The sequence below is a fragment of the Schistocerca serialis genome, chromosome 1 (assembly GCF_023864345.2).
Source record: "Schistocerca serialis cubense isolate TAMUIC-IGC-003099 chromosome 1, iqSchSeri2.2, whole genome shotgun sequence".
Classification (NCBI taxonomy): domain Eukaryota; kingdom Metazoa; phylum Arthropoda; class Insecta; order Orthoptera; family Acrididae; genus Schistocerca; species Schistocerca serialis.
This window is the reverse complement of record NC_064638.1, coordinates 783,509,866-783,654,044: the sequence shown is the minus strand read 5'-3', so window position 1 is coordinate 783,654,044 and position 144,179 is coordinate 783,509,866. Positions and strand designations below refer to the sequence as shown.

The following is a 144,179-nucleotide window of genomic DNA, read 5'->3' as shown; positions in this document are numbered from 1 at the left end:
AGTTGAGGCTTGTTTGGATTCTCGTCCTCTAACACCACTATCTTGTGATCCTTCTGACCCCAAGTCCTCACCCCAGATCATTTCCTGATTGGAACCGCTACCACAAGTACCCCTCAGCCAGATCAAGGTACAATCAAACTGAGCTTACTCACATGATGGGTACTACTGCATCAAGGATTGCAGATCATTTTTGCAGCACTGGTCATCTGACTACCTACATCATCTGCAGCTGCGGTCTAAATGGACGACCCCCAGTCGGTATGTGTAGCCTGACGCATTGGTCATAGTAGGGGAAGAGAACCTGCCACCCTTATGCTGGAAGCTGGCCGTCATTGCAGGAGTGCACCTTGGGTGCAACGGAATGGCACGAGTAGCCACTGTTTGCACACCACAAGGGGTTTTCAAGGGACCAATCTGCAAGCTATGTCCTTTACTGAGTGAAATGATACAGAAGTGAACAATGTATTTGTGTTTTTTCTTTTCTTGTACACTTTCTTTCTCTTGTTCTGTGCTTGCTTTGCAGCAGATTCAGTGAATTTCGTTATTCTTTATGTTTGAGTGTATTCTTTGTTTATGTGATTGTGTTTCTCAGGTACCAGCTACAAACTGAAGTAAAAGAAAAACTGGCTGAAAGACGCAATGGTCTAAGTTTATCCATATGTTCTCCTTTTACACTTTATCAGGACTTGCAGCATTTTGGAAGGAAATTAAATTCCTTCGGCAGCCGGTATGTTTGGTCGCTACAGCCGACAGAGTCTCTGAAGAGTGTTGCCCGCTCTCTAGTTATCTGCACTGAGGGACAATGGCCAGGACGCCATACCTCCGAGGGCAGCTAACGGGACTCTTGCCACAGTGGGAGGGAGAACAGCTGTGAAGGAGCACTGAGTCGGGCGGCTGTTGCAGGTCAGGGCCCACGCGCCTCATATGCTAAAGGGCGAATATTATCTTTTCTTTTGTGTGTGTTAATGTCAATAATAAGTGCTTCTTCTATATGTGTTGTCGTTCATTGCAATCCGAATGAGTATGAACCGTAACACAGTCATTTAAATTCGTAGTCCCCAGTAAAATTGGTGATTGAAATTTCCTTCTGTGGACACTAGCAACGTTTGTTTGGAACACGGGTTTCATGTAGTGAAGAACGAGTTAGATGTACTGTAGGAAGGACTCTTAGGCAAAGACTTCTGTGAGAGTTTAAGAGTAGATTACACAACAAAGACGCTATGGGTCAAGGGCGGACCGGTACAGTTACGGGCGAACAGGAGCCGAACTGTCGATTCTTATGGACTGGGAAATAACCGCGCAGAGAAAATCGGGTCGCGAGGGCGAATGCGACTCCAGAGGTATCAATAGAAATCCAAGGGAGATCAGACATGGAGCCAAAAGAGAAGAGAGACCTCCAAAGAGAGGAACCAGGAGAAACAAGAATCGATATGGCATGCATCTAAGAGAAACTAGGAGCAAAGCTGAGCAGCAGGCGAAAGGACAATGTACGAATAAGCCCATGATAAGCAAAAAAATTAAGGATTAAATTGCGGAACATAGATCTGACAGGAGTAGTGGAAAAGCAACAGTTGCAAATGGAGCATACTTAAATGCAGCCTTGGTACCGTGCAGAGAGACACATTTGTCGCGAGTATTTTGAATACCATGGAAAAAAAGTCGTTTTGGAATGTACGAAAGTAAAAGCAAAAATAGTACCTCGCATAGAAGAAGGTAAGGAACATCACTTACATAGTATAGTTTCAGTGGACCAAGAGAAAAGGTTGCGAGCAACAACAACAACTTTTTGCCCAATGATAACTTTTGACATATATGGCAACTCCTCCTTTCTCCATATTTTCTCTCATTACATGTGCAGAGAGCTTATATCCACTTACATTTACCTTATCCATATCAGTAACAATGTGATGCTCAGACAGGCATAGTATATCTATTTCATCCACAGCTTCTAAATCTTCTAAACAAACCAGAAGCTCATCTATTTTATTCTTTAATCTCCCAATATTTTGATGAAATATACTTACATTATTTTTAATTATACTTTTATGAGAACCTTTCTTTACTCTAACATTTGCAGTACTCTCGTGTCTGAGTTTCTCATTGTGCTTAGACCTAGTTCCTATACCAGTGGTCACATGGTGTTCAGAGAGGCAGATTATGTTAACTGGGTTGGGTGACTTTAATTCATCAATGCAATTACCTAGGACTGAGATACAACTTGGTGGAGATAAAATTTCTGGTGATTGGTGAAAATTTATAATTGACAGCTGTGATTGGTGATCCAATGTGCTAGAATTGTGCTGTTTAATTTCTTTCCTAAACTGAAGATTTATTTCAATCCTGACCTCTCGTAGAACTTGATATCTTTCTGTCTTACCTATCCTAAAAAAGGTGCTGCTCCAACACCTGTAACCACTGGTATTTTCCCATTCATGGCAGTGCCTCCCCCCCTTAAATTTCCTGCTATTACCCCAGCCAGTTTCCCCTTCCCTTTCCTGTTGAGATGTAGGCCGTGCCTGGTATAGTCCCACCTACTGAGAGAATCAATAGGAACCACACCAATATGAGCCCCCGCACCCGACCCAAGCAGCCGTTCCAACTCCAAATTAACTCTCCCAACAGAAGAGTTCAAATGAGGCCGGTCATGGCGTCTCAGGACAGGTACAAATTCAACATTGGTGTGTCTCAATGCCGACGCGATCTCTACCAGGTCACACTCTATACTGTACCCAGGATCTCTGTCGATGCTGTTCCCTGGCCCTCCCACAATAACCACGGTGTCTTCCCTGGTAAATCCTTTACAGAGTGAACCTAAATCCTCTGTCACCTGATCCAGACAAGCACTTGGTTTGAAAAAATTTGTGACCTGGTATTCTGGTCCTAATTCCTCCTGCAGAAGTTGGCCTACACCTCTGGCATGAGAACTGCCTAACAACAAGACTTTCTTCCTTTTCGATGACTTTCCTACATTCTTTTTCAATTTCCTATTGAAAGTTTGTTGTGTCCTGTCTACACCTACCTCTGCTTGAGGCTCATCAGTTTCCAACTGAAGCAACAGATCAAACTTATTTTTGACATTCACCACAAAACTGTCAGACTTAGTTCTAGGCCTGTTCCTTCTGTTACCTGTTGCCACTTCCCACCTCTCTTTGCCCTTCTCCCTCCTTAACCTGTCCAGATCTTCCCTAGCCTGATCTAGCTCAGCCTGAAGGGCAGCAATTTCCCCCCCCCCCTGTTCCACTATCTTTCTATCTCTGCTGCAAATCCTACATAACCACTGATGAGCCTGATCCACTTCCCCGACACCCACGCCACTGCAGTCCCCCCAGTGAAAGAAACTACTGCATCCATCACACCAAACCCTGGAACTAACAATTCTACGGCAAGTCAGGCACTTCTCAATCATGTCAAAATAATACTTTGGCTAGAATAAATCAATTAAATTACCGAAAATCAAAAAAAGACGTTACAAGAATTAAGCCTATTCACAAATGTATATAAGCAAGTTTCTGATTTAAAATTCCGCTGTTTTTCTGAGATCTGTATTAAAACAATGAAGGTATACGCTATTTATTATATATTTCACTCGATGGAATGAAAAAATGGACAATTAAACGAGATACTTTAAGTTTGATTCTCCAAAAACGTTACGAGAATTAGGCCTATAAACAAATGTATACAAGCAAGATTCTGATATAAAGTTACGCTGTTTTTCTGAAATATGTTTTAAAACAATGAAGTTATACGCTATTTACGGTACTTTACTTATTTGTTACCGATAAACTAGTTAAATTACCGTGAAACAATAAACGAACAGGTTTACAAAATTTAAGCCTAAGCGTGACTTCGCGAAGTTACGATCTTTTCGCGTTTTCCGAAAAAATACGCAAAGAAAAGTCAAACCTTCAACGGCAAGACTAAACGATACACTAATGCACGTATTTAATTTTTTATCGGCGTTAAACTAAATTATACTCCTGTCTAAATCACTTAACTTTCTGGAAATAGTTTCTGGCGTCACTTACTCGGCGGCCAGGAACACAGCGGGCACACATCTTTGAGTACGCCAACTGTAGTTTGTCAGCACTACCAAGAGAGATGTCCAGTTGTGCAGAGAGGGGTCTAATTGCGATCCGTCAAATGAGAGTGTCCGCATGTTCGAAACTGCAAGAGTCACAACTATGTGTGGCCAGCTGGCGTGTGGGAAATCAGACAGGTTTGCGAGATCTTGTTGGGATGATGGCAGAGGCCTCGCTCAACGACTCATCATGCTTTTGTTCACTTCCAGGTCTCCATAGCGTTCTCCAAGCGCTTATGAATATCTGTGAAGCTCTGGTTTTCCGCCAATAGGAACTCAATGACAGCTGTCCGTTTGGATCGTACCTCTGCTACAGACTACGCTTAAAGCCGCCGCCTATCAGAACTTCATGAAACAATAGGGACTAAAGCGGGAATATTCCACGATGTCCCACAACAGATTCCGCTTTCTTCAACCGAAACGGGCTGCGAAAAAAATGTGTTGCATCTCTTATTGACCGCCACTCGTATATACATCCTATCTCTTCAGCCAGGTCTCACGAATTCGTTGTAGCAGATACTATAGCCGATATTGACACAACAGCGCTAGTCTTAGCACAGAGAATAATTTGCAATTACGGAATACTATCAGTGTTATTGAGTGACCAAGGAACAATTTGCTAAGTGACATCTTGAAGAGGGTCTGCCGTGTGTTGAAGATCGAGAAAATTCCATCTTGTGTATACGATCCGCAAACAAACAGAGCACACAAAAGGAAGCATCTACCACTAACATGATATCTACACTATTATATCTGTGCGGATGTGTTTTGCCACATTTGTATATCACACCACACCCCATAACTGTTTCAGTTCATTTGGGTTCTGGCCAAACTACGGGGATTACATAACAGAACTAAAGGAAAGGATGCACCAGATACATCAGATATCTGGTTGTTACTGTAAGGAATGTATGGAGAAGGAAAAGTAGAATTATGATCACATTGAAAGCCCCAAGGAATTCAAGGCAGGAGATGAGGTATTATTAGATATCGAAAGTGTGAGAAGAGAGTTGGATGAGAAATAAATAATTTTATTGTTCCATAACAATGTTTGTTTTCTTTCTTTCTGTAAGACCCACGTCCTTAGCAAGTAAGTTTATTGGTTATATTGTACCTGAGACACATTCCACTGGAACTGTCTGAGGAACATACCTCAGTCTTTGAACATGGTTTCGCCTGATGAGTAAGGCTACCTGCCTCATTAATAGACGAGCTTTCACCTCACCTATGTGGAAGCCACTCAAAGTGACAGCTCAGATGCGATGTGTCATGTACCAGCCGAGTGCCTGTGGCCACCAGACCTGAAAGTGACAGCCAGGGGCGATGCATGTGAAGGATTGTCACTGCTGGACACAGTCCAACGCGTGTTATTCAGAAATTATTGTTTTAAAGCAACCTACCTTATAGGCATGTGCAGTGCAATGTGGATGTACCCACGCCTTGTACACAAATACATTTATCATATTTTTACAAAAAGAATGATGATTGAGTGTTGAAATAATAACTTTCGACATTTTTGTAATAAAATAAGTTAATTTATTATTGAATTCAGAATTTTTTAACTGTGTTTGCGAAATACCAGTTTATACATGCATCACTCAGTTTTCACATTATAACAGTTTACAGGTACATGACTGAGATTTACATTTTTTGATGAAAACTATCGAAGTTCTGATATTTGCAGATATATGTTTCAGATAAATGATTGGCATTTACATTATATATATATATATATATATATATATATATATAAATTTAATTGGGTGGAACTCACATACTTAAAACTAGTTATGACTGGATGGCTAGCGGCAGGTGAAACTTACAACTAAAATGTGATCTATAACCACTCACACAGAAGCACATATGAAGTGCAAAAACTTGGTTTTTTTCTTCATATACAGGTACAAATGAAGTGCGAAAACTTGCTTTTTGTTCATATATTAACTAGTAATATGAATGAAAAATATTTACATTAATAGAGACTTTTGTCTAAATAATTTTTCAGTTTTAATATTTTTTTCGTTTTTATCATTTTCTTCAGCAAAATAATCTATATACAGGGTGAGTTCCGTAAGACGTAACCCCCCCCCCCCTTTATTCTGGTGGCGAATGCACATATTGCATGCGGTTTTCGGCCAATCATAGAGGACTATGGGGCACATACGTTGGTACATGCACAATAATCACAACGTTTATATTGACCGAGATAATGAGGCAAGTACATGTTTTTTAAATTGGACACTATACTTTTTTTACTGTCATTCGAACACTCTGGAAAAGACATGTATAGTGATATAACACATGTTGCTGTAGTGATTTAAACTTTGCTTAAAAGAGGGCGGATGAGCATTTACCTTCATAGCGTAGGCCGTGCATGTTGCATAGAGCACGGCAACATGGCCTGCAGGTCGCGCAAAGCGTGTTTACAGTTTGCAGCCGCTTCCGACCGCCTCGACCTTCAATCGTACGATATTTCCCAGCGTCTTTTAAGCGAAGTTTGAATCACAAGAGCAACATGCGTTACATCATTATACACGTCTTATCCAGAGCGTGCGAATTATGTGCCCCATTTAAAAAACATGTACTAGCCTCATTATCTCGGTCAATATAAACGTTGTGATTTTGTGCATGTACCAAAGTATGTGCCCCATAGTCGGCTATGATTCGCTGTACACCGCTTGTCGATACGTGCAATCGCCCCCGGAATAATGGGGGTGTTATGTCTTACGCGACTCACCCTGTATATTTACACAGACATACACTTAACAGAGGCTCCCACACTCATTCGCACACTCAGGCATACATCGAAGCATGCAGACTGATACGCACCACACAACACGCTCATCCAATATTTACACTATGATAAAAGAGCCGTACTATTTCCATGCATAGCCCCCATTCACCATATTCACATACCCATTCCCTCTGTCTATCAATCAATCAGAGTCCACCACCCTTACTTTCGTTTCAAGTAAATAGTGTGAGTACGGGAGGGTTTCCACCCCATCCTCACAAATTACTCTTTTATCATCATGAGGAGACAATCTGACTTTAGACTGCAGCACAGTGTATATGTCATGACCTCATGATCGAATGCTAGTTTGTTGAACCATGTGCGGACGAGCACCTTGAATGCTGCGACCATACAGGCATTGCAAATAGTTCTCAACCATAAGAGCACAAGATGCCATGCGTCTAACACCCTTTGCCTGCCTCTGAGTGTATGATATGCATACCTTTTGGATGTCAATCCCACAAACTCTACAATCGGTAAACCATTCGACTCATCTTTCATGAGACTGATAACCTTATTCTTCTGAGGAACAATACCGTAAGGATTATCGGCCCATAAGAAGACATGTCGAATTCTTTACCATTGCACCTAATTACTTCATATTAATTGCAGTTCTCGATCCTGTCTGTATCTGTACAAAGTAACTTTGGTTCTACGAAATGAGGTTTCGCAAACTCATAGTGGAATCAGTACATGTAGAATTTGGAGATATCCAGTACGCTCATCCCCAAACAGATAGGCTTCATAAACTCTACTGCAGTCTTCGACATCTCCAAAGCAACTAAGTTTTCATTGAAGATTGTGGCACACTTAAAATTTGGCCTCGCCCTTCCCATTCGGTTCGAATCAAAATATCGCGTTCATTTCGTACATTCTGCATAGTTTTCCCGAAAATGGAATAATTCATTAATTTATAAAACTCTTTTTCAAAATGATTACTCGCGACCGCCCTCTATTCGGTATTTAGTTCAATATACTCCTTCAACCAGGGGGATTGCTTGAAGGAGATTGCCTGGGTGACTCTAACAAGCTTCATCCCTAATCTGAGGCATTGCTGGAGGTTACGATAATGAATAATGTACCTCTGCTTATCTCCAACGGTAGCCAACAGTTTAGGGATGGTACTTCATTGCGGAATTTGTTGCTCTGGACATAATAGCAAGTCGCTTGTCTCTCCATGAAAATTATTACGATAAGCGATGTCTGCCTCAAGCACATATCCTACAACAGAATCAGCTGCAAGATCCATTATTTGTCTACCTAATCCCTTCAGTTCGTTTTCAGGTACCCATTGAAACCCACCAACCGGTAGTGGCTGCATCATGGCATGCTCATATAAGTTGTTCACGTCTAAGTACAAAATGAAACTAGAATCAGGGGATGCGTTGAACTCGACACCCATCCGCAAGTTATTTGCCTTGGCGTGCCTGTGAACACATTGATAAAGTCCCCCAAGGATCCCTCGCTCAAAAAATAGAAGCATTGCAGCATCAGTCAAAAGTTCAATGCTGCGCCCCCTTTTTTTGAGCATAGCGTCCCAGGACAACCCAGGTGCTGTGTAATAAAAGACGGGGTCCAGAGAGTACATGGTCATACATACACTCCAGAACTTTTCGAAAGCATCTGCAAGCAGATGCACGTCTGTGTCCGTGTATAACCTTGCATATTCTCTCGAATTGGGGATGTTGAATTCCCGCCAGACATTCACTGCATCCTCATAATCTGCTGCAGATATGGCATCGCCTGTGGGAGTACTGGTAAATGCAGATATGTCAGGACGCCTGGTTTCATTGAGTTTCGTCATACTATCAACATATAGCGAAGTGCTGAACGAGAAAATGAGCGTCATACTCGCTCAAATTATGAAAAAAGACGGGTATGTGTCTAGGTAACTGATACTTCAAATTGCATGCGTTGTGAGCTGCACCACAGAAATTACCCGTAAGATGACAGTGGTCTCTATGAGGAGTTTCCGCTTTTCTATCTAAGGCCAGCCCGCAGGTATGAAAATTAATTTTCATACGTTTCATCATCTTCTTTTGATTTGGTCATGGAATGTTGGTGCTGTAGAGTGTGTCAACTTTCCATGAGAGTTTTTCAAGCTCAGTGAGAAGCCAAACCGCTGGGTTGTTCCCTACATAAGACTTGTAGTGGTTAAGTTTAGAATCATATGCACATACAACTTGGAACACTGCCGCATAAGGTACGTGTTTTTGTGTGAAATTTGTGTGTGAGGCTAAGGGGTTCCCATGACAGCGAGTAATAGATGCCAGTTGACATTCGAAGTCGGCATACACTACACAAGGACATCGCTGCTGGTGGTGAGCATTTTGAAATTTAATGAAATTATTTTCCTCAGTAGGCATAATCACATGCACCGCATCCTTTGAAGAACAATCTAATAGATGTTTGGCTAATAACTCTTCAGATTAAAAATAATTTAAACACCTTAAACAAATATGCTTTTTATAGTGATTTTTTGATAGTTGGGTGGAAAGGAGTCGGGACATGTCTTTGATCCAGATGTAGTGATAATTATCGCCTACAGTGAAGAGCAGCATGTTTACATGCAACTCTCGCTCACCTGCAAATTTTGAGAAATGGAGGGGACCAACTACTGTGTGCTTCTCTTGCTCATCTGACTTGCTTTTCTTCTTCTTCTTCTCCATGCCATAAAACGTGAACCAATATTCCAGTATTCTGAGCCTCAAAATTATGTATGTCCTGGATCTTTACGTGGAACTCAATACCATCCAAGTTATACTGTCCATGAATATCTTTGAGTTTGTAACTGCTGGGACACTTGGGATGATCTCTGTAATGACACTTTCTCTCGCAAGCCAGAACTGACCATGCAAAACAAGCATTATCATACTGATTTTCCACATTAATGCATGCCTGCTTATTAGCTATATCTTTAGGGAGTTTAATATACCTGGATCCTCCATTTATTGGATCACAAATGTCGAAGCATGGTATACTGCTGAGTGGTTTAGCGGACCCATGTACTGCCATCTCGGAAAATCAGGCTATAATAGTGCTCAAGGTGGATTCTCGATACCACTCAGCAATGGATGTGCTCTGAGAAATAACGCCATTCTCACCCCATACATAGTGCAGAGTCGTTGTCTCTGTGTCACCTTGATGTTTAGGGTGGGTGACTCAATTCGCAGTATAATACTGCACTGCATTTAATGGCATTAAATCTCGGTTCTTCGAGGACTTTTAGGAGCTCGGTCTCCAAGACAGGGAAGCACGCCTCTCAAAACCCGACAGGGTCGCGAAACCTCCCTCCCGGATACTCAATTCTAGTGAACGAGATGCGTCCCTCAAAAGACCTTGTAACTGCTGAGTATTCTAGAGGGGTCGTTACGCCATTATTCTGATCGAAATCACTATTGATAGGATGGGCGAGAGCACTACCATTAGCCACAGGATAATTACTATTACTATTGCTACTACTACTAGAACTAGGGTTCCAGCCGGTCGAAGGTGGGGCCAGCGATGGCACATCATCTATAGGGAGGGGTATGCAGCTAGGCACACGAATGTTGCGTTGGCGGCGGAAGCGAGCTGGTTGAGGAGGATGCGGTGACTGGTGGCTGGAGAAACCGGGCTACAGCAATGGCCCTTGGGGTGCGTTGCTCCCGCTACTGGCCGGTGGGGTGGGAGACCGTTGCATCTGTTGTTCTTCATCCTCTCGTGCCGGTTGCGTTGCCCAGGGGCGCCAGAGGGCTTGAGGTGGTGCAGGGAGCAGAGCTTGTGCAGCTTCTGCTGCTGCCGCATCTCGTGCAGCTCTGATGGGGGCTACACATGGCACCACATGTCTCTGCGGATGTGTGCCCCCGATTCCTGGGCCCAGAACCACAGCTCTAGGTATACGGCCTACACTGTGTGATATACTGTAACATAAATAAGAAAAAAATATAAGTTTAATGATGTAGATTTAAAGGAGCGTATAAATAATAAGACTAAATAATGGTAATTATTTTCTCTAATGATAATGTTCAAAACTATTCACCTTCTCCGATCTGGCTCCATGGTTTGAGCAACTCATTGCCACATTCAACCAGGTCTCCCACCCACTCAGGCACATCGAGCTCCTCCTCCTCCTCTAAAAACTCCATAATTTGATGGTTTTCTGGAGTGGCTGCCATTTGACCCCTGCCTTGCATGCCTTCCTCGGTGCCTGAGTATAATATCAAGTATGGAAGAAAATCTCTGTAGAGAAAGTGCAATGACTTAAATGGTGCAGCAATCACCGGTCCAAAACAGATATGGCACGTAACACAGAACACATAGACACAAAATCTGTTAAATGACCTAACAATCTTTATAGAGAGCGGTCCAAAACAGACAACTGACCCTTAACATAGACAAATGTAATGTATTGCGAATACATAGAAAGAAGGATCCTTTATTGTATGATTATATGATAGCAGAACAAACACTGGTAGCAGTTACGTCTGTAAAATATCTGGGAGTATGCGTGCGGAACGATTTGAAGTGGAATGATCATATAAAATTAATTGTTGGTAAGGCGGGTACCAGGTTGAGATTCATTGGGAGAGTGCTTAGAAAATGTAGTCCATCAACAAAGGAGGTGGCTTACAAAACACTCGTTCGACCTATACTTGAGTATTGCTCATCAGTGTGGGATCCGTACCAGGTCGGGTTGACGGAGGAGATAGAGAAGATCCAAAGAAGAGCGGCGCGTTTCGTCACCGGGTTATTTGGTAACCGTGATAGCGTTACGGAGATGTTTAATAAACTCAAGTGGCAGACTCTGCAAGAGAGGCGCTCTGCATCGCGGTGTAGCTTGCTCGCCAGGTTTCGAGAGGGTGCGTTTCTGGATGAGGTATCGAACATATTGCTTCCCCCTACTTATACCTCCAGAGGAGATCACGAATGTAAAATTAGAGAGATTAGAGCGCGCACGGAGGCTTTCAGACAGTCGTTCTTCCCGCGAACCATACGCGACTGGAACAGGAAAGGGAGGTAATGACAGTGGCACGTAAAGTGCCCTCCGCCACACACCGTTGGGTGGCTTGCGGAGTATCAATGTAGATGTAGATGTAGATATAATGCGTAACACAGAACATATAGACACAAACAATCTGTTAAAAGACCTAGCAAACTGTATAGAGAGCGGTCCAAAACAGATAAAACGCTTAACATAGCACACAGAGTCACAAACAATCTGTTAAAACACTTGGCAAACTGTATAGAAAGCGGTCCAAAAGAGATATCACATGGAGACACACAGAACATACAGACACATACAATCTGTTAAAAGGCCTGACAAACTGTATAGAGAGTGGTTCAAAACAGATGTAACAGAGACACACAGAACACATAGACACATAAAATCTGTTAGAAGACCTGGCAAACTGTATAGAGAGTGGTCCAAAACAGATATAACATAGAGACACAGAACATATAGATACACAATCTGTTAAAAGACTTGGCAATCTTTATAGAGAGTGGTTAGAAACAGATATAACACGCAACACAGAACATATAGACACATACAATCTGTTATAAGGCCTGAAAAACTGTATACAGAGCGGTCCAAAACAGATATAACGCGTAACACAGAACATGTAACACAAGCAATCTGTTAAAAGAGCTAGGAAACTGTATAGAGAGCGGTCCAAAACAGATATAACAAAGAGACACAGAACACACATAGATATGAACACACACACACACACACACACACACACACAAACACACACAAAATCTGTTAAACGACGAAGCATTCTGTATAGAGCGCGATTCAAAAGATATGTAACATACCTACACTGAGTTAAAGGATGCAGATATCAGAACACTGAAAATGTACTTACCAGGTAATGGAACTTCGTGCACACGAGATCGTTTGCTGCTGCTGCTGCCACTGGCACAGTTGCTGGTGCTGCCTGCTCGCTTCACAATGACTGAATGTACAATCACGTCTACATACACACATGTACCGAACGAAGTATAGGAGTAGAGTTGTGTTGTGGTCTGATTTATGTAGGTTCTATGACGTACAGTCCGGTGACTAGCGCAGTAGCCAATAGGAGACCAGCATTCTAGGGGTGGGGTGTCGTACATCATGAAGGAACACTGCACTCCTAGGGGGAACGTATGAAACTTGTCATTTGGTCACTGAATATCAAAGTGGTACTTAAAATTGAAATGGGATGAAGTACTTCGGTAATTCATAGGTTACACGCGCGATGTGAGTGTTACTTTAGTTAGAATATTTACAGAAGACTATGTCCGGCGCGAGTATAAAGGTCTCGGCAGGTGGGCTGATGCGGCGTGTCTCCAGTTATAAAGCATGGGAAAGAGAGAGCAGAAGATCTTGTGTCATCACCCGACATCCCAGCAGTGCACTTTGGTGGCCATGATATGAACTAAGTCAGTTAGGCTCTGGAGCTCACAGTGAACAGACTGGGTGCAGCCATCTTGAATATGGGTACTTGTGTCATCACCTAACTTCAGGAGAGCGCCCCCTGGTCTCATCGATATGAACTAAGCCAGTTGGAGTCTAGACCCAGTGGGGAACACACCTGCTACCTGCTTTAAATTGGTTAAATAATAAAGAAAAGTACTTTGTCCCAACATTTTCTTTGCTTAGTGGGGATAAGAGTGGTGTGGTGCATTATCCTTCTGGAATTTGAATTCCGTGCCGTATTTCAGGGGGAGGGGGATGTGGCACGCCAAACTTCCTACCAAAATCCGCCATCTTGATTGACATTACAGCCGCCATCTTCGATGGCGTCATCGTTGCCATCTTGGATAATGGTACTGTGGGGTGGTATGAAAGTTGTTCCAATAATCACCTCCTCTCCCCCTCTCTGATTCCACCTCTCCCTCCCTCTGTATGTCCACCTCATCTTCCCACCTCTATCTGTCTGTTTCCTCTACCCCATTCCCTCATGCTCTCCATCTCTTCCTTCCACTGTTTGTCCATTTACTCCAGCTCCCTCACTCTGACTGTATCTTCCTCTCCCATCCTCTGACCATATGTTCCTCCCTGTCTCTCTTTCCATCATTGCCTCACCGTCTTCCATTTCCATCTGCTCACTATCACTCTACGCCAGGGAAGGCAAAGAATTTGGGTCTCGAGACGTTCCCAGCGCGAAAACACTCAGCCTTGCTTTATTTTTCCCCCACCGCCACACTTGCGCTTTCTGAGCAAGATGAGGGGGAGAGGAGAAAATAGCAAACATGCTGCATTTAAATGGCAGTATAGTCGTACTGCATATGACATGGTTTTTCATTTTATGTTGCGTAATCTTTACCAACTGCACCAATAATGCTGAAATACATATAAAGTTGAGAATAATTAGAATGAATCCAACCAACTGCAATATTTACATTAATCTCTGTTTCCTTGTGGGGGATATTTAGTTTGCTTTAAGTTTTGTCATTAACAGTGAATGAGTAAAGCAGATAGCTTGAAGTCTTAGTTATTTAATAACGATAAAATTTATTAAATAATTTTTAAAGAAACAGTTGCAGCAGAACCAGTAAAGACAATCAATTATAATTTTCATCAGTTATAGTAATTTCTAAATCCAGAATTCTTATATAATGAACAAACGATATTTTGGTTCTTAAATTATAAGAGTACCAAATTCTAAACTAGGTTTAAAACAAGCAGTAATGTTAGTTTCTCCATGAAAATATTCATCTGTTTTTTCACAAACATTCTATCAGCTAAACTGAAATTTATATTTATTAAATCAAAAGGTATAATTTTCAGTAAATTATTAGCAACGATTTTTCCTTTAGCTGGAATAATTTGATTATTAAATCTTAATACTTTTCCAGTACTATCTTCTATATCAATAAATAAAGTAACATAACTTTCAATAAAAACTCTACTTAAAACTTTATCTTCTTTAGTATATACATCAGGTTTTTAGGCTGACTAATTTTTTCAAAATTTCTGTAACTATTTTGAGAATTTGGAATTTCTATTGTTTCCCAACATAATATCAATTATTAATTTTTTGAGTAATATTTGGAGTTAATAAAGTTGTATTAAATCAGCTATTACAACATTTTTATAAGTGTCTCTTAAAGGAACTTATTATCGTTTTCTGAAAACTGAACACTGCCAATTAAGACAAGTAATTTAATACTAATAAAAATTTATGTGATTAAATGACATATTAGGATCCAAAAATAAAAATTCAACAAATTAAATTAATAGTGAACAATCTATGCTTTTACCAAAATGTATTCGAAATGACTTAGTGGGATACGTGGATGTCTAACATGAACAAAAATTTGAGAAATTTTATAACAAAAAATCCATAGAATATATCTTGATACATCATGCTCATCAGTTAATAGATAAATTAGTAATCATTCATGGAGAATAATTATCTGGAATTAAGTATTTTCACACTGAAATGTTGGAATAGCAAAAATGTTACCAAATCAATTTAATGTTTTCAGTACCAATAATCCTAAAGAAATTCCATATTTAAGTAAAGTTTTGAACTAATTACTCTTTGCTTTTTGTGAATCAGAAAAATATGGGAAAGGATTAGTATATACATCAATTAGCAAATTACAATTCGAAATACATATTCCTAGTAACAGTTAATGGGGTCCAGGAATAAACTTAGAAGAAAGATTATTTAGAGGAAATACAGGAATAAAACTATTAAACAAAGTTTGTAAAAATGACGAAAGTGTGTATAGAGATAATATAGAATCTTTGAAAAAAGACACAAAGCGATATTAATTAAAACCAAAACAAAGACTGTATGCTTGATTAGGAGAAAAATTAACTACTGTTGTGATTAGAGGAATATTGTTTGGAGAAATATAATTTGGAATACGTTTGAATGAAAGTAGCTTGCACAATTAAATTTTTATCTAATTTATTTTAAATAGTTAATTTTTAAAATGTTTATAGAATTTTAATCTGCATCAATGAATAATTTTCCAAGTGATTGTACTTTAATGATAGATGCTAAAACAAAGCCTAAAACGATTCAAATTAAACTAATTAATAAACACATAGTACTGATAATTTTTAGCTGATGATCAAAAGAGAAAGAAAGATTAAAAAATAGGTGGAAATTTGCTTTTAACATCAGTTATTCTAACTGTAAAAAATAATTATTGAGCAGCTTATAAAAAAGAAAAACAAACAGGTTCTGGATTAACAAAACACAAAGGAGACCTTCTTTCATTATTATTGCCTCCATCACGTGCACTTGGTCCATTACTGGTGGTACAGTGGCATTACATCGTCTGTTCACAATAACCAAAAACCAATAAAAAATTAAAAAAATAAAAAAATAATTTAGAAATACAGAGGAAAGGTTGTGCTTTAAACAAAAAATTTCCAACAAATAATAGAAAATTGTAATAATCCTATGTGTAATTTTGAGATAGGAAGTGTTGCTGAAGAATAAAAATCAGATATTTTAGAGAAATTAATTAATTACCAAGTGCACTGGAATATCTTAAATATGGAATATAACAACTTAGATATTTCTAATAATTTTGGTAATTATTGTAATTGTTGTTATAAAACGAAAAATATAAATTTGTTTTTGATTCATTTGGTTCAAGAGTATCAAATAAGTTAGTAAATTATTTGGAAAAAATTATATATATTATAATGCTGAAGGAATAGAAAATTGTAAAGGGTTTATTTGTTGTCTGTCATGTTTATTTGGATAGAAACTAAGATGAGATATCTTCTGGTAAACCTTCCGGGATGTAAGGTCGTGGAAACCAGAAGATATGTGATCCGGTAATGAAAGCTTTCATACTATGATAAGATGATATAATCATACATTTAATCATATTTTGAATCTAATAAAGGGACATTTTCGGCGATGAGATAAATCTGAGAAACACTGAGAAAGTAAACTTAGAAAAACCAAAAAATGATTAGAATAAAAAAATAAAGATTTTTCAATCAAATATTAAATAAAAATTAATTGGTATAAAATATAATATAATCAAACACTTCAACAAAAATCTAATTAATATTTATAATGCATATGTAGAATTATAATAAAAGTTTTCCATCGTTAATAGATCCAAAAAAATAGAAAGGATACTGAAACAGTTACAAAATTAATCAAGTGATATTTTGAAAACAATTAAAAGCTGTAATGATTTTAAAGGTATAAGCCATCCAGATACAAAAGATCCTGTAATAATGTTGTTACCAAACAATATTTTGGACAAGAATTTAATAATCTTGCTACTAAAGCGGAATACACAAATATTTTATCGAACATTAATAACTATGTTACTAAACAATAGACAGAAAAGAATTAAAAACTATTTTTTCAATTTTTTTAAAAAACAAATAAAACTGATAATAGAAGACGTTCATAAAAGGGTAAATAATTTCAATTCAGTACTTCATTATACTTTATATGAATTTAATGAATTTAAAAAAATATGGTCTATGATGATCATATATTCGAATTTTCATGTATAACTGGAAAGCAACAAAAACCACATAGCTCAAATGGCTCTGAGCACTATGGGACTTAACATCTGATGTCATCAGTCCCCTAGAACTTAGAAGTACTTAAACCTAACTAACCTAAGGACATAACACACATCCGTGCCTGAGGCAGGATTCGTACCTGCGACCATAGCGGTCGCGCGGTTCCAGACTGTACCGCCTAGAACCCCTCGGCCACCCCTTGGCTGGCTAAAACCGAATGGTTTTGAGTGTGTATTTAACCCGAAAATTTTGTTGTTATTGGTAAAAGTATAGATACAGATATAGTATTCAATAATTTACATATTTCGTTCAATGTGTTTCATTATCTTTAAGAAATAATTACTGACAACCAATCAATAAAAATGTTATATAAATTATGTTTTCTAACTGTAAAGTTAAAAGAAAAGTTAAATCTGTTCCAGTACATGTGAAAATAATTTTATTTGGTGTCTAAAAAGTAAAAAAGTTACTTATAGCCATTAATTGAATAGAACAACAACAAAAACTGGCAGGTCAACAATTGTGGTAATTTATTCAATACAGAAAATTGAAAAGATTAAGTAATTTTCTGGGTAATGGTTTCCAACATAATTATTAATCAATTGCAAAGGGTAAAGAGGAAAAATTTTAAAAGGAAAATAATGTTTCTTTCGTTATAGGTGATTTATGACAGGCTGATGATGTACAAATGAATTGTGAAAATTTAAAAGGAATTTGAAAAATAAATAAAGGGTAAAAATATTTATTAACTGTTATTGATATTTTCAATATTTGCTTGAGCTGTTCCAGTTAAGGTTCAAACTATTAAAAAACATTTTGAAAAAATATTTAGGCCAAGAATACCATTAAATTTATAAACAAGTACTGGAAAAGAATTTTACAATAAAGCATATCAATAACTTATGAAAAAATATAATAGTCATTATTCTAATTTTTACAAAGTTAATAGCATCTTTTGTTCAAAGTTTTAATAAAACACTAGACAAATGTAAATTATCAATGCGTGACTAAATTTTATAAATTAATTGACAATTACAATCGTACACAGAATATGACAATAAAAATTAGACCTACAGAAGTTAAAGAAAAATTATGAAAAGCTTACCTCACATAATTATAATAATAAAAATGAACCAAATTATAAAATACAGATAAAGGTAGAATAAGTAAATTAAATGGGACTTTTAAACAAAATGGGCAATTGGTCAAAATAAGTTATTTAAATTTTAAGTCACAATTACTATAACACAACTACACACAAATTACGTGAATATGGAAGTTATTAAAGGAAATTTTTGACAACGAGCATTACAAAAAACAAATTTCGCATATTTGGGTACCTTGTAGAAAGAGTTTTAAAAAAGAAAGATTGTAAGTTTTTTGTTAAATTTTTAGCAGTTGATACTTCCCATAACAGTTGGATAAATAAAGATATACTTATTTTATAAAAATCATCCTCCTTAAAATATTTTTATTTTTCTAATTTTTTTGATATAATCAATGTAACAAATAAAAGGAATCCATCTTCAGTTCACTAGTGGCCTACCATAAAAAAGTTTTAATGATTATTGATGAAAACATAGTAGCTGGTGTAAAACTACAGGTATTGTTCAAATTTTAGAATCTGATAATCCCAAAAAAATGTTTTTGACCCTATTAGTGAAAAATATCGCATTAATAATAGTTATTTAGAGATGAACAAATCATTCCCCTTATTAAATGAGCATACACTTGCTATGTTTATTAGTTAGCTGGGTCTATACTCATTAATTATGAAATATAAAATAAAACAAAATGAAGAATTTCGAGGTTGAGTTTCCGAAAAAATTTTACCATTATTTCGTTAATGTGGAAAATTAACTTAGAAAAAGTATTAACAAAACTATGTATGTATTACAGAGATTTATCGAAGTCAAATAACTCATCTGGAGAATTTAAAAAATGAGAGAAGACCACATGCAAAACTTATGTGAATTAATTGATACTACTACAGAAATAATATAAGAAAGAAACACAGATATAAATAGGTCATTAGCCCGTATTGTTCCTCAAAGTAACAATGAAAATTTAAGACTCACATTCGTTCTCTTAAAATTACTTGATGATGAGTGGAATATAATTATTATCTAATTACAACACTAAGAAAAAAATTTCCAAGAGACTTATATAGAATTGTAGATAGAGATACAAATTGTGAAGATTGTTAAGACTCATTTATGATCACAATACATGAAATTTATATCTAATAATAAATGAAACTTTGAGAATTGTTTGTTATCATAGTTATTTCAGAACTTCGATTAATTAGTCATAAGAGCAATTAATTATCAGTATAAATAGACTTCATCAATACAAGTGAATATATAAATTTTTTATAACATTCATAACGACTTTTATAAACATTTAATAACCTGAACACACTAGGTCTATCAATTTCAAGCAATTCTGATTTACAATTCTCAAATAATTTTTATTTACTTTATTTTCACTAACTTCCACTTGTGATATGATAATGCACACTATCTTCTTTAATATAAACTCAGCAAAATTTAATACTATAATCAATAACAACCAGTGTTTTATTTTCTATAAAAAACACTATTTATCAAATAAAAAAGTTGTAAACAAGTAAATATTAATAAAAATATTTTTTCGTCATGTGTTAGAGCTTCCAAATCGTAAAGTATTTAAATTTCAAAAATAATATTATTTCTTTTATTTCTTTTTCATTTATTATATTTTTAAATATCATCAGAATTTTTAAAATCCAATAGTTATTTATTTAATAGTGGAGAGTTCTATTAATGTAATTTGTCCTCTGTGATAACAAGAAGGATAATTAATAACTAGATTGAGATACCAAAAAACATTTACCTTCGAAAACAAGTTCTATTGACTGCACAAAAAAGAAATGACAAGTATATGGAAAAAAGAATTTAGAACACGTAAAAGGAATTATTGAAATACACAAACCAAAGTTTTATGTGGAAGTTTAATTTGTCTGAAGTAAATTTGTTTCTAGTAGGCATTTGAAAACACAACAAATTGATTCATGATGAAAAAATATCGAAACTATTCATAATTAATTTTTATTTTATATGTTTCTAATATTATAAACATCACACATGTATTCATTACAAAGTAATTAAAATTTTAATTTTAAAATATAAGTATACATATGTAAAGTACGATGTTTTAATTTTTACATTTTATCTTTTTCTGTTTTTCAGTGTTCAGATTTAATTCTTTTACTTTGAAATTTTCATTTGATGAAGTATCTATTCTATTTCCTAATATAAATCTTTTAATATCGTTGGTGGTTAAAACAGTTTTATTACATTCAACAGTATATATTCACATTTATGAGATCTAATGACATTGACGTTTCTGAATTGTCTTATATTATCTGTAGAACATTCTTATTATCGTTGGAAGAAATTTCTTTATATACTCAAGATTTCTTAGCCAATTTAGTTTTTTTTATATTCTTAATCCTCTATTCTACAAGAACAAATTTTGGTTTTTAAACCTAAGTTTTATATAACATAATTATATCAGAATTTTCTTGTTCCATTTTCCATAAAACTTTTTTATTAATTCGTGGGAACCCATAAACATCGGTTTCTTTAAATTCGCAAATATCAAATCCTTTGTCATTGACTTCATATCCATATAAAAATCATCTGTTCATAAATAATAGTTAAACAAATTTGTGTCGACATAAAACAAACCGATATTTTCTCGATATTTTGGTTTCATAAGATTTATTGTAAATCATTCATTTTTATTTTTGAAAATCTAAGACATTCGTTCTAATATAAATAGGTTTATTATATTTGATTTGTTTTATTTGTTAATTTTTAAAAATATTTTTCACAATCCTTTGTTGACATTTTTCCCATTTCAGTATTGAATCAAATTCCTTTTTTTAAACCAATCAGATTATTCAAAACACAGATACTATTAGTATTTGTTAATTTTAACCTAAGGTTTAGACATGATATAAGATTTCTATATTGTTAAACATATTTTCTTTATTATTTATTGTAGTTAATAATTCATTGACTCCTTCTGACGCCAAAGACAAATCTTTATGTAAATCATGTAATTTTTTGGATATTCGAGATCGACTTCTGTAATATATCCATTTTTATAATCATCTAGTATATAGAGTATTTTTTTGGAATTATATATTTTAAATCTGACCACTTGAAATATCTAAATAGTAAAGATTTAGACATAGTCCAACTATGTAAATTATTAGGATTTAAATATGCTAGTAGATTAGATATTTTTTGTGGATGAAAATTGTTCATATATTTTATTTGCTTTTACATATCTTTCAATACTTTGAGAAATACCTGCTCAAATTCTTGTTTCTAATATTAAAGTCGTATTGTAAACACTTAATAAACTCTGTTTGATTTTAATCATTTTTAACATTGAAAACATAGGTAACCCCGGGACAGAAAAATTCCAAGAAGGGTCTAGTTTATAAGAACTAAAGCAAGCGATTTTTTGAAATATTTGCTAATGTTAAGATTTCAAATATATTGTATAAATTACTATGTCCTTCAACATTTTTATGTTAAATTCCAGTAAACTAATTTTGTATTTCGATAATTTTACTTTTATACAAGATTTAGTAAGTCTCAAATAAAATTATTCTTTTTTTAGATAATGTTGTTAATTTCAATTTGTCTTTAAAACACATATACATGTGGCTAAACGTATAGTTTAATAATTATATCTAATAATTCAGCTCCAAATATTTTGCTCATCATCATCTTCTTCATTTCCCCTCTATCCAGTATCTGTCAGGTTGAGGTATCAATGGCGTTACACAATTCTGCTTCCACAATTTGGTTCCATAACATGTTTCTCCTCCTTAAACTCATCTTTATTGCATCACCACATCTTGTTTTCGGTCTTCCACTTGGCCTCTTGCGCTCAATCAAGAATTTCCATCATTCTTCTTGCTATTCTTCCATCTCCCATCCTCATCACATGCTGAGACCATTTTAATCTAATCTTTTCAATTTTCTCAGGCAACTCCTCCACTCCAATTTTCTTCCTAACATCTTAATTTTTCACTCTGTCTCTCCTCGTCTTCCTTAGCATACCTCTCAGAATCTCCATTTCACTGGATTGTATCCTACTCTCCTCTCTTCTAGTCATAGTGCACGTCTGAACCGTAAATTAGTATGGGTGTGAAGCTGTTACTATTTGCTGATGATATTGTGGCGTGGGGAACAAGCAGTAAGGTGGTACGAAAACAAATAGACATCCTAAATGATAAGGTCGAGAAAGATTTAATGAAATTTAGAGTGGACAAAAGCTAAACCATGGTGGTAACCAGAGGGGACTGAAAGGGCAAGGACAAATTCATATTAAGGGACAGGATATTGAAATAGTGGAAAACTTTAAATATTTGTGAAGTGTATTAATGATGAATGCTCCTTTGGAGACAGTAATTAGCAAAAGAATACAACAGAGTAGTACATTTTTCCAGTGTGTGAGGGGCTTGTTGTGGGGAAGGGAAGTGCCTTTGAGATGGAAGCTGTTTCTCTAAATTCTTTTCTTTGAAGATTTTCAGATATGTATCGATACCTGACAGTAAAAATCTGAAAGTAATAGTAAATTTCAAAGTTACATAATTTTCAAATATTTTACTAAAAGAAATATACATTTGTTCATTTTTTGATAGAGTGTAAGTGTCTTTATTATCTACCCCTAATTCATTAATAAACAAATGGACATCCAATTTGTTAAATTATGAAGATAAAGTGGACTAAAATTTCGATTTTTTTACTATCAATATTATAATTTTCATCTCTGGCCAAACTACATTACCAAGTTAAATGATGATGTTCTCTTACTTTTTTTCCACCAGTGAATATATTTCACACAAAAAAAGATTTTTCTGAATTTCTAAAATTTATTTTATCTTCTATAGTCATTATTATTGGATCGTTTTGTTTATATAATGTGTTTATTTGCTTACATTTTTGCTTTAACATCTTTTAAATCTTTGTTGGGTGTAGTTACTAACATATTCTGTGGGGGTTTATAATGTAGGTTAGAGTATTTTATATAATAACTAAAGGAAACTGGAAAATGTTTTTGATATTCACTATTATAAGTGTGATGAGGGTTTGATTTACAAGTAATACTATTTCTAATAAATATTCAAAATCAGTATAAATTACAAAAGGTACACTTAATGAATTGTTATAACTCGTAAATTGACAATCGTTTTCGAGTTCTCTATTTTTTATAACATACAAAATTTAAAAACCTAATAAAAGTATATATTTTTTCTATATGATCAGTTTTTTGTTTTAATTAATTTAGATAAATCTTCTATCTGACAATAATGAGAAGTATTTTGCGTTTGAATTGAAAAAATATTAATAAGTTCTTTTTGTTTGACTTTTGTGTGGTAAAGAGGATATATGATAATTTTTTCATTAGCATAAACATTAATTGAAGTATTAGATTTCTTCAAATTTTCCAGTGTCTGTTGACTGTAGAGGAATTTTCTTTTCTTTCTCAAAAATTTTAATGTTCCTAATCCAGTACACCTATAATCTTAAACGCTAGCCACATGATGTTTTTCAGGATTTAAAACAGATTTTATTGAATGTAGAAAAATTTTTAGTATTGGTTAGAACTTTTTATCATAAATTACTTTAAATAAATTGATATACAACGAATCAAAAATGGATTGTATTTAATAATACATAATTCTAAATTATTTATAGTGTATTGAGACAAATCCAATTTCTTCATTTGTATTTCTTCCATTTCTGTCATTTTATTTGTTGACCTTTTGAAATAATCATTTAAAATTCTTGTTCTTAATGTACTTACTTTATTTGTTTTAAAATTATGTTCTTGTATTTCTTTTGTCTCTTAAAACTACAATAATGTCTTATATTAACTTTAACCAATCTTCTTTGTAATAATTTTTTTTCAAATTTTGTAAATACTACTACTTTGATCTCTGTAAAAGAAACCTGGTTCTAAAATATTATTAGTGTTCTTCTTTCCAAATATTCTAGATTCCAGGCTGTTTTGTTAACTTTTCTACTATTATATTCATTATAATCTTATTTTTAAAAAACATAAACTGATAAATTTTCCTCTTAGCTTTTTGTTTAATGTCTTGATAGTTATCCAATACAAGCTTATGAAAGTAATTATCATTTATTTTGTTGTTACTATTATGTTTAATGTTGTCTCTAATAATATAAGGATTATCATTTTAAATAAAATCAATTGATTTTTGTGTATTAAGTTTTTTGACTTAAGTTTTTTAGTTTTATTCTCCAATCCATTATCATTATAATTGATATTATCAGTGCGTTTTTCAAATAAAATTTATAAAATTTGTAAAATTTTTCAAATTTTTAAATTTAGAAATTGCTTGAACTTCTTTTAATGTTTTATTCTCCACTTGTTTATTATTAATATTACCCTTAGAAATCACAATAATATTGATTAAATATTATTTATTAAGCTTTTTATCTGTTTGTTTCTAAATTTTTTGTAGGTTTTTATAGCATTATACAGCAGTTCAATATCAATATAATTCTTCATTAAATGTTTAATTATAATTTTAATTAATTTTCGGTTTTTAACTTATTGATATGAATTTAAATTATCTAATTAACAATAATCGCGATGATCGTAAAAAGTGAGATTTTTTGCAAGATAGTTATTCCAATCTGCCAATTTTTTATTTTACCATTCATTTATTAAGAAAAAATTAGACTTTTTTAAGCTACTTTTATGTTTAGAAATAAAAAATATTAAAAATTGAGGAATTAAAAAGTTAAAAACTGAAAGAATTTAAAATTTATTTTTTCTTTTAACTGTGTTAGAATTGATCATTTGTAAAAATATTAAAACTAAAAATGAGTGTTTTTGGTATTGATGAAAATTTAAATTCAGTTTTATATCGATTTGGCCATTCATCCCAGATCGTAACTATCAATATCTACCTGAGAAAAACTATGCAAGGTAGATATACTGCACAGTTTAAATGTAAGAAGATATGTAATTAAATCTAGAATTACCTTGTAGTTTGGTCAGTTTCATCTTCATGCGCACAAGGGTGCTTTCAACTGAAATGGCAAATTGTCTTGAAAACAGCTCAAAAACAGTTGTAAGATTTATAGTATTCTCACAACCTTTATCAAACCATCATTGCAATTCTAGCAAAGCTACAATGAACTCTTCAAACCTTGCACATCTTTAACGCCCGTGAGCTTAGGAAACTAGTTTGTCTTTCTCAGGATGTGTCCTTTCTACAAAGCGATTTTCATTTAAATGCCTGTCCATCAAATGAGATAGAACTTACCTTGCAATGTGGGCAGTATGTCGTCAAGTCCACTTAAAGTGCGAAATCTGCAATCCATTCTGGGTGTTCTAATTTTCGTTCTGGTACTCCTTTTTCCTTCAAAAATTTAACAATAGCGATATTTTAATCAAAAACTTATAACAGGCTTTTCAGTATAGTACAAAGTCTCTCTACTCTTTTTCATTTCCACTGAAAACTGGTGCACCTGAAAATGGAATAATGTGTGTGACTTCAGAAATTTTACTATTCATGCCACCAATTTCTTCTGCTCCCTACCTTCAGATTAAGACAAAGTGCTTCTTGATGTACAGAACAATGAATCCCATCTTTCGATTCTTGTAATTTTTTGCTCTTTCATTGCTAACTGTTTCTGCATGTTACTGCAATGTCGTTTTGTAGCAAATAAGTGGTATGCATTGCTTAAGCGAATTGAGAATTCTCTCCCTCTCTTCTGTCCTTCCCATTCATTTTAATGTATCATGACAATAGATCGCTAGATTTCCTCTTTTTGTGGTAACAGCCACTGGACCTGTGAATGTCCTTCATACCACAAACAGTGAAGGATAAACAGTGCTGACATCATGATTCTGCCCAAACTCAGAGAGTTGTGCGAACACCAAAATGCCATACCACAATGCTAAATTAAATGTCACACTGTTCCGGGTTCTTATGAGGAGGACAAATCAAAGCCAATTGACAGGCTGGGCCTTGGTGCGCACACAGCCTGCATATGCTGCACACATGAAATTTGGCATGCTGCAGATGGCCCATCTCCACAGCTTACACTTGCCTCATGCATGTCACCTTCCTCCCTCTCTCTGTCGATTTCCTACATCCCCCACCCTCTGTCCATTCCCTCCTCTATCCATCTCAACCTTTTCCCAACCACACTCATCAGCATATATAGCCCCTAGTTCAGTAAAGCAGGCCAATACTACCCCCATCACACACCTCACATCCAGGGCAGGCTACACATCATGGACTTGATCTCCTCCCAAACAGGCCACGAAGGCCCAACGGCACCGACCGCCCGCCATGTCATTCTCAGCCCGTAGGCGTCGTTGGATGTGGATGTGGAGGAGCATGTGGTCAGCACATTGCTCTCCTGACCATATGTCAGTTTCCGACACTGGAGCCGCTGCTTCTCCATGAAGTAGCTCCTCAGTGTGCCTCACAAGGGCTGAGTGTACCCTGCTTGAGAGCAGTGCACGGTAGACCAGATGGTCACCCATCCAAGTGCTAACGACAGGGCTTAACTTCGATGATCAGACAGGAAACGGCGTTACGACTGCGACATAGCCGTTGGCACACATCAGGGACTTAAAACACAGTTACTAGCTGCTGACGTAAAGGCTGCCATGCAAAGCAGGTTGAATAAGCAGGCTGATACTACTTCAAGAGGTGTCATGCATAGGAGCCTACAATCGGGGCCTAGAAAACCATTTGTTACCTCTGACACTGAGACTACCCTGTAAAGCAGGTTGTTTTGGCAGGCATATACTGCTCCTATATGACATACTTGTTGTGCAGGGAAACCTGTATGCCAGGTGGTGGAGAAAGCGTTGGTTCCCATATCTCGACTCCTATTGGAAATGGTAGGTTGTAAGGCCAGCTGTTCTGTGCCTAATTTGGCTGATAGTGATCCAGGAGTTTAAGAAGAGATGCAGAAAAACGTAACTACACTCTGCTTTACATATATAGCGTATAATATTGTGTCAATATATTGCCCAAAACTGAGAAGCCAACAACAACACAACATTATTGTGCAATATTTATGCCCAGGGATGGATCACTTAGAACTCTGGCTTCATAGTGAACATGTCAGCGCTCGACAATCTGAACTCTCATTTATTGTAATTGAATTTCTTGCCTTGCAAAACAACATGCAGAAATTACGTAGAACTGGCAAATCAAGTCAGAGAACCTTTCTGTGAATATTTGAATGGATATTCGTAAACCACAAATCAAACATTAGCAGTTCTGCTGATTGAAAGCTTTCATGATCTCATTTGTGTATTGTGACAACTGTTGCAAGATAAATAAATGGATATGCTCACTGGACAGCTCTGATTTGTCAATTCTGAGTAGTACTGCAAAAAAGGTAAATAAACATTTCTACTTACTTTCATGACACTATGTTCTTCAGTTTCCTCTCCTGTTGTGGACAAAGACATATATGGCGTCTACTCGTCAATTAGGAGCTTCATTTCTTTAAAGTATCTCCCAGGGTTCTAGCCCACTTTCTGATTTTTGGCATTTACTTTTTTCGCCCTTCACAGACATTAATTCAGAGCAAATTAAATTTCTCTCTGTATCAACGCAAACTGACACATATCGCACAATACAATCCTTGCATGGTACAATATAAAACAAAATATATTGAAGTAGTGTCAATGTTTCAAAGTTTTACAGTTTTCTTCAAGATATGCAAAACCTGTCAATACCGATCTCGGGTGGTCAGTATTATTGCACAGTACTCTTTATATGCTATAAATTTTTAGCATTTGAGCAGCCCTTAAGACTGACTGACAACACTACACCTCCAAGAATTAATAATGAAAAGAAGTGAGAGCATTTTCACCTTGTTCACGTTGAGACTGAGTATGAAACAGCCGCTTTGTTGTGGATGACAGATTCCCACCTATCCACAGGTTTGAAATTTGTGTTGAGAGACAGAAACTACATCTAAAAATGATCTTGCTACCTTGTTAGGACAGACTGGCTTTACATTTAAATTAAGGGTTTGTTTTTGTGTATGTGGAATGTAGTTTAGATATGCACAAGACAAGAAGTGGTTGAGCTTTCTCTTGTTTCAAATGTAGTGCCTCTTAATCATCAGAGAATTTATTTACTACTTCGTTGTGCTTGCTTCTGTTGGAAGAGGATCAGCTTGGTTTTAGGAAAGGTAAAGGTACCAGAGAGTCAGTTCTGATGTTGCGGTTGATAACGGAAGCAAGGCTGTAGAAAAATCGGGACATGTTCATAGTATTTGTTGACCTGAAATATGCCTTGACAATGCGAAATGGCGCAAGATGTTCAAAATTCTGAGAAAACTAGGGGTAAGCTGTTGGGAAAGACAGGTAATATAGACAATAAGACAGAAAAAGCGGTGTAACACGAAGGAATTATCTCACTGTGACGAAACCACGTAGATGTGGCGTACATGTACACACAAACAAATGATTGCAGTTTCAGAAAAATCGAATTATTTATCCAATAGACAGAGCTTCATGAACCAATATTACGTTGATCCTCCTCTGGCCCTTTTGCAAGGTGTTATTCGGCCTATAATTGATTGACAAAGTTAATGGATGTCCTATTGAGTGATTTCGTGCCAAATTCTGTCCAATTGGCGAGTTAGATCGTCAAAATCCCAAGCTGATAAGAGGGTCTTGCCAGTAAAGCTCCAAACGTTTTCAGTTTGGGAGAGATCTGGCTACCATAACGGACAATATAGGGTTTGACAAGCACAAAGACATGCAGTAGACGACCTCGCCATTTGCAGGTAGGCGTTATCTTGCTGAAATGTAAGCCCAGATGGCTTGCCATGGAGAGCAACAAAACAGGCGTAGAATATTGTCGACGTACCGCTGTGCCACAAGGGTGCCGTGAATTATAACCAAAGGGTTCCTGCTAAGAAAATACATGGGACTCTAGGCCATCACTCCTGCCTGTCGGGTTATATGGCGGTTCACAGTCAGGTTGGTATCCCAGCACAGTTCGGGGCATCTACAGGCACATCTGACATGGAATCTCATTGACTGGAGCACAATTATCTTCAGTGACGAGTCCCGCTTCGAACTGATCCCTGATGACCACTGAAGACTTGTCTGGAAACGCCCCAAGCAGAGGTGGGATACCATCCTGTCTGTCGTCTGGCATACGATCTCACGACTAAGAATGATGGTCTGGGATGCCGTTTCTTTTAGCAGCACTACCCCTTTGTTTGTCATCTACAGCACCCTTGCAGCACAGCGGTATATCAACGATATTCTATGGCCTCCATGGCAAGCCATTCTGGACTTGCATTTCAGCAAGACAACGTTTGCCTGCAGACGGAGAGATTTTCTATGGTTTATCTTCGTGATTTCCAAACCCTACCTGGGGCAGCAACGTCGCCAGATCTCTCTCCAATCGAGAACGTTTGGAACATTATTGACAGGACCCTCCAACTATGTCAGGATTTTGACGATTTAGTGTGCCAGTTCGTAAGAATTTGGAATGATTTCCATCAGGACATATGGTAAATCTATCAATTAATGCCACGCCAAACAACTGCTTGCATAAGGGTCTGAGGTGGACCAATGCATTATTGATTTGGTCAGTTTGTGAAGCTCTTCCTCTTGAATAAATCATCCTACTTTACTGAAATTATAATCATTTGTTTGTCCATACAAGTACATCACGTCTACAGATTCCGATAATTCTTTCACGGTGCTTCATTTTATCTGTGTTAGAGTTTACATTATGTATATGAACCAAGAGGGAAAAAAACACTGGAAAATACTAAGAATGAAGCATTCAGAGTAAAAAGGCCGTAACACAGGGATGTAATCCTTAGCCAATAGTGTTCAATCTACACAACGAAGAAGCAGTAGTGGAAATAAAATAAATGTTCAAGAGTGGGATTAAAATTCAGTGTGAAAGGATATCAGTGGTAAGATCAGCTGTCGACATTGCAAGTCTCAGTGAAAGTGAATAGAATTACAGGATACGTTCAATGGAACAAACTGTCTGGCTCTGAGCACTATGGGGCTTAACATCTATTGTCATCAGTTGAAACAAACTGTCTAATGAGTACAGCATATGGACTGAGTAAAGCGAAGAAAGATGGAAGAAATGAAAAGCATCAGAAATACCTGTAAGAACAACGATCAACTTATCATCAGAATTGAAGATCATGAGGTATATGAAGTTAAGAAATTCTGCTATGTAGGAAGAAAAATAACCCATGATGGATGGAGCAAGGAAGACATAAAAAGCAGACTAGCACAGGCAAAGAGTGAATTTCTGACCAATAGAAGTCTACTAATATCAAACATACGTCTTAATTTGAGGAAGAAATTTCTGAGACTATACATTTGGAGCATAGCATTGTGCAGTAGTGAAACGTGAACTGTGGGAAACTGGAACAGAAGAAAATCGAAGTGTTTGAGATTTCTTGCTACAGACGAATGTTGAAAATTAGGTGGACTGAAAACGTAAGGAATGAGGGTGTCTCTGCAGAATCGATGAGGAAAGGAATATATGCAAAACACTGACAAGAAAAAGAAACAAGATGGTAGGACATAGCTTAAGACATCAGGGAATAACTTCCATGATTCTACTGGGAGCTGTATACGGCAAAAAATGTAAAGGAAAACAGAGACTGAAATACATCCAGCAAGTAATTGCGAATTTAGGTTGGAGTTGCTACTCTGAGATAAAAACATTGGCACAGGAGAGGAATTCGAGGCGAGCAGCATCAAAATAGTCAGGAGAATGTGGACTCAAAAAAATTGCTTACATCGCTGCTTTGCAGCTAGAGTTTTGAGTGATTTTGTTACATAGTGCTTAAACTACAAAGAATAGAGGGGAATTCTGCTCCTGTACCATGAAGTGAATAAACTAAGAGTTTGACTAAGTATCAATGCAGCCTACTGATTTATAGCCTGCAAGTTTACGCTTTTTCCTTAACTGCAAAATGGTAGTCTCTGAACTGATTAGCCTATCAATTTTTTCGCTGAAATAACGTGCGTAGGAAGCAGAAAAAGTTCAAAAGAAAATTCTGATTTAATTCTGTTCAGGAGAGCTAGCTGAATGGTAGTTCCTACTACATACAAAAAAGACAGGGGAAGAGACTGCCTAATCCTGTGGTTAAAATAACGTTTGAAAAAGAATAAAATTCAATAAATCTTAGTCTGTGGGCAGATAGCATTAAATGTTGCACGAAAGAAACTAATTAAAATAGAATAGGAACAAATACTTGACAGAAAAGGGGCTTGCAGAACTTTTTACTTTGAGTGGGTATCAAAAATAACGTTTAGTTGCGGTACCGATCATTGAACTACGAAGGAATATTTAAAATTAGTGCTGAGGGAAAATTTCTATCTGTTAATGCATTTCAATGACTGCACGAGGACATATCACCATAGAAACTACTTAACTGCGAGAGAGCCATGGAGGTAAAAAAAATGGAGATGGTATTATAGACTTACCATTGAGGTAAAAAGAAGAAGCGACATGACGCTATAGACTTGCGCTGAACATTGTTTTGAATCCATAGTGGGTGTGAGCCTGCCACCATCTTAAATAGCCCAAAACATTAGCAAACAACTGTTTACGACTGCTTCTTGTTCGTTATTTCTGTCGTGTGCAGGCAACAACGATTTTAAATACTTCAGTGCCTAGATGAACAACATAGCCCAAAACATTAGCATGTAACTGTTTACGACTGCTCCTTGTTCGTTATTTCTGTCGTGTGCGGGCGACAACTGTTATAAATACTAAAAAATTTAGTGCTTAGATGAATAACATAGTCTCAGGAAGGCAATTTCAAACGTTTTTGGTCCTTAAATACACATTTGCTCTAGTAATACGACACATTTGGCCTCATTTTTAATTTCATTTTCATTTCGTTAATGTAACTTGTTTTTTGTTAATATATTTCGAATAACCAAGAAGGGAAGAAAGTGGTATAAAAAGCATTCTTTCATAATCCACTTTTGTTGTATTTGTATCGATAGCAAATCAAATTGGAACTCGGAAGCCAATGCTTGTTTGCTCACTCCAGATTTGCGGGGAGTTACAGTCCATAGGCCCACAACTTATCTAGGTGGAGGTGATCTGCGCTCACAGATCAGAACAATATTTTCCTTATACCTCTAACTTTACTTTTGCGGGCATGTAATATCTGTGCAAATTTTCGGTCTACACGCTACAATATATCTGCGCAGTGTGTTCATTACTTGTTGATTGGTATTTAGCAGCCAACGTACTATCTTCTTCTGCTGTTCTTTGATTCACCCTAGCAGAAAGCAATATGTTATTGTTTGCGAAGTTTGAAGTATCGCATCTGATGTCATAAAGATTGTCTTATATGCTACCTGGTGAAAGTGGCGTGGAAAACTATGCTAGTTTTACGTATCCGTACTGGATGCTTGTCATCTTTTGTTATGTGATAGCCCGTTTATGTCCATTACAAGCATGATTTGCGGAAATACAGAGTGCGAGGAAGGAAATGAGGATCCCATCAATGTCAGTCGCACTCTGGCGTCGACACCATCGTCATCAACATCAGGGTGTATATCAGGGGACGATACGTGGGATGGAAAGTCAACGATTCCGCCAAGTTTAATAAGTGTGGCGAATTGCCTTTCGATTTCAGAGGTATATGATGGATCGACTATGTTGCCTAAACATTGTTGCATTTGTGAAATCTGTAAAACATGATATTTACAGGATGGGCCTGGACTTACCTCAGTGGAAGAGTTGACGAAGGCTGTGGAGCAATGCAAGGATATGGTATTGGAAAGTCCAGAACGCTCGGAGGAGAGAAAGTGGTTGGTGAGGCGCTTAATCGAACTGCGTTTGCGACTGCAAGAAGCACGAGATGTGGCTGAAGAATTAACCTGTAGCCCTCGGGAAGATATCAAAGTACGCTTAGGGCATCATTTTGTATTTCAGAACCAGCCCGTTTCTGCATCAAAACAATACTGTGATAGATGTTGTGGTGCTGTCTGGAGTATGATTCAGTCATGGTATCAGTGTAGAGGTACTATATTCTTAATAGAATGTGTCTGTAAATAGAGTTCAGCTACGACCTGTTGTAAGATAAGTAGAAATTGTTTTCTTTTTCAGATTGTTTGTATGTTTGTCACACTAAATGTCTTGCACAAGTATGCAGAATTTGTGCTCATGTTATAGCATCAGAGAATCCACAATACATTAAGGACATATGCCCAGAAGTAGGACTTTCTGCTCAGTCATACAGATGTGCAGAATGTAAAACACACATAACATTCAGTAAGTGCTAGAACTGTTTCCTCTTGGTAGATAATAAGCTAAATATGTAAATTAATTGCAGTTTTTTTTGTTAATGTAGCCTTCCCAAAAGGACTGACATGTTTTGGACGGCCATTCACATCAGGTATAATTCAATGCCGTAAAAAAAAAAAAAGAAAAAGAAAAAACACACACACACACACACACACTACTTTATAGTATATATGTTCATGCACAGTAGGCTCTATGAATGGGGCTGATATCAGTTTAATTTATTTTTGCGAGATATGATTTTCATTTCGCTTCAGAAGTTAATACCTTTTGATCATCTCAGCAGTAATACTGTTACTGATGTTAGCACACATTTTAGCTTTCTGTTCAATATATTCTTCTCTGCACATTTTGAATTAAATAGTCTTATGACTGCATGCCTTAGAGAAAGCTTGTAGAAAGTAATAGGCTACTGCAGAATACTTGCCACTGATTGAGTTCAAGACGAATGGAAGATTTTACTGATAGAGTGATTAGAAAAGGAGAATGAGGAAGGAAATTGACCACATTTTTTTAAATGGAACCTTCCAGAAATTTGTGTTTAACAGTTCAGTGAAATCCCAGAAAACCTAAATCTTTGTGGCCAGACAGGCATTTGGTATGTCATCTTCTGCTGTGGGACTTTTCTTCTTAGAGATTTCAGTGCCTTTCTGACATCAGAGTCTTTTTTTACACTTACACACTTAATTGGGTTTTTCAGGTTTCATGGAATGACTTCTCCAGCAATTTCAGTATAGTGTGACATTTTGTTTGTGTTGTAACTTATTAGTATAGTAAATTTCAGAAATGATGCTTCAGGTTGGGTTGTATACTAAACCTACAAATGTATCTTTTGTGTAGTGAAAGACTGAACTATATAGTAACTCAAAGACTAGAATAGGTTGGCAGTTAATAGCTTTGAGTGAGTTGGCCAAGTCGACGAATGTATCATGACAGTCTTTTTGTTACATACGTTGCAAAATCCATGGTTACATTGAGTCCATGATCAAATCCCCTTACTTTTCCACTGTGATATGATATTTTCAAGTTTTTAATTTGTTAATGATGCCAGTGGTCGATCAGTGTAGTATGACATTTTTAACCAGGCCTAATCGTGATGATAGATCACTTACAGTATTTTATCCTCACATACCTATTTGCATACTGCAACTGTTTTTTTATAGAAATGTAGCAAGTAGATAATTTCACTGCCTTTCTTTCAGGTTCGCACAAAAATGTTTGCATTATTTTTTTATGATAAGTATCTAGACCTTAAGAGTGGTTCTTGATGAATACATATTGATAAAGATGTACTTCTGATAGCCTTTCTTATAATGGAGGTATGGTTGTTAGCAGCGAACTACCACTACAAAGTAAAATGTTGTGCTTAATATGTGGTTCTGAAAGATATGCGGCAAATTTGAACATTAGACAATTTTTAAAAGGGGTGGCTCGTGAGCATACATTCTAGGGGTTCACAAATTATTAGCTTCAGATAAATATAGGGTGTGAACATAATAGAATCTCCTGTACAGCAGTTATGCTTATCAATTTTCTTTTTAAGGAACCTTCCTCACACCTACAAAGAGAGATGGGGCCAGTGTGGGCAGGGATTGCAACCTGAGGCCTGGCCACCATGTCCAGTCAACCCCCCCCCGCCCCCTCCTCCCTACCTGCCAGTCCCCTGCCCCCCCTCCCCCCCGGGAACCAAGGAAAGTTTAGGAACGTGGAGTAGAGGTACATAGAACATCAATGATTTATTTATTTAGTAGTTTTCTTTGTTTATCTTTTTAATTGGTTTCTTTGTGACCATTTGGATGACCAGAGAACAACTAGTTCTAAGAGTGGGAATGGCATGGATCCATTGCTGATAGCAGACATTTTTCTTGCCATCAGCAAACAAGTAGTAAACTGTGTTCACATATCCACTTCACAGAGTTTGTCTTCACTTGTGGAAAGTATTCCAAGTCCAGAAAGAGGAGCAGGTGAGGATTTATCTGATGAGGAGTTGTACAAGTAACTAGAGCCAGCGTCAGTCGCACCAAGAACCACACAACAGGATGTCTGTAAGGTGAATCCCATGAGTGCATGACCAGCATACTTTCTTCCCATTGACTGTAAGGTACCATGCAGACAGGACATCAGTGGCAAGATCAGGAGTGCACGCCAATCACCGGACGGCATGCCATTTGACATGGGGATGCTTTTCCTCAATCACATTCTGTGACCTGTACTGCTGAAGAAAGCTGCAGATCACCTTTATGGATGTCAAGCTCATTGGCAGTATTGCAGTATGGATATAGCTCTGTTTGAGGGCAAATTGGCAGAAGGAAAGAAAGGATGGTGGGATATCCAAAAGCTGGATAGGTGCTAAGAGAGAAATTGGTACAAAGGATGGTCGGATATCCAAAAGCTGGATAGGTGCAAAGAGAGAAAGTGGTACAAAGGCCTGCACCAAGAGGTTGGTAAGGTTTATTGGGCAACGCTGCCACAGCGCCATGTGAGACCTTATGAAAAGGGCTATCACTCTGTTGGGGACACAATACAAGCATAAACCATCCATGCACAGCAGGAAGGTGAGGGTTTGTACTGTTGTCTTGAACAGCAACATGTGGCAAACATATGAACCCAATGCCACTAGCCCAGCTTGTGGTTGGGACAGTAGGCGCTGGCAGTTGAGGTCAATTGTGTGCCGCATATCACTTGCGAAATTGAGTCCTAAGCTTCAGATGGTAGCAGCTACTCGCAGTGGAGCAGCACCGTGTGCAGGAAGTCCTGCTCATATAGCCATGGCACTCAATTTGTGGATGTTACGGCAGTTACCAGAAGCTTTGCCATAGGTGGTATCGCATGTCAGTGACTCCCTATGAAGAACGATTATGAAATCATTCACATAAGTAGTGCAGCTGTATACGTGGCCACCGAGAGATGTCCCAGACAAGCGTTGACAGAGGCCGCAGAGCAGGGTATCCATGATGAAAGCATACAACATTGCCTAGAGGGGGCAGCCTTGATTCACAGAGTGCTGGATCAAGATGAGAGTAGTGAGATGGCCATTGTTGAGAAGAAGACAAACTGCGATGTAGTATGAGAGTATCCCATATTGCGGAGCATCCCTTCCAGGTAGTTGTGATCAACCCGATCAAATGCCTGGCTGAAGGCAAGAGCTGCCAAAAATTCAGGCACATGACAAGAGTGATTGTGTTCTGATATTGACAGAGGCCAGTGTGGATGTTATTGACACCTCCCAGAGAAGTTTGATAAGGGAAACCACGTACTGGGCCATCCTTTTTAGCTGTACAACCTACAGCTGGATAAAGATCTGTGTGCCACTGTAGAGCAATGTCAAGGGCTGGTAATCGCATATCTGTGAGGTACTCCATGGCTTACGGATGGGAATGATGAGACCGTCGAGGAAAATGTCTGGGATCTGCGTGAGAGGTAACATATAATCCCAACAAATTTTTGTCCGCACCAGTGCCGTTAGGGGATGAAATGCCCGATAAAACTCCAGTGGGAGGCTGTCGGGGCCAGGCAACTTGTTTTTAGACCCGGCTTGGTAGCATCACGGACTTCATCCTCCGTGATGTCGGCAGACAGATCTCCATCATTGCATCCCTTGGAACTGACTTTAAAGCAGTGTTCAGGAGACGGCCATAAAGTTGGCTGGGTGGTGACATTGTGCAGAGTATAGCATAACATAATTTTCATTGAGGTCAGACCCTGCATCGCAATGGCTATCTAACCACCACCCATCATCAGTCGTAAGAACATTAATTGAAGTCTTCTGATGGTGGTGCCATTCCCCTATCACATGATACATAGATGAACACTCCTGCACTAACCCATGTGTACAGACGCTGACCATAGCTCCTTTAAAGTGACAGTGAGAGAGGGATGAGAGTTGTATCTTGGCACGATTCACTGTTGTCTGGTGCTCTTAAGAAATGCAGCACCATAGTACTTTCCCAGAGAATGGTGAAATAGAAATCCTGGATTCATTGCTGACGCGCCATGACCTCATTCCATAACCCATCAAGGCCTAGCAGAGGGCAAGCTTTGTATGGAGCACCCAGTATGGCAGGGCAGATTGATATCTATCAAGGTGCCAATGAGAAACTGCCCATGTGGTCTCATTGAGCTGCCAGAAGTCGGGTGAAGTAAGATGTATCATGTTCAGTTTCCATGGTCCATGGCCGTGCCACACCATGTGGCAGCAGAGATTGATGGTGCATATATATGCATCATGGTCAGAGAACCCAATGGGCCAGACTTCAGCAGCCTGTACCTCACAGACAATACCGTGGTGGATATAAACAGTGTCAAGTTGACTGCAGGAATGGTTAGTGAAATGCATAAACACCAGATGATCATCATGAACATGCTCTCAAGAATTTAAAAGGTTGAGGTGGTGGAGAATTGTCACTAGTGCTGTGCACAGTGTGTGAGGTGACAGTTGGTCTTTGGATGGCTGGGTGGAGTTGAAATCACTGTCCTTGATCAGTGCATTCTGCCAACCCAGGAAGAGAGGTTTGACTGCCTCGGAGAAGGAAGTGGAATATTCGCGGCGGCGATGCGAACCAGATGGCGAATGGATGATAATTCTTACACAGCTAAATGTGAGAGCCAGACCTCTGGCATCATGGAAATAGGCAACTGCCAGTGAGGGTACCGTCACGTAGGAGGATCGCCACCCCACTACTATTAGGGGTAGCATAGAAGATGTGCTGTAAAACCATAGAGAGCACAAAAGGTTGCACCGAGCGAGGTGGCACAGTGGTTAGCACACTGGACTCACATTCAGGAGGACAACGGTTCAATCCCACGTCCGGCCATCCTGATTTAGGTTTTCTGTGATTTCCCTAAATTGCTCCAGGCAAATGCGAGGATGGTTCCTTTGAAAGGACACGACCGACTTCCTTCCCCGTCCTTCTCTCATCCGATGAGGCCGATGACCTTGCTGTTTTCTCTCTTCCCCCAAATAACCCAACAAACAAAAGGTTTGTAACATGCACCTCCTGAAGCAGGGCAACGTCATTGTCTGCAGCATACAGCTTTTCGTGGAGTAGAGGCAGTCTGTGGTGTACGCGAATGGTATTGATGTTGACTGTGGCTATGCAATAACTCTGAAAAGCTGTCATCAACGGAGGAAGGATTAGCCAAACATGGGGTAAGTACAGGGAGCTCCCGGTTAGGCCCCCATGGAAGGGTATATCACTGTGAAGGAGATGGAGCCAAAATCTCCAATGGGGCTACATCATTCTGTGTACATCTCCAGAACGCCCATCCTGAGCGTCGACGCCATCCACCCAGGTGACAGATGTCTCATTGGGCTTGTTCTGTAAAACACTATCAGAGATGTGCTCACATGTAGCACCAGACACAGAAAGGGAGACAGCCGCATCAGACGCAGGCAGGGGAAGTTCGGTGTCTGTAGGTGGATGCTGACTGGAGACAGAGGCAGGGAAGGACATCACATTGTCAGGTGCAAGGGCATCAGGGGACAGCACATCATCAATTGGAGGGTCGTCATCCTGTGCACACATCCAATGGAGGCAGTCATTGGAAGGAGTACAGTTGTCTTTTCCATTTCCTTGGTGACCATTGCTTCCTAACATGTTGTTCTGTGTCGGGTGGCAGGCGGCTATTGTCCGACACGTGGCCAGATGACAGAAAAGTGGAGGTTGGTACAGCTCCGTGATCAACAACCATGGGGTAAGGACAGATGGCTTGCATCTGCTGACTGCCATCGGCATTAGTACTGCCGCTGGTGGCATTATAGGAGAGGCAGGCAAAACATCCATCATGTCATTGAGAGGAGTGGACGCCAGTGCTGACTGAATCAGAATAGGTACAGCAGGCAGCCCTGCCGTGGACACGTAAGACAGAAGTAACACTGTGGATGCCACAGAGAGAGTGACCTCTCTGATTGGCATCCAAACCAATCTGTCGGAGACATTCAGAACAGACACGACATACCCTGCCACAACCTGAACAAGTGTGCAGCTGGCCATGGTACATGACGACAGCCATAAAGCCGGCAATTATTACATAGGAAGGCATGTGTTTCGTCAGTTCAATTTTTACCTGATGGGCACCATTGAGGACACAGTATCTTTCAAACATCTTCCATGTTTTAGCAACTTGACTGACAGCATTGCTGTAACGTCTAAAGGAGGCCACCACAACATCCAGCAACAACTCAAATGGGAGTTTGAAAACCCGCAATGTTCAGAGACCAAAAGCAGCTTGGTCAAGCATGACAGCCTCTATATGTCCATCAGGGTGTTGGAACTTGAGGTCATTAGCATGGTGCTGCACAGCTCTTTCCTTGCCACCTTTACGCACACAGTGGTAATAAGGATCAAAAAATGAATGCCGAGAACATCTTGCAGAGGGATACACATTTCATCTCATATAAACTGTTCAGCTTTGTACGCTTGTGGTCGTTCACGATCCAAGGGAAATGTTAGTTTAATCATGGCTTGGTGATAGGAAAACGACATGATTGTTGGTGAATTCGGACATTAACACAACCCGCTATGCGGAAATAAGCAAATGCACACTCTTTCGCAAGCAGCACAACAGGTGAGATGCAAATGAGGTGTGCGTGCCTCACCACTGCCAAAAGCAGGTGGAGATTTTGTCACTTTCTGTCAATGGATCTGCTCTGGGAGTCCCTAATTCCTTTGCATCTAACTTTTTTTGGTAATTTTCTTTCCTGTTGACTCAAGAGAATTCACATTTACACTACACCCAAAACCAGATTCCAGCATGGTAAACAACCGACCCCAAACACAAACTGCCATTTGTGGAAATGATTAAATTCATGTAGTACCGTCTACCAATGTGGCCACATGACTAGAATAGAAATGAGGCGCTGAGAACCTTAAGGCCAAAAGCACACTGTCGTCATCCCACATTTAACTGAATATCAAAGAAACGAGTGAGAGAGCTTTTCGTGATTGTTTATATATACATGGGCCTACAGCACAGATAAACCTGACCTACCATAAGATCAACAGATATCAAAAGCTTGAATAATTACTACAGACTCACAATCGATGATGATGTACTTTACGGTTCTCAGCATTTCAAACAGGCTACTGTATGATAAAATCCAAAACTTAAATATATTTAACTCTCATTCATAATCCCACAAAATAGATTTTTCTGTCAGTATAACTGTAACATGTATTGATGTCCGATCTAATTTTACTGTATAGTGAGTGAACTGGCATATCTGAGGATTGTGAAGCGTATGGAGATAAAACTCTGCTGCAGTGTGCTACCACCTGGTGGCATAGACATAAACTTGTAGTTGAGTGGTAACTGTGCACACCGTGAACTGTGCACATTGAGTATCAAATCCATACATATTTGGTCCTTCAGGCAATTACGTCATGCCCGTTATGCATGCACAAAAGCTCCTTAAAATGTGCACAACTAAAAGTGTGCTCGCGTTCCTGATGCCATGGAGCGTAGAGGAATAGCATTGTAGCATAGTACGGTAGATTTAGTGCCGTGTATTTCAGATTACCGCATCTACATTACGTTTAACACCATTCAAAGAAAAATTACCAATATCTCTGAGAGGTGTCAAAAGTTAGGGTGCTCTTGTGCTCTTGCACAACGGCCGCCACTGCTTGTTAAATGAATCATCTGTGCATGGTCATCATCATCTCAGAGACATTTCTAAATCATCTTCACACATCTGAAGCCCATGTGCATATTTATGGGATATGTTACAGAGGCAAGTGACAATCTACAATCTTTCTTCTACCAATGTTACCAACATTATCTTTCATTGTGGATGTGCTGTGCATATATAAGTTAGAAAACAGTTTTCTCTGCTTTATAGACTGTGACTCCCATTTTTCTGTTGATGAGACAGCTCAAACCCTTTGACTCTTGATATGGTTGCCATTTTAATAAATGTGAGCTGTCTCTTTTGAGTACAGTGTCACAAAGAAAAAGAGTTTGAAATCATTTCATGTTATAATTTCATTGTTATAATTTATTTGAGACCCTGCTCGGCTTATTCTCTGCACATTTGTTTTTCCCAGACTGTGAAGATCACACACCTCAATACAGACAAATTGACACAAGACTGGAAATAATGTGGAACCACTGATGTTAAAAAATTATGAAAATAGTGAATGATGGGGTTCAGGAGACAGTAGCATTTGTTTTTCTCTGTGACACATTAGTACTCCCAGAAGTTACAAGGGCATATCAAATATGAACTGGAATTTAAATCTGGCATCTTTAGTACAAGACAGAAATGTGTGCAACCTGGACAGGATGGTGTGAGGATGTCTGGAATAGCAGCATGATGCTGCAGTTTGTGTGACATGACCACTCGAGTCAGGCCACCATGTGTGAGCAAGAGGTACACATGTCTGCTGCACACTGCATAATTAAGTCTTTTGTTAAAGAAGACACTAAGCACGTAGAAATTTTGAGGAGGTTCTGCACACAGTTTATGGAAGAAACCTTTTTGAAGACCCAAGTCCAGGAATGGCATAAAACATTTGTAGAGGTCAGGTAGCTGTGGAAAATGTACCCAACCAACGATGACCATGGACAAGATCAGACTGGGACAACATTTGTGCTGTACAGGACCTTGCTCCAGAAGATTAGCACATAAGCCTTGCTGAAATTGTTTCAAGTATAGGAATAAGCTGTGGAAATGCTCAAGCCATCGTCACTAACAAACACAACTTCTGGAAATTGTCTGCTAGGTAGGCACCTCATATTCTCACTGAGGAAAACAAACATTTGTACCAGGAAGTTTGTCAGCGGCACCTGCAACAACGTGAGGAGGAAATGTGGTTTCACCCTTATATTCCATGTGGATGTATTTTTGTTTGGTTGATTCAATGAAGTTTACAAAAGCTAATTCCGGGTCATATTTGATCTCCCCTCGTATTACGGTAAGCTTATTCTACCTGATGGTATCCCACACATATCAAACACACTGATACATTTTGGTTGAGAGAAGATTCCAAGAAATTAAAGTGTAACATATCACTTATTCTGAAAGACTTAAGATATTACAATGGTAATACTTTGTTGACTTCTTTTGCTGGAACAGTCAAAAAAACTCGTGCTAAAGTTACTGTCTCTAGACAAATACAGGCAGCAAATAACTAAAAGTAGTAGTTAGGCTCATTATAAAGAACCGCTTAAAAAGCTAGTTATTCTTACTGCATCAACATCTGCCATTCTGTTGTGCATGCAGTGTAGTATAGTGTCATACAGTGTAGTGAGTATCTCACTAGTAGATCTATATGTAACCATGAAACAGTAGCCAAGTTTGGACTTGTATTTACTAAGGTAAAACAAGCCAAATATTCAAAATAGCATATTTACTAGAGGATAATTGTATAATATGTTACTTAAGAAGATAAAAAAATATTATTAAAATATGTCTGTTTAAAAAGGCAGTAAAAACATAATTAATAACTAATAGGTACTACGCAGTTAAAGGTAGGGAGAGAACTTGGAGTAGGGGTTAATAAATATAGGGAACAACAACAACAATACCCTGTCACATAAGAATACATGATCATTGTGTAATCCTTTTTACAAGAAAATAAAGTTCTGAAGATCTACAACATGCGTAATACTAATATCTTGTCATTCTCCTGTACTCAACATCTCACTTGTCATTTGGGACACTGTTTTCCAGATGAACTTAAGGGAGGACAGGGATGGGGTATAGTAGAATCTTTGTGGTCCTAGAATCAGTTTTCCAGATAGACTGCTGTGGTGCAAGGGCATGGCTGTATGTATAAGTTATGAAGTCACCAGCAGCTGTCTGCAGTGTGTGCAGCAGTAGTGTAGAGAGATGTGAACAAACAGTATAAAACTGTTTTTGTTATATTATGTTATCTTGTGCAAATCGCATATGAATAGAAAAAACGTTGTGAGATGAGATCAGCTGAATGAGCTGGTGCAGTTTTTAAGACTCTGACATCATTTTCAGGGAGGAAGGAGTTTGCCCTGTCTGACCATAGCGATTTCTTCTTTGGTTTTCCTAAATCATTTCATGCAAATGGTGGGATGGTATCATCAGGAAATGTACTTTGGTTTGTGCCAACACATTCTGTGTTGGTACACTTGAGCTATTTATTTTTGTTGTATAATGACAATCCTGTGTCATTATCACGTGAGCCATGGATTAATAAATAAATAGTCACTATCTCTTGCAACTGTAAGTGCCATTGCAATCCAGACTACTCCAAAAAACTTCGCTTCCCTCTAATCAATCTCCAGTGACAGAAGGAAACTGAGTTGGGAAATTTACCGCAGAAATGAAGCAGGCATGCAAAGAAAAGCAAAGTAGTGCATCCCTGAGTAGCCCTAACAGATGATAGTCAGTAATCACCAAATAAAACGAAACCATTGTTAAACCTAAGAGAATAGGCATAAAGGTGTCAAACCATGTTACATTACTTGAATTTGACAGGGCAGAGTTGGCTGTGTGAGTGCATCATGAAGACGCTAAACAAAGTTACCACCTGTCCCTATTCCACTCTGGGGCTATCTCCTCACCTTGGCAGAACAGCAGGAGTAAAAATAAAAATCGTATTATGAAGATGGTTTCCTTATGATGCATATGGGGTAGAAGAAGTTCGTCATGCAGGAAAACCCATTGTTTGTATCTGCAAGGGACCCATATGATAGTGAAATGATGTGGATTGTAGTCTTGACAGAAATGAATAATCCACTGAAGTGATGTAGCAATCTTTAAAAGTGGATACCAGACTCACTTGTGCCCTTGAACACCATATAATAACAAACCACTGCTATAGTGCACATGTGAGTAAGGAGAAAGTATGTTTCCCCTTATGTGTCTTTTTATGAGACTGTAAACAAGCATTTTTCAATCGCTGTGACACGACACATTCGTGTGTCATGAATACGTATCAGATGTCACAATATTTTTATGTTCCTGTTGAAGAGTAATAAGTTTTTTTTGTTGCATGCATTATGTTTATGTTCATATGTTCCTATTCAAGAGTCTTATCCAATAAATTTGCATCTCATAGTTATTCCACAATAAAAAATGTGTTACTTGTATTTTGTGTGTGCTATTTTCATGTAGGAAAAAAAAAATCACATGTAATGGTGCTGCAAAAGTTTGAAATGTACTTTGGTTTGTGCCACAGGAATAAAGGTTGAGAAATGTGGCTCTAGACAATGAGGCTACTTTGCAGCATTATCATATAGCTTCTCTGCCTGTACCACCTCTGTGGAAACTTTTACTGACATGGGCCAAAATACACACCAAAGCACTTGTATGGGTCACAGTCAACCACCATTGGGTCCTCATGATCTCCAGTCCTTTCATACATACCAATTCAGTGGGAAATAGTCATAGATCTACATTCGAGCCACCATTGCGCAGTCTGGAGACCCCTTTCATATAAAGTGTTATCTAATTGTGAGACTTTCATATAGGTTCTCAGCAAGATGAATTGGTGTGTTTTGTATGTAGTTTCTGTGGTCAGGAATGGATGAATTAAAACATCAATATCAGTTCTCAGAAAACAGCCTGTACTTCGGTGGAATGGGTATTGCTACTCTTCAATGAGAAACAGATATGTAATTGTATAGAGTGAGAACCTATGGGGTAGCGAATGTAAAATACCATTGTATAATTAAGGCTGATGGAAAGAGATCATGATTACAGTTCCTGAGCTCAGTAAACTGTACCACTGAACTGATGTTTGGGAGGAAGAGTTGCCTTATAATACTTCAATGAGAAAGTTAATGTCCTAACCAAATGATGATGTTGCTTTCACCACAAGCAAGTAGTAATTTTAGTGTTCTCCTCACCAGCTATGTGTTAATGACCTTAGAGCATATGCCTTGGAAGGCAAGGGCAGCTTGATGGTACATAAAAGAAGCAAGAAAAGGTATTGGCATGAATTTCAAAATTCTGTAAATCATTTTGGTCATTCATCGAGTGTTTGGGAGACTGCCAGGTTATTTCAGAGACTGTGCAAGTTACACTCTACTAACAATGTAATGCAAGGTGAGATTCTCTAGACCAGCAGAGTAGACAGTGTACGTAGCCTTGCTGAGCACTTGGCTCCAGTCATCACTAGCCTTAGCCAGCTTTCCACTGTCATGGAGTGGATGCTGAGAAAAGTGATGGGACTTCAGATGTACATGTGATTGCATGTGGCACAGGGCACATCCTCAGGTAATGAGAAAAGCATCTACAGTGCATTCCGAAATCTTACACAAGATTGATTGATTTAATTTCATATATGAAATGGGACAATTTCCTGGTTTGTGGAAAGAAGCTATTTTAATTCATCTCTTCAGAAATGTTGTAATTGTTGGTCAACTGCTACCCGGTCATTATCCTAGAATCTAGGCAGCTACATAATTATTTTCAATCTGAGTTCCAGTAGACATCATTCTGCCATTACTAGCTGGATCCTGCCGAAGGCAGCTAGGCAAAGGTATACCTCAGATACATCACCTAATACGTATTTTTCTCAGCTTGGGGAAAACATACAATATTACCTGTATGCCAAATATCCTCAGGCAGCTCCATGCCTGGTTCTGAGGACATCTTTTATTTTTCTATTACCTCCACTCCCCTAGCTTCTCCCACTGCATTTTAGCTATCTAGTCAGTGCTGTTCTGTCTGCTTGCTTTAAATAAGAGAGTGGACTCCCTCAAAGCAACCTTTTGGATGCAATGATTGTAGTAGCTATATGTATTATTGCGTCAATGATGCAGTGGCTTTTATTTGTGGATCACTTTTAAATCTTCCAGTCTCCAAATAAGCACATGCCAGATGCTGACAGAAATTTAGAGGTTATAGAAGTGGATATCAAAATCTAGCTTTAAGTTTCTGACAGGAAAATCTCTGTGTTTCTTTCTTGACTGTTCTCATAAGTTTTTAGAATGAGGGGGGACCTATATAAAATTATAAAGATTCAGCGTGATTTGTGAGCCAAATTTTTGATCAGAAACTTTGCCATTTATCGCCATTGTCAAGTATATCTAGACTGATGCAATGTCCGTATTATGTTGTTAGTGGACTGTCTTATAACTGTCAGTGTTTTGATAAGATGGTAAGTGGCATAAATATTTTGGAAATAATATGTTAATTGTGGTTTGAAAATTCAACAAAGCTTTGTAAACATATAATGTTGTAAGAGTTGAACTGTCAAACTAATTTCAAACCATAATTAACATATTATTTTCAATATACAGGGTATTTATAAATGAATATCGGGGTTTTAATGCTTTATAATATTTATTATATTAAACTTACAGCTATAAATGATATGTCAAATGAAAGAGCAACTCAAACAATTTTACCAAGAACTTTATAAATGTTCAATGTGAGCGCCATTTGTCACACGGCACACATCAAGTCTATAGCCCAAGTGCTGGAAAGGCCACAAGGGGCCCAATGACAAGGCTTGCGTTGCATGGCCTCCACGTTCACTCAACCTAACGCCGTGCGATGTTTTTCCTGTGGGGCTTCATCAAGGATTGTGTGTACGTGCCGCTGCTACCAGCATACCTCCCTGAATTAAGAAACCGGATTGAAGCAGCTGTTGCTACAATCACTGAAGACACACTTATCAATGTTTGGGAAGAACTCGGGTATAGACTTGTGTGCCGTGTGATAAATGGTGCTCACATTGAACATTTATAAGGTTCTTGGAAAACTGTTTGAATTGCTCTTTCATTTAACATATCATTTATAACTGTAAGTTTAATATAATAAATATTATAAAGCGTTAAAACCCCCATATTCGTTTATAAACACCCTGTATTTATGTCATTTGTTGTCTTATCAAAACAGTGACAATTATAAGACATTTCACTAATGACATTATATGGACATCACATCAGTTTAGATGTACTTGACAATGGCAATAAATGCTGAAAGAGTACGTCATGAGTAAAGATTAGTTATTATAAGCAGATATTCTCGTGCATCTTTCTAATCATCATGCCATTAGTACACACACATATTCTGCTGCTGGCCCTAAAGAAGAGAAATAATATCCTTATCTTACTTAAGGGATCAGGAAACTTAGTCCCTCACAGTGCTATTTTTAATGTGGAATGGGCCAGGCTTCTGTGCTCCAGTTTTACAGAGCCTACCAGAACTGGTGAGTTGCTGTCCATATTGGGCACTGGTGCATCATGCATACAGAATATTCCTGGTGTTTGCATACGATAGCATTGCTAATTCGCAGATGGAGTACCTTTCAATAATTGTCCACAAACATTGAGTCTCTTGTGGATTATGCAATGAATTGTCTTTTAATGTTAGTTTTGGTAATTTATTTGTTAGAGGATCATTTTATAGTGATACAGGAGTTGGGGTTGGGTTGTTTCGGGGAGGAGACCAGACAGTGAGGTCATCGGTCTCATCAGATTAGGGAAGGGCAGAGAAGGAAGCTGGCCATGCTCTTTCAAAGGAACCATCCCGGCATTTGCCTGGAGCGACTTAGGGAAATCACAGAAAACCTAAATCAGGATGGCTGGACGTGGGATTGAGTGATATAGGATACAAGGGAAAACATAAGTTATATATGCATACATTACGCATGTGTTTAATGAGAGGACAGTTGGTGAGCCATGACATTGTCAAAAAAATTGCCCCCAGAATTTGCCTGAAGTGATTTAGGAAAACCTAATTCAAGATGGCAGCACAAAGCATGAACATCCATCCTCCCTAGTCTGAGTACATTTTCTTAACAAATGCATTATCTCTTTTGGTTATACAAGTTATACATACTTGGAATAAGTTAGAAACATAACATGAAAAATACATAAACTCTATTTATACAGTCTCCAAAACATAGCTGTGCACTTTGCACACTTGCTGATGATGATAGGACCATGACTGTATTGCAGTGCCTCTTTTACATCTCCCTTCTGTCTGCATGAAAAAGTGTGTCAACATCCCTTGTGATGAATGAGATGTCGTACTCAGAAAAATGCTGAGACATTAGTACTATGCACTACTAATCATGGATGGTGATTTTCCTGTAAAAAGCTTTACATTGTTACTGTATTTATAATGTGACAGGTGTTTTAGTTCTCATTTTTTTTAGGCAACCTCTACTGAGTTTCACCAATCTTCAGTTGTGTAGCATGCATTATTTAAGAAGATTGCTTTGACTGTCTCTTAAACAAATGTATTTTAGTTATGTCTTTCATATCCTTGGGCAAATTATCAAACAAGTTTTATCCTGGACAGAAAATGATATTTAGAGTTTTAAATTGTTTTGCATTGGTAAATATAATTCCAAGCTGGCTTTTGTTGCATGATAATGTTTTATGCAGTGTGTCCAAAGATGGGAAAGTGAGGATACCAATTTTCTTAAAGATATTTCCTTACAGTGAACCCAACTCTTGCTTTCAGTTATTATTCATATCTTCTTTTTCTGCAGTTTGAAAATTGTTGGTGTTTCATGCATTTGATTCCCAGAGGAAAATCCCATAGCTAAGAATTTAATGTACTTAGGAATAGTAAGCTGTGATGAGACACTGGCTGTCATACAATGATTGGACCCTACGAGTGTAAAACACTGACAACATTCTCTTTGTCTGTGTCTTAATGTGTACATTCTAGATAAGTTGACAGTCAATAATCATTTATAAATACTTTGTATTACCTACACAGTATTTACATTCATCACATATGTTTCATGTGACAGAGCTGTTTTTTCCCTTTAAGCTGTAATTCAAGTTAATTTGAGTTCTTTGTGTACAATGTTGATTTATTACGTATTGATTGATTGTCTCTTTAGGAGTTCTGGTGTTTTATTAGTGTCTGTTTGTATGTTTTGATTCTTACAATTGTTTCCTAAAAATTTACATCAGTTTGAGAGTGAACTTCATTACCCTTTGCACCTTATTTTCCAGGTATGACTGGAACTACTCATTAGCTGTTCCCCTTATACCTAATACTTCTAGTTTCTGTAGTAGTATCTTATGGTCAACATTTTTCAAAAGTCATGAAAAGGTTTGAAAATATACCTTTAACAGTCATCCCTGCTCATAGTTTCAAATACCACTTTTATGTACTGTGTTATGGCTGGAACAGAAGTACTATCTTGGAAGCCAAACTGTGCTTTGTTAATAATGTTGTTTTTTTTTTTTTCCTTCTTCCAGGTAACTCATTAAATCTGCTTTCATGATTGATTGTTTTTTTTTTCCTTCCAGAAATGTGACAGTAGAGATATTGGCCTGTAGTTTTCAATATTTTTTGATTTTCATTTCTTTAGTAGGTGTGCAACTTGTGTGTTATTTGGAGACCATGGTGAAATACATGAAATGAAAGGCTCACTTATTATATTCATTAAAGGAGTTTTTGTATGCTGTCTGTGCATGCCTCAAGGAAATCGACTAGCACTGCATCCAGGCCTACTGACAACTTTCCTTTAGCATTTGTATTGCGTTCCTGACTTCTTGCTCTGTTGTGGGATACATCATTGTGCTGGCTATATAGTTCATTGCAGATGCTGCACCTATTTTAGGAAAATTTTGTTGCAGAGTCTCTCAATACCTAAAAACAGTTATTTACACAATTTGCTAGTTTTTGTCAATTTTCTATTAATTACTCTATCTTTAATTTGTATGTTATTGTATTTGTGTCTACGTCTTCTGGAGTCTTCTTCTATGATGTCCCACAGTGCTCCACTTTTATTATACACCAGCTTTTAGCCTGCAGTTTTGCCTGTGTGTGTGTTCGACACGTATACTGCACAGCTGCCTTCCTCCCCCACTAGGTCCACTTCTTCCTCCCCTCTCTCTTTCCAGCTCATCTTCCCACCTCAGCCTGTCGATATCCTTCTCCCTACACACTGTCTCTCCATCTCCTCCTCCCACTCTGTCCATCTCCCCTGGCCCCTCTCTTTGACCTATCTTCCTCCCCCTCTCTCTTTCCATATCCTCTGCCCCCCTCTCTCTTTCCATCTCCTTCTCCCCATCTTACATTTCCACCAGCACACTACCCCACCCCACTACACTTTCCACCTGCCTTCTGCACCTCCCCCTCCTTCATCACATTATCCCCCTCCTTCCTCTTCCATCACATTGTCCCCCTCCTTCCTCTTCCATCACATCGTCCCCCTCTCCGTCTGTCGGTGTCCTCTTCCCTTCTCTGCCCACATCATCCTCCCCCTATTTATCATCTCCCCCTCCCCTCCCCCCTCCCCCTCTTCGCAGCAGTGCCCATTCACACATGTAACTGCTGCAAAACAGATTGACAAGGTGACAAGGCAAGGTTATATTGTTCCTACAGCGTGCCTGTTGTGTAGGGCAGCCTTCATGTTGGGGGCATGAAAACCGTTTTTTGCCGGTGACAAATAGGCTGTTGTGCGGAGCAGATCTATAAAGCAGGCTGATACTACTCTCTGCGCCTGTGGAAGCTAGAGTTCAAACTGCCCTACAGTACTGATACACGTGAAACTTACTGTTTGTGCGCCAAATTTGGTTGAAATCGGTCCAGGGGATTTGGAGGAGATACTTGGCCGACATAATACAGGGTGAACATGAATAAAAATGGCAGACTGCAGGAACAGATTCCTAACTGGAAATGGAGGGAAAAAGATGATAAACATGTGTCCAGAAATACATCGTTGCCATGGTCAGTGGCGCTGACAAATGAAAGTTCCTATGAACACATACCATCTGTTCCTTGTGTTTTGCAGGCCATAGGATTGATGCAGCATAACATGAGCAGCAGAATGATCCGGTATTCATGTCGGGAACAAGCCAAGGTGGTGTTTGTGTACAGACAAGCAGCACCGCTATACCACAACAGGGGCCTCTACAGACACCAACCACATCATACAACATTTCAAACCCTTTTTCAGCATTTGTGTGATCATGAATCCTTTCAGACAGATGAATGAGCAGGGAGTTGGCAGGCTGTGCGTACACCAGCTTTTCAGACTGATTTCTACAGAATATTGATATGAACTGATGTACAAGCTCCTGGCAAGTGGCCTGTCAACATCGAGTAAGCCAAAATATGATTTTATTTGTATCCTGCATGACAATCGCTGCTATTCCTATCACCTACAATGAGGATTATCAGCAGCTGATTTCCCTCTATGGTAAGGATTTTGTCGATAGTTTTTGCATCAGATCATCACAATTATAGGATTTCTGACATCAGTCCTCTTCACCTACAAAGCAACCTTTACAAGAACTGGCATCATCAATCTGCATAATCGTCGTCTTTAGGCTACAGACAATTCTTGGGAAATGGTTGAGGTATCTTATTGTCAGCATCATTGTGTGGATAGGGAGCCTGGGCTGTTTAAAAATGTGCCTTTGGCAATACGACAGGTTATGTTGTTTCTGCATGACGGGGCACCATCCCACTTCTGCATTATGGTTTGCTGACACATCATCATCATCATCATCATCATCATCATCATCATCATCATCTTCCTCAGGCATTGGATGGGATGCAGAGGCCCTGTAACACAGCGTAATAAATGGGCAGACTTAACCCCCTGGGTTTTTATCTCTGAGGGCATCTGAAAAGTGTTGTGTATGCTGAACCAGTTTCTGATGTGCAGACCCAACAACAACGTGTTCACGTTGCCTCTGACGTTATTTGGAGAGAGGCTGGGACGTGCGAAAGAATGCGACACGACAATATATGATGCGACATGTGAACACGTGCATTGCATCCCATGAAGGCCATTTCGAAAATCTGTTGTGATGTGGATATGATGCAGTTCTGTTCTATGTTCTGGAATGATTTGTTGTCATTGCACAAACGCCATCTATTTCCAGACACACATTCATAGAACCCTTTTACCTCCATTTCCAGTCAGGAATCTCCTGCAAAAGTTCACCTTGTATGCATGTTGCTTTTGATACAGTATGCTTCAAAGCTTCATGGCAAAAGTCAGGAATGGATTCCTCCTATAACAAGGAGAAAGAAAGGTTTGTCACTGTAGGTCCAGAAATACATATTTGAGCATGTTACTGTTATGCAATGCATGCTTACAATTGTTGTTTACCAGAGGAAAATGTATGACACTAGTTACAACGTAACACAAATAATCAAATTGTGAATCAGTACGATAGATGCCTGAATATTCCTCAACATGCACAGATGATGTACAGTAGTCGCAAGTTAAATACGTAGCTGTCGGCATATCTGTGTTGGCATAATTGTGGCATGGAGTCTCCTCTGAAGTGACATGTAAGTACTAGGAGCATTAAATGTATCCTTAGCTATTAGCAGAAGTGTGTGTGTAGTGATTTGTAATTGTCCGTCCCCATGGTTTGCATTCTGGAACAACCAAGAGCTCACAACCACGCATTATATGTATGGTTTGGTGGAAGACAAATGCACTGGATGCACATTGGTTGTACCAGGTACACCACCCATTGCACAGATTACCATATTGAATGGCATTTGAAAGAATTCATCATTGCCTCTGTGAATGCGGGAGGTTCACACGTCCACCAGGCAGCAAAGTTCAGCCAAGATATACAACACGAGAGGAGGAGGAAGGTCTACTTAGTGCTGTGGAGAAAAGTCCTGGAATCAGCACAAGGCAGTTAGTCTTGCAGAGGAATGTGCTGCACATGACAATCTAGAGATGTTTATATGAAAATGTCCTGTACCCGTACCGTTTGCAGCATTTACAAGCCTTCTCTCTTTCAGATTATCCTCCAAGAGTAACATCTGCCAGTGGTTCCTGCATCAGTGTGTTATGATGCCCAACTTGGCAGCTGTTGTTTTATTCACACATGAAATGATATTCACAAGGGGCAGAATCCAAAATTTGCAAAACTAACACATGTGGACAGGCATAAAGTGCCGTGCAACTGTCCAATCATGTCACCAACAGAGGTTCTTCATTAATGTTTCAGCAGCCATTGTTAGCAACTGCTTGTTGGAACCCTACATCCTTCCAGGCTGACTTATTGGAATACCTACACAGATTTCTTGCATACTGCATTACCCAAGTACTTAAGAGACATGCCACTTGCAACCCATCGACAACTGTATTTCGTAACTGTGTTTCATGCACTAGGGTACTCCGACACATTTCAGCCTGTCTGTCCATAGGCACCTGAATACACACTTTCCTGCGTGTTAGGTAGGTAGAGGTGTACATGTTGCATTGCCATCTTACCTGAGTTAGACCATGGAGACTGCCACTTCTGGGGGACACACACAATTTTCATGTATTCACCTGTTGTTCTGGATGAACATACTTCCCATGCATGTATTGTAGCAGTCTTTCAGACAGTATGAAATGCATTAGGTATTTTTGATTGTGAGCAGAATTCAATGAGGTAATAAAGGAAAACATGCATTCAAGCAGGAGGAGGTCACATTAAAACTTTCATCTGTTATGTAGCCAAGATTTTCTAGTTAGCCTCCGCCTGTCTCCCCCTCACCCTCTTCATTTTGACCATCTCCTCCCAGCCCCATCTCTGCACTTCTCCTTCCTGTACCATTCCCCCCTCCCCCGCAAGGGCTCGGGGGTTAGAATAGTGCAGAGGTATTCCTGCATGTCATAAGAGGTGACTAAAAGAAGTCTCACACCTTTTGGCCTTTATGTAATGGTCCCCCGTATGGTTTGACCTCCATTTTACAAAATTTTCCCAAAGAGTGAACCAATTGGGGAATGGTGCCTTACATGGTACATCGTGTCTGTCGTGTATTGAGATCTTTAGCCAGCTTTCTCGTCGTGGCATTGCAGTCCCGCTTATCCTCCAACTCTTGAAGGAGGACACCTTCCTGGGTGCGTTTTCCTCTACCCACTATGCAATGTTGTTTTCTGCGCTGACGAGGGCCACGGAATTCTTTGCACCTCATCTCCAGCACGATAGCCAGTCCATTGTGGTGGGGCCGCCATGTACCCTGTTGGTTGTAGCCCCCTGACTACACAGGGATCGCTCTGTTGATGCCTGGGCCGTTAACTCCCCACATATGCCAAGGAGTAGATGACCGTCACCCTGGGGCATCAAGACTCCCGGGCAATGGCCATCCTACCAGGTGGCTTTTGCTGTGGCTGGGTGGCACCCATGGGAAGGGTCCCTGGTTGGAGTGGGTGGCATCAGGATGGATGACACGCAATGAAGTGTACCTTGTCATCATTTGCTGGTGATGAAACACCAGCAGTCTCTAAGCGTTCCAAGTCTCAGCACAATGCAAGGTAGTATGATCCTAAATCATTCCCCTCCCTGACCACACCATTGGAGGAACGCCTGGCTAAGGATGGCAGCGAACCTTATTCGCCCCGATACGAGAGCTGATGAGGACTCCTTTGTCTCGATGAAACCTCAGTTTTTTGTAGAGTGCTTAAGAGGACAAGTTTGGGGAAGTGGAGGGCTTGTCCAAAATGCGGTCAGGGTCACTCTTGATAAAAACAGCATCCTCTGCCCAGTCATGGGCATTACTCGCTTGTGACAAGCTGGGGAATGTTTCCGTTACCATCACTCCTCATAAGAGCTTAAATACAGTCCAGGGTATTATATTCCACTGGGACCTTCTTTTGCAGTCTGACGATGAACTGCACAACAACTTAGAATGATGAGGAGTTCATTTCATCCGATGCATCCATCAGGGTCCGAGGGATAGTCGGGTTGCCACCGGTGCATTTGTCTTGGCCTTCAAGGGTGACACATTACCTGTGATGGTCAAGGTGATGGTATACCTCTGTGATGTGAAGCCATATATCCCACCCCCGATGCAGTGCTTTAAGTGCTGGAAGTTTGGCCATATGTCTTCCTGCTGTACTTCCAGCATCACATGTCGAGATTGTGGATGTCCATCCCATCCCAATACTCCATGTGCCCCACCTCCCACCTGTGTCAACTGCGGAGAGCATCATTCCTCTTGCTCACCAGACTTCAGGATTATATGGCGAGAAAGGAAAATCATGGAATACAAGACCCTGGACCAACTGACCTACACTGAGGCCAAGAGGAAATTTGAGTGCCTACATCCTGTGGCTATGACCTCCTCTTATGCCACCGCTACGAGAACAGCTGCAGTCCCATCAGTTCCACGAGTTCCAGTTGGCTCTCAGAGCTGGAAGGCAACACATGCCCCCTTGATGATGGGGGGCACTTTCCTCCCTGTTGCTCCCGCACCACCTACCTCGGGAGCACTGTCCCCCAAACCATCGAGGACACCATTCCCCATTTCTCAGCTGGAGAATCGCAAGTCTTCTTTAGCTCCTCTTGCTAGAAAGGGGTCCCTGGGTCACTCCCTTCCCAGGTTTCTGCTAGTGGGAAATATGACACCTGCCAGTATCTGAAGTGCCCAGAAGCAGCTGGTCGTAGGGCTTCATGATCATTCTCAGTCCGGGAGACTGAATCAGTGAAGCCCTCCCAGCCAGAGAAACCCACTTACCGAGCACTTTGCTGAACACTATGCTTGAGCCTCTGCATCAGAGAACTACCCCTCCAGCCTTTCACACCCTCAAATGGCGGATGAAAATGAAAGTCCTCTCGTTCACTACATGCCACAGTGAACCCTATAATGCCCCGTTTACAGAGTGAGAGCTCCTCAGTGCCCTTGCACATTACCCCGACACAGCTCCTGTGCTGGATCGGATCTGCAGTCAGATGATTATACATCTCATCTGGCTACAAGTGATATCTCCTCATCATCTTCAACCGGGTCTGATGCAATGGTATCTTTCCATCAGAATGGCAGGAAAGCACCATCATTCCGGTGCTAAATTCCAGTAAAAGTCCACTTAATGTTGGTAGCTATCGGCCCATCAGCCCCACCAATGTTCTCTCTAATCTGTTGGAACGTATGGTGTGTTGGCAGTTGGGTTGTGTCTTGGAGTCATGTGGCCTATTGGCTCCATGTCAGGGCAGCTTCTGCCAGGGTCACTCTACCACTGATGATCTAGTGTCCCTCAAGTCTGCCATCCAAACAGCCTTTTCCAGATGCCAGCACCTGGTTGCTGTCTTTTTTGACGTAAGTAAACCATATGACATGACCTGGTGACATCATATCCTTGCCACATTGTATGAGTGGGGTCTCCGTTGCCCGCTCCCAATCTTTATCCAAAACTTCTTGTCGCTCCATACTTTCTGTGTCCAAATTGCTGCCTCCCATAGTTCCCCCATATTCAGGAGAATGGTATTCCACAGGGTTCCGTATCGAGTGTATCTCTATTTTTAGTGGCCATCAACAGCGTAGTAACAGCTGTAGGGCCGTCGTTCTCTCCTCCTCTGTATGCGGATGACTTACGCATTTCGTATTGCACCTCCACTACTGGTGTTGCTGAGTGGCGCTTACAGAGAGCCATTCATAAGGCGCAGTCATGGGTTCTAGCCCACAGCTTCCAGTTTCCAGCCGTGAAATTGTGTGTCATGCTCTTCTGTCGGTGTTGTACTGTTCATCCAGAACCTGACCTTTGTCTTAATGATGATCCATTCACTACAGTGGAGACACATCGATTCTTAGGACTGGTTTTCGACACCTAATTGACTTGGCTACCTCACCTTTGTCAGCTTAAGTGGGAGTGTTGGCAGCACCTCAGTGCTCTCCACTGCCTGAGCAACACCAACTGGGGTGCAGATTGCTCTATGCTGCAGCAGCTATACAGAGCTCTTGTTCAATCCTGCGACGGGAGCTTTTAGAATGAGTCTTCTGACCAGCGTCCTGGTGGCAGCCAGAGTCCCTCCATTGTGGATCTAACATGCACAATTGCTCACCAGTTATCTTGCACCCATTCATAGTTCTCCTGAGCATCTGAATTACCACCTCTCTTTCCCACCCGCGACAGTTCATATCCCGCATCGGCGGCAGAGGTCAGTGCTCATGATTGCAGTTTGTGTGCGATCCTTTCTCTCCAAACTGGAATACTTCCCTTTACCACCTCTACTCGAGGTCCATTCACATACACCTCCATGCTGTACACCTCGGCCGAAGCTTTGTCTGGACCTTCTGCATGGCCCTTAAGGACTCCGTTAACCCTGCCGCTCTCTGCTGTTACTTCCTCTCGATTCTTGATGTGTTCTGGGGATCTGAAGTTGTTCACACTGATGGCTTGATGTCTGATGGTAGTGTTGGCTTCGCCTATGTCCACAGAGGTCATATTGAACAGCATTCCTTGCCTGATGGCTGCAGTGTATTCACTGCAGAGCTTGTGGCCATATCCCATGCACTTCAGTACATCCGTTTCTGTTCTGGTGAGTCGTTTCTTCTCTGTTCTGACTACCTGAGCAGCTTACAAGCTATCGACCAGTGCTACCCTCGTCATCCTTTGGTTGCGAAAATGCAGGAGTCCATCTTTGCCCTGGAACAGTCCAGTCATTCAGTAGTGTTTGTGTGGACCCTAGGACATGTCGGAGTCCCAGGCAATGAACTTGCTGATAAGCTGGCTAAACAGGCTATGCTGAAACTGCTCCTGGAAATGGGTATCTCTGAAACTGACCTACGTTCTGTCTTACGCTGCAAGGTTTTTCGGCTTTTGGAGACGAAGTGGCATAACAGTACGCACAACAAACTGTGTCATTAAGGAGACTGCGAATGTGTGGAAGTCTTCCCTGCGTTCTTCCTCCCCTGCCCCTACTTGCCCGCCTCCCCCCGCCCCTTCACTGCCTGTCTCCCACTGCCCCTTCTCTGCATGTAACCCTCCGCCCACGCACCTTGCCCTCCACACCCCCACTACCCCCGCCCCCATTACCCAGCCCCCATTACCCCCGCCCCCATTATCCCCGCACCCCAACACCACCACAGTGCAGCCCGTGTCGACACAGCCCTCGCGTCGCCACACCCCGCCCACTTAACTTGCCACCACGCATTACTGACCGCCATGAGTCACCGCCCTTCCGTGTAACCATCCCAACTCGCATCACCAACCCCAGCGCACATCTGGCTCCCCCGATCACCATCCCCATCTTCCAAGCCCCCCCCCCCTCTTCCAAGCCCCCCCCCCTCTTCCAAGCCCCCCCCCTCTTCCAAGCCCCCCCCTCTCTTCCAAGCCCCCCCTCTCTTCCAAGCCCCCCCCCTCTTCCAAGCCCCCCCCCCCTCTTACAAGCCCCCCCTCTTACAAGCCCCCCCTCTTACAAGCCCCCCCTCTTACAAGCCCCCCCTCTTACAAGCCCCCCCTCTTACAAGCCCCCCCTCTTCCAAGCCCCCCCTCTTCCAAGCCCCCCCCTCTTCCAAGCCCCCCCTCTTCCAAGCCCCCCCTCTTCCAAGCCCCCCCTCTTCCAAGCCCCCCCTCTTCCAAGCCCCCCCTCTTCCAAGCCCCCCCTCTTCCAAGCCCCCCCCCCTCTTCCAAGCCCCCCCCTCTTCCAAGGCTCCCCCCTCTTCCAAGGCTCCCCCCTCTTCCAAGGCTCCCCCCTCTTCCAAGGCTCCCCCCTCTTCCAAGGCTCCCCCCTCTTCCAAGGCTCCCCCCTCTTCCAAGGCTCCCCCCTCTTCCAAGGCTCCCCCCTCTTCCAAGGCTCCCCCCTCTTCCAAGGCTCCCCCCTCTTCCAAGGCTCCCCCCTCTTCCAAGGCTCCCCCCTCTTTCAGGCCACCCCTCTTTCAGGCCCCCCCCTCTTCCCAGCCTCCCACAGCCCCCCCTCTTCCAAGACCCCCCCCTCTTCCAAGCCCCCCCCTCTTCCAAGCCCCCCCCTCTTCCAAGACCCCCCCCTCTTCCAAGACCCCCCCCTCTTCCAAGACCCCCCCTCTTCAAAGCCCACCCCCTCTTGAAAGCCCACCCCCTCTTGAAAGCCCACCCCCTCTTGAAAGCCCACCCCCTCTTCCAAGCCCACCCCCTCTTCCAAGCCCACCCCCTCTTCCAAGCCCACCCCCTCTTCGAAGTGCCCCACCTTTTCGAAGCGCCCCCCCCTCTTCGAAGCGCCCCTCCCTCTTCGAAGCCCCCCGCCTCTTCCCAGATCCCGCCCCCCCTTTGCCGCCGCCGCCCTCCCCCTTTGCCGCCGCCGCCCTCCCCCTTTGCCGCCGCCGCCCTCCCCCTTTGCCGCCGCCGCCCTCCCCCTTTGCCGCCGCCGCGCTCCCCCTTTGCCGCCGCCGCCCTCCCCCTTTGCCGCCCCCCCTTTGCCGCCGCCGCCGCCGCCCCCTCTTTGCCGCCGCCGCCGCCCCCCCTTTGCCGCCGCCGCCGCCCCCCCTTTGCCGCCGCCGCCGCCCCCCCTTTGCCGCCGCCGCCGCCGCCCCCCCTTTGCCGCCGCCGCCGCCGCCCCCCCTTTGCCGCCGCCGCCGCCGCCCCCCCTTTGCCGCCGCCGCCGCCCCCCCTTTGCCGCCGCCGCCGCCCCCCCTCCTTTGCCGCCGCCGCCGCCCCCCCTCCTTTGCCGCCGCCGCCGCCCCCCCTTTGCCGCCGCCGCTGCCACCGCCCCCCTTGCTGCCTTTATAAATGTCTTCTTGTGTCTGTGTATGTGCAGATGGATGTGTGTGTGTGTGTGTGTGTGTGTGTGTGTGTGTGTGTGTGTGTGTGTGTGTGTGTGTGTGCGTGCGAGTGTGTACCTGTCCTTTTTCCCCCCTAAGGTAAGTCTTTCCGCTCCCGGGATTGGAATGACTCCTTACCCTCTCCCTTAAAACCCACATCCTTTAATCTTTCCCTCTCCTTCCCTCTTTCCTGATGAAGCAACCGTTGGTTGTGAAAGCTTGAATTTTGTGTGTATGTTTGTGTGTCTATCAACATGCCAGCGCTTTCGTTTGGTAAGTTACATCATCTTTGTTTTTAGATATAATTTTCCCACGTGGAATGTTTCCCTCTATTATATCAATAGAGTTCGGTAGATTCTGTAGTTCTTGGTAATGATCAGCCATTTTCTTCTAGAATTATTGAGTTGGTGTTGGTAGATATTCAGGCTGCAGATGTTCTCATATTGCGTTTAACGTACATTTCGGCCACAGTTATTCAAAGGGTAGTCTGTCCTCTGAAAAAAATAAAAGGAAAGCAGAATACATATTCAACTCTTTAAATGCTTTAAGGCTTAATTCACATGAGCAGAGTGTTAGCTGAATGTCAGCTGCACAGTAAAGTTTTGAGTAACTCCTACGTTTAAAGTTTTGACAGGTTTTGAGAAACTACATTTTTCGTATTGATGACATATTTCATTGTGCTGCTTCTGTCATGATCTAGCCAAAGCGAAGGGTTGGTTGGGAGAAGAGACCAAACAGCAAAGTCATCGGTCTCATCGGATTAGGGAAGGATGGGGAAGGAAGTCAACTATGCCCTTTCAAAGGAACCATTGCGGCATTTGCCTGGAGCGATTTAGGGCAATCACAGAAAACCTAAATCAGGATGGCCTGACACGGGATTGAACTGTTATCCTCCCGAATGCAGGTCCAGTGTGCTAACCACTGCTCCTTCTCGCTCAGTCCAAAGAGACATAGCCATAATGAAATCTGGTAACTAGTTTTTTTTTAAATCAAGCAACTAAGGACAAGACAGATCAATAGCATTTAAAAATTCAAAGTGATGTGTTCCTACAAGGTGTGGCAAAGGATATTTTTCCCACATTCATTTTGTGAACACATGACTGTTGTAGATTAGTTTGTTTTATTATGTTTCAGAAGAATTTACAGATAAAACTACAATAACTGACAATCAAGATGAAACAATGATATTAACAAAATTGTACCTTTAAAGGGAATGCATATGACAGCTCGTATTCTGCCTTATGTATGACTTCAGCTTTTACTGTCCTGCCAAGGCACTTTATAGGTCTCACTTACAAAATAATTAGCCATTACATGTTTATTTTTATTGCTAACACAGTTCCTCCCCTTTCGTCCCAAGTTTGTGCCAGACTCGAATATTTTTGCAGTAAATGTGTTTTCATGTTGGTGACCATCTCTCTCACATGTATAATAATTTAGAATGCAGTATGCTTTAGTTGAGTCAGTAGTAAAATCCATGTCACCTTCATTGCTCACTGCAACACATTTCATTAGTTCGACAACGGAAAAAAAAAAAAAAAAAAAAAAAAAAAAAAACTGAGTGTTTTGTGAATGAAACTGTTAGTACAGGCAGACAAAAGTGACATTTGCAGTATATAGCTAACTCTGCCACTGGATTTGTGAATGTCTGTATCCAGTTTTAAATTGAAACGACTCTTAATGCAATGTTAAATTTGACTGTGACTGCCACTGACTTTGTAAACCTCATACAAAAGAAAAACTGACCTACAACCCTGCGTAGTGCATGGCCATAGCATCAAATGTGGTGGGTTGTAGCCCATTGCAACCAACTGCCAACATACGTCACCTATTTACTTGATACTGGAAGTGGGTATTCCTGTGTTAAAAGTAATTTTAACATATCAAATAAATTTCATACACAGCAATATATGGCCGAAAATGCAACAAGTGTAAAGTGGCCACCAAGTCTATTTTTCACTATAAACTTTTCTAAATATATGTGGCATGCTACTTAATTACAAAATATCATAATATCTATTAACAGTAATGAAGGTATAGCTAGTCCATTATCAAGGTTCACAGTGAGTTTATGATGCGCAAAAGAATGAATTTATTTTATTGAATAGTTTCCTCAAAATTGAATGAGAAAGACTGCAAAGTGGAGAATATGCATGTATCCCAAACAGTGATTTTTTACTCACAGTGATTTTTTACTCAAATAGTGATTTTTTTACTCAAATAGTGATTTTTTACTCAAACAGTGAAAGTTTTATTGAGAAACTAGCAATGGAGACGGATATAGCTTTGCTTCATTTATGTGAAACATTAAGTTTATTACCCAGAAGACCTTCATTGTCGGAAGCTGACTTAGTACCACGTTATGTCTATTAGCATTGAGCCACATACATGCCACACTCTTGCCATGTCGCAACACTTGCTACGCCATGTTGGTGCGCCCCTGCCATAGATTTATGAGGTCACTCCACTTTAAATAACTTTGGACAGATATTCCTCAAAGCTTGAAGTCAGTGGTTGACTGCAGTGACTGAGTCCATTGACTGATCAAAGATTGTGTGGTTAGATGATGATGATGATGATGATGTTTTTTTTTCTGTTATTGGCAAAACACGTGAAACATGGAATTACTTCTAACCAACACAATAAGAAGTTTCATTTTTGATGTGGTAAAGTGGATCTATCAGTGAATGGTGACAAAAAATAGGCAGTAGATTAGTGAAAGTCTAAATTATTGCCAGCTTGGATCTGTTGCAGTAAAGAAACAGCAGATGAGGGTGATTGACAGGCTGCAGAAACGATTGAACCACTGACGGTTAGCAATAAGAACAACACATGTGTAAGAGATGTTCCCACTGACAGTGAGGCTAAAATGATCATCATGGCAGAAGTGCAGTTTACGGAAGAAAATGCACAAACAAGCAGAATTGTTACACTAGTCTCGATGTTTCACCTATCTTACCTTAGTATTCAGCACAAGTTTCGCTAACACAGCCAAAGTAATGCTAAAAAAGAACAACAACAAAGCTCTAAATAGAAGTGTTCAAGTGTCAAGAAAAACAAAAAGCCTTCTAATTTATGCTGATGGTCACAGAAGAAGCCACTCTGGTTCAGTTTGTGAACTTATGAACTTGAATCATTCTGTGTTTGCTAAGATCAAACCTGCAGCTATATTCAGCTCTGTGGCACAAAACTTAGCCGTAGAGACGAACAAACTGAACAAAGATGATTTTATTATGATTGTAGGTAGCACCAATTATGTATACAAAAATGAAAGCAAGTCAGCACTGCAAAGTTACAGGAAATTATTGCCATAATTACACCACACCAGTGTTCTCATAACAAACGTACCAATACAGTACAATCTTCCAGAGTCGTCTTGTGTCAATAGAGATATAGACACACAATTCAGTGCTACAAAAACTACATGAAAAATTCAGGTTTGTAAACTTAATAGACGTTAGCAATGTGAGCTGGGATGAACAGACCCAGCCTGGACTACATGTTTACAGGAAGGACAAAGTAATTTAAGTGAATAAAATAAATGGTCTGTGTACCCTCTTCAGCATCAGGAATTAACTAGTCACTCTAGATCATAATCATGAGGGTATTTAGAGAGAGAGAGAGAGAAAAGAAGAAGAAGAAGAGAAACATTACAGCAGTGATCAACCAGACACCTTAGATGTGTGTGTGAACGCTGTGCACTTAATGATGTAATCATATTTAACTGAAGAAAAAGTAGAGGTACCATTAATAGGTATAGGTAATATTACTGAGAATAAAGCATTTCAAAGTAAATGAAACAGAAATCATGACAAGCAGGAAATGTCTAAGTTGGGTTCACCAGAACTGCATAATAGATCTGTGACCTGATACCACCTGAATGTACAGCTCTGGTTGGTGATATTCATAACAAAATATTTTTTTAAATATTGTGTCCGAATGAACGCTGGCTTAAGAAAGAAGAATGTAACTTATACACCCTAGCTGACCACACAAGCTTAATTGGTTACTATAGATCTCCGAATATGAAGGGTGACAGTGTAGCAATATTAGCTGAAGAACAGTTGCCCTGAAAGCCAAAGTTATAGGTATTAATCATTCAACTGTAGAAGGAAAATTTGAAGCTGCTGCTATCCAATTCCATGACTGCAAAGTGATTATAATGTCTGTATACTATCCATCCAAAACAGACTGAAGGATTTTATAGAGTTAATGGAAAAACTTTTACTATTATTACCTAAATATGAGACAAATAGAGTATTAATCATTGGTGATATTAAGCCATTCGGCAAAATCAAATGGAAACTCCACACAGGAATATCAGCATTTTAGGAAAAGATAGATTGCTGTTTACTGTAAAGAAGACATGTTAAGTTGCAGTCAGGCACAATTAAAAGACACACAAAGCATTCAGCCACAGTCTTCGTCAGCTAAAGAGAAAGAGTGAGAGAAACACCATTCATACACACAATAACTCTGGCTTGAGCTGCCAGAGTTGGTGCTTGGTGTGTGTGTGTGTGTGTGTGTGTGTGTGTGTGTGTGTGTGTGTGTGTGTGTGTGTGTGTTGTGTTGTGTTGTGTTGTGTTTTTCTCTTTTGCTGATGAAGGCAGTGGCTGAAAGCTTTATGTAAGTGTCTTTCCATTGTGCCTGTCCGCAACTTAACGTGTCTTGTTTTACAGTAAGTAGCAGTCTCTCTTTTCCTACAATATTGGTGATAATAATTTAGAAGTGTTAGTGAAAAATTCTAGGACTAGATGCTTTCTATAGACTTTGTTACCAAATTTTTTACTGCATCATTGATAAAAATATCAGACAAAATGATTCCCTCTAATATCATTTCAGGTATACGTAAACAGGAGACTCACTTGAATATCATTGAGCCATTGTTATCTGACCATGATGGCCATCTCCAGAGACTGTCTGGAGTTGGAAACATTCACAAACATAAGGCTGAATCTGGGACAATGAGACTACTGCTTGATATACACACAACAAATTTCAGATATTATCTACAGACTTTTGACTGGAGCTCCATTGTCAAAGTGTATCAGTCATCTTGTGAAGCATATGAAAATTTCTAATGTACTATAATAGCCACCTTTTTAATAAATGCTGCCCTACTAAAATACCCAGAGGCCATGTTCAAAGAAAAACAGGAAAGGATGCATAACTAAGTGGTATGTTCCTTATCTGTATAAGCTAAAAATATTGCTAAAGTCATACTGTGAAATGTCATTTAGCAATAGTACATACAAGCCAGTGCATCTTAAGCTGAAGTCATATTATAGAAATGATATAAGTATAGCTAAAAAAAAGAACTAATGGTATCATCATAGGTCAGTCAAGTAACAAGTCAAGGCAGCATGCAAGATGGTAAAACTGTAACCTGAGATGTCCGCAAAATGCTGGCTATTCCATTTACCACAGATCAACATAATCTCACCTTTTTCTACTCAGGGATTCTGCAGCTAACTGATGTTAGGAATACTCATCTGAAATTTTGCAGATCCATTCTGTTGCCCTTCTTACACACAGACGTCACGCCTGCTTTTTTCCAGTCGCTTGGGACTTTGAGCTGGGCGTGAGATTCGTGATAAATGCAAACTGACACCAGTTAGTTTTTTCCTTTACTACTGTAATGAACAATTCCAATAGATGTGAGTATATTTATTTTACACTTGTAAAAAAGATGGGTTCAGAAAACATTTTATTTTCTTTGGTAATGTAATATGCAAATTTTAGAATGATTGTCAGGTATCCCGTGTTTTGATTATTGATGTACACTTGCATACTTGGAAATTAATGAAGCTTGAAGATTGCCTACTAGAGCATTTTATCTGTATGTTAAAAACATCTGTGTGTGAAGTAGTTAGCATAGTATGCTGTGTAAGTTAACTTGTGCAAAAGATTCAATAATGTTTCAATTTCTGCATAGAGTTTGCTGCTTTAGTGTTGAGCTTTTTCTTTTTTTTTAAAGAAATAAAAAAGTTCCTGTATTTTAGCTTCATGTATTACTTTATGCCTCTTGAATGCAAACATTAATATAGATGCACAAATTATATCTTTATTAAACAGAATATGTATTGTTAACAGAAAACAGCTGGGTGGAGCCACGTCTGTGTGATTATGATGGCTGTTATTACTGTCCAAGCTGCCACTGGAATTCCATGGCTGTAATACCAGCAAGAGTTATCCATAACTGGGACTTTGAGGAAAGACCTGTGTGTCGCGCTTCAAGACAGTTACTCCAGCTAATGATTAAGCGGCCTTTGTTGAATCTGGAAGAACTGAATCCAAGATTATTTGGTTTTGTTGAAGAACTTGGTTTTGTGAAGGTAATTTCATGATCTGTGTTTCATTAATGAAAAGAAATGCCAGGAAATTTTAAAGAGTTAATTCAGGAAAAATTTATGAAAGGATGTCATATATTCATCCTCATAACATGGAGTTCCCTCTCAAAAAAGGCTGTGAGTGATATAATCATACTTTCTGTCCTTCACCATATTTGGCCAAAAACTGTTGAGTTAGAACAAAATGCTGCTGAGATATAACACATTGAAAAATTGTTTTATCTCCATTTTGCCAGATGTAGTGCCAAAAAGTGTGTGTTAAAAGAAAGAGTAGAATGAAGATTATTCGTCTCACAACATACAGTTACAAATCAAAGATTTTTGTATTGGAGACACATCAGATTACTTTTAAAAAATAAGATTATAATAATTACCATATTTAAGCAGGTATTTCTGAATTTTTAGACATGAACAATTAACAAGACATATATAACACTTATGGTCATTTTGCAGCTTGCAATACAATTTATACAATATATTAACAACTTATTATACAATACATATTTTTTATGTTTCTTTTCTTTTCAAATGGCCAAACTGTCCTGCATGATTTCTTCAGTTGAATAACAACATTTTTCCAGTAGTGTATTAAATAATGATCTTTTTAATGGGACAAACTCCATATTTAACAGATATGTGTTATTTAATTTATAGTAAGTTTTTAATCCCTTGTACAATGGTATTTGAGCTGAAGTTTTAAGTTATGAGAGGGAAGTTTGAAACTGTGTCTGTGACAAGTACTGTAATTGTGGTTGAAACGATAATTGTCAAGTGAGTTTTGATTTTTATATATGAAAATAAACGTTTTGTAAATGTAGTCTTAATTTTTTAAATAATGGCTGATATGATGCTCTTTTTTGGACTAAACATATGTTTCTTACGATTCTCTTTTGAAGAGAGTAATCTCAGGCTGTTTGTTGAGTTTCTCCAGAAAATTATTCTGCATCGAATTATAGTCTCAAAGTGGCTGTGGTAGACTGTCTTCCTGATATCCATAAGGGTGGAACCAGATAAGACATTCATCACGTAAGCTAGGATATTTAGCTTGGTTGCTAAGTAGTCTACGTGTGCCTTCCAACTTAAATTTTTGTCAAGATTTAGACATAGAAATTTTACATAATTTGCTTCAGTCATTTCCTGATCGCCATGCACTATTTTTGTGGGAGATGCTGATGTTTTAGCACTGAACTGCACTAATTGTGTTTTTGTGACATTGAGTTTTAATCCATTATGGTGAAACCATAATTCTAAGTTTCCCATTATAATTTCTGCAGTACCATGAATTTGTTCTAAATTGTCATTTTCAATGAAGACCGAGGTGTCATTTGCAAATAAAATGGAGTGAACATCAATGCTTAAAGGTAAACCATTTATGCACAGCAGAAAAAGATAAGGCCCTAAAATTGAGCCCTGTGGGACCCCTGTACAAATCTTTTTCCAGTCCGAGAATGATTTTTTTTCCATTTGAATTTAGAATAATTCTCACTTTTCTTTCCGACAAATAAGATTTGAACCACTGCAATGCCCTGTCCACAATCCCATCTCACTCTAACTTGTGTAGAAGTACAATGTTACAGTAAAATCTCCCTTTCCAATTTTCTTGAGGTGATGCATTAACTCCTGATTTTTTTAGTTTCACTAATATTTTATTACTTTTTAAAAAATCTTTTGGTATTATGTGAATTTGTCTTGTGTAATCTTAACCGTGAAATAGAGTTTTCAACACTTTCCTTACTCAATATTTTTGACTTCCAGTAAGTAATTATTCTTATTCGAATTAAAACTGTATACTGGACGGTGTTGCAAACCTGGTGCCTTGTTTTTTATGAGTAACACTGTTGCCAGTTGAGTTACCAATCATGGATTGTGAGATGCTTTCACAACTTCAGACCTCTCCTGTTAACAAATGTATGACCCAAATGTGAGATAGTATTTAGTTTTACTAAATTTGCTTCATACTGATTTTTCAGTGTACGCCTTTCCCTTCTGAACTACTAGAACACATTTCTTCATCTACTTTTTTAAAGTAATTACTTAAAATGTTAATATTATTTTATCAGTTGAGCGTCTAATTTCAGACAAAACATGCATACACCAGAGATATTTGTACAAATTTTTGGAATATGTAACAGGACTGTTTGCCATACAAAAGTACTTTTGGATAATTGCTTATTCTGGCTAAATTTTGGGTGCCTATTATTCTTTCTTAGGATGTGCTGATACCTGCCATAATACAAGGTTTCCCTGATGCTTTCCATGTATGACACTTCATTAGTTATTTGAACAACCATTTTTACACTTTCTCCATTTTCCTCTTTCTTTTCATTAACTTTAAACGTAGCATCACTGTTTTGAACATTACATGGGGCGGCATTATGTGAGGTGTCAGACTACAGGCCATCATCTTACAAGCTAAGCACTAAATAGTAGGCAATTGTTTGCCTAACTTCACCTTTTTTAAATAATTAAAAAAAAAAATGCATACAATGATTTTCTCCCAGAAGTTTCCAGTATTAAATTGTAGTTGTACAAAGACATTATCTATCCCAAGTGTTCTGTTTTGAGCAATTATAGTAGGGAAATTTATGAGGGATGTTAAATTTTAAGTAGCTGGCAGCAGTTGTAGTTTATGTGCATTCTTTTTACCTCTACTAAATGGTAGGCATGTGTTGGCTTTTCACCTTAAAAAAATGAGAAAAAGCACACATTGATTGTCACCCAGAAGCTTCCAGTATTAAATTGTAATTGTACAAAAGCATATCAAGCATAGGTGTTCTACTGTATTTTGTGCAACCTTGGTAGGGAAGTTTATGAGTGATGTTAAATTTTAAGTGGCTAGCAGCAGTTGTTGTTCATGTGCATTCTTTTAACCTCTTGGTTCCTGATTGTCATGTTATAATAATATAAAATTTTAGTCAATCTCCCACATTTTGTGTAGAAGTCTCATATGCATCCATCTTAGTGCAGTCTTAGAAGCTTAGCTCCATCAGAAACAGCTGCCTGTAAAATTTATGATACCTTTGTATTCTTTTCTTAATACAGGATAGCAACTGTTATGAAGAACTGCTTTATTGTCAGTGCAAATATTAATATTTCAGACTTTTACATATCCATCCACAACATAAACCACAGATCAAACTGTCAGAATAAGAGGCACTTCAAAGATACGAATCAGTTTTACGCTCCATGTCTTAACTATCCAAGTGTTACTTCTTGGTGAGTCTTCATAGACCCTCTTCTGTATGACATACAGCAGTTGCCAACTGTGGTTACCTAACTGCTGGGGATAACAAGTGTGGCTGCTGTCATTGGGTGCAAATGGCTGCATCATCTTGGAAGAGCCTTAAAAAGTATCCATATGGAAGTGTTTTAATGAACACAGACTTCAAACACAGTCTTCTGTACCTCAGCAGAAAATGATGTGTTTATAAGCAACCCAGGACAATATTTAATTTTACTCTTTATATGTTTTGTAAAGATTTCGTGTAGATCTTTTTTTGTTTGAATTCAGTTCCCCCAAATATGCTACCCCCATAAACATATAAGTCTTGCTTGCATCATTTATGCATGGAAACTACATGGTCCAGTTACTACCTGTGTTTGACATCAGTGAGCAATAAGCACACACAGACAGCAGGTAGCAGCACTGGCAGTTTAGGGTGTATAAAGCATGTTGTGAGGACACACGGAACAATGCAGCTGTCATCATAATGTGGAAACACAGTAATTTATCTGATATCCAGAAGGGCATGATCATTGGCCTTTGGGCCACGTGTGTAAACATTTCTGAAATGGCTAAGTTTGTATATACTGTTTGCATGCCACTGTGGTTAAACTATGATGTGCATGCCAAAATGGGACTATCCAAAACCTGCACTGAGGCAATTTTAGTGCACTATGAGCCATAAATGACAGGTATGAATGATGTCTTTGGAGATACGCAAGGGCTATAGGCGTGCAACTGTTGGCCAACTGATTACCCACACAAGCCAAGAGGCTACCAACAGTGTCTCCTCAGTGACCCTTCAGCAAACATTGCAGCAAATGGGCTGCTGCAGCTGGTGCATGGTTCATGCACCCATGCTGACTGCCGTTCATTAGTGACAAAGGCTGGAATTTACAATGCCAATAAGGCAACTGGACACCCAGTGAGTGGTGACAGGTGGACTTTTCAGATGAATCATGTTTTATGTGCCTTTGGACAGATGGAAAACTCTTGCAACAATTGTCGAAAGGATCCAGGTCAGAAGAGGGAGCAGTGTGGTCTGTGGAATGATTTTTTGGCATTGCCTTGGGTGATATAGTCATTCTGGAAGGCACAGTGGATCAATACAAATACGCTTCTATTCTTTGGGGACCATGTCCACCCCTGCATGCAGTGTGTCTTTTCTCAGCACAATGGCATCTACCCCAGTGCAGTGCACTGCAATGTGTCACACAGCTCGCAGTGTGTGTGCATGGTTTGAAGAGTGCCAGAATGAGTTTACCTTACTCCCTGGATTTAAACGCAATTGAGAATCTGTGGGAATACCTTGATCAGGATGTATATGCCATGGATCTTCATTTGATATGCCTAGCACAGCTGGCCAAAGCATTGGAGTTGCCATGGTTCTACATCCCTGTCGGTACCTCCCAGAACCTCATTGACTCCCTTCCTATATATCTCACAGTGGTCCGCACTGTTAAAGGTGGTTATTCAGGCTTTTAACGGGTGGTCACAGTAATGTGACCGGAAAGTGTAGCATTGCATACCAAATTTAAAGATGCTTACTTCTTGGATGTACCACATTCAGCTCATTATATCAAGTTCTCATTGTAGTCTTGTAATAATTACATTTCAATTATATCATTATCATCTACTTTTGAAAGCAAATATTTTTATTGTTCTTTTAACATCTTTTAAATATAATTATTATAATACTTGCTTATGTTCTCAATCAGGTAAGTATCCTACCACTGTGGTTCTTAAACCAAACAACTTGATTTACCTTTTATTGTTTTCTTTTTAGGCACCAAAGTACATATCTATCTCTTTGATGCAGTATCTGATGCTCTGTTTTAAATGAATATTGTAGAACTCTGAAACTTTTGGTCTTTTGCAGAACATGACGAGAAAAAATAAACCTTCATTTTCTTTATTTTTAAGTGTTATTTCTTAGGTTTTTGATCTTTTTAAAGACATGTTCCATTAATTTGAATAACTCTGATATCTCCTTCAATTATATCCTCTCCAGGAGTTTTGACTATTCCAGAAACATCTGTCCAAGAATGACCCTATTGAAAGACTCTGAACAACATTATCTATCACGATAATTCAGGGATCCTGCGATTAATGCAAACTGAGAAGAATTATTGTTGCACACAAATGAAGATGATAAGAAGGTTGATAGACTGTTTTATTGCCAGGAAAGTTGATAGACTGTTTTACTGCCAGGAAAGAAAGGATGCTACAGGTCATGCAAGTCGAAACAAAAGAGTGAAAGAAGACAGCTACAGAGATAGGTAAATTATCTCACATCCCATTTCAGAACAACAGTGCAGAAGGAACTTGTGCCCACACCCTGAAGGAGTGATGTTTGTTAATCATACAGGAGGGATTATGGGAGTTCTTCCTTCTTTAGCTCCCCCCCCCCCCCCCCCCAAAAAAAAAAAAAAAAACCGATTATAACTCCAATCGTACCTATTTCATTAGTGCTACTAAGGATAAATATTTGTCTCATTTCTTTCCTATGCAAAGATGCATTATGTTCCAACTCTATGAGTCAAGGGGGTGAGCTGCTACTGGCTCCCACCTCCTAAAATTATCAATTAACTGACTACGAGCCATATACACGGAGGTGACTTAAAGTAAAGGATCTTCAGTAGCCCTTTGGAACCCCTCAGAAACCAGTTGGGACACCTTCAACGATCAAGTTCAGATAAATTGTTCCAACATATTACATGCCGGAGGTCCTTGACACCTTATCTGTAGCACTTGTGTGCCTGTGCTAAGGCTGAGTTTATTTACCTGAACCACCCCCTGCCCAACCAGGGCTTAAGAGTTCAATGACTTGATTCTTGGTCTCAGCACTTGCTCCTTTCAGAGTTCACCCTGCTAAAACAATCCTTCCAATACCTGTTCCCAAGTTCCACTGTACCCCCTTAACATTCAAGGGTTCCTGAGTAAATCCTTGTAGCCCAGAGTTAATTGAAACTCTGTTCCATTGTGAACATCTTTAGACAATTTGGCTTTTTCTGTGGTCAAATGTGCCATCAATGCTACCTATAGGTGTGTCAGGTTAACAATTACAAAAGAATTTCTTGGTCAGTTATTTGCTCCAAGCACTTGTAGCTTTTAACTAAAACAAAATCCTTCGCTTTAATATCACAGGATTTCCTCTATTCCATCTTTTTCACTACTCACGTCTCCAAGGAGGTCACACTTTGTAGGGATAAGAAATGGAATGGCCACATAGGCTCAGTCGTGGGTAAAGCAGGTGGTAGACTTCAGTTCGTTGGTAGAATACTGGGGAAATGCAATCAGTCTATGGAGGAGATTGCTTACAAATCACTTTTTCTAGAGATCGCTCAAGTGTGTGGGACTCATGTCAAATAGACTTAATGTGGGCTGGTGAACATATACAGAGAAGGGCAGCACGAATGGTCACAGGTTTGTTTGATCCATGGGTGATTGTCACAGTGATATTGAAGGAACTGAACTGGAAAACTCTGGAAGGTGGATGTAAACTATCCTGAGAAAGTTTACTAACAATTTCAGTGTGTCACTGGTGGAGACTGTGGACAATATTGTAATCATAAATGTAATATTCATTTTCTGCAAGAGATTGTGACTATGCCTTTCATAAGATCTTAATTTCTACAGTCTTTTTCAGAAATTCTGTATTTTCTGCTTCTCTAATTGAATCAACACTGTAAAGAAGTTAAATAGAAATTAAATATTGATATTGACACATTGGTATGATTAATGCATTGTCTCTTCTTTGTATGCATCATATGCAACATGATTTGCATTTTGGATGCTTCTGGGAATAGGCTGCTCACATGGCTCATTGCGAGAAGTACCCAGTCTGACAAAGCAGTATGCATCCTATCCCACGTTGATTTCCAGTTGTGTTTCCTAGGCCTCTTTTGAGCAGATAGGACTGAATAAATATAGCTTCATATCAAATAACTACTAGTGAAATAAAACACTGGCACTTGGAAAGGCAGTTGATCAGAATGATCACTCATCTTCCTTTGAAACACAAGAAGCCTCTTAAAGAAAAGAATGAACTTCCAGTGTCTATACCTGAAAATAAGAGGGCAGATGAAATGCCAGAAGATATATTGTGCTTCTCAGAGCACCACACTGAATACGAACAGATGTGTCTTCAATACAAGTTTTTGTCATACGTCTGTAGGAAGAGGAAAGAAGAAGTTATATCTACAAAAAATTGTAGTCATTCCCCCCCCCCCCCCCTCCCCCCCGCCATGAACCATGGACCTTGCTGTTGGTGGGGAGGCTTGCATGCCTCAGCGATACAGATAGCCGTACCATAGGTGCAACCACAATGGAGAGGGGGTATCTGTTGAGAGGACAGACAAGTGTGGTTCCTGAAGAGGGGCAGCAGCCTTTTCAGTAGTTGCAGGGGCAACAGTCTGAATGATTGACTGATCTGGCCTTGTAACACTAACCAAAATGGCCTTGCTGTGCTGGTACTGCGAATGGCTGAAAGAAAGGGGAAACTACAGCCGTAATTTTTCCCGAGGGCATGCAGCTTTACTTAATGGTTAAATGATAATGGCGTCCTCTTGGGTAAAATATTTCGGAGGTAAAATAGTCCCCCATTTCGACTACTCAGGAGGGCATTGTTATAAGGAAAAAGAAAACTGGCATTTTACTGATCGGAACTTGGGATGTCAGATCCCTTAATCGGGCAGGTAGGTTAGAAAATTTAAAAAGGGGAATGGATAGATTAAAGTTAGATATGGTGGGAGTTAGTGAAGTTTGGTGGCAGGAGGAACAAAACTTCTGGTCAGGTGAATACAGGGTTATAAATACAAAATCAAATAGGAGTAATGCACAGAAGTATGTTTAACAATGAATAAAAAAATAGGAATGCGGGTAAGCTACTACAAACAGCATAGTGAACACATTATTGTGGCCAAGATAGATACGAAGCCCACGCCTACCACAGTAGTACAAGTTTATATGGCAACTAGCTCCGCAGATGATGAGGAGATTGATGAAATGTATGATGAGATAAAAGAAATTATTCAGATAGTGAAAGGAGACAAAAATTTAATAGTCATGGGTGACTGGAATTCGATAGTAGGAAAAGAGAGAGAAGGAAATGTAGTAGGGGAATATGGATTTGGGGGAAGAAATGAAAGAGGAAGCTGCCTGGTAGAATTTTGCACACAGCATAACTTAATCATAGCTAACACTTGGTTCAAGAATCATAAAAGAAGGTTGTATACATGGCAGAAGGTTGGAGATACTGGAAGGTGTCAAACTATATAATGGTAAGACAGAGATTAAGGAACCAGATTTTAAATTGTAAGACATTTCCAGGGGCAGATGTGGACTCTGACCACAATCTATTGGTAATGAACTGTAGATTAAAACTGAAGAAACTGCAAAAAAGTGGGAAATTGAGGAGATGGGGCCTGGATAAACTGAAAGAACCAGAGGTTGAAGAGAGCTTCAGGGAGTGCATTAGGAAATGATTGACAAGAATGGGGGAAAGAAATACATTAGAAGAAGAATGGGTTGCTTTGGGAGATGAAATAGTGAAAGTAGCAGATGATCAAGTAGGTAAAAACACGAGGGCTAATAGAAATCCTTGGGTAACAGAAGAGATATTCAATTTAATTGATAAAAGGAGAAAATATAAAAATGCAGTAAATGAAGCAGGCAAAAAGGAATACAATTGTCTCGAAAATGAGATCGACAGGAAGTGCAAAATGGCTAAGCAGGGATGGCTAGAGGACAAATGTAAGGATGTAGAGGCACATATCACTAGGGTTAAGACAGATACTGCCTACAGGAAAATTAAAGGGACCTTTGCAGAAAAGAGAACCTCTTGCATGAATATCAAGAGCTCAGATGGAAACCCAGTTCTAATCAAAGAAGGGAAAGTAGAAAGGTGGAAGGAGTATATGGAGGATCTATACAAGGCGATGTTCTTGAGGACAATATTATAGAAGTGGAAGAGAGTGTAGATGAAAATGAAATAGGAGATATGATACTGCGCGAAGAGTTTGACAGGGCACTGAAAGACCTGAGTCGAAACAAGGCCCTGGGAGTAGACAACATTCCATTAGAACTACTGACAGCCTTGGGAGAGCCAGGCCTAGCAAAACTCTATGATTTGGTGAGCAAGATGTATGAGACAGGCGAAATGTCCTCAGACTTCAAGAAGAATGTAATAATTCCAATCCCAAAGAAATCAGGTGTTGACAGATATGAAAACTACCGAACTATCAGTTTAATAAGCCACTGCTGCAAAATACTAACATGAATTCTTTACAGACGAATGGAAAAACTGGTAGAAGCCGACCTTGGGGATGATCAGTTTGGACTCCGTAGAAATGTTGGAATATGTGAGGAAATACTGAGCCTACGACTTATCTTAGAAAATAGATTAAGGAAAGGCAAACCTACGTTTCTAGCATTTGTAGACTTAGAGAAAGCTTTTGACAATGTTGACTGGAATACTCTCTTTCAAATTCTGAAGGTGGCAGGGGTAAAATACAGGGAGCGAAAGGCTATTTACAATTTGTACAGAAACCAGATGGCAGTTATAAGAGTCGAGGGGTATGAAAGGGAATCAGTGGTTGGGAAGGGAGTGAGACAGGGTTGTAGCCTGTCCCCGATGTTATTCAATCTGTATATTGAGCAAGCAGTAAAGGAAACAAAAGAAAAATTTGGAGTAGGAATTAAGATCCATGGAGAAGAAATAAAAACTTTGAGGTTCACCGATGACATTGTAATTCTGTCAGAGACAGCGAAGGACTTGGAAGAGCAGCTGAACAGAATGGACAGTGTCTTGAAAGGAGGATATAATATGAACATCAACAAAAGCAAAATGAGAATAATGGAATGTAGTCGAATTAAGTTGGGTGATGCTGCAGGAATTAGATTAGGAAATGAAAAGCTTAAAGTAGTAAATGAGATTTGCTGTTTGGGAAGCAAAATAACTGATGATGGTCGAAGCAGAGAGGATATAAAATATAGACTGACAATGGCAAGGAAAGCGTTTCTGAAGAAGAGAAATTTGTTAATATTGAGTACAGATTTAAGTGTCAGGAAGTCGTTTCTGAAAGTATTTGTATGGAGTGTAGCCATGTATGGAAGTGAAACATGGACGATAAATAGTTTGGACAAGAAGAGAATAGAAGCTTTCGAAACGTGGTGCTACAGAAGAATGCTGAAGATTAGATGGGTAGATAACATAACTAATGAGGAGGTATTGAATAGAATTGGAGAGAAGAGAAATTTGTGGCACAACTTGACTAGAAGAAGGGATCGGTTGGTAGGGCATATTATGAGGCATCAAGGGATCACCAATTTAGTATTGCAGGGTAGCGTGGAGGGTAAAAATCATAGAGGGAGACCAAGAGATGAGTACACTAAACAGATTCAGAAGGATGTAGGCTGCAGTAGGTACTGAGAGATGAAGAAGCTTGCACAGGATAGAGTAGCATGGAGAGCTGCATCAAACCAGTCTCTGGACTGAAGACCACAACAACAGCATATGTCATGTTAGTCAGGTCAATGATTATTATGTTGAAGTGCTCTTTGAATGCTGTGTCACAGTAGTGGATCAGGAAACACAAAAGGTAGTAGTACTGTCGGTATCTTAACCTTTATAAAGCAGCCAGATGCAGTTTTAGTAAGGCTCTGTTTATTTAACTGATGAATCATTGTTTGTAGAGACTTTAATGTTGATTTTGTGCCAAATAATTCTGATCAAGGAGACCTAAAGTTTTTGTGTGCAGTTTTGAATAATTACCCAAAGTAAAGTTCTTGCAAAGGGCTGAAGGATATCAAGCAATATCCATCGACAGTTTGCTTTCAGACCCAACTACCTTCAGTGATTTAGATGTAAAAACAATAGTCAATGGTTTGTCTGACCATCATGGTCAGTTGTTAATAATAAAATGTGATGATGAGTTAGGCTAAGAAAAAAGAAGAAAAATCCCATTTTATTGAATCGTAAACAATGATTCGATCATGGTGTCATGAGAAGGACGCTATGGAAATATCTGTAAAGCAGAAGTATAGATGAAACATATAACTCTTTCTTAAACATGTTCTTATAGACCTTTGAATCTGGTTATGCCCTAAAACAAAGAATGCTAAAATTAAACAACGTAGGACCAAGATATGGATGTCTCCTGGGACTAAGGTATCTTGTAGCAAGAAGAGTGTACACTACCTCATTCAGGGGACAAGATGTGGTGAAAAGCTGAAACTATGTTGCCAACAGGATTGTAAAATCCTACAGTCTTCTATCGAATAGTTGAAACTAATACACTAAGAACAAATCATAAAACAGTCATAGGTAAAAAAAGATGATGGAACAAAAAAAGAAAATTGCAATGCAAATGCAACTGAATTCTGAGAAAATAGCTGTGACAGAAATAATGACTAATAGAAATCAAGAGCCATCAAATTAAATGATTTCTTCCTTACAGTGGCAGCAAACACGTGTACTAGTGAACAATCAAATAAAGATGTGTTATATTTACTTTGACACTCACTGCATACACCATCAACAGATATTAGTTTCAGATGTAAAACTTCTGAAGAGATTAAAAAATTCATTAGATTACTAAAGAGTGGTAATTCTTGTGACTATGATGGTGTTTTTTAGGAGAGTCTCAAAATCTTATGCAAAGTTGCTAGGGTAGCCATAAGCTGTTTCTTAAAGCAGCCAATGACACAGGGCGTATTTCCTTGCAGACTTAATGTACTGTACTAATCGTGTATATGAAACTGGAGATAACTAAATACCTTCTAATTATATATCAGTTTCCCCTACTTTTAAAATGTTTCCAGTTAAGTGGCCCATGGCAAGAATATTCTACAAGACTTATTAACTGCCTCCCAGTCTGATGTTTGTAAAGGATCATTGACCAAGAAAGTCACAGGAAACCTTACAAATGAAGTCCTGAACTAGACAGGAAAAATTAGCCTGTTGTTATATTTAGAGAGTTTTCAAAAGCCTTTGATTGTATGGATCACAAAATTCCACTTGGTACACTAAACTGTTATAGTGTTTATGGAGTCCCCCTTAGAAGGATGGAGCCTTATCTTCTACTTCTACATCTACACTCCGCCAACCACCATAAAGTGCATGGCAGAGAGTATGTCCCCTTGTATCTATTATTAGGGTTTCTTTACATTCTATTTATTTATCGAGCACAAGAAGAATGATTCTTTGAATGCCTGTGTGCGTGCTGTAAGTATTCTAATCCTATCATCACAATCCCTATTTGAGTGATATGTAGGGGGTGTAGTATATTCCTAGAGTCATCATTTAAAGCCAGTTCTTGAAAATTTGTTAGATTTTTTCAGGATAGTTTACGTCTATGTTAAAGAGTCTGCCAGTTCAGTTTCTTCAGTATCCCTGTGGCACTCCCTCACAGGTCAAACAAACCTGTGACCATTAGTGCTGCCCTTCTCTGTCTTCGTTCAATATCCCGTGTTAGTCCTACTTGGTGCAGGTCCCACACACTTGAGCCATATTCTAGAACGGTCACACAAGTGATTTGTAAGCAGTCTCCTTTATAGACTGATCGCACTTCCCCAGTATTCTACCAATAAACCAAAGTCTACCACCTGCTTTACCCATAACTGAGATGACATGATCATTTCATTTCATATCCCTACAAAGTGTTACACCCAGGTATTTGTATGAATTGGCTAATTCCAGCAGTGACTCATTGATATGATAGCCATAGGATACTACGTTTTTTTTCCCGTTATGTGAAATGCACAGTTTTACATTTTTGAACATTTAAAGTAAGTTGCCGATCTTTGCACCACTTTGAAATCTTATCAAGATCTTACTGAATAATTACTCAACTTCTTTAGGACAGAACTTCACTATAGGTAACTGCATCATCTGCAAAAACCCAAAACGTTGCTGTTAATATTGCCTGCAAGGTCATTAATATACAGCATGAGCAGCAAGGGTCCCAACACACTTCTCTGGGGCACACCCCAAGTTACTTTTGCATCTGACGATGACTTTCCATGCGAGATAACATGCTGCATCCTTGCTACCAAAAATTCCTCAATCCAGTCGTAAATTTCACTTGATACCCCATATTATCATACTTTTTACAATAAGTGTAGGTGTGGTACTGTGTCAAATGCTTTTTGAACTCGAGAAATACTGTCTTGATCTGATTTTTTCAGTATTTTATGTGAGAAAAGTGTGAGTTGGGCTTCAGAAGATCAATATTTTCAGAATCCATGCTGGTTGTCATGGAGGAGGTCATTCTGTTTGAGATACTTCATTATGGTTGAGCTCAAATATGCTCTAAGATTCGACAACAAATCAATGTCGTGGATATTGGATGGTAATTTTGTGGATCACTTCTAGTACCCTTCCTGTAAACAGGTGTGACCTTTGCCTTTTTCCTTGAACTTGGCACAGTTTTTTGTTTGAGGGATCCATGATAGATTACAGTTAGCCACTTTTCTAACTTGCCCCCAAATTCAGTATAGAATCTGTTAGAGATTCCATTGGGCCCTCAAGATTTATTCAGTTTTAAAGATTTCAGCTATTTCTCAGCATCCTGAAACTAATACTTATTTCAAGCATCTTTTCAGTGGTACAAGGATTAAATTGGGGCAATTATTAAAGGTTTTCCTTTGCAAAGGAAAATTCGAAAACAAAGTTAAGCATTTCAGCTTTTCCTTTGCTACCCTCAGTGTCAGTTCCTGTCTCATTTGCTAGTGACTGGACATAAACTTTGGTGCTGTTAACAGCCTTTACATACGGCCAAAATTTCTTTGGGTTTTGTGAAAGATCATTTGCCAGTAGTCTGCTATGGTATTCATTGAAAGCTTCATGAATTACTCTCTTGACAGCAAAACACATTTCGTTCAGCCTCTCTAACCCTTGCTGCCATTTCCCTAACAGGTGCCATCATTCGCCATACGTTTGAACTGTCAGTGATTAATAGACCCTACTCTTTTGTGTTTGCCTTCTCTTGATGCCAGACAAAACAGGTGTCCTTAAAACAGGTGAAGTGAGTCCCATTGGCTCAGTTTCAGTTCCATTGAAAGACAGCATCCCTAGCTTGTTGGTTAGGGGGATCGGTACAACACCCTGAGTCCTCCCTGGTCACCATTCATCCTCTACAGGACGCCTAGCTGTATTGTTGAAACACCACTTGCAGTAAAGTGGGCAAGTAATGACAGATTACATACTTCCTGCAGGGGAGACAGGATCTATAGGAGCGGAAAGCACCTTTGTTAACTGGTACCACAGGTACATGACTCTCAAGAGCTCTCCAAACACACTGATTCACAGCAGCTACCAGTCACTTGACAGTATTTAGGGCAATTTCCATCTGCTTATGAATGTCAACCAACTCATTCTATGTTCAAGAACAGGGGCTGCATTTTAGCTGGTGCAATGTATTACAGTACAAAGAACAAGTAAGTTTAAATTAAGCCCACTGATTATCTCTTGATCTCTTAAGCCACGGAGTTGATATTTCACTATAAGAATTTAAGCAAATACACATAGATTTCTATTAAAAACATGTGGTAAAAATTACTAATTTCGCACCACTCTTTGAGGTTAATTTTTATTTTCCTCTTCAAGGGAAAATTAGATGTGAAAAAATAAGTTAATAGGAAACATTACCTTATGGGAATGTGGTGTTTTATTTGATGTAAATGGCAACTATTCTAATCTGCAGTAAAGACATCGAGAAGAATCTGACTATTAAGTATCACTGAAATAGTCTCGCTATGTGTCTGCTTGAAAGTTGGCTATCCAGGACACACAGTAGATAAGTCACTGTTTTCTCAGTCTGCAGATACACATTACCTTCACTACTGATGCCATAGCTGAAGTCCGGAACAAAAACAGTCATAAATGGTAACATTCACATCTTCTCATTTGTGTCTTGTGCATTGAAATTGAAATTTCACAGCATGTTTGAACGTGCTTGCCCAGCTGGTCGTGCCAGCGTGGTTCACGCACTTAAGTTTCACGAGTGGGTGTTGGTATCTGCATGTAGGTTGAGGCAGCGCCACGTTGAGTGTCACAGTGATTGACAGTTTGGTGTTATGATGCAAAAGCAGGAACTTCCTGAAACCAGCGCAGGGTCCCGTGGGCAGCAGCAACGGATGAGACTCTGTGTACGATACAGGCCAAGAAGGGTGTTCTGGCAGCTCTTAGATTCCATAGTTGTTAACTCTTTGAGACAGTAACCAAGCAACAGAGCCTGGGCAGTCAGCTGTAGGTTGGCTGCGGGCTATCTGTGCCTGCATTATGCAGTAGAAGTGGCCACATCAACTTGATCCAGTGCCGGATGTTGCTGCGGGAGCAGTGTACTAACCTTGGATTCAACGCTGGGCCTGAAATGGCATGTTGGCTGTGCTTCTCTTTAACAGCATGGCTGGTAAAGGGCTTTGGTACAGTCATCACCCAAGGGTGCTGCAGTGAGTGGGGTGGACTTACATTAGCAAAATAAGACATACCTTAGAGAAGCAGTAAAGTGGCATGGAGCCGGAGAGGCTGGTGGAGGTAGCAGAGCAGTGGTACTGCAGCAGTCATCACGGATTGTGGTCAGCTGTCATGCACACATCATTTGCTGGGGCAGCAGACGGTGTTTGCACCTTATATCCAGAAAATATAGCAGCTGGGAGCCAGAGAGAAATTGTAGAAGTGAGTTTTTGTTATGATGAGCAGAGTAAGAGTGATTTGTGCAATCGAGTGTACCTGCAACTGCTTATGTCCTGGCATTAGTGTGCAAGAAGAATTTGAATTGTCAGAACACAGTGGGACCATGTTCTGCCTATATTGGTAGAGCAGTGCTTCAATGGCACTTGAAAAGGAATAGCAAGGGTGTCGTGTGCTCTGATTGTATTGTATTTGTAATGCACTGAAATGGTATGAGACTGTGGTGTGTGTGTAATTGTCTCATAGAAATATGAGTTTTCTAATCTTATCACCAGTTGGTAATTACATGTTAGCTTGTTGTGGCTTGTAGATTGCATTGTTTGTGTGATATCTGTCCACTGTATGGTGAATGTGTTGGTTGTAGATGTGTGTAATTGTATTTTCCAGTAAGGTAGCATTGTTGTGCAGTTTTTTTTTCTTTCCTGTGGCCCTTATAAAGTTAGTCTGTGTAGGCTGAAGCCCTATTTCATATGAATGATATGTACACATTTATCTTATGTTAAGCAAATTTGTATGTTCTTAGCACTCCCTCCCCCCTTTGAAGCTTTTATTATATATAACTGTGGGAGGTTTGTTTGTTTGTGTGTGTGTGTGTGTGTGTGTGTGTGTGTGTGTGTGTGTGTGTGTCACTTGAAGTTAACTAATTTCAGTATCGAGTGCAAGTGTTTGTCTTGTTCATTTATGTGTGTACTCTGGTGTTATAAACTGTTGTTAATAAAACAAAACATTTGGTCAGAAAGCCATCGCAATTCCCATGTAAATACCTGTCCCAATGAAATTCTGTCAGAATCTATAGGTAAACAGTCCTATTTTCATTGTACAGTTTTGCAGAAAGATTTCCCATCACGTAACAGTACTAGCATCATGCAGCATGTAAACATATAAAATAAATGGGAAAGGAAAAAAAAACATGAAATGCTTAGAATGTGAGGTTGAAAGAGACGGGTAACACACAGCATGTATTTGGAAAAGTAGAACAGTGAAAAGATGGCAGATTGAAAATTTGCCTCGGTCTATGACACACAGTTACGTGACTGAGGTGATACAACACTGCTTAAGGCAATGCCATAGCCTTTGTTTGCAGCCAGTTTTACCCATGTTCTAAGTATTTTTATATGTGTACACAAACACTGCTTGACACTATGAAGTTTGTCATAGCTTGATACTAGCTACATTTAAAACTTTTTAAAATTTTTGTTGCAGAAAATGAGGGAGGACATAATGATTATGAAGAAGTACTTCATTTCTTGCAAAGACGCAACTGAACAGCGACTGTTGTGGCAACTGAAGGATTACAATCATTTCATTGATAATGTGGACACATACAGTTTACAGGATCTTATTGACACTAATTCAGGAAGACTGCCTGACAGACTAAGTAAGATCCACGCTGAATTCACAATGCACATCAAGGAGGAATGCAAGGTAGAGTATTTAAAAGTCTATTATCATTATTATAAAAAGTGATAACCAGAAATATCCTTAATGAATACTGGAAAATCTTGGGAGATATACAGGGCATCCAGAAACAGTCTGAGAAACTTGTAAAGGTGTTGACGGGTAGGTTACGTTGAGAAATAATTGTTTAGAAAAAAAAAATTGATATGGTGCACTATTTCCGAGCTAATTAGCATTGTAGTTAGCCAATCAGGCCATTGCACACACAAATTCATAGAGTAGATGATAGCGCACAAGACTACTCACACTTTGGCTCAGGATCGATCCTCACTACCATCACAGTCCAATTTTTGTGTCGCTCTCTTGGTTGATTTTAGGACACTAAACAAAGAACACATTTGGTGGCACCAACTATAGCAGGCCACTTGAATTTGCGCACGTGATGGCCTGATTGGCGAACTTCAGTACTAATTAACTCTGAAATGGCACAATGTATCAAATTTTTTTCTTATCATTTATTTCTTAGCACAACTTACCCTCCAGCACCCTTAGAAGCTTGTCAGAGTGTTTCTGACCACCCTATATAAACAATGGAATGATTTTAGGTAGCCACTCACTGTCTAGTGCAAGGTTCAGTTTTCTGAATGTTGTGTGGGTGACACTTCCTTCACACGCAGCACCCCATAATCAGATGTCATCTACATACCAGAAAAAAAACTGCTTATGTTTTGCATGCTCTTTATTTGGACTTTTGTATGCCAGAAAACATGAATTCCATTCATCCAGTGTCTCTATTTACCTTTTGTTGACATGTTTGTTGTTGATAGATGTGGAGCATAGCGCATGTTTCAATTAGGTTGAAGGAAAAAATCTTGGTTGTCAGTTGCTGAAGCCAACAGATTTGTATGCTGAATCTAGTTGTGTTGATAGTTCCATTTCAATCACAGTTCAGTGTCCTTCAGACTGTAGAATTTTTTTATTTGGTTTGACTGTATCTGTATATTTGGCGATGTCATCATGCTTGCTTTATGTATCTTATTTGAATCATGCTGGATCTCATCATTGATGTGTGCACCTTCCATGCGATAATTCCTCTTCACCTTGGTTATGTCCATTCTAAATACAACTTGTTTAAATGAAAGCTTTATTCATGTTTTACTGTCTATAACATATACTTTTCATTGTATGTACAAACGATACACGGTAGGGTGACACCTTTATTTCACAAAATTTGATTACATTGTTCTCTTAATATTTCTTCTGGGAAGGTCAATGCTCTTCTAGGGTAGTTGCCTCATTCATTGACATTATATAACCTCATCAGAGTAGGTATTTTCATATTGTTGTGGCTTCAACATTGTGATACCCTCATGTCAGTCCCCACTTACATGAAAAATAAGACGGACAACAATCTTTTCTGGAAAAATGTACAACAACACAGAATTTTTTGTGATATTTTGTGCTATAAAATATTGTCTGTCTGATAGTGAAGAGGTACAAATGTTTTGCTTCACCCACAGAAGAGTTGTGCAAAACACCACATACTCTCACACAGAGACAGAAGATCTTTTCATTATTTAACTCAAATTACATTCTGAAGATGTTTTTGAAACCAATGAAACAGTGTATCAACTAATCTTAAACCTTAAAACCTGATGGGAACACCTACCAGACATGTAATTATCATTGCTCACTACCACCATTTTAAGGCCAAGTTTCCTTGCGCCACTTTCTCCTGCAAAACATAACAAAAGTTCTCTACATACCAACTCTCACACTTTTTGTTTTAAAGCAGAGGTGGTATCTTTTCCATCTACCTTCTCCAAATCACATTCAAGGAAGTGGAGGTCCTCCTATCTTGTGTTCATCTACTATTAGTTTAGCGTATTCTCACTTAATATGTACATAAAAATTGACGTCCCCTCCTTTCCATTACACGCAAACTTTTTTATACTATCGCTATGCATGAGTATACTTTTTTCCATACTTTTGTATACTCCATACAATCCACTGTTATTTGGTCAACAAGCTGTATCACCCATTTACCTTTTACTCAACCCTCAGCTTATTCTTGCATCCGAAGTGTTACATTATCAAACTGTTCTGTTGCCTTACCTATCTTCATATTTTGACACATATTACAAAAATAGATCCCTCTCTATAGATACTATTATATTTTAGGAGTAAAGGAGACTACTCACCAAATACGAGGGCTATCCACAAAGTACATTACGTTTTGGAATTAAAAATAAATAAAGTATTGGAATTTTTTTTTATTATATACAGATGAAAGCCACACTTCAATACTACTTTTCTACATAGTTGCCATTTAAATTAAGGCACTGATCATAGCGATGGACGAGCTTGGAAATTCCTTCGTCGTAAAATTTGGCCGCCTGCACCTTCAACCACGTGGTTACCTCTTTTGGCACAGAAAAGGTGTGATTTTTTGTGGATTTCCTGGAAAGAGGCACTACAATAAACTCTCAAAGGTATTGCCAAACTCTGGACAACCTCAGAAGAGCAATACAAAACAAGCGCAGGGGAAAGTTGGGCTCAAAGATCTTGCTGATTCATGACAACGCCCGGGACACACGGCAAATGCCACTCGTGAAGTTCTCGAAACTTTTAAATGGGAGTTGTTTCCTCGTCCGCCGTACAGTCCCGACCTGGCACCAAGCGACTTCCACTTATTCCCAGCAATGAAGAAGTGGTTGGCTATGCAGCGTTTTGATGACGACGCACAGCTTCAAGAAGAGGTAACCACATGGTTGAAGGCGCAGGCGGCCGAATTTTATGATGAAGGAATTTCCAAGCTCGTCCATCGCTATGATAAGTGCCTTAATTTAAATGGCAACTATGTAGAAAAGTAGTATTTAAGTGTGGCTTTCATCTGTATATAATAAAAAAAAATTCCAATACTTTATTTATTTTTAACTCCAAAACGTAATGTACTTTGTGGATATCCCCCGTAGAAGTGTTAAATCATGGAAAGACACACAAAAAAGAATGGACCTTTGAAAGCTGGCAAGTTTTCATTCTTTCTTGTTTGTCTGTAACCAACTCAACACTTCTATTATTTAATGAGCCATCTAGTTTACCCCTAAAGTATTTACATTCAGTCAGAACTTTCCTTACCATATACACGGGGTACGGCAGTGTTCATAGTAGGATACTAAAACACACCATCGGGCAGTAACAATAATTTATTTATTACCTCCCATGTCAATTAATAGTTAAAGGTATGCCATTTGCTAATGTGTAAGTCATTGTCCATTGCGTGGATTACTTTTTGAATATGTTGTTGTTGTTGTTGTTGTGGTCTTCAGTCCTGAGACTGGTTTGATTCAGCTCTCCATGCTACTCTATCCTGTGCAAGCTTCTTCATCTCCCAGTACCTACTGCAACCTAAATCCTTTTGAATCTGCTTAGTGTATTCATCTCTTGGTCTACCTCTACGATTTTTACCCTCCACGCTGCCTTCCAATACTAAATTGGTGATCCCTTGATGCCTTAGAACATGTTCTACCAACCAGTCCCTTCTTTTTGTCAAGTTGAGCCACAAACTCCTCTTCTCCCCAATTCTGTTCAATACCTCCTCATTAGTTATGTGATCTATCCATATAATCTTCAGCATTCTTCTGTAGCACCCCATTTTGAAACCTTCTATTCTCTTCTTGTCCAAACTATTTATTGTCCATGTTTCACTTCCATACATGGCTACACTCCACACAAATACTTTCAGAAACAACTTCCTGATGCTTAAACCTATACTCATGACTCGTGTCAAATGATGCCCCCTCTGCACAACACATTCGTCTACATCTACATCTACATCTACATTTATACTCCGCAAGCCACCCAACGGTGTGTGGCGGAGGGCACTTTACGTGCCACTGTCATTACCTCCCTTTCCTGTTCCAGTCGCGTATGGTTTGCGGGAAGAACGACTGTCTGAAAGCCTCCGTGCGCGCTCTAATCTCTCTAATTTTACATTCGTGATCTCCTCGGGAGGTATAAGTAGGGGGAAGCAATATATTCGATACCTCATCCAGAAACGCACCCTCTCGAAACCTGGCGAGCAAGCTACACCACGATGCAGAGCGCCTCTCTTGCAGAGTCTGCCACTTGAGTTTATTAAACATCTCCGTAACGCTATCACGGTTACCAAATAACCCTGTGATGAAATGTGCCGCTCTTCTTTGGATCTTCTCTATCTCCTCCATCAAACCGATCTGGTACCGATCCCACACTGATGAGCAATACTCAAGTATAGGTCGAACGAGTGTTTTGTAAGCCACCTCCTTTGTTGATGGACTACATTTTCTAAGCACTCTAGGCATCTAGGCGGCGTTGGAAGCTTTACATAACTCGGCGTAACGTATTCCTGGGACATTGCCGATGGCAGTTCTGATGTGATCCTTCAAATCACGAATGGTGGCCAGAATTTGCATCGATTTCTTGTGGCAGTCATTTCCTGGTAGAGTAATTTCCCGTTTTGTGACATTTCGTGGCAGCCTCATTTACCTGACCTTTCATGTGCAGACTTTTTCCTTTGGGGCTACCTAAAGCAAGAAGTGTTCTGAACACGTTGTGCCACCATTCCTGAGTTGAAGGATCATATCAGAACTGTCATCCACAATGTCCCAGGGAATACATTACGCCGAGTTACGGAAAACCTCCAACACCGCCTAGATGAATGTGTTGTGCAGAGGGGGCATCATTTGACAGCTGTCATAGTCCAAAAGTAATCCGCACAATGGACAATGACTTACACATTAGTAAATGGCATACCTTCAACTAGTAATTGACATAAGAGGTAATAAATAAATTACAGTTACTGCTTGACGGTGTGTTTTTAATATCCTACTATGGACGCTGCCACACCCTGTACTACTATGTTTTCTTTTCTTGTAATGGTATTGTTGGCAGGACATTACTATTTTATTAGTTTGTTCAGTGTTAATAGTTGTTTAGCTTCTTCTCTCCTCACTGTTTTTTATGATGCAATTATAGTACATATACTATACAATTATGAATCTACTCAAGTTTTTTTAATGTTTATTTTTATATACAGGCTATTTCTTGTTAGAGAAATTTATGTTTGGTGGAAATAAGTACTCATTATGAGACTTCATATCTTTATATAACTGTGTATTCCTAAATTCCAACTGCAAGAGAGTAAATTATTGATGTCAAACAACAGTACAGCCTGTTCCTTCTACATTTGTAGATTGCATATTCATGATATTAATCTTTATCTCCAGGAGGTATAATCCTTTTTGACTGAGGCAATATTATACAATCACCTTACTCTTCCAGATTCAGGATCAATTTAAAAAAAGCTTTAGGATACAGAAAATCTATACCTTTGTACAGATCATTCTATTTATGGAAAACTTTATAGCTCCTTTTTGTAAATTAGAACTGTGATGATGTGATGTCACTAACACATCACGTTCCTTGAACTCAGGATTTACATTCTTAAAATTATATCATTTCATCCTCTATGGTGTGTCTTCATGTAAGGGTTGACTTGTATGCCAGTCTTCTGTTTGTTATTTTCTTTTGCCCTTCTAAATAATTTTTAATAATAGTTCTCATATGATGTATTTTCTAAGCTAATCCAGTACACAACAACTAACATTGTACAAACATCATACATATTGCATTCTGAAGAGAAACTCGGAAAGTTTTTTCTTTTCTTTTCTTCTCCTCTCCTTTTTTTTCACACACACATCGTGGTAGAGTCGGTACATACACCAGCTCTTTAATGTGTCCTCACAGAAAAAAAGTCACACGAAATGAGATCTGGTGATGGGGAAGGCCATTTCATAAAACAGCTGTCCCCTTCTGTAGCAGGGCCGATCCATCAATGCGGCAATGCAGCAGCTCCCATGTTCAGGTACCCACAAACTTCACGATGAAAATGGGGTGGAGCCCCATCCTGCTGAAAGATGAACAGAGTGTCCAATTGCATTTGAGGCATCAGCCATTGCTGCAACATGTGCAAGTAGGAATGTCCAGTGACAGTGCTCTCAATGAAGAAGGATGGCCTGTACAGTTTTTTACATGACAAGGCACAAAAAATATTTACCTTTGGGGAATCATGCTCAGATTCAGTGCATTCGTGTGGATGCTTTGTACCCCAGATTCGACAGTCATTCCTGTTCACTTTCCCATTAGGGTGAAAAGTGGCTTCGTTGCTAAAAATTATGCGATCAACAATGCCATCCCCATCCTCATTCAGTTCTTGCAACAGTGAACAAAACTCAAAACGCTTGTCTTTGTCATCATCATTGAGCTTCTGCACTAGCTCCAATTTGAATGGTTTCATAGACAGCTTCTGTCGCAGGACTTTCCACTCTGTCATTGGAGCCATTTTGAGTTCACAGGATGCACAATGCTCCGATTTCTTTGGACCTCTTATGAATGTCTCTCATACACACTCCACATTCACTTCACTCATACTGGGACGTCCACTTCTCTTTGCTGGCCACAAGCAAGTCATCGTAACAAATTTGTTGTGCCAGTGGTAAATGGCATTCCTTGTTGGTGCCTTCTGCAGCCCATACAATAGTGCTGGCCAGGGAAAACAGAGAGAGGCATATATGCCTCACTATGTCAAGGACTGGAATTAATGAAAGTCATTCTTAACTATCAGTTGTGTGTTTCCACTGGGCCCGCCAGCCAACCCCTCACCCTGTGACCCCTTCAGAGTTATTAGCAGGGAAATCTAACAAGAGAGGGAAGAAGTGAGATAGTACCCATCAGTGTAGGTAATTCCAGCTCCAAGGAGGTTAATTCATTTATGGTAATATTGTCTGCTACACTGGAAATTCTGGATGAGGAAGATTGCTGCCCAAAGATTATAGGCTATAAGAGGGCACACGATGCTGCCATGACTCCATTTTGTGTGTAGTTGAAGCATTTAAAGGGCGCAGAAAAGACACAGATGAAGGACCTGTTGCTAGAGTTTCAGGCTCTGTCTTTTCTGCAAGGGCCATTGCCTGCTACGCCAGCCGCACAGCACAGGACTCCGGATTCTGATGGGGAACGAAGCACTAGTGTCTTGGACACCGTACGGAATACCACACTATAAGCAGTTTTGGAGGAACTTATAAATCAACAATTGGATGGTGGGATAATAGAGTAATAGCTCTTGGGGGAGGATTGTGATTGTGTGCTCAAGAAGTCTGTGGATGGTGCAGTTACCACCATTTCAACAGTTAGACTAAGATAGATGTGTACCCAGTTCTGAAGGTCACAGAGACAACAAGTAACCTAGGGCAAAGTCAATACTTCTTGACAATGGACTTCAGGAATAGATACCATCATTTACAAGTTGTCCCAGAGGATAGACCAGAAATGGTGTTTTCAGCACCCTGGAGACACCATCAGTATAGTAGGCTGCCTTTTGGGTTAAAGAATGCACTGGTAACACTCCATTGGTTACTGAACAGAGTGCTGAAAGAATTAAAACTGAATCAACGTCTGGTATTATCATGACGACATAATTGTCTTTTCAAGGAATATGCAAGAACATAGGCAGTAATGGAGGGGAGTATTCAGGAGGTTACAAGCAGCTCATTTGACAGTAAATACTGAGGAATGTCACTCTGTGCTGGATGAAGTCAACCATTTTGGGCATGCAATTATAATCTGTTCATCATAAGAATAAGCCTGATATAAACATTACACCATGTGTTCTCCCATGTATGCTTGAATCTCACTGGATTTCATTTCATGTGGAGCAGAAGCCAAACCATGTCCAGTAAATTTAAGTAGGATAATAAGGTTATGTTTTATACTGTGTTATACACACATAGACCGAGTGATAATGCCGGACAACAGCATTAGCGGAGCATTTAACTTGGCTAGCACTGGCAGTCATCTGGTCCAACTAATCTGCAAATTATGTGAGCAATTGCAGTTCAGATGTTAAGAGAGATGAGCAGAGAAACAATATAGCTTTGGATGTCGTTTAGGTTTTAAAAAGATAATGTAATAATATTTGCCAAAACTCCAGAACTATTCGCCAAAACTCCAGAACTACCGCACGCTTCTTAGATGACCGGACGGAAAGCATAAAATGCTCTCGTTCTCACCTAACATAGTATTCTAATTACAAACAAGAGTGATGAAATTTCCTAATTTAAACACAGGGTAATTTTTCTGAGGGAGCTATGTGTGATGCAAAAGCATACTGCAGGGATTTCACTGTATTGTTGAATATTGAAGTCACTGAAGGTATTAATTGTAGTCAGTCGTGTGCTAATCTCTTAGCTCCTTCCTCATCCAAATCCAAGAAATACATTTCAGTTCTGGAACTGTCATCTGCTACACTGATAACTAGTTGACCAACAACAGATTCCACAAAGCCACCCAGGCATCGTCAATGACATGTGAAAAAGCTGTGTGCATTAGTTCCAGTATGTGTGGCAGCTTAATAATCTTGTTATTTCTTGCGATAAATCCCTTAACTTGGCTCCAGATCAGTTCCGTTGGGTTCATATTGTAATGGTACAGTGGCAAATGTAAAAATGGAGCATTTGTATGGTTTGATTGATTCTGTGAAAATGATTGTTTTTCATGTTTCTATGACACCCATCACTCTGGTGTGTGTTAGACTACATCTGTGGTTTAAAACAATGGACATACTCCAAATAAAGAGTATTTGGTTTTTCATTTTTGTCTTAAAAGTTGCCATGCTTTCTTAATTTAAGCAACCTTTATCCCCATCTTTCATAACATATCAATAATTAAAAATTTATATTTGAAATGAAAACAGGGATTTTGTGTTCAATATATAATTAGAAACAAGATGATGTTCTTTTTAAAGGTGATGAATTTCACAATTATGAGATGTAAGTATTAAAAATCGAATGAAAAAATAAAGATGACCAATGCAAAAAAAGACTTGAACCAGTGATCCATGAATCTACTACGCTACCGATTCTGCTATTCAGGGTGTACATAAAGTCCGGGAACGCTTTCAATTATTGATTGCGCAAGAACTAAACATTGTACAGATGTCAAACGTATTGCATTTTGAAAAGGAACTCTGAAAATTCTTTTTTACAAACATTCGATATGCGAACCATGAGTCAACCGGCAGATGTCAATACAGTAATCAAATTCTTGCCGTACCTGTCCCAGCATGGCATCGTTGACTGTGGCAGTCACTTCCCGTACTCTTTCCTGGAGCTCTACTACATCACACATCACATGGTAGAGGTGGTACATACACCAGATCTTTAATGTGTCCTCACAGATAAGTCACATGGGGTGAGATATCTGGTGGTTGGGGTGGCCATTTCATGAACTCCAACACACAGAAAGCTCACTGTGCAACTGAACTCGCCATGGTTGTGACTAGCGCCGACTATCAGCAAATTACTGAGCTATGCTGTGGCGATATACATAGAAAAAAAAAACTTTCAGGATTTCTCTTCAAAATGACATATGTATGATATCTGTGCAATGTTTCGGTCTTGTGCAATAAATAATTGAAAGTGTTCCCGGACTTTATTTACACCCTGTATATTCAGTGCACATTTGTTGGTTGGTCGGTTTGTGGGAGTTGAAGGGACCAGACTACAAAGGCCATTGGTCCAGTGCACATTTGTATCTCAACTGTATCAAATAAAGTCCCTTGAAAAACTTCAAAGCCGATATTTTTCCCCCCTGCAAATTTCTGAAAATGTTACTAACAACCTATTTCTCGGAACCTCTTAACCATATTCCATATGTTTGTTTCACTACGGAGCAGGAAGTAGCCTAAAGTATTTTCATACTACGTAATAACAGCATGACAATCAGAGCAGAACAGTACAGAGACTGAGACTGTAACATGATTTTTACAATAAACACTACGTAGCTAAAGTGTGATTAAGGAAAACATAGATGCCTGTTAATACATTAGAGTATCTTGAAGTTTCATTCACTGTAACTAAGTAATAAGATATCTGTCTAATACATATGGAGGACCTACTTCCAAGAGCATTAAGAACACCAGTGTACGTGTGCTACAGCATCTGACCAATCATCAGGTTTGTGTGTGTTGACATCAGGTTTATTCTTATGATGAACAGTGTAGAGTAAGGATGGTGTAAGAACTGATCGTAGGTTAGCACAAGCAGTGTAAGATTTTCCAGTACCATGAGCAACCAAGGAGTTACAATTGATATGAGTCTCATGAATTATTATTGGAAGTCCATAAAGGGATTTGCATATATTGCAAGGTCGCTCACACAGTTATTGAAAAGGGTATTAAGTTTGCGTGGTTGGAGGGATGTTAGGGAGTGTTCACGAAATTAAAAAGGGTATTAATATCAAGTCTGCTGTTGGTGTTTCCAGACTTTCAGAAGTAGTTTATATTTTCATGTGATGCATTGAAACATGCTCTTGGATGCATGTTAAGGTTAGAGGTCAGTGGTCAAGAAAACTGTAATGCCTTTGCATCAAGACAGTTAAACACAGTGGAGAGGAATTATTCTACAATGGAAAGGGAAGTGCTTAGCTTGGTGTACAAGGCAACCTACTTAAAGCAATACCTCTATGGAAGGAAATTCAAGATAGTAACAGAGCATGTTGCTTTGAAGTGGTTACTATTTTGAAGGACCCATGAAGTATTAAAACTCAGTGAATTTGAATAGGAAGTGATGCAAAAGCCAGGCATGCAGCACAGAAATGAGGATAGGTTAAGCAGAAAAATAGCTGTAGTACAAGTTCTGTGTCAGGCCCCTGAGGAACAGTTGGCTGCAAAGTGAGCCGACAAAGAGTGTAGACAATATGGCAACCGACAGTGGTTTAGCGTGCATGACAGATTATTATGTAGAGAAACAAAATTAGGACCACAAGTGGTGGTGCCAGCCAAGTTGAAGCAAGAAGTATTACATGAAATGTGTGATCACATTTTATCAGTCCATATGGGTTGCAGGTCAATGAATTGGAGAATGGCGGAAAAGTATTAGTAGAAGGGAAGAAAGAATTGTGTCAACCAGTCCCTCAGGAATGGTGTGGATTGTGCACAGTGGACAGATTTTAATCAGAAGTAGGTACTATTACAGAGACTGTCGGAACCAATAGGACACTTTAATTTCATTGGGGTGGACGTGTGAGACCCTTTCTGCTGAACATCAGCAGACAATTCTTTTGCGCTGATTATAATGTTGCATCGTGAAGGTGCCCACACTGCGCTGGATCAACAGGCAGTCACAGTTGCGCAGGCATTGGTTATAGGTTGATGTTGAAGTTTAGGGTGCTTGAGACAATTATTACAGTCCAACGGATGAACCTCATGTCAGACCTGAAGGAGGGTTTTGCCAGTTTTTAAAAGTAAAGAAGTTGAAGACTAATCTGCTTCATCCACAAGCTAACAGAAGAATGGGATAAGTTCATCAGACAGTTGGGAAGTTGTTTAATTATTATGTGAATGGAACAATTCAGATTGGTATACTATCTACCCTTCATAGTAAGTGCATACAACTCCAAAGAACACATTAGCACAGGGTTGTTGCCATTTGAGGCGGTGAATTGGAAAAACATGTCATTGCTGCTTGACATTATTAGTCAGAAAGGAGATAGGGAAGGGGAGAGTTTGCAGGGATGGTATGGGAAGTGCGGAGAAAGGTCCAGTGTGCAGATGATAAGACATTGGAAAAGCAGGAAGAGACAGTGAAGGGAGGTCTAAATACCTCATGCTCCTTATGCATTGAGGCCAAGGAAGTAATTGATATATATTGCGAGTTTGAGTTTTCTGTGTACTGTGCTTTTGTGTATAGTTTAGGGCATTAACATAAGTTATATGTTTGTATTATGGGAGGATTTATCATTAATGTGTTAAGACATGCTGTTCAGAGATAGCAGGCTTCTGAGAGGGGAGAGGAAGGGAGGAGATACTGATCCTTGTCCTCAGGTTGCCATATGGGAGAAAGACTGAAATATAAGAATGTTAGGTTTGGCAGTGCTGTACCTCTTCGCTGGTGGAAGAGCGGGTGAGACGCAGGCTTGTTACTTGAATGAAGGAGTTAAGTTTTCCAGGCAACCATACATGGTGTCATCCAGTTGCAAATGGTCATTAAGTTTAGTGTTTAATTTGTGGGAGTTGCAGAATGAAATTAGGTGGAGGAGATGGTTTCAGGGATACAACAGTTAGCAACTAGTAACGAGAGGCTGTGAGAGGTCTTGAAGAAGCACAGAAATTTGCTCAGGGCATATGCAGGATTAAAAGAGAAGATGCAGGAGGTAATTGAAATGGTACCACAGAGTCCAGGAGAGTGAAAAGGGGATGGATAACTGCTGTTTGAAAGTGGCATGTTAAACAACAAATGCGTGCTTTGACAGCTTACTAAAGAAATCATGGATTCTGCCAGAGCTTCAGCTAGCACTCTAAACTGGGATTTAGAAGTAGTGCAAACACAAATGCAAGTACTAGGTGCAAGAATAATGATGACAAGGCTATTGCAATCACTAGACGATAGTATCTGGGACTCAAGAGTGATCACGAATTCGCAGGAAACCGTCCATCAGATGCTACATGGGCAGTTAAGTCTGGTCTTACTGTCACCTGAGCAGTATCTGAAAGAGTTGAGGAAGGCTCTAGGAAAATTACCACCGGAATTGCAGTTAGTAACAAAGCCTAGCAGCCAGAACTTCTACTACCATGGTGCTACAGTGAGTGTAACAAAGGATGTGAGGTTGTATGTATCAGTATGGATTCTGGTATCAAGCAAGCATGCAGTATTTAGATGTTACACAGTGCACTCTTAGCTGGCAGAGTTAGCAGAAGTTGGGAAATTTGTGCAAGTGAGAGAGGAAGGGATGCTACTATTGGCAGAAGACTGGATCGACATGTGATAATGACCAAAGGTGAGTGCAAACAGTGTCAGAGTGGGGTAGTCACCATGAGCCCAACTCGTGAAATTGCAACAGATGGGAACACTTGCATCACACAATTCTTCAAGGGTAAAACAGAGAGACATCCTCATCTAAAAGAGGTGATAGAACCAGAACCTTATTTTCAAAGAAGAGGATTACAATGAATATATTCAGTGTACAGTGACATAATGGTGGCTGCCAGTTGCTACGAGCAAGGGTAATTCATGATGGCAACATGGTTAGAATTGCAAGGTAGTGGAGTGTTAATAAATGGGACTCTGTGTGGTATTATGAGACTAATATTTCATTTACCAGCGGCTATGGCAGGATTTCCTCTGTGGATTGTGACACAGCCACAGCTGTATTGGCGAGATGAATCTCTAAAGATGTTGTCCAAACATAACCTTACCTTCCTTAACTACACCTGGGAACTGAGACTGGACTATTAATTAAGTCACGTGATAGTTGCACAGGAGAGGTAGATCATTGTGGAGCCTTGTTACAGCATGTGGAACACTATAAGGATGGTAACGTCAGGTAACCATAACCTTGAATTTCAGTTTCTGGTGCCCAGCCCTCCTCTTATGTATTTGAGACAATGAACAGTGTTAAAACCTGATCCAGGGGTAATTCAAGTTCCCATAGACTGGATCACCAGAGCAAGAGATGAAAGATAGATTTACGAAGTTGCAGATTAATATAGCAATTGCATAGTAGTTTAGAGTAGTCGCTATAGTATTATGTACTTGTTTTACAGATTAAGGTCAAATGTAATGACAGTAGGAGGAGGGAGGAGGAGATTAGTGTTTAACATTCCATTGGAGGAGATTAGTGTTTAACATTCCATTGACAGCGAGGTCATTTGAGACAGAGCGCTATCTTGGATTTGGGAAGGACGGAAAAAGAAATTGGTCATGCCCTTTCAAAGGAACTGTCATGGCATTTGTCTTGAGCGATTAAACGAAATCACAAAAATTATAAATCTGGATAGCCAGACGCATTTGAAGCATTGTCACCCAGAATGTGAGTCCATCGTGTTAACCGTTGCACTACCTCACTCAGTGGTAATCACAGTAGAGAACCAGGTCGGAGCAAGACCTGAGGGCACAGGTCTTCTCCATAGAGGGTGGAGGAGGGGGGGGGGGGCAGTGTAGTGCCGTTATCCAGTCTTGGAGAAAAAGTTGTGTCTTTAGCAAAAGTAAGAAGAAGTTGTGAAAAAGCTGCCATAGAGCATTGTGTTAGCAGCTGCGAGCCAGTTGTCACATTTGTGGCAATGTGGCTCACAATAACAGATAAGCAGAGGATTGCAAGGCAAGGATAGTTGGGTGCAGCTGTAAAATGCACCGCACATCAGAAATCATGTAGTAAGTGGGACGATGTCACCACACCAGGACAAGTCTTGTTGTTATGGACATCGTGATTACCGTATATGCCAGGTTTTAGTGTAAGAAATGTGCACCAGAGGCACAGAAATAAGATTTTCAGGCAAGGGATCACGTCTTGTTGCTGGAAATCAGATGCACCACCACAGTGCCAGAGCTACACTGGACAGCAAAACAACTGGGTATCTCCGGCAACAGTCATGGGTTCGAGACTGGGCTGTGCTTGCTGCCAGCACTAAGTCCTTCATGGGATTTGATACCACAGCCCTGCTGAACTATCATTTGTGCCTGGTGCCATTGATGCTGAGTTCATAGTGGGACTTGGTGCCACAGCCCCAGTCACCATGGGACTCCTGCTAGAGGGCAGCGAGTTGTACTCCACAAACTGCCATCTTCATGCAACACTGAGATGATACAAGTGTAGCAAGGGGCCACCGAGGCTCCACAATGCTGAGAGGAAAACAGCATGCCACTGATGTCAACAGCCGTTGCCACTGAAAGCTGCTGACCTACCACAAGCTGCTGGCTTAGCAACCAAGGTGGAGGAAGTTGCTGCCTGTATGATAGCGCCAGCCAGGGGCAACAGAGATAGGCACATTTGCTTTGCTATGTCATTTATTGGAGTTAATAAAAGTCGTTCTTAACTGTCATCAGTGTTTCCACTGACACCACCACTCACCCTACAGCCCATTCAGTATGTTCTACTACATTTGACTGTGTATGATATCTTGAGGTTTTGATAAGTCTTACTATTTTTTTTAATAAAGTCCTTAAAATTATGACTAGTAAACTGCAGGTCTTATTGGTTAGTAGTCAGCATGGCTTTCCCTCATCTTGAAAATATTCTTTGCACTAGATTATCACAGTTGCTTGTTTCGTAGGATTTAACTTAATAACCTGACCAACAGTCCATGACTACAAAAACATAAATACTCTTAAAGTTGGCAGATAAGAGTATCACAATAAAAGGTACAAAATCCAATTTCACAATGTGAGAATTTGTATTTCTGTGCTATATAGCAGGAATTCAAGGAATGCAACCTGACCCTGAGCATATACCAGCTACTGAGGATTACCCGAACCTGGGAGCATTAAATGCCTGCATTTCTACACTTATCTGGATTTTACAAGGTATTAAATCAAGATCAAGTAATGAATTATCCACGGTTATAAAGCTTGTTAAGGAAAACATTCATCCGCATCTGCATCTACAGCTACGTGCGTACTCAGCAATCCGCCATTGGTGCATGGTGGCGGGTACCTACTACCATTACTAGTTATTTCCTTTCCTATTTTACTCGCAAATACAGCAAGAAAAAATGACTGTCTATATCCCTCCATACAAGCTTTAATTTCTCTTATTTTATCTTTGTGATTCATATACAGTGTGTGCATTGACAACAGTAGAATCATTCTGCAGTCGGCTTCAAATGACAGTCCTCTAAATTTTCTCAATAGTGTTCCATGGAAATAAGGTTGTCTTCCCTCCAGGGATTTGCACTTTGAGTTCATGAAGCATCACCATAATATTTGTGTGTTGATCGAATCAATCAGTAACAAATCTACCGGACCACTTCTGAATTGCTTTGATGCCTTTCTTTAATCCGACATGGTGGAGGTCCCAAACACTCAAGCAGTACTCAAGAATGGGTCACACTAGTGTTCTGTATCTTGTCTTCTTTACAGATGAAAGACACTGTCATAAAATACCCCCAATAAACCAAAGTCGACCATTCGCCTTCCCTTCTACTATCCATATACGCTCGTTCCATTTTATATTGCTTTGCAACTTTACACCTAGATATTTAATCATTATGACTGCCAAACAGACTACTATGTATGCTGTATTGGAACATTACAGGAGTGTTTTTCCTACATACCTGCATTAACTCACATTTTTCTACAGTTAGAACTAGCTGCCAAATACACCAACTAGAAATTTGTCTGGTAAGTCTCCCCTGGCTCGGAGTTCTGGGTGACTTTTTCTAAACTATACCCCTTTCCCTAAACCTCTCCATTCCTTGTCCTTCACCTCTCTTCCTTCTCCTTCAACTCTTCTGCCAGGAGGAGGAGCCTCTGGCTCTGAAAGTTTTATGCTTGGTGAGTACACTTTTTATCTATCCATTATATCATCATCATCATCATCATCATCATTTAAGACTGATTATGCCTTTCAGCATTCAATCTGGAGCATAGTCCCCCTTATAAAATTCCTCCATGATCCCCTATTCAGTGCTAACATTGATGCCTCTTCTGATGTTAAGCCTATTACTTCAAAATCATTCTTAACCGAATCCAGGTATCTACTCCTTGGTCTACCCCGACTCCTCCTACCCTCTACTGCTGAACCCATGAGTCTCTTGGGTAACCTTGCTTCTCCCATGCGTGTAACATGACCCCACCATCTAAGCCTGTTCGCCCTGACTGCTACATCTATAGAGTTCATTCCCAGTTTTTCTTTGATTTCCTCATTCTGGACGCCCTCCTGCCATTGTTCCCATCTACTGGTACCTGCAATCATCCTAGCTACTTTCATATCCGTAACCTCAGCCTTATTGATAAGGTAACCTGAATCCACCCAGCTTTCGCTCCCATACAACAAAGTTGGTCGAAAGATTGAACGGTGCACAGATAACTTAGTCTTGGTACTGACTTCCTTCTTGCAGAAGAGAGTAGATCGTAGCTGAGCGCTCACTGCATTAGCTTTGCTACACCTCGCTTCCAGTTCTTTCGCTATGTTGCCATCCTGTGAGAATATGCATCCTAAGTACTTGAAACCGTCCACCTGTTCTAACTTTGTTCCTCCTATTTGGCACTCAATCCGTTTATCTCTTTTTCCCACTGCCATTACTTTCGTTTTGGAGATGTTAATCTTCATACCATAGTCCTTACATTTCTGATCTACTTTCAATCAAATCTGCCATCATAACTAAGTCATCTTCATATGCGAGACTGCTTATTTTGTGTTCGCATATCTTAATCTCACCCAGCCAGTTAATTGTTTTCAACATATGATCCATAAATAATATGAACAACAGTGGAGACAGGTTGCAGCCCTGTCTTACCCCTGAAACTACTCTGAACCATGAACTCAATTTACCATCAACTCTAACTGCTGCCTGACTATCTATGTAAAGACCTTTAATTGCTTGCAAAAGTTTGCCTCCTATTCCATAATCTCGTAGAACAGACAATAACTTCCTCCTAGGAACCCGGTTATATGCCTTTTCTAGATCTGTAAAGCATAGATACAATTCCCTGTTCCACTCATAACACTTCTCCATTATTTGCCGTAAGCTAAAGATCTGGTCCTGACAACCTCTAACAGGCCTAAACCCACACTGATTTTCATCCAATTTGTCCTCAACTAATACCCGCACTTTCCTTTCAACAATACCTGAGAAGATTTTACCCACAAAACTGATTAAAGGGATACCTCTGTAGTTGTTACAATCTTTTCTGTTTCCATGTTTAAAGATTGGTGTGATTACTGCTTTCGTCCAGTCTGATGGAACCTGTCCCGAATCCCACGCCATTTCATTTATCCTGTGTAGCCATTTGAGACCTGACATTCCACTGTATTTGATGAGTTCCAACTTAATTTCATCCACCCCAGCCGCTTTATTGCACTGCAATATATTGACCATTTTCTCCACTTCCTCAAATGTGATCATATTTCCATCATCATTCCTATCCCATTGTACATCGAAATCTGAAACATTACTCATCGTATTTTCACCTACATTGAGCAACTCTTCAAAATATTCCCTCCATCTGCCCAACGCATCAACAGGATTCACCAGCAGTTTTCCTGACCTGTCCATAATACTTGTCATTTCCTTCTTGCCTCCCTTTCGAAGACTGCTAATTACACTCCAGCAGCTTGACCCAAAGTCTCCAACCTGTTTCCAAAGTCTTCCCAAGATTTCTTCTTGGATGCTGCAATTATCTGTTTGGCTTTGTTTCTTTCTTCAACATACCTTTCTCTGTCTACCTGAGTTCTAGTCTGTAGCCATTTTTGATACGCCTTCTTTTTCCTTTTACAGGCTGCCTTGACTGTGTCATTCCACCAAGCTGTTTGCTTCATCCTACCTTTACACACTACTGTTCCAAGACATTCTTTAGCCACTTCTAGTAGTGTGTCCCTGTACCTTGTCCATTTCTTTTCCAGTGACTGTAAAGGACTACATTCAACTAACTAGTACCTTTGTGAGATCACTGTTATGTACTTGTGCCTGATTTCCTTATCCTGAAGTTTCTCCACTCTTATCCTCCTACATATGGACATGACCTGCTGCACTTTCGGCCTCACAGTACCAATTTCACTGCAGATTAAATAGTGATCCGTGTCATCAAAGAATCCCCTGAATACGCGTGTGTCTCTCACAGCCTTCCTGAATTCCTGACCTGTTATTATATAGTCAATGACAGATCTGGTTCCCCTGCCTTCCCAAGTATACCGGTGAATGTTCTTATGTTAAAAAAATGAGTTTGTGATTACTAAGCCCATACTAGCACAGAAATCCAAGAGTTGTTTCCCGTTCCTGTTGGCCTCCATATCCTCTCCAAATTTTCCCATAACCTTTTCATACCCTTCTGTTCGATTTCCAATCCTGGCATTAAAATCACCCATGAGCAGAACACTGCCCTTGTCCTTTACTCTAACAACTATGTCACTGAGTGCGCCATAAAAACTATCCATCTTATCTTGGTCTGTCCCTTCACAATAGGAATATACTGACACAGTCCTAATTTTCTTGTTAGACACTGTCAAATCTATCCACATCAGTTGTTCGTTTACGTATCTTACTGCAACCACACTGGATTCCATTTCTTTTCTGATGTAAAGCCCTACACCCCATTGTGCTATTCCTGCTTTGACTCCTGACAGGTAAACCTTGTATTCTCCCACTTCCTCTTCTTTCTCACCCCTTACCTGAATGAATGTCACTAACAGCTAAAATGTCCAACCCCATCTTACTTGCAGCCTCTGCCAACTCTACCTTCTTCCCAGAGTAGCCCCCATTGATATTAATAGCTCCCCATCTCGTTACCATTCGTTTGCCGAGTCGTATCTTAGAAGTCCCTGGTCTGTCAATTGGAGGTGGGGCTCCATCACCTCCAAAGGTCCGAGGCATTTTGCTCTGATTGTTGCCAGCACCGTATTTAAAGTACCAGGGAAACAGGTTGCTAGCCTTACTTGCCCCGGGTCCCATTGGGATTTACCCCTAACTTTTAAGGGACTAACCGGTGGATTTGGTAGTCTTTGCCATCTGAGCACAAAGGTGACCACGACTCAGAGTATGTCCGAGATGCCCAGCCTTATTCTAAAGTAACTAGTATCCTGACTGTCAGGACCACTTACTTGGCCACTCATATGTTGCCCGTGGTTCATGAACTCGGACATGACAACAGGAACCCACACCATGAACCACCATTATATTATCAACTAGATATTTTGTCTAAGTCATCTTGTATCCTCCTACAGTCATTCAATGATAACACTTTCCCATAGACGACAGTGTCATCAGCAAACAGTCACAGACTGCAGTTCAACATGTCTGTCAGATCATTAATGTATACAGAGAAAAACATGGTCCTGTCATACTTCCTGGGTTACTCCTGGCGATACCCTTGTCTCTGAAGAACACTCAGCATCGATGACGACATACTAGGTTTTGTTGCTTAAGAAGGTTTGAGCCATTCATATATCTGGGAACATTTCCTGTATGCTCATACTTTCATTAACAGTCTGCTGTATGGCACCATGTAAAACGCTTCCCAGAAATATAGGAAGATGGAATCTGCCTGTTGTCCTTCATCCATGGTTCGCAGTGTATCATGTGAGAAAAGGGCAAACTGAGTTTCACATGAGCAGTGCTATTACATTTGAACTGAAGATATGTTCAAGAATTGTTCAGCAAACCTATGTTAAGGATATTGGTTCGTAATTTTGCAATTTATTCTTTTACCTGTTATTCCGTGGAACTTCCACTACTCCAATTAAACTTGGAAAATAGGCACAGAGTGACATCATTAAAGCACTAAATTACAGTCATCTAATATGTCACCAAACTCTTCATAGAAAAGATAATACCACTAAGTTCTGGAGCAAGAACAGTTTACAAGCAATAAGCCATTACAGAAAGACAAAATACATGGTGCTTCAACTCCACTTAAATTCAAAAGCAACACCACACAGGTTCCCTAAAATTTATTTTCACACTTATAAGTTAGCCCACATCTCACAGTGATAACCCTATAGTACTAAAAGGACATATGTGACTCCAAAACGAGCACAGCTCAGAATTATTCAAACACAGATTTTAATGTGAACCTTTCATGTACTCCCAATCATTGTATATCCTCACATCTGTATATTATAATTTTCTGGAGAGGCCCCCACGCACTCTAATTTGAAAATTTTCACTGAAAACCAGTAATAGCACTACTAAAATGTGAAACGAACAATAGCATAATTAAAAACCAAAACTAAAATCTAACTCATTCACTAATAAATTTAAAAGGTAATTAAGGATCATAAAGATACAAAACAAACATTTACATAACTTGCAAACATCAGCGAAAAGCCTCATGCAGTTGCATTTTCTGTCACCAGTGTGGTACATTTCCACTCATCTAACCACTGTTACTTGTTTGCCCTTTCAGTTTACTGTCCACACATAACAGGTAGTTACCATACCTAAGGTTCATCTCAAATAGATACTATACGATATAGCTCCTGTTGCCCAGCCCAATACAGAAATATTCATGATGTCTGATAACACAGTTAGCACTTCACAGAGGGTGAAAATGATTTGATATCAAAAATCCACTATGACCTAGTTCCTGTATCACCATACTGTGATCTGTATACTCACACCACAGCTTACACATTACCCCAATAGGCTAACAACCACGAATAATGTCTGTTCTGTTATGAGAGTTCTGTACAGTGTAGAGGGCCACAAGGCAGAGACCAACTATACTGTCCATGAGTTTGTGGCAAAACACACTGACAACAAGCAATGAATGATGTCAGTTCAAAGCAGCAGATTTCCTTCCATACAGAATTACTCAGAAGTCCTACCAATAGCTTGGTGTACCCACACGACAAAACAGGAAGCTGCTCCCATCTACCACATTCCATGAAAAGAATCATTCCATCATGTCCATACTATATGGGCCTCATCCCTCTCTGAAGGCAGTGACTCAGTGGCTCCACAGTCTTAACACCAGTAATCACTCGTAAGTTTCAACATCGATCACAGGATAATGAGTAGCATAGCCCCACCTTTTACACACATGTTCTGTTACGTACTGCCCCATATACAGTTTTGCTGCTTATTGCTTCTTGGCCCCCTCATGTAACAACCGACATCACTACTGCCAATGTCTTCCCAGTGATGCACAACATGCATCTCACTGACCGCCACAAACCTATCGATAGGCAAAGATGTGCCAACCAGCACATCTTCTTGCATACAGGAGTTACCTGTGCTTTTTTGTCACTTGAGACTTTACGCTAGGTGGGAGATTTAGAATAAATGCAAGCTAAGTAAGAGGTCCATGGCATAGAGAATGCTCTGTAAAACCAAATTGGGATTCCATCTGTATCTGGTGACTTGTTTGTTTTCAACTCTTTCAGTTGCTTCTCTACGCCAGAGATTTCTATTACTATGTCCTCCACACAGGAGTCTCTACAAAGGAAGAAGCAATTCAAAATATTAAAAAAGTTCTGTTAGAAGGAAAAATCTTTTCATTCAAGGATAAATATGAAACATAAATTAGCTTGTTATGTTTCAGAATGCAGGGTGGCTTATGAGGAGTTCCAAGGAGCATGAAATCCATAAAAGGGTGAACACCAAACAGTACTGTGTGTTAGTTATAGCTCAAACAAACACTAGTGAAATTATTCAGCACTAGAAAAAGGAATTGCTGGCTTTCATATGGAGTTCACGAAAGTTTCAAACATGAATATGGGAATTTAAAATACTTCCATATGGGATGAAGTTGACAGATTTTATACTTTTAACTTAATAAAACCAATGTAATATATATTGGCTTTTCCTTCATAGCTTGGGTATTCAGCTGTAGTAATGAAATGGGTGGTGTTTATTACCTTTTGCTCTTACAAATTAGGGGAAAGCAGGGGGGGGGGGACTGTGTTGGTAAAAAATGGGGGAGGAGCTGATTGATTATCTTTTATGCTACAGTTGTGGATATTTTATTACTCTAAGCTGACTTTAATTGTTCTGAAACTTTATCAGTAAATGAAAGATAAGTCTGGCATAATAATTAAATTTTATTTTTAATTTGATTGTGGCACCATACACAATCATTAACCTGGCTCCAGGGAGGTAGGGCCCCCTTCCCTATTCCTCCACTGGGGTAATTCCTGTCTGGCGCATCCACATCGCAGGGGTGGGCATCCTACACTTCATTAGGCCGAAGTGATAGGATAGCTGAGTTCAGGCAGGGACCCAATCCCGTGGGGTATAACATGGAACCCATGCCCAGGGTTACGGGTGAAGACCTTAATGGCAACAACGGTGGAGAAGAAAGACTTCGAACGGCGTAACTGGCAGATGAGGCAACCCTCCTTTCTGGGGATTAAATGAGAAAGGAACCACTCCCTTGTGGTGGAGGAGAAACTCCAAAGGCTAAGAGAGACAACCCCAACAGAAAATCCTTTCTTGTGTTAGGCCTAGCAAGCCAGTAGGAAAGTCTTCATATATTGCTTTCAAAACACAGACGCGCCTCGGAATGAACCTCTCAGGATTTGGCTCCACTGCTTCTTCAAGTACTAGTGCGAATGATGGGAGACCTGATGATATTCATTAGTACAAGAAGATGAAATCAAATGGGCTAAAAAATAACCTAAATATTGGCACCCTTAATATATTAACCCTCAACGGAAAAATAGAAGAAATGACAGGTGTACTAACAGAGAGAAAGTTAGATATTTTGGGATTAAGCGAAATGAAGTGGAAGGAAAAAGGTGAGAAGAATTCGAGAGGAGGAGGAAAACTGTGCTGGAGTGGGAACAACAGGTTTGGAAGAAATGGTGTGGCAGTGATGGTGGATAAAAATGTACAAAGCTGTATTGGAAGTGTGAGACATATATCAGACAGTATCATATTCTTAAACCTGAGATACTAAAAAGAAACACTAATAGTTATACAGATTTATGCACCTCAAGTGGGATGTAGCGAAGAATAGAAGATGGACTTTGAAAATGAGTGAGAGAACCATATAGAGAGTGCTAATATAGTAATGGGAGATTTTAATGCACAGGTAGGCAAAGACAGAAAGGGATTTGAGCAAGTGTTGGGATATTTTGGATATGGAGGCAGAAATGAAGAAGGGGGAAGATTCCTGGATTTGTGCCAGAGGGATGGAATGAAAATAGCAAACAGCTGGTTTATGAAGAGAGAAAGTCATCTTATCACCAGATACAGTTGGGATGGAAGAATCAAGAGTGTAATTGGTTATATTCTAGTAGATATGGAATGGGGAGAAAAAGTAACGAATGTGAAGGTAATTCCAAGTGTGAGTGCAGATAGAGATCATAGATTAATGGTGGGGCAATGGAAAATGTATCAGTGTGTGAAAAATAGAAAACAGAAGAAAGTGATGAGGATGCGGAATTGGAAACTGAAGGAAAGTGAAAGTTTCAAAAGAAGTTTTCTGTGATGTAGAAAAAGAATGGAGTTCATTCAAAGACACTTTAGCCGAAGCAGCACAAAAAGTATGTGGTAGATCATCTGGAAAGGAAAAAGTAAGACAGACAAGTTGGTGGGATGATTACCACAATCCAAGCAGTTAGAAGAAAAAATGGAGCATAGAGAAAGTGGTGGAAAACCAAAAATGACAAGGACCGTAAAAGATACAGTATATAGAGGAAAAGAAGAAGTGCAAAGAAATAGAGGAAACAGCAAAGAAAAAGGCATGGGAAAGGTTTACAAAAAAACTTAAAGAAGATGTGAAGAGCAATAAGAAAATGTTTTATAAAATGATGAAAAATAAAAGGAAGGCTTTTAAAGTACCAGTAAAGATGGAAACAGAGGATGGTACTGTGATTGAAGATCTAGGGAATATAAAAGATATCTGGAGAGAACCTTTTAAGAAACTGTTAAACGCTGAGGTGCAGGTACACGAGGAAACAACAATTAATGGAGAAATTGAGAGAAGTTGGGAAGCAGAATTAGGACAAATTACACGGGAAGAAATGGAAACAGTTGTGAAGAAGATGAATGGGTGGAAAGCCCCAGGACCTGATGAAGTATCAGTGACACGATAAGAGCAGCAGGTCCAGTGGGAATGCAGTGGCTGTTTAGAGTACTATCATGTGTGTGGAGAAATTGTACAATACCTGATGATTGGAGAAGAGGAGACCTTGTTCCCATCTTCAAAAAAGGCGATAAGACTTTTTAAAAACTGCAGAGGAATAACTCTTGTGAGTCATACAGCCAAGATTTTAGAAAGAATTTTACTAAATCGAATAAGTGAAAAGATAGAAAAGGAGCTGAGTCAAGAACAGTATGGGTTTAGGAAAGGAAGAAGTACGATTGACCTGATATTTTCTGTCTGTCAACCGGTGGAAAAAAGTTGGGATTGTAACAAAAGGGTGATGATGGTTTTTATAGACATAGAAAAGGCATATGACTCATTTAACATGGAAAGACTCTGGGAAGAAATGAAGAAGACAGATATAGAAGATGGATACATTAATGTAATAAAGACACTGTACAGAGGACACTATTGTAGAATTAGAACACCATTGGGGAACTCAGAATACTTCAAAATAAGACAAGGACTTAAACAAGGAAGTATTCTGTCTCTTGCACTTTTCATGTTGTGTTGGAGGGAATGAATATGGCAGTTAAAGATATAGTGAAAGAGAAAGACAAGAAGATGATTTTTGCAGATGATATGGTAATATGGGACGATAAAGAGGTTGATTTACAGTTACAACTTGATGAGTGGAAGGAAATAATAAAAAGGTATGGATTAAAAATAAATAAAGATAAGAGTGAAGTAATGGTATTTGGAAGAGACAAAGGGATCAATGGAAATATTACTTTGAATGGAGAACCCCTCAAAGTGGTAGATAGTTTCACTTATTTAGGGAGTGAAATATCTAGTGATGGAAAAATAACCAACAAAATTTATATGAGGTTACAGAAGAGAGGCAATTTCTACCAAACAATAAAACACCTGGTTTGGAATAAGGAAGTTTCCGAAAAAGCAAAACTTCTTATGTATAATAGTTACTACTTCCCTATTGTCACCTGTGGAGGAGAAACATGGACAATGACAGAAAGGGACTGGAGCAGACTGCAAGCAGGGGAAATGAAATTTCTCAGAGCAGATCCAGATATAGATAGATTATTAATTTCAGAGTAACATACTAAGAAATTTCAAGGGCATAAAAATTTGATTACAGATTTGCTTCATGAAATTCCGATGAAACACACACACACACACACACACACACACACACACACACACACACACACACACAAACAGTTCACTACACTCTGAACCCTGAAATGTCAATTTCAAAAGAAAAAAAAAATCCCCTTTCTTCTTTTTAGACAACATTTGAAACCTTTTTTAAATTTTCAGTAATTATGGTAGCATTCAATAATAAACACCCCGGCTATATTTCTCCAATTCAGCTGATTTTTGTTTTTACATGCACACCTCATTTCCATACTGACAAGTCTTCAACTCTTAGATACTGTAAAATCGAATGGCGGAAAATACAGAATGGAATATGACAATATTATGAAAAGGATAACTGCTGCTCACCATAAGCAGAGATGCTGAGTCACAGGTACGCAGAACAAAAAGACTGTCAGAATGCTTACTTTCTGACAGTCTCTGTTGTGCCTACCTATGACTCAGCATCTCTGCTATATGGTGAGTATTAACTGTCTGTTCCATAATATTGTCATTATCTTTCCTGTAGGATACAACAAACAGAATTTGGGACTAAGTAGAAAATTCATAAGTTAACTTAGAAACATTTGCAACAATGACTTCCTCGTTCCACCACTAGACTGTTACGGGCAGTTGTTGCAAACACTGTGCAATATTGTTGCTGTGTTCATTAGGCCACATTCTTGTTGCATTCATGAACGTTTGTTCATAAAAGAACCTCTCAACAAAAGACGGCCAATCTCAATCCAAGTTTCTCAGGTGGTCGTCACCTGCCTTGCCGCAGTGGTAACACCGGTTCCGTCAGATCACCGAAGTTAAGCGCTGTCGGGCTGGGCTAGCACTTGGATGGGTGACCATTCGGTCTGCCGAGTGCTGTTGGCAAGCGGGGTGCACTCAGCTCTTATGAGGCAAACTGAGGAGCTACTTGATTGAGAAGTAGCGGTGCTCCGGTCTCAGAAACTGACATAAGAGTCGGGAGAGCGGTGTGCTGACCACATGCCCCTCCTTAACTGCATCCAGTGATGCCTAAGGGCTGAGGATGACACAGCGGCCGGTCAGTACCATTGGGCCTTCATGGCCTGTTCAGGAGGAGTTTACAAAGCATTATGTGTGTCCAAATAGGTTAGAATAACAGCTTAACTTTTGTTATTGCTCTAGTTGTTGTTGTGAAGGTTCAGTGCACAACATACATCAAACCTAGACACATTAATTGTTTTATGTCAGTCACATGAATAAAAGTTTTAGCACTTCAAAAAAATCTTTAAAAAATCAGTACTCCTGAAAATGATTAGTTTTCAGGTAGAGTTTCAGAATACTATATATTTAACCATTGCCTCAAATTCAGAATGTTGGAGCAGTAAAATAATATTTAAAATAAAAGAATTTTCAGCACCAATGTGCAATTATTTAACATAAAATGTTTTTTGGACTTTTCGCTCAACTTCATCCGCTTTGATGGTAATAATATATACTGACCACAAAGCATTAGTTTTCATAATGGAAAGCTGATTGTTACAAAGCAGGCTTATGAGGTGGGTTCTGTTTTTACAGGAATTCAAGTTATATGTTCAATATGCCAAAACCTCACAATGTTTGTTCTAATGCACTTTCTCATTTACCATTAGGTGTGGAATTCCATCTTCTCTTGCACTTCTTATTGACTAAGAAATTTTGCTCAGTCAAGTTATAAATGTGTTCTTCTAACAGCAACAAGGAATTTTCTAACAGCATAATCCCATTTGACAGTTTTAAATTTCCAAGACCTTTAAACATTTGTATGTATCCGATAAATGTTTCATAATGGCTGTAAATTCTTGAACATTCACCTCTGTAAGCTGTTCAGAGTCAATTGACATTACCAATAGGTGGGGAAATAGTTGCTGAATATCATTGGTTACTTCCAATACCTGTTCATTTGGCTCAGTCCTAACTATGTCACACTGTTTTTCTGTCTCGGAATGTTTTTTGTTTTTTAATCATATACCTTTTGACATCATTCAGCTGTCTCATTGATTATTATTTGATTCTTTACCTATGTGGACTCAGTAATATGTTCCTCATACTTATGTCCTGAGTGTCTATAATACAGAATTAGGATCTTCTATATTACAGTATTATGAAAAGGATAGCTACTACTGCTCACCATATAACAGAGATGCCGAGACACAGATATGCACAACAAAAAGACTGTCAGAAAGTGAACTTTCAGCCAACAAGGCCTTGCCCCCCCCCTCCCCCCCCCCTCCCCCCACACACACACACACACACACACACACACACACACACACACACACACACACACACATACGTGACCAGCCTCTGGCTGGCCACAGCAGCCAGTGACTGTGGTCATGTGTGTGAGAGTTACATTTGCATTTGTGTGTGCGTGTGTGTTTTTGTTGTCTATTTCCAATGAAGGCCTTGTTGGCCAGAAGCTCACTTTCCGACAGTATTTTTGTTTTACCTATCTGCAACTCAGCATCTCTGCTATACGGTGAGTAGCAACTATCGTTTTCATAATATTGTTACATTCCATCCTAGATTTTTCATTGTTTGATTTTACCTCTATATTTGCTTTTAGTTATTCTCTACACTTTTTCAAAAATTCCTGAAACCATTCACCATTTTCCAAGTTATTACTGACATATGGTTCAACTGAATTAATTGTAACACCCAACAATAACTCAGCCACCTCTTTCATCAGAAAAAATTTTGTACGTCACCATTCCACCAATAATCACCAATTTATTGTCTTATTTAATAGTGTTACCATATCCTGCAGCCACCCAGTAGGTCTTGCCAAACCAAGTCCCACTAATGGTTAAGGAAGACAACATGGTGAGAATGGGCCATCCCCTTGCCGAGCTATGTCGTGTTGTGGAAGTGTGGCGGAGCCAGAGCTAATGGGTGCTTTCACTGTGCTGTGAAGTGATGCTCACGTCACTTGAAGAGTGGTAGCTGTTTCACTGAGAAATGATGTTGTTGCTGCAAACCTCAAGATAAACTACAACCACCACTCAAAAACTTTCTTCAAATACAGTTTGTTGGTGGCTTGTTGTGCTTGGAAAGTCAGCAACAGATAACTTCATAACATTTCTCATTTTCTGGTACATTCTACATTACTCTTGCTAATGATAGATGATTCTTGATTAAATAATAGTTTGTACAGCAAAAAACAATTTATAAGTCTACTAGTGGACCCGACAGACGTTGTCATGCATTTTTTTGTTTGATATTTAAATGATACCCATCTTCTCCATCTTCCCAAAATATCAATGGATATTGCAAAGCGTCGTTATCTCTGCATTGGATTCGTATATCTCAACGTTCAAATGCGTCGCCAACCATAGCAACTGCTACTTCATTAATGGTCGGTGCATTATATCGGCCTGCATGGTGCCCAGATGATACTTCGTCTGCTGTATAGTTGTCGTTTTGCAGTATTTTTGAAACGGTATTGAACAACTCAACCAACTGGTTGTGATTCTGTAAAAATGGTTCTAAAACACCCACAGTTTCTCGCTCCTCCATCTGCTCGATATGGTTGTACTGGCAGCGTGCGTTTATTTGCTGCTCCTCATCACCCATGAAGTAGATTTGCAGAAATTTTGAATTGGTATCAGGCATCGGCATTAAAGAACCAATTTGATGATACACTTGGCCCTGAATCTTAAACGTTGAGTGAAAATTGCAACCATCCTCATTCTGAACGATTTTTGTTGCTCCAAATGATGTCACTTGAAAGCATGAATTGAATTGTTCCAGCAGCAAATTCAGTGGTGGCAATACAACTTTTCCAGACGCGCAGCAGAAACCGGCCGATTCACTTTTGTATTTGAGTGCATGACAGTGTTGGCACTGTTTGTTCATAGCACCAATTACAGTTTGTGAATGTGACGAATAGTCGATGTCTGACTCATATTCAAACGCAAGGCGAAGAAGTGATGCACGTGTCAATGCACGATACACATGCAAACGCTGTTGTTCACGTGTTCTGAATGTGTCGGTGACTCGTTGACAGGCTAGTCTTTGTCTCAATGCATTAGCTCGAAGACGTTCGTTGCGTTGCTCTTGACTTTCATTAGCAAGTCTGATTGCAGCCTGGTTTCTTAAATTTTCATTGTCTGTCAATTGATCTTCTGCCGATCTATTTAACTGATGGCTCTGGACTAATTGTGAATTCTGAGTCCGTCGACCAATATTTCCTCCTCGTCCACGAAGACATGGCATTGTTTTATGTACGTAACTTATATGTGGATATAATACACTTAATATTCACTGAAATGCGACACCTGAAATATCAAAAGACACTGTAAAAAAAATGAAAATGTCAAAATAACGAAACACACATAATATAATACACTCAAATTAAAATGTCGAAAAATAAACGAAATCCTATGCACATAACTTATATCTGAATATAATATGCTCAATATTGCACACAAAAATGCAACGCCACCTACCGTGCTGATTTAAGAATGTAAATTTTCCAGACCCCCACTTGAATGCATACACAAAAATTGATTCAAGTCGATCCAGCCGTTTAGTTGCAGTATGGATAAATAACCTAGATACCAACTGCAGCGCCATCTGCCAGGCTGATTTGTGAATCTATATCTTCCAGGCCCCCACTTGAATGCATTCACAAAAATTCGTTCAAATCAATCCAGCCGTTTAGTTGCAGTATAGATAAATAGCCTAGATACCAACTGCAGCGCCATCTGACGGGATCATTTGTGACTTTCTTTATGTATCTTACTTGGATATGACTAGGATCTTATTGCCACTGTGGGCACCTTCCAGGCAATCAGTCCCCTTCACCTAACATTGATTATTCCTCATTGACACTACAAGTTGTTTAAATAGGAGTTCATCATATTTAACTGTCTGTAATGTGTTCTCTTTTTTTCTCTTCACAGTATGTACAAATGACCCACTGCAGGTTGACAGCATCTGAACCCTAGGGGAACTCAAATAAAACAGAACTTTAATAACATCTGCTTGGTTTACAACCCACATCACTTCAGATAAACATTTGGGCTTTTTATAGCTGTCTGCCACCATTATCAGTAGTTGAAATCACTGGCTGTTGAGGCTGGCACGGTTTTCTTCTTGTAGAGATGTTATGGCAGCATGTGGAACCTTCGAGAAAGGGCTGGAGTGATGCCATGCACGGAAGGCAGATTTGGCACAGCTCCGTGAAGTAAAGCAGCTTGTAAACTGAAAAGATTTTGCAGAAGCATGCCACCTTGAAAAACTCTGAGAACACAGAATGGAACTCTATTTCATAAAACTTGTTTACATTGTTGTCTTAATACTTCTTCCGAGGATGTTGGCACTCTTCTAAGGCTTCATTGATGGAACCTCTGTAGCTGCATCCAAGCTGATATTTTCATCTCATTGCAGTCTCTAAAATTGTGTCTGCTGATCCATGCTGAAGACTTGTTTTGTCCCCCATTTACATGAAACATGTAAATGCAACATCCTTTTGCAGTAGTGTTTATAGAAAGACAATGCTGTTTCTGAAAAAACTCGAGCCTTGCTGGTGAATAATTTAAGTTCTTATATCCTATGCTACAAGAGTGCTCAGACCATACCTGTACAGTCTGCGAAAAAATACAATTTTATGTACCTCTCAGGCTAATTGTACATGCTATTTGGTTGACGTAACATTTTACCAAGCTACTTGTGCTGAAGGTCAGCTTCCGTATTTTCAGTACCTTAAGGAATATGTTGGTATAATCAGGGGGATACATGTAGCCTCAAATGACTTTGTGGTATTATTTATCAAGGTGCAGAAAGCACACATGTTGGATCTTTTAGTTGGCCTTTCACACCTCACATCATGAGTCTTCCAGCACCTTATTATGAGAATCGCTTACTTTCTGTATATTGGAAAATATTACAAAATTACTGGCAGCATAGCTCTAGACTCACCTTTATCTATTGCCATTGCTAAGTTTTAAGGTTACACTCTGTTCTTTCCATCCAACCTGCTTTTAGTTCCCTCCATCCAACGTGTTTTTATCAATATGTGGATGACAAGTTTTTAATCTACACTCCTGGAAATGGAAAAAAGAACACATTGACACCGGTGTGTCAGACCCACCATACTTGCTCCGGACACTGCGAGAGGGCTGTACACGCAATGATCACACGCACGGCACAGCGGACACACCAGGAACCGCGGTGTTGGCCGTCGAATGGCGCTAGCTGCGCAGCATTTGTGCACCGCCGCCGTCAGTGTCAGCCAGTTTGCCGTGGCATACGGAGCTCCATCGCAGTCTTTAACACTGGTAGCATGCCGCGACAGCGTGGACGTGAACCGTATGTGCAGTTGACGGACTTTGAGCGAGGGCGTATAGTGGGCATGCGGGAGGCCGGGTGGATGTACCGCCGAATTGCTCAACACGTGGGGCGTGAGGTCTCCACAGTACATCGATGTTGTCGCCAGTGGTCGGCGGAAGGTGCACGTGCCCGTCGACCTGGGACCGGACCGCAGCGACGCACGGATGCACGCCAAGATCGTAGGATCCTACGCAGTGCCGTAGGGGACCGCACCGCCACTTCCCAGCAAATTAGGGACACTGTTGCTCCTGGGGTATCGGTGAGGACCATTTGCAACCGTCTCCATGAAGCTGGGCTACGGTCCCGCACACCGTTAGGCCGTCTTCCGCTCACGCCCCAACATCGTGCAGCCCGCCTCCAGTGGTGTCGCGACAGGCGTGAATGGAGGGACGAATGGAGACATGTCGTCTTCAGCGATGAGAGTCGCTTCTGACTTGGTGCCAATGATGGTCGTATGTGTGTTTGGCGCCGTGCACGTGAGCGCCACAATCAGGACTGCATACGACCGAGGCACACAGGGCCAACACCCGGCATCATGGTGTGGGGAGCGATCTCCTTCACTGGCCGTACACCACTGGTGATCGTCGAGGGGACACTGAATAGTGCACGGTACATCCAAACCGTCATCGAACCCATCGTTCTACCATTCCTAGACCGGCAAGGGAACTTGCTGTTCCAACAGGACAATGCACGTCCGCATGTATCCCGTGCCACCCAACGTGCTCTAGAAGGTGTAAGTCAACTACCCTGGCCAGCAAGATCTCCGGATCTGTTCCCCATTGAGCATGTTTGGGACTGGATGAAGCATCGTCTCACGCGGTCTGCACGTCCAGCACGAACGCTGGTCCAACTGAGGCGCCAGGTGGAAATGGCATGGCAAGCGGTTCCACAGGACTACATCCAGCATCTCTACGATCGTCTCCATGGGAGAATAGCAGCCAGCATTGCTGCGAAAGGTGGATATACACTGTACTAGTGCCGACATTGTGCATGCTCTGTTGCCTGTGTCTATGTGCCTGTGGTTCTGTCAGTGTGATCATGTGATGTATCTGACCCCAGGAATGTGTCAATAAAGTTTCCCCTTCCTGGGACAATGAATTCACGGTGTTCTTATTTCAATTTCCAGGAGTGTAGCTCCGTGGAACGGATGTGCTAAAACAGTTCTTTGAGCATATGTATTCTGTACACTTGAACATCAGATTTACAATTGGAGTAAAAACAGAGAACAAGTTGCCCTTTTTGGATCTATTGGTTGAACAAAAGCTGGACTGCTGGCTGGGCCATGCCATGTATAGACTCCAACACATACTGGTCTCTATTTAAAAGAATGGAGTTCCCACTACGCAGCCCAAAAGAATTCTATTGTAAACAATTTACTATACAGAACTCAGACGGTTTCAGATCACAATATTCTGCAATCTGATTAAAAAAGTTTATAGCATGTGTTCAGAATAAAGAAACAGAAATAACTGCTCCAAATTTGACCTGTGTTCAAAAGTAAACAAAGGCCAACACCTACTCAGCTAATGAAAAAAGATAATCAAATACCATGCCTTCATTTCTGTAGAGCATCTCCAACAGAAAATTAAAGATAAACTGCATTCAATAGAAGATAATCTTGGGATAAGAGTACCTGATGTTTACAACATTCTGTCTAAATGTGCTGAATATTATATAGGGCAGACAGTCTTCACTGTGTACGAGAACTGCACTGAACATAAACATCATATGTAGTTCAGAAACTTGATAAAGTCAATGTGAGTGACACAAAGATCTTCACTGAAGATACAAAGATCTTACCTCATGCTTCATCTTACTGAGACATTGTAATAAAAGAAATTTAATTATCACTAGTAAATTTAACAGAGAAATTGGCTGCAATCGTAGTGGAGCCTGTGGTGAGACACTAAAATAAGAGTTTTTACCAAGAGTCAAAATTAAAACTTGATTCCCATTTCCATCCAATAATCCTTACCCAGTGATATGGAGGGATTAGGGGCCTGCAGTCTCTTCACTAACCACTTCCCACCTGTCACTTTACCAGATCATTGCCATTTAATAAACACAGCAGTCAGTCAGTACCTGATGAAGAAGACAGAATACCTTCAAAAGCTTAACTTCTCCACTTGTGATAGGGATGATCACCTAACATGACCCTCCATTGACATTAAGCTTGTCAACAAATGATATTTAATCATTTTAAGTGTTTCTAGTTCTGTGCACTCACAGCTATAATTCTTTCATTTAAGGCAACAGAAGCTTGAAATTTTTAGCACATGCAATCGAAGATCTTGGCAATATTCTTTCTGGCTCATTGAAGTTATTGTTAAACGATCCATGTATTTCAGTCACATCTTATGGTGCAAAGATACTCTGTAATAAAATGAGTATATAATATTGTGAAGAAATATTTGAAGAGCAGTTATTGCTATGCTCAAAGAATTAAATGCGTTGTTTCGAGCATTTTTTAATTTATTTTGTCCATTACAGGTATGTTATGGTAGAGGCTATGTATGTGAACTTTGTGAAGAAGACCAAGTGATATTTCCTTTTGACTCTTCTGCTGTAAGTTGCATAAAGTGCTCTACTGTTTTCCATCGCAACTGTTGGAGCAGAAAAAATCAGCAGTGTCCTAAGTGTTTACGACTCGAAGAGCGTGCAAAGCAGAAGGATGCTTCGAGTGACAGTGATTAAGGCTTAAATCTTTTACATCAATGGAAAGTTTAACAGTCTTCATTATCCTTTGTTTTCCATGTGTTCTGTGAACCCTTGTAATAATTAATATTAACGATTGCTTAAAGGTTTTTGAAATTTAGATTCTGATCGCCAAGAAAAGAATTGAATTGTTTCTATGTCATTTGCATTGTATGTAGCTTAAAAAATAAATGTATAATTTGTTTTGTATAAATTGCTTCTATAGTCAGAAAATTAATGTACAAAATATATATATATATATCGTGTGTGTTTGTGTGTGGGGGGGGGGGGGTGCACTTTGTTGCTCAAATTCTGAATGAAGTCTTTTTATTAGTTTAAATGGCAAGAATTCATTACTACCAAAATATTTGTTTGTATCTTGCACTTGATGGATGACATTATTTGTATATGCATAGACAAGGCTCCTTGTTTTGTTGTTTAATTTTATTTCTGCTAGACTGGTACTGGGCTACACATAAATCTTCAGTAGTCCTGCAGACAACATGCAATAACACAGAAAATACATAATACCATGTGCTACAGGATGTTTCACAATTTGGATAGATTTTTTGGAAATTTTAATCTAATTTTTAATTCATTTTTAGCTGCTCCTCGCTGTGCTATAGGTGAGGCAATGTGCTTTACATTACCAGTGATGTATTTTCTTGTACAATATTATAGGTTTGTGTGTGTTATTTTCTGTGACTTATGTAATGTGGATATTTCCTTTGTTTAAGTGCTTTGGTAGTTTTGGTTATTAATAGTAAAAAATATATAATACAATTAGTACAAACACAGATTGTATAACAAAGAGATATAGTTAGCCCATAACCTGATCTTTGTTAATGCTCAGTGAAGTCAAGATGGAAGCTAAATATTTGCAACGTTAGTTCTGATTGACTCGTCAACATGAGCAGAAACTACTTCACCAGATTTTGATAGCTTTTTGCCAGTACACTCAATTGAGTGCACATGTGACACTGGTACTTATTTGTACACTTATTTAGATTCTTTTTCCTTTGTTTTAATGTTTGTGTCAACCTTTTCAAATAGCTTTTCAGTTCCTTATGAGCTTCCAGCTCCACTGATGCTGTATTATACAGCTGTTCTTCTAGGCTGTGCTAGGTTGTGCACAGAGCACAGCTGGCTGCCAAAGTCCTTTGTCTAGGAAGACCCCTGTTTGAATTGTTGTCCGGAATGTATCATGTGCTCTAATAACATCATCCAAGCCTTCTGTTTGTTACACTTACTTGATGAATACCTCGCAGGAGCATTCCAACACCTTAAACAGTGTTTAGTGTTGCACCTGATGCTCAAAATGTTCCATTTCAGAGGTAAGGAAATGTAATCTCCACGGTAAGGGTTTTATTCCAGGTAGGCATCTTGTCTGCTTAGCAGCTATTGGTTGTTGCCTGATGGCCAGGCTTAGTGTGAATTTAGCTCACCAAAGAGCATTTAACAGCATCAAGTAGGATGACATGTTCACAGCAATAACCATTCCTACTGGACCTACAACATGTGAAAAAGTTTCAGCCAGTATCTCATTTTGACATCTGAAGTAAGCTCACATCCAGTCTCTGAAAAATATCTGTACAGTGGGCATTAGTAGAACAAATGGCAAGATCATGAAACCCAGATAAACAGTGATGATACAACAGTGAGGCAGATTTTGCCACCTCTGGTGCAAATAACTCTGTAAGATGTCTGAAGCCACAGCAGGATGTACCTCCTTACAGCTTGTAGGTGGCCCATAAATTTGTACTGAATGTTGAGAACATCAAAAATGTGACAAGACTTTTCACAGTAAGCTTGTTCTAGCATTGCCCACAGCTCTCCATGATGGTCCTCAACAAAAAATGCTTCCACATTGGTGCTCACCAAATGGAAACTGAAGGTTTCATGACATTTTATGCGAGTGTAATCTTGGCACACTTCATGAAGGAAGTTGATGCTTTTGCCCATATGAAGAATTTTGTGAGCTTGTGCCAAAGATATGAAACTTGGTGGGAGAGCTTCCTGAACATAATATTTATCATGCCATAAGCAGTCTCTTATTTGCAGCTCTGAAGAATTTATTGCAGGGGTCCTCACAATTGCCCATCCAAAATCCAATAGAAATTTTTACCTACATACTAATTATATTTGATATATTTTACTATTAATAATCAAAATAACCAAAGTAATTAAATAAAATGCATGTGCACATGTTGTAAGTCGCAGAAAATAACATGCACAAACTTACAATACTGATCAGTTTGATGGCAAACTAAATCGCAGCTACTGAAAAGTCCTGCTGCCTCATCTGTTACACAATGAGGATGTGCTGAAAACTAATTAAAAATTACAGTAAAATTTCAAAAAATCTACAGCAATTCTAGGGCAGCACAAAAATAAATTATATGTGCCTGAACAACTTACCCCAAAATTTTGAATGCATCCCACAGCTTACAGTATTATTCATAATTTATCTTCAGCAGGACTACTGAAGATAGGCACATAGCCTGATACCAGCCTGGCTAAAATAAAAATAGACACTCAAACAAGCAGCTTAACCTATTAACATACAAGCAGTGCCATGCTTCAACTTCAAACAGGCTGCATAACACTATGGATATAAAATGTCTTGCACTTGTTTCCATTTCTATATTTTTAATATGTATTAGCAATATTACATAATTTTGTGTATTGACGAAGAGAGAGAGTACAGCTGTCACTAATCAAATGGTTACATAAAATTTTAATTAATAACAAATTTTTGTGAGTTCTTAATCATCCCAATTTTATTTCGTGTGAGACATTACAAAATATAGTTTATTATATATTACTTCTAGTATGATATTCATTATTGGCATGAACTGACTGATTCATGGTCGTCCGATATACTTAAAATCCTTAATTACTCCTTGAAACATTACTCCTGAAAGCCTCTTTTATGTATCTTACTCATCGACACCCAACTATTTTTCCCTTTTATGAAGTTAACCATTCTTGGATGCCTGTAAATGTGTTACTGATATGGCCCTTCTTCCTGTAATGGTTTTCCATTCACTTCTGTCCTAAGCTATTCTTTCAAATAATTTTGTAGTTTTCACTGTGCATTCAAAGCACACGCCTCTTCATTTTTCCTTGTAGTTCATGTATAGATGCCAGTATTCATAACACAATTCACTAACGCAGTACTTACTATCCTATAGTTGCCTGAACAGAAAACTTCATCCTGTTTTTATTTTGCTTCATAAACCTCTGCTACTAAGTCTGATTTCATCTCATCTGTTTTTCTCTCTCCATTTTACATAAATTATCTGTAACATACAATTAACCTATCTAATATTTCACCTCCTTTTCCTAAAACTTTAGTATTATTAATCCCCCTTGTGATTGCCCCTCAGCATAAGCTGTCCAGACTGCAATGGGGGCTTCGCAGAGTTCATCGAGCCAGTTCTGTAATGGAGCAAGCTTATAAATGGTTCACAGCAAAAAGATTAACCCTTAATCAAACAAAGACTCATATTGTGCAATCCCCCCCCCCCACAAAAAAAAGCAACAAAAATAAAACCTCACAGGTCCCAGACATAGCACACCCACTACACGAGGCTCCATATACACAGTTCTTAGACCTAGATGTATAAGAATTTGAGGTTGCATTAGCACTTGGATAAGTTAACCAGAAAGCTCAGTTTTGCACTTCTGCTGGCGTTGACCAGCAGATGGGATTACTAACAAACATTCACTTACTGTTCTGGGGCAATGTAGCTAAGGTCCAAAAAGGATTTGTTAAACAGAAGTGTGCTGTAAGAATATTGTGTAAAGCAGATCATCTTGAAGAAGCCTCTTTAATGATCTAGTGATTATTGCACTTACATGGCAGTACATATAGTGCATACTGGTAGTTGTAGTTAACAACTGTGAAATAATTTAACACTTCTCAGTTTAGAATGACAATATTAGGAATAAAAATAAATAATTCAGGAGTGAAGGAGACCACTCACCAAATGGTTGAAGTGTTGACTCATTAACAGGCACACACAAAAGAAATGGACACTTTGATAGCTTTTGGAAGAAATCTTTTGATCAGCTACACACACATACACACGCACGCAATTACTGTGTGTGTAGGTGCACAGGTGTGCGTGTGTACACTGAGTATAAATGCGGTTAGACGATATATGGTATACAGTTTGAATAAAATAACCTTTTTATTGACAGACTGCAGTGGCATGGAGGGGGGAGCAGTGTTGTCACAATGCAGCCAGCCACACTAGACAAGGCTCTCTGCATGCACCTACAGAACAGGCAGCACAACAAGCATATGGTGCTCAAGAAAGAACTACAATTTTTTGTGACAGGCCGCTACCACTGAGCTTGCTGAAATGTCCGTCACAAAGTTATTTTAATCAGAGTACAGCACAGATGCTACTCTTTATTATTCTACATTTCATATGAGGTTCCAATATGTCACTGTTACTAACATTACTCTTGTACAACTAACTTATAATTTTATAATACTATTTTTATTCTGTTCTTACAACTGGTCAATTTTTTATGCAATATATTGTAATAATTTTTGACACTTTATGCATGAAGATGCATTAGTTGTAACTTTGTTCATTTTTCATAACAAAAATCTGTGGTTGGATGCTCTTTGATATGTTTATGCTCAGCTGGCAATAAGTTACAGCCATGATTTCAAACTGGGAACATGGCCTCTCGTGCAAGGATAGCTGCTTGGGCTTTTTGTATCTGCACAGGCATGACAATGCCACAAAGCTGTCCAATTGGCAGAAATGTCACTACTCTAGCCAATGGTGGAGGCATTACCTAAAAACTGTGGATTTGGCTCCAGAAAGGGAAAAACACTTGAGATGTGGTCAATCTGTATGTGCACTGGAGAGGACACAATATCCCTCCCACCTGAAAATCCCACGTAGGGCCAGAAATGACCAGGGCTGTATGGTGACCGCCTTCACAAAACTGGAGAGAGCAAAAGATTCCCTGGCACGTGTCCATCACTGAAGCAGGCAAAGGTGACTCAGCTTATTCTGGAGGAATGGTGGAAGAAGTCATAGGCTGGTGTAACAGCCAGCCTTCGTGCACCAGCAGGGGTGAGGACTCATCCATGGGCAAGTGGTGACAGGAGGGTGAGGCTCCAAATCCGTATGGGCTCAGTGACGGGGAGCACAGGTGTGATTGCTGCTGGTACTATAGCCCGCTGGCAAAAGGAGGCCAGTGAGAGTGCAGCAGGAGAGCAGTGAGTATGCATGCTGCCAAAAGTGGGAACTTCCCACCAGAAAAGTGCCATGACAGACCATGTCACCTGGCTGCAGGCCACATGGGTGGTGGTCACAGCTGACTGGAATGATGTACCAGCTGCCCCCAACCATCGTCTACCACAAGCAAATGCTGATTTTTGTGGGCCACAACAACACCTGGCAGCTACACCTGTTGCCCGCCAAAAGACCAGACCCAAACAGTGGCCCCACAAGGGAAAACATGGCAGGCAGTGATGTTCTGGGGCACAGGACTTGGGAGTAACAAATCTAACAGGCTCCATTGCTAGCAGCCATGCAGTCATTCTTCGAACTGCAACTGTAAACTGGTGTTGGTACATGGCGAGCGAACTAGACAGTGTATCATCACGTGACAAGGTGGACATGGCTTTCAGCATTTGTGTCTTAAACTTCACACAAACCACTCCACCTGGGGTAGAAGCTACACTCCTGGAAATGGAAAAAAGAACACATTGACACCGGTGTGTCAGACCCACCATACTTGCTCCGGACACTGCGAGAGGGCTGTACAAGCAATGATCACACGCACGGGACAGCGGACACACCAGGAACCGCGGTGTTGGTCGTCGAATGGCGCTAGCTGCGCAGCATTTGTGCACCGCCACCGCCAGTGTCAGCCAGTTTGCCGTGGCATACGGAGCTCCATCGCAGTCTTTAACACTGGTAGCATGCCGCGACAGCGTGGACGTGAACCGTATGTGCAGTTGACGGACTTTGAGCGAGGGCGTATAGTGGGCATGCGGGAGGCTGGGTGGACGTACCGCCGAATTGCTCAACACGTGGGGCGTGAGGTCTCCACAGTACATCGATGTTGTCGCCAGTGGTCGGCGGAAGGTGCACGTGCCCGTCGACCTGGGACCGGACCGCAGCGACGCACGGATGCACGCCAAGACCGTAGGATCCTATGCAGTGCCGTAGGGGACCGCACCGCCACTTCCCAGCAAATTAGGGACACTGTTGCTCCTGGTGCATCGGCGAGGACCATTCGCAACCGTCTCCATGCAGCTGGGCTACGGTCCCGCACACCGTTAGGCCGTCTTCCGCTCATGCCCCAACATCGTGCAGCCCGCCTCCAGTGGTGTCGCGACAGGCGTGAATGGAGGGACGAATGGAGACGTGTCGTCTTCAGCGATGAGAGTCGCTTCTGCCTTGGTGCCAATGATGGACGTATGCGTGTTTGGCGCCGTGCAGGTGAGCGCCACAATCAGGACTGCATACGACCGAGGCACACAGGGCCAACACCCGGCATCATGGTGTGGGGAGCGATCTCCTACATTGGCCGTACACCACTGGTGATCGTCGAGGGGACACTGAATAGTGCACGGTACATCCAAACCGTCATCGAACCCATCGTTCTACCATTCCTAGACCGGCAAGGGAACTTGCTGTTCCAACAGGACAATGCACGTCCGCATGTATCCCGTGCCACCCAACGTGCTCTAGAAGGTGTAAGTCAACTACCCTGGCCAGCAAGATCTCCGGATCTGTCCCCCATTGAGCATGTTTGGGACTGGATGAAGCGTCGTCTCACGCGGTCTACACGTCCAGCACGAACGCTGGTCCAACTGAGGCGCCAGGTGGAAATGGCATGGCAAGCGGTTCCACAGGACTACATCCAGCATCTCTACGATCGTCTCCATGGGAGAATAGCAGCCAGCATTGCTGCGAAAGGTGGATATACACTGTACTAGTGCCGACATTGTGCATGCTCTGTTTCCTGTGTCTATGTGCCTGTGGTTCTGTCAGTGTGATCATGTGATGTATCTGACCCCAGGAATGTGTCAATAAAGTTTCCCCTTCCTGGGACAATGAATTCACGGTGTTCTTATTTCAATTTCCAGGAGTGTAGATGGAATGGGGCAGTAGCCGATACTGTATAATGTTGCAAATGGAGAAAGCCTCTAACTCCTGCAACACAAATTGCTGTCACTATCAGATAAAAGTATCCGGTGGGAACCCTCAATACCAAAAATGACTTAAAATGCTCAAACAGCTGCAGTCAGTGTAGTGGATGATAGTTTGGCTACATGCAGCAAGTTTGACAGCACACCTACTACCAGCAAACATGTGCTTCCTAAAATGGGGCCTGTGATGCCAATTTGTACCCTGTTCCAAGAGTGCTCCAGGACTGGTCAAGAGGAAAGCTGACATGGTGGAGCAGATTCTGTTCACAGACTGCACAAGATTGTGCAAGGTGTTCAGTGTCAAGATCAATCGCCACTACTGTGTATGTTGTCACAGGATGTAGAATGACTCTTCAGCAGGTTTACCATTTGACAGATTGTACAGGCCTGATCTTGCATTATATTCACTGGACCACATTGTGTGTCCCAGCAAGGTTATTGGGGGGAAGGGGGGGGGGGGGGGTGAGATGCATCTAGAACCATGACACACAAAATCTCCAACATTTCACATTGGATAATATCAGAAATCATCCAGTACTGTGCTCTCTAATCTGCACATGGCTGTCAACCACCAAGTGCAGCGGTACACCCATGTGCTTCCCAACAGATGTTCTGTGCCTGCCCCATTGCGATGAATTCTGCCTCGATGATTCAACGTTTGCCAGAACCAAGACATTGCATATAGGCACCAGCGCACCTGCTGGACACACATTCGATGCAGGGGCAAGAGTGGAGGTGATCGCGTGATGAAATGCACAGTCAGATCAGTGTGCTGATTTAGCTACCCAGTCCTTCTTACTGAAGGTGTTTATGAAAATCCAGGCAGGCGATGTCAGCAATGATAAAGTTTCACTTGAAACCTGTCTGCAAGCCTGGTTTTAGTTTTAATGTCATCCAGCCCTAGGTTGTTGGGGGAGAACTATTTGCTGCTGTGAGACTGAAATGTGTTGAATGGCATCTGCTGCAACAAGAGTACCCACAGATATATACGTCAGAGCATGTGGCAACAAAAACTGTACCTCAGCAGTTTTATCTGTCGCCACCAGCTGTTGCGGTTGTTATCTGGATTGCTGCTATTTGCAGACTCGCCTGTTGGCTGCAGGGGATGCACTCATGTTTCGTGACCATAAAAACAGTGATGTGCATGCACATGTCCGGCATCTGGATTGCCTGTGGTAAAACCATTTCTCTTGGTCAGGTGTGGGTGAGGATTGAATGCTGCCAGATCTATTTGAAGCAGTGCATTTCATTTTCCTATGGGCTGAGGGTGAGATTCTCCATCCTTCATGTGCTTCGAGAGTTGCCTGCTAAATTTTGGTTTTGTGTCCCCAGATCCTCCTTGTAAAGCAGCTGAGAGAGAGAGGGGGGGGGGGTGATTATAGCCACTGCATGATCTTTTGTTTAAGCCACTTGTCTCTGTCTGTCACTAGCGGTTTCATAATGAAATAGCTCACTTTGAGATTGCTTCAGCTGTCTAGAAGTGCTGTGATATAATTATATTTTGTTGCGTACTTTGTAATGCCAGTAGCGGTGAAATGGCTCTTGACGTGACACAGTCTAGAGCGGCAATGCTTCGATAGCCACACAATGTACTTCTGCGCCTGGATGTCACAAATGAGGTGGGCTTATCATTGCAGCGAGGTAGTAGTTAACCCACACTGTCCATTGTTACAGCGACTGGCCTTTCTTTGAACGTAACTCTGTGTTGCTGGCATAGATGCAGTGAGCTTTGCTGCACTGTAGCAGTTTTACCATGGTAGTGGTCTAGTGTTAATTGCAGCTGCTCATGGTATTTCTTTTGTAAGGTGTTAACCTCCTACAGGTGCAGATGCCCTTAATCATGTAGGAATTCTTGCTTTTGGTACAGCAGCTGCTGCTACTCTTGCAGCTGAAGATTCTGCAAATGGCACTGAGCTAACTGTTGTAGCTGCACCCGTGCTTCAAATTCAATCTAATGATAGCAGGCTGTCGGTGTCATGTCTTGCACCCTGTTGGCACTTACAGATTGCTGGTCTTGCAACTCAAGAATTTTTGGTGGCTACCCATTGTATTCACAAAATTTCTATCCTCATGTCGGGGTCACCATTTTTTTGAGAGTAAATACATGTACAGAAAAAGCTAGCTTAGCACCCACTGCTTTGTTCGCGTAGACTGTATGGTCTGCAAAGATTTTTTTAATGCCCATTGTCCATATGTATCTAGTCTAAGCAAATCTACGCAAACTAAGCTGCAGGTAGGGTATTAAAATTTAATAAAACGACACATTGTATAAAAATTTAATTGAATTTATATACTCTTATGCATGTTGTTAATGTACAAATCAGCAATCTAGAAACAGTACACCTCGTCCTCTCAAACAGATATTCCTGTACACAGAATCACATTTAAATGTGGGTATCTACTTTGTCATCCGTAATAATTAGTTTATCAAAAAACAAAGATGATGCGACTTACCAAACGAAAGCGCTGGCAGGTCGAAAGACACACAAACATACACACAAAATTCAAGCTTTCGCAACAAACTATTACCTCATCAGGAAAGAGGGAAGGAGAGGGAAAGACGAAAGGATGTGGGTTTTAAGGGAGAGGGTAAAGAGTCATTCCAATCCCGGGAGCGGAAAGACTTACCTTAGGAGGAAAAAGGACGGGTATACACTCGCGCGCGCGCGCACACACACACACACACACACACACACACACACACACACACATCCATCCACACTTATACAGACACAAGCAGACATATTTAAAGACAAAAGTCTTTAAATATGTCTGCTTGTGTCTGTATATGTGTGGATGGATATGTGTGTGTGTGCGAGTGTATACCCGTCCTTTTTCCCCCTAAGGTAAGTCTTTCCGCTCCCGGGATTGGAATGACTCCTTACCCTCTCCCTTAAAACCCACATCCTTTCGTCTTTCCCTCTCCTTCCCTCTTTCCTGATGACGCAACAATTTGTTGCGAAAGCTTGAATTTTGTGTGTATGTTTGTGTTTGTTTGTGTGTCTTTCGACCTGCCAGTGCTTTCGTTTGGTAAGTCACATCATCTTTGTTTTTTGATAAATTTTTCCCATGTGGAATCTTTCCCTGTATTATATTAATATCAGTAATAATTAGTTTGTTTAGTAATTACAATGAAAATAATTTTATAAATATAGGCCTACTGAAAAGTTAATGTATCGAAGTTAAATTTCTTTTTCTATACAATTTTGCCAAAGCTGATTTGCCATCATGACTGTTAAATAGTGTTCTTTATTTAGTTCACAAATTGCATCAATTTCTAAATTTTTCATGGCAATTAAGGCCATAGAAGTATGGTCTTTTTCAAATGTACTTATGACGAAAAAGTGATTCCAGTAGCTGAAGTCATAAGTTTTTGTCAGTCCTGCCTTTTGAGTTCTTGTGGTGATATTTCCATAGAAATTTTCATCCCCCCAACATATATTTCTTTATTTCTAACCGAGATGTCAAGTATCAGTTTTCATACAAGCAACTTTGAAAATGCTTTCGTAGTTCTTTAATAATGATTTATTTTTTAAAAAATTTTCACTCACTATTTCGAGCCATAAGGGACTGACTTTCCAAAAATACTGAAACGCATATTTTTTAATTCTGACCAAGAAACTAAATACCAATTTTGGTAGTCCTAGGTTGAAAATTGTCTTCATAACAACATATTAAAAAAACACCTTTCATCCCCTACTTCACCCACTGAGGGATGGAATTTCACAAAAACCCCTTCTTAAACAACACCCACAGCTAGCCGCTGCAGCTGCTGTGCTGTTTGTGCACGTTTTGCTTTGCCCGAGGAAGGATGACAGGCCGCGGCAAGGGAGGAAAGGGGCTCGGCAAGGGTGGCGCCAAGCGGCACCGCAAGGTGTTGCGCGACAACATCCAGGGCATCACGAAGCCCGCCATCCGCCGCCTGGCTCGCAGGGGCGGTGTGAAGCGCATCTCTGGTCTGATCTACGAGGAGACCCGCGGGGTGCTGAAGGTGTTCCTGGAGAACGTGATCCGCGACGCGGTGACGTACACTGAGCACGCCAAGCGCAAGACTGTGACGGCCATGGACGTAGTTTACGCCCTGAAGAGGCAGGGGCGCACCCTGTACGGTTTCGGCGGTTAGGCTGCGTCGCAGCAGCAGGCGTTGGCCTTCCCTTCCCGCGGCCGTGCTTGTGGGTGGGAGAGACTAGACCCCTTCTTAAACAACACCCACAGTGTAAAATCTCTACTCTCTTCAAATTTCAAGTTTCTATCTTTAGCAGTTAGGGCTGGACAATGATGAGTGAGTGAATCAGTCCGGACTTTTCCTTTTATATATATAGCAGCACACAGTTTATTTGTATAACCACATACACATTTACAAATCCCATCTGGCCATGTCACCAGCTGGGTGCATACTGACCTTGCCTCAGGTTGTTTCCTATGGTTCCCAGCAGATCTCTGCCACAATGTTTCCAGATCCCTAGCAAGGAAGTATTTAGAGCTGAGACTACCACATAGCAACTGGTCTTGCTGACAAATTTTTCAACAGAGTAGATGGAGCTGATTGCCAATAAATGCTTCAGCTTTCTGTCTTAAGCTAATATGTTACTTATAGCTTAGCTCTTTATGGCCGCTGCCTACCGTATTTACTCGAATCTAAGCCGCACTTTTTTTCCGATTTTTGTAATCCAAAAAACCGCCTGCGGCTTAGAATCGAGTGCAAAGCAAGCGGAAGTTCTGAAAAATGTTGGTAGGTGCCGCTACAACTATAACTTCTGCTGTCGAATATATGTAGCGCTACACAGGTATGCTTTGTAGGCACAAAGATAAATACTTTCGCCAAAACCTCTGCGTCAGTAAATAAATTAAAAAAAAAAGAAAGGTGGAAGACGAGCTTTTTTTTTTCTCCGCCCCGAGTTTCGACCACTGCATTTTCATACATTATCCAACGAAGTAAATACAAATTCCGTATTGTTCATCTTCGAATGTAGCAGAATTTCAATGTACTACGAAAATCCGACTGGCAAGACTGTTTAGGATGTTTGTCAATATGGCCAACTCTACGTTCTGAATTTTTTCCTACCAGTGAGAAGAGTTGGTTGCTAATAGGAACCTGATGAAATGTGAATCACATGCAGTATTCTCTTCACCATAAGAATAATCGAATATAAACATTTTGCCATGTATTCTTTCGCGTTTGCTGCTATCTCATTTAAATCCTGCCTAATAAACTACGAAACTAGAGTGAGACAACAGCAAACGCGAAAGAACATACGTATCATGTCATGTTAATATTCGTATTATTCTTATGCCTAATGTGATAGTCAGAAATGAAGTATGGCAACTGACCAGATTTTTAAATCTAAGATGACTCTAATTTCTGCGCAGAATTTGATGTACTACAGAAGCGGCCGCAAAGATTTTCAAACGGAGAAAAATTTTCGCCGAACTCTCGTTCAGAACATGTTCTGAAATACGCAGTCTTGGTTCTTGTTGATCATTATCAAAGAAAGCAGCAGTGTTAGTAACAACAAATAGCAGTCTCTTGCCATTGTTTCGCTAATGAGACGATTCCCCTCTCTCTCTTTTTTTTTTTTTGTAAGCGGCGGTAGCGCGCACAAAAGCAAGCCGTGCCGCAAGCGGCCACAGGCCGTAAACACGCACTGTCAGAATGCGACAAACAATGCATGACAGTACAGTAATGCATTTTCAGCTTAGGATGACGTGAACACCTATAACAAAGAAAACGGCACATATCAGATCAAAGCAAAATAAGCAATCGATTCAAACCAGACAGAGCACGTGAAAAAGGACTCGAACCAAACTACTGTCGCTGTATCGTCATTCATTCGACGTAAATGGTGTCTCATATTACAATGGACCAACTTTGTTTCGATTTGGAGGTGCGGCCTAAAACTTTTCTCTCCCCCTGAATTTCGAGTCGCAAATTTCATGTGCGGCTTAGATTCGGGAATTTTTTTTCCCTTTATTTCGAGTCTCATTTTTCAGGTGCGGCTTAGATTCGAGTGCGGCTTAGCGAGTAAATACGGTAGTTAATGAAAATGTGTGTACTTGAATAATGAGCTGCTTTTAGGACCAAAGTACACCATCTGATCAACAGTACCTTATTAGTGGGGTGTGTCAACTCATCGTCTTTATGATGGCCTGAACTCTACTGGAGACACTTTCAGTGAGGAGTCTTAATGTTGATGGAGGAATGGCACCTCATTCCTCCTCAACAGCTGAAACCAGAGAAGGTAAAGATGGATGCTGGGGTCTGGAGTGAAGGCAACATTTTAACTTGCTCCAAAGGAATTCCATTGGGTTCAGGTTGGGACTCTGGGTAGCCCAATTCATTTAAAGAATGTCATCATCCACAAATCATTGCCTTACAGATATTGCTTTAAGACAAGGTGCATTGTCATGCTGATACAATCATTGTCTGTGAACTGTTCCTCTACTATATACAGTACATGAAGCTGTAAAATGTGTTCATATCCTTCCACATTTACTGTGTTCTTAGACTCAATGAGGAGACCACACCATAACCCCAAACAAACTCCCCCCCCATACTGTTACACCACCATCTCAGTACTTCACTGTTGGCACTACACATGATGGCACCTAACGTTCATACATTTGCCACGCCCAAATCCTTCCATTGGATTGCCACAAGGTATACTGTGATTTATCACCCATTTCCAGTCATCCACTGTCCAGTGGTGTGTGTCTTTACATCACCTCAAGCATCGGTTAGCATTGACAAGAGAAATGTTGGCATATGACTATAGTCACTCGACCATTGTACCCCACTCCCGTAACTCCCTATGCACAGTCACAGTACTAGCTGATTGGGGTCATACGTATTTGCATTAAATTGAGCCCTCGAATGCTTAGAGACTGCTGGCAGCCGGCCACCAGCAAGAGATGTTGTACCATACTTCATTGCAGGTCATCCGCCCTGATGCCACCCACTCCGACCAAGGCCCCTCCCCATGGGTGCCTGCAGAGAGGTAGTGATGTCGGTTGCTGAGGCCTGGCACCAAGTTGGCGTTCCAAAACGTCCCAGAGGTGTTCTATAGCATTTAGGTCAGGACTCTGTGCAGGCCAGTCCATTACAGGGATGTTATTGTCATCCACCACAGGCCGTGCATTTTGAACAAGTGCTCGATTCTGTTGAAAGATGCAATCGCCATCTCCAAATTGATCTTCAACAGTGCGTTATGAGATGGTGTTTAAAACATCAGTGTAGGCCTGTGCTGTGATAGTGCCATGCAAAACAACAAGGGGTGCAAGCCCCCTCCATGAAAAACATGACCACACAATAACACCACCACCTCCGAATTTTACTGTTTGCACTACACACATTGGCAGATGATGTCCACCGGGCATTCGCCATATCCACACCCTGCCATCGGATTGCCAGATTTTGTACCATGATTCGTCACTACACACAATGTTTTTCCACTGCTCAATCGTTCATTGTTTACGCTTCTTACACCAAGTAAGGTGTCGTTTGGCATTTACCAACATGATGTGTGGCTTATGAGCAGCCGCTTGAAAATGAAATCCAAGTTTTCTCACCTCCAGCCAAACTGTCATAGTACTTGCAGTGGAGCCTGATGCAGTTTGGAATTGCTGTGTGATGGTCTGGATAGATGTCTGCCTATTACACATTACAACCCTCTTCAACTGTCAGCGGTCTTTGACAGTCAACGGACGAGGTTGGCCTGTACGCTTTTTTACTGTAAGTGTCTCTTCACGTTTCCACTTCACTATCACATCAGAATCAGTTAGACCTAGGGATGTTTAGTAGTGTGGAAATCTCGAGTGCAGACGTATGACACAGGTGACACCCAATCACCTGACCACATTCAGAGTCCATGAGTTCTGTTGAGCTACCAATTCTGCTCTCTCAAAATGTCTAATGACTACTGAGGCCACTGATACGGAGTACATGGCAGTAGGTGGCAGCACAATGCACCTAATATGAAAAACGTATGTTTTTGGGGTGTCTGGATACTTTTGATCACATAGTGTAGATGAACGACACCAACCATACTCTACACTGTCTGACATCTATGCTTGTCCCACTCCCACTACACACCTTGCTTGTTACCACTGATGCCACCTTCCTCTATACCAACAACCCCTCTGTCTGCTACTGAACATTTCCTCCATCAGCATCCACCTGATTCCAAACCTATGCGACCCTTTCTGCTCATCATAATCAACTTTATGCTTACCAACAACTACTTTGCCTTTGAGAGCCGGATATACAAACAGATCAGGGGTACAGCCAGGGAATCTGGATGACACCTTTCTATGCCAACCTTTTCATGGGTCACTTGGAGGGGTTTTTCCTGGGATCCATCAGCCTTCATCCCACAGTTTGGTTTAGATACGTTGATGATATCTTTGCCACATGGACTCATCATGACTCATGGAACTCCAGATACATTCTCCCAATTAAATTTCACATTGCCTCCCATGATATTTTCCTTGACATTGATCTCCCCTCAAACGTCAGCTACAGACTTCTGTTCACATTAAACTTACTAACGAACAACAGTACTTACATTTTGACAGTTGGCATCCTTTCCGTGCCAAATGTTCCCTCCCATACAGCCTCGGTATTTGCGGCATACATATTTATCCAGATGCAGACTCTACAGCAGTACACCACCATTCTCACCTCAGCCTTCATTGGATGTAATTACCCCACCAGCCTAGTTCAAAAGCAAATTCCCCACACCATCACATCCAGTCCTGATACTCTTGATCCCTCCAAAAAACAACTTAGGAGTATACTTCTTGTCACTTAGTATTATCTTGGCCTTGACTGTATTAACCAGCTACTTCAACAAGTATATGACTCCCTAAAATCATGACCGAGCGAGGTGGCGCAGTGGTTAGACACTGGACTCGCATTCGGGAGGACGACGGTTCAATCCCGCGTCCAGCCATCCTGATTTAGGTTTTCCGTGATTTCCCAAAATCGCTCCAGGCAAATGCCGGGATGGTTCCTTTGAAAGGGCACGGCTGATTTCCTTCCCCATCCTTCCCTAATCCGATGAGACCAATGACCTACCCAAACAACCCAACCCCAACCCCCTAAAATCGTGCCCTAAAATTAGGTCCTTTCTGTCCAATATTTAGCCCATCACATATAGAATAGCTTTTCATCAACCTCCCAATCTCTGCAATATCCTTGTCAGACTCTATGCTCCTTTGGCACCCATTTCCTACCCTATGGCTCCTACCCCTGTGACTGTCCCCACAATAATACTTGCCCTATGCACCCTCCTACCACCACCTATACAAGGCCTGTAAGTGGCAAAAGATATTCTACCTGTGAACCGACATGTCATATACAAGTTGTTATGTAAACACTGTTCAGCCTTTTACATCAGCATGTCTACCAGCCAGTTATCAGTTAGGATGAATGGGCATAGGCAGAAGGTGTATACTGGCAACACACAGTATTCTGTTGCAGAGCACGCTCTACAACATGACAGTCGTGACCTTGGTACCTGTTTCACCATATGTGCCACCTCGATTCTTCCCCTGCACACCAGTTTCACAGAACTCTCTCGGTGGAAACTGGCATTTCATGTCGTCATTTCTCACCACCCACCTGACCTTAATTTACTTTAATATCTTTGGTCTCAGGCTTTCTTCACAGTAACTATTCCTTCCTTCAGTCCCATTTAGTTTTCTATATCTTTCATTCTCTGACTTGTCAGTTTTACCCGCCCCTTTGCCCTTTCCCCTCTGTCACATATAATGCTTTTAGCTTTCCGCTTTTATAAATTCATGCACATTTTGGCAGCAACAGCTTTCTAGCACGTTGCCCTATCTTTCATCTTTAAGCTCTTATGTTTTCAAATCTCATTCAGGACAGCACCAACAATCTGAGTTTCCATCTCATCCTACCCATTAAGTCACCATCTACCCGGGATTCTGAGCAACTTTTCCAAACCCCCCCATTTTCTAAACCTCACCAGTCCTTTACCTTGCCACCACTTTCTTCTCATTCAGCCCTTCTGCCAGAAGGAGCCACTGGCTCTGAAAGCTTTATGTGAGGTCTGTTCAAAAAATTCAGGGACATTTGTAATTTCATGCCAATGGTGTGTTGGAGTGAAATGCGGTTGGCAAACACCTGTGTTTGATGTGTAACTTCCAGAAGTTTCATTGTTGTATGTCTTTTTATTATTGTTCAGAGCTGTATTGAGTAGAACATTCTGCGCACAGTTTGTGAACTTTAAGATGACAGAGTTAAAGGAGCAACATGTCTGCATTAAATTTTGCATGAAACTCAAGAAAACCTCTGCAAAAAGACACCAAATTATGTAGGAAGCCTACAATGATGAGTTCTTCAGCCGTACTTGGTGTTACAAATGGTTGACAGGATTTATGAACGGCTGGACAGAAGTTAAAGATGCGCCTTGTTCAGGATGACCTTTGACATGTACCGATGATGCTCATGTCAGGAATGTCAACGGAATTGTGCATGCCAACCGAAGACAGACAGTCTCAGACATTGCAGAAGAACATAACATTTCAGTTGGATCTTGTCCTAAAATTCTGACACAGAATCTTTGAATACATGGTGTTGCCATCAAGTTCGACCCACGGCTCATGAGTCAAGACCAGAAAGACCTTCACCTCGCAATCTTTGAAGAGCTTTTGGATTTCTTAAATGACAATGAGATGTTACTTAAGAGAATCATAACTGCTGAAGAGACGTGTGTCTACGGTTATGATGTTGAGACCAAGGTTCAGTCTCCACAATGGGTCAGGATTCTCCAAGACCAAAAAAAGCTCATCAGTCAGGTCAAATGTCAAAGCCATGCTGACAGTTTTCTTTCACTTTGAAGGATTAGTTCATCATGAATTTGTGCCACAGGGACAAAATGTTAATTGATAGAACTATCAGGACGTGTTGTGATGGCTGCTAGAAACTGTGAGAGGGAAATGGCCTGAAATGTGGTGAGACATGTCATGGCCCTTTCATCATGATAATACATCCACACATTCATCCCTGTTGGTGCATGACTATTGCACATAAAACGAAGTGACTATGGTGCCTCATCCTCCATGCTCTCCAGACCTGGCCCCTGTAGACTTTCTCTTATTTCCAAAGTTGAAAACCCCATCAAAAGAATGAAGATTTGCAATGATAGACAAGATAAAAGAAAATCTGAGGACGGCACTTTGCGCAATCCAGCAGGAGGCATACCAAACTACTTCCGGCAGTGGAAATGGCGTTGGGAGTGGTGTATCAATTGTGGAGGAGAGTATTTTGAAGGAGAGCATACACAATAAGTAAAAGGCATGTGTAGAAAAAATTTGTGGACAAAGTTGGAATTTTTTAACAGACCTCGTATTTGTGTTCTGTCGCCACCGCCCGGTGAGTACACTTTTTATTTATACAGTTACATTTTATTTTAAAAAATCTATTATTTTCACTGATATATTAGAACTCTATACAAGTATCATTTACAGCATTGTGTACAGGTGACATTTGATCTCCTGCCACAAAATCGAAACAATTAGTGTTACGACCAATTCGATCATTGGTGTTGCCACACTTATCCTGAATCACGCATATGACTATGAAACACTTTTTCTTCAATAAATTCCCACTGAAAGACATGTAATGGATTCAAGTACTGTGATAAAGATGGCCATGGTGTATGTCTGCCTTTTCCATTTTAGTTACAAGGGAAAAATGTGGCAGAATAAGACTCAGCACTGCCATGCTAAGAAAAAGTTTTGAACAACAACTACAACAGAAATTTTTCAGTAATCCTGTGTAAACAAGATTGTTCAGCTGGTCTAGTCTTGTGGTATCTGTATTTTCATTTCCACAAACTCTGCAATTATGCTAGTTCACCTTAGCGCGCGCGCGCCCACACACACACACACACACACACACACACACACACACACACACACACACACAAAAATTGTGGTCTCAACTGGAAAGGCTATCATAATGCACAGTGTTCTTGGAACACTGCAGCATATGTTCAGCAATCTGTTTTGTAATAGGTTGATATCAGAGAGAATGGCATGAAGTAGCTGCTGTTTCTAACACCCAAACCACACCTATTTACGTACTGAAATGTTATGGTATTTTTGATGCTTTTTCTGATACATGGTTGATTATACTTGTTTCAGTTTCCTTGTTCTTTCCTCTGGAACGTTTCCACCATGAACTGATTCTCCTTAGAAATACATAATTTAGCCTAAATTTCAGTGTAGTGATTCCGCAGAAACTGATACTTACAATGCCTATTTTCCAATTCAATGAGGTCATTTGCTGATCCACCAGATAAGTCTGGCTGAATATTAAAATTAGTTTGTGTCACACCAAACAATAACTTTTTTGTGTAATAAAGGCTGTAATAAAGGCCTGTTCTCTCTTAATTTGGAATTCCATCAGGGGGCCACAACTGTTTTGTGGGTATGGAAACAGGGAGCATTGAGCCACAAACTGTTAAGGTATCTTTTTGGTGCTGCAATCTTACTCTCTGACTATATCTTTTTTCAGACTTGAATGACACCCTAGCTTGGCTGTAGGACACAGATTACACCCCTTTCCACTCCCCTTTCCTCCTCAACATTATTTTACAATACTCATTTCTGTTAACTCATTTTTGGTCCCCACATCCACGTTTGACCCCAAATATTTCACATCTTTTTTATGGAAGTGCGGGCCATATGAGGAAAGTTGCCAATACACAGCATGTTTAGTCAGATCATGTGGAAAGTAATCAGGTACCTGCACTACTACCCTCTGACTATGCAGGGATTGCACTAACGATGCCTGAGTGGCAGTTAAGGAATATGTGCCTTGACCCTTTAGAACATGAACACTTAGGGCAGTAGCCATGAAGACAGGTGACCATTGGTCTTGCTGGATGGCGTTATGAGGTGAGCTCTCCGCCATAGGAAGTGGCATCAAGGCAGATACCTTGCTTAGTGAAAAGACCAAAATTATCAGTTGTTGACTAAGAAACTGCAACAGTCTCTCCAGACAAACATGAATAGACATTATGACTCAGAGAACTCTCCCTTCTTGGCCACACAATGGGGGGAAAAACAAAATGAAACTAACTATACAGACTTACTCACCTCAGTATCTGGCTTTCACCTGGACTGATGGAGGGTCCTTTTCAACTGCCAAGCCTAGGTATGAATATAATATCAAAAATGAATTTGGAGAAATCTCTTTTCACAATAAATTATGACGTGCTTTTGTCTTAATTCTTTGACAGGTGGGCATCATTGTAACCTTACACATTTGTAGAAGCACTGAAAGGGCAATGGTCACTTTTGCTAACCATATATTTTTCTTAGTTTACTGCTCAGGAGTGGTAGTTCTCTAAACTAACCAACTAATTGATGACTAAGGTTTCACTAGATGGAAGGAGAATCACAGAACAGTACTTTTGCCATATATTTATGACATAAACTCATATTTCATGCATTGTTGGTGTTGTTCGCGAAACTGTCATGCATTTTTGGTAAGTAACTGTTTATATTTTCAAATAGAATTTTCTATACTTAACAGATGGATTTCTTTGTGGTTAGTGGCTCCATTCAGTATGTTTTCTTCTCGATCCAATGTTGTTGTTGTTGTGGTCTTCAGTCCTGAGACTGGTTTGATGCAGCTCTCCATGCTACTCTATCCTGTGCAAGCTTTTTCATCTCCCAGTACCTACTGCAACCTACATCCTTCTGAATCTGCTTAGTGTATTCATCTCTTGGTCTCCCTCTACGATTTTTACCCTCCACGCTTCCCTCCAATACTAAATTGGTGATCCCTTGATGCCTCAGAACATGTCCTACCAACCACTCCCTTATTCTGGTCAAGTTGTGCCACAAACTTCTCTTCTCCCCAATCCTATTCAATACTTCCTCATTAGTTATGTGATCTACCCATCTAATCTTCAGCATTCTTCTGTAGCACCACATTTCGAAAGCTTCTATTCTCTTCTTGTCCAAACTATTTATCGTCCATGTTTCACTTCCATACATGGCTACACTCCATACGAATACTTTCAGAAATGACTTCCTGACACTTAAATCAATACTGGATGTTAACAAATTTCTCTTCTTCAGAAACGCTTTCCTTGCCATTGCCAGCCTACATTTTATATCCTCTCTACTTCGACCATCATCAGTTATTTTGCTCCCCAAATAGCAAAACTCCTTTACTACTTTAAGTGCCTCATTTCCTAATCTAATTCCCTCAGCATCACCCGACTTAATTAGACTACATTCCATTATCCTTGTTTTGCTTTTGTTGATGTTCATCTTATATCCTCCTTTCAAGACACTGTCCATTCCATTCAACTGCTCTTCCAAGTCCTTTGCTGTCTCTGACAGAATTACAATGTCATCGGCGAACCTCAAAGTTTTTATTTCTTCTCCATGAATTTTAATACCTACTCCGAATTTTTCTTTTGTTTCCTCCAAACTCGATCCAATATGTCTCACCAAAAGAGAATAACAGAGAATGTATGTCACCAAATATTAATTGATGAAATTCCTTCTAGAGACCACAGTGTTTGTAATGTTATGTGAGCCTCGTTGCCCTTTTTTAACTAATTTGTGCCTGATTTTATTCTGAGAAGCTCAGTAATGTATGTAAATACCGTAAATGTAAATGTGATTCAAAAAGTACTTGAAGTGAAATGAAGTGCAGCTGGACAGCAAGAAACTCTTTAGTGCGCAATCCCCGCAATGATAGTAGTTGTGAAAGGGGCAATTGATTAAAAAAAAAAAAAAGAGAGGACTGTTAATCTGTATCTTGTGGAAAGAGGACATGTTGTTAGGCCATCACTCAGAACGTATTGTTACATTTAATGAAAATTACTATTTCAGTGATAAAACTGAGTAAATTATATGTAATAGTTGCCAAACATTTATGTATACAAATTTTCTGGAAGTGAAGAATAGAAATATCTTGTTTTTGGAAAAGGAAGTAAAATTCATTGTTGTCACTGGCTACCAATCAACAGAATTGTAAGTGTACAAAGTTCACTAAAATACAGGAACGGAAGTGCATTCTCTATAGTTTTCATTCAATACGTAACAACTTCTCATTATTTCTTAATTGCAGTAACTGTATTATGTTCTTGTGTAACAGTATGGTGCTGAACTCTACTGACCAATTTTGAGGTGGCAGGACGTGTAGTTTGAAGGAAGTTTGTGTGCCATGAAAAGCAGATTGCTGTTTCATCTTATTTACTTAACAACAGTGGTCCCTTAGGTATGAAAAGCTACAAAAACTTGGGCTCAAAACTATCCGCAATACGGCCAAGTAACGAACAGAGTTGTACTTTAAATCTTAAAGAACAATTTCTTCCTCCAAATTATAATATGTCACTAACTGGTGCAGAAGCTGATCATTTAAGGAGGCAGCAACCAAAATTCAGGTACCAGTTATGACTTGAAGTAAAATCTCAATCAAAAATCAATCTCTCTCTCTCCAAACACTTATATAAATATTCATATTATTAAGATAAGTCATTTTATATGTTGACAGTGATAAAAGTGATGACAATGATCTGACATTCACTACAGATTGTGCAAGTTCTAGTCTTACTTACAGTCATGTGTCAAGCAGTAGTTATCCTGGGGACAACATTGAAAGTGATGAGACAAGTGAAAACAATGCAGTGTCACTTGCTGTTCCATCAACAGGCACGATAAACTGGAGCCAGGAAACAAGTGTTAATCACTTGCCATTATTCACTGGACAAGATGTTGTGGCTGCATAAATAAAGAACAAACTGCACATAAAGCCACTTGACTTATTTTTGATTTTTTTGATGAAATGTGCTAAAGCCACTAAAAAGGTTTAGTTGGTTACCGAGTAACACACCTCAATGATAAAATCCTGTAGGTCCTGACAAAAGCAATGAGAATTACGACAAATTATGTCCGTTGCTACAGCATATGAACAGGAAATTCCAAGATTGCTATACACCAAAAAATAGATCTCACTATTGATGAGGAAATGGGCAAATTCAAAGGCAGATCATCTCTCAGATAGTACATGAGAGATTAACGTATAAAGAGAGGAAACAAAGTATGGATGTTATCTGATGAACTGTCATACAACTTGAAATCCGATATTTATACAGGATTGAAAGTGGTTCTAAATTAAACCAATGACCTTCACGCAAAGAATCATATTATTTTTATGGACAATTATTTTGTCACATGATCTGTTTGAGAACCTGGTCTGTACACTTGTGGAACAATAAATCCCAATAGAAAAACATGCCAAACTTAAGGAGGAAAATGAACTTGAGAGAGAGGAACTCGATTACAGAATAAGCAATGACGGCGTAGGTATCTATAGGTGGAAGGATAATAGGACAGTCAATATGATTCCTACACGTCATGCACCATCAGATGTGTTCACAATAAGTCACAGGATGAAAGACGGAACAATAACCACTGTCCCTTGCTCTCTTGCACTGAAAGTTTACAATTCCAGTATGAACTATGTGGATAATTTTTATTGAATGAAGTCAGACTATGCTCCAGAAAGAAAGCAATTATGGCTGAGATTGTTCTTTCACTTTGTAGACTGCTGTGTAACAATAGTGAACATGAAGTAGCAATTAATCAATGTTTTATGAGTATCATGTTAATATATAGGCGGCTTTAGGTTTTTTACCTGTTAAATGTTTTCAATTATGTAGAATGGTTTATTGTATACAAAGAGAGGCAGTAGCTATCAATATCTTCAATACCTTTAAATAAGACCCATTGTACGCCTGTGTGTCAAATTTTTTGTAATTACAGAAATACCTTCTTCTGCTAAATAAATAACTGACTGACCAGTTTTTCTCACTCATCTGTCTAGCAACTGGTTTCATATCAAAAGTTATGTTGGACAATGCCAAATGACTCTCAGTTGTATTTTTTGATCCCCTCGCAGCAAAAGGTCACGAAGTACGTAATTTTATCACTTTCAACAATACAGAGAGATTGAGTTGCAGACAGGCACAATAAAAAAACTGATTTTTCATTGTGTCAGTCTGCAACTTAACGCCTCCTCCATGTAGTGAGTAGCACTCTTTTTTTATATTGTTATTATTCCATCCTAGACTTTCCATTGTTTTATTTTAGCACTTTCAGTTGTATTTCTGTGTTTTTCCTTTATTGTGGACTTACTGATTAGTTTTGATATTATGTCAAATGGTGGATTCACTGCATCTTATCAGAAATAGATTTTTGGTATGACAAATAGCATTGTTCACGCAAACTATATCCTTAATACACTTTTTATTTAAAACGTTTTTCAACAATAAAATGCTGCTTCCATTTAGAGCCCCTTGTAATAGAAACTAAATTAAAGAGACACTCATTTTTATTGAAGAGAGGGGCTGCCATCCTTTGCTTAGGAATGTAACATGCATACTACACAGTTATTAAATAGACATACTGCGTAAATGTATTTGGACATGATAATTTGCGGACTTATGTAATCTAATATTTAATGAAGAACACATGTAAGAACAAAACAGAAAGATGAGAGGAAACAAATGGAATGGCCAAATACCCTTCTGCATATAGATTCACAAACTGCATGCACAAAATTTGGGACAGTACTGTGTTGGTAATGATACAACAACAACAATAAAATAGTTAACAGAAAGGCTCTGTGCCTGTGACCAAATAATGAATCACCCTAGCAATCATCTGACGTGATTTAGGAAAAGCTTGAGGAACCTGAATCTTAATGGCTAAGTAGGGACGACGAAACTCATTCTCTCTGAATGTGAGTTCAGTATTCATGCCGCAAAGTGTGAAGAGGAAGCTCAATGAGCGAAAAATTAATAGTTCCAAAATCAGTACTAGATGGGTCAGTACATAGGGCAGCACAAATTTTACTTGAATAGAATTTATAATACAGTAATCTTATGATGATTTTAAAAAATGTATCAACAACGGTTCTACTAGTAATCATCTTTTGGATGTTACAGCTTTTCTTATTTTCTGTACTTGCTAAGAAAAACTGGACAGAAATTCCACTTTATGGAAGCTAGCACTCTATAGTTTTGTTATTACCCAAATATGTTACAGGACTTTGTCCTATCTTCTGTGGGACTTCTTGTTTATTTTCTGTCCGAAAAATTGTTATTTCATGTAAACTTCATGTGTAGGTTATACGAATTTTTGGCTAAACGGTATTTTTACATGTACAAAGGAGCAATTATTAGATATCAGATATTTTACATTGATTTACATATACAGTTAAAAGATATATCACTGAATTAAGGGGTTATGCATGGCTAAACCAAACACTGTGAAGCATCCAGTAGAAATGGTAAAATGTCAAGGTAACTTTGTAAATGTATGCACCAGTGGTGCGTATGTAAATTGTCACAGTTGCAATTCTCTTTGACAAGTGGAAC

General features: G+C 40.0%; 1 protein-coding gene across 2 annotated transcripts; it reads left to right on the top strand.

Annotated features, from left to right (window-relative positions):
• Positions 1–32,712: 32,712 nt before the first annotated feature.
• On the top strand, positions 32,713–121,308 carry LOC126483500 (differentially expressed in FDCP 8 homolog A). 2 transcript variants are annotated; one of them, XM_050106625.1, is made up of 7 exons: positions 32,713–33,094; positions 33,167–33,479; positions 33,566–33,730; positions 33,810–33,854; positions 66,231–66,472; positions 83,608–83,829; positions 118,353–121,308. In XM_050106625.1, the coding sequence occupies exons 1-7, from the start codon at positions 32,897–32,899 to the stop codon at positions 118,554–118,556; spliced, it is 1,389 nt and encodes a 462-aa protein (XP_049962582.1). In that variant the 5' UTR covers positions 32,713–32,896; the 3' UTR covers positions 118,557–121,308. The 2 variants fall into 2 exon arrangements, with proteins under 2 accessions (XP_049962582.1, XP_049962583.1); XM_050106626.1 differs by lacking the exon at positions 33,810–33,854 and having other exon boundaries at positions 32,714–33,094.
• The last annotated feature ends 22,871 nt before the right edge of the window (positions 121,309–144,179 follow it).

Excerpts from the sequence above, each read along its gene's own strand:
- LOC126483500 (XM_050106625.1), top strand. The coding sequence starts at position 32,897 with ATGTCCATTACAAGCATGATTTGCGGAAATACAGAGTGCGAGGAAGGA. Across the intron at positions 66,473-83,607 it reads AAGAACTTGGTTTTGTGAAG|AAAATGAGGGAGGACATAAT; the intron begins GTAATTTCATGA and ends TTTTTGTTGCAG. Across the intron at positions 83,830-118,352 it reads ACATCAAGGAGGAATGCAAG|GTATGTTATGGTAGAGGCTA; the intron begins GTAGAGTATTTA and ends TGTCCATTACAG.